Genomic DNA, 141,813 nt, shown 5'->3' with positions numbered 1-141,813 from the left:
ATGAGGATGGGGAGGAGAGAGTTAGTGGGTAGGTGGATGAGATCTGAGGCAGAGGCTGAGAGAGAGAGAGAGGTTACATACACTGGAGCTCGTTCTCGAGGCGTGTGAGCTCGACGCGGACGGGATCGGAGCCGTGGAGGAGGTTGATGAGGTCCTCCACCTCGATGGCGGGCCTCAGCCTGGGGCTGGGGCGCTGTGGTGGAGGTGGCTGCTGCTGGTGGTGCTTGAGCGGCGGATCGGCCATGGCGACCGCAATGCAGTGCCGTGCCGTGCGCTGCCCCCTACCCTGCCGCCGATCGCACTCACTCACCGCCTTGCCTAATGGCCTGGCTGGAGGAGAGAGAAGTGAGGAGGGAGGGAGAGAGAGTGGAGCATGGATGGATCGGGCAGGCGACTGTCTAGGGCGGAATGATATGATAGGAGCCAGAAAGACAGCAACTGTCACTCACCTAGGGTGAAAACGGAACCAATATAATAATAACGGTAAGATATTATCTCTCTCTGACTTCAGATTAAAGAAAAAAAATAAAATAAGATGGAGTATAACCAGTATCTAAATCTAGACCAGAGAAAGAAAATAAGAAGTGGGTGAAAATTTTTCGTCCGCCCACCGAAATCTTGCAAAGTAAATATGAGATATAATAATGGTTATCTGATACTATATGTGTCTGATTTCGGATCAGAGAAAAAAAATAGGATGACTGATATTCATTCGTACCGAAGTATACGAATGTTATTTGTTACGAGAAAGTCTATTATAATTTCACTTAAAAACATAATACTGTAATATATAGTTAAATTGTCGCATATCTATAGATAGATAATACTGAATGTTACTATCTCCGTTTTCGTTTACTTGTCACTAGTATTTACTGTAGCGATTTGACCTTATGATTTTTCTATAAAAAGTTTATAAATATCTAAAACTTTCATATCATTAGATTCATCATAAAATATATTCATTAGTATTGTATACTTTTTAGTATTTGTAACTTTTTGAAATTCCGCTTAGAGGGGTGAATATGTGAAATCTGAAAATTTAATATTCTGAACACAGCGGATTAAACAAATGTGGACTCTCCGCAGATTTGTCTGGAACCTCTGCAGATATGCGAAAGTTCCGCAGAAATATGCGGATACTCCAGACTTTCTGAAGAAAACTTAAATTGATGCCTATGCAAAGATAACGAGTATAAAATCCACAAATTACTAAGCACCAGAGGTTGTTTTTCAACTTGTATATTTAGGTACCTGCAGCTCAAATCTTACAAATAGATAGATCAGGTTAAAATCCTAAAAATCAATGGAAACTAGGGACTAGAACAAATCACAATAAATTGACAAATAAGACACAAGAATTTGTTTACCGAAATTCGACCACTCTACTAAGAAGTGCATATGTCTCCGTTGAAGAGCTCACAAAGAATCGAGTCTCTTTCAACCATTTTCTTACCCAAACGACCACAAAGATCAAGATATGGTTACTTACTCAATTTCAGAGGTAATACAAACTTCCCGGGGCTCACCACAAGATTGGTAGCTCAACGGGCGACGTCTAGCCGTCTAGGTGGACGAACCACCAAGAGTAACAAACATGAAATCAGCGGCTTGACGAAGAAAACGAGTGCTCAAAGGATGGATTTGTATCTCACTAGCATTACTCATTTTCTCACTCAATCCTAACAAAGATTTCACCAAGAATCACAAAGGAGATTGGAGAGGGGAGCTTTGAATGAACTAGAGCTTCTTGTCTCAGGTTAGGTCAAAAATGAATGCCTGGTTTTTTGGTTGGATGAAAATGTGTGGAGTATAAATACTCCACTCTCAAAAACTAGCCGTTACTCCTGGAAAGTGCGGACCCTTCATAGTTAACCCAAAGCAGCTAAAGTGCGGACCCTCCATGCAGTTATGCGAACCCTCCGCATTTTCTAGGTTCAAAAGAATTAGGGCTAACAAGGGTGCAAGACTTATGTTCGATATCTCTCATGGGTTTGTTAGTTCTCTTGAGCACTGTTTCTACGCAAACAAGTAATTTTATATCCCCTTAATAGTATGGTGTCCTAAACTTAATTTCAAAACAATAAAAGAATTTAAAACTATAAGATCCATCTGCCGCTTTCCTTTCTCCTTTAGGGGTCAACATGTGTCGAATTTTCACTTGATGGAACCACATCTGTCCATACTTCATAACCCTCATTAGTTTTTTAATTGTTTGTCATTATCACCAAAACCCACTTAGGGGTCTAGATGCACTTTCACTTTTTCATTGAAAAAATGCAAGGTCAAAAATGCCACAGTAAAAGCCGGTGACAAGTAAAAAAATGGATGTAATATTATTTTCACATCTCAGCGATCACACTCTGTGTGCTTACTTTGATGACATCTCTATAGTGTTTAATGTGTTGTGTGGAGATATAAATGAAGTGAAAATTTTCTATCTATCTAACTAACTAAAATCTCACAGCACTATCAGCTCATACTCCGACTTCGAGAAAAAAGATATAATACATGATGAAAAAATAATTATCTAATAATATATGTGTCCAACTCTAACTCTAAGAAAAAAATATAAAATCTAATGTATGATAAGTGTAATAGCCCAAATGGCTTAAGCGTGTCATTAAGCGTCATTAGCATCATGTTTAATTGTTTTGAGTAATTATTAACATGCAATTTCAGTTAAACATAAATCGTGAAAATTAAGGTTAAGTGGTGCTTTGTGAAGGAACTTACAATATTGCTATGAAACATAGGACTGGAAATAATTTTAGAAATTATTCCATGTTAAATGAGGAATATTAGTGATTTTTCCCAAATTTTTGGGAATGATTTTGAAGGCATAACAAATTACCACAAGTTAGAAAAGCTTGCATCTTTGGAGGATTTTAGATTGAAAGTGGCTCAAGAATTATGGGTCAAACTAGTTAAAATGGGTTAAATGTGAATTATAGTTTTACACAAAATTTGTTCCATAAATTTTGGACCACAAGAAGACTTACAAATGAATTAGAAAACTGGTAGAGGTATTTTCTTCAGTCGGCTACTGTTCATCACCCATTCCTCCTCTCTGCTCTCTGGTCGGCCGTCGTTGTGGACTTTTGCAGCCATCGGCCGGCCACCCATGATGTCAGCACAATCTTTGTTAACCCGAGCTTGGATGCCGTCCTTATCCCCCCCCTCGCTGCTCGCTTCTCTCTCCCCCACTCTCTCGTTCGACCGAGTCCAAGTAGAGCTCGTAGCATAGCAACCCGCACGCCGCCGGCAAAACCTCGCGCCATCGTGCAAATCCATCACGCCCGTGCGCCTAGGAGCATAAAGGGAGCCGGTCGAAGCTTCCCCAGGCCTTTCCCCACCGAATCCCATCCCCTCCCGGCCGAATTTTGGTGCGCCGGCCCTTCTTCCCCACCTTCGGTCGCTTGCTTCGCCACTCCACAGATGACCCACTGCCACACCGCGTCTCTGTCCAATCCAAACCCGTGGTGAGCTTCCTTGTGCCCTCGTGGGTCGTTTGCGCGCGTCTGTTTCCTTTGGGCCCGACACTGACATGGCTCTCCACTAGAGCCGAGCGCCACTGCCCATGGCCGCACGTCGCCGGCCGTGCTCTGGTCGGGCCCAGTGGCCGATGAGCACACCGTTGGATCTGTAGGCTCGCATAGATGGTGTAGGAGCTTTCGGTCGAGTCGGTTTCGCCGTCGTTTCGCCGCCAACGTGCTTGACCGAGCCATCGCCGTTGATTGCCGCCGTTTGCCATCGATGGCCACCCTCCGGTCGTCACCAGTGACCACACACCCCTCAGTCAGGTCCCCCGCATCATTCTAAGGCTCTTGCTACCTTCCCCAGTTGATCCCCACCGCTCCTTCGCTGCCGGTGAGGTCTGGCCAGCCGTCGGCCTTGGCCACCCACGGCTCGGTCGATTTTGACCGAGTCAGCAGCCCCCGGCCCCACTACTCATGTCTATGGCTAACAGGTTCCCTGGTGTAAAAAGGATTTAGGCCTTTTAATATTCGGTAAAGCCAGAAAACGTGATTTTGAATATTGGTTTAACTAGTAATTCGGATGAAAGTTGTAAAATACATAGATAATAGAATATTGCTCCATAAATAGTGAAACTAATTTTGTTAGCTTTGTTTTATCATGATCTACATATTAAAAATACTAGTAGTCATGCATTATGTGCCAAGATTTAATGGTTTAATGAAATATGTTTAAGCTTCATTAATTCATAACTAAATATTGGTAACTCCAAAATTGATGAATCAATTTTGTTAATCTGGTTAATTTATGCCTTGTTCAGTAAAAATGCTCACACTCTGTTAAACATAGTTACCTTTCTATTTAGGGTTAAGCTTGGGTTAAGCTTAATAAATCCATAAATTGTTAGATAATTAACAATAATCCAAGTGAAGAGATCTTGAGGTTTTAAACTCATGGCACAATGCATTTCATCTCCACTATTATCATACAATGTGGAGCATCCGTCTTTGTACGTCATTCATGCTCATCATTGCATACGTTCTTCATTAGTGAACGAAGGTCCAGAGCATGACGCGAGTGTGATCGAGGGTGACACCGAGGCACACCACTTCTGCGAGTTCTGTTCGGAAAGTATCGGCCAAACCCTAGAGCAACAAGTCAAGTATCTAAGCATATTGCACCCTTAGTTCAAATTAAATGAAGTCTAAAATTAATAAATTTTGCTTTATGTATGTTTGCATGTGTTGAGTCCAGTGTCAGATTGATATGGGTAGAACCTATGTTGATGCATTATCTCTACCTTGACTTATTGATGAATTCTTATCCTTGTAGCCTTGATGATATAGTTGGTGCCTAGCTTCAAGGTTTATTCGAAATGCTTAGCAATGCTTAGGTCCTCGGTATAAGATGAGCGACGGTGCTGCCGTTGTTCGCGAGCTTAGAGCTTAATCATTATTCATAGATACAAAGATGAGGTTGAGATGTGAGATTGAGGCGAGATGTGGGCGGTGTTAGGAGTATCTTCTGCCCAGGAGGAGTCCTCTGAGTAGTTCGAAAGAGGAGCCTGAATGCTATAGGCCGCTTGCATAGTTTAATGTCGTCCATCGGTATAATTGGCGCTAGCACTTTCCGTACTCACCACATGCTGATCTAATAGTAAGGTAAGTCGATTATCATATGCCGTGCCGACACTTGCTTTGCAGCTCTATGACGCGTAAGAGAAAAAGAAAAGGAGAAGCAAGGTGGCAGGGAGCCGGAGGTGGCAGGGACACACTCGCGGTAACCCCAGTGCCATAGGGGCATTACAAGTGGGTAGTTCTAGGTATGAGAAAGGTTGACACAAGTATCCCTTTGTGTGTGCTTTCGCGAGTAGCACAAGCCAAATGGTCCTCGAGTCGTGTGGGTAAAGTTGTACCCCCTGCAAGGTGTAAAAATAATTCGAGTTGTCGCGTTCTCGGTCATGAGCATACTATTGTTTCATTTGTATCGGTTGTAGAGTTTACGAATGTGGGATAATGTTATGGTATGATGGAATTGGTTGGTAGATTGTTGATGAGATACTATAGTTCCTATACATACATATTCAAGTTGTGGTTTATAGGTAGAAGGGTAGTTGTTTTGAGTTAAATATAGATGCTCACATCTAGGTTGCTTACCGCATATGTGTTACTTAACCTTGTGGCACACTCTTGCTAACAGCTCAATGCATAATTCTTGGAGTCAAACTATGTATATGTGTTATATATGGTTTAAGTCTTGAGAGTACCTTTGTACTCATGCCTGCGCTTTCAGGTTCTGCTAGTGAGGGTGATGAGGTGTTTGGCTACTTCGTGCCCGCCGATGCAGGTGGTGGGCAAGAGTAGTGTATCCTACTCTGATGAGACATAGCTTTTGGGGTGGAGCATAAGGGAATATGACTCTACTCTCCTTTTGTTGTTGTTAAGGTTTTAATCTTCCGCTGTGTAGTTTCTCTTTGTGTAAATAGTTGCAAATGGTTGCATGCTTAAGCACTTGTAATATAACTACTTGTTCTTTCTTAAGTTATGTTGTGATATACATGTTGGAAAAGCATGTGTTCCGATTTTAGTCATAAAACACGTGCCAGGACTACCGGGATGATATTCTAGTTAATCATTGAGGTTGTGATTATGAATAATGATCCTTCTGATGATTAATTAGAATAATGTTTGGACGGTTCCTCACAATAAGCTATATATATCCATATCCGATCCGATTATATTCATACCCACCAGTTACCACATACCACCCTAGACCGTTCCCCTCCTCTCGGCTCTTCTCCTCTCCTCGACTCGGTTTGGAATGCAAAAAAAAAAAACCCAATAATAATTCACTAGAGTGTCATGTTATGAATTAGATTCAACTCCTAAATTCACTACACTACTCAATAAGAATTCTTCTAGTTGCACGAAAATTAAGGCTCTTTCCTTCTCATGTGTCCCTGTCGCTAAGATAACATGAAATGGCACCCTCATTGTTACTCTAGTGCTAGAAAATTCTTGCGCTCCTTCTCCTATTTCCCTCTCGTCGACGGCTGGTGGTATTCTGGTCCAACGTCATGCATTGCACTCGGTCTCACTAGCAGATCTAGTAGAACATTCATTGTCAATCCAATCCTTTTCGGCACTTCCCAATGAGATAAATTAATGTTATTGATGACCTGCAAGAGTACGGGATCGCACGTACTTTTACCAAGGGTATTTTGATGGTGTCAACTAGGCGCACAAAATATAACCGCAATTGTATGGATCGGTTGTAGCTTTTCCCTTAGGCTTCATTTGGCAGGTGGGGACATTTTGCAAAGTAGAAATGACCCAAGGGGACGAGGGTTTAGTCCCTTACTTGTTTGAAGCATTTGTATGATTTGTATTAGTATGGATTACTTACATGAGGTAGTTGTGTATATATCTTTGCGAATATCTTATGAAAAAAATATATATTAAAAACAAATAAAATTCAAAAGAAAGGCCCAGGAAAATCTGAAACAACAATAAAAATTCTAAGAAAATTAGAAAACCCTAAAAAAATCAAAGATAATCAGGACAGCGAGCATGCATTCTCATACTTGAACAAATGACAATGACAAAACATAAAATATTTACATGAATTCAAGTAATGCATTTCACTAACCCTAAAAGCAATGTGAATGACTCAAAACATTTCAAGCAGCTAAGAAGAGAGCTCTGCATGATAGCAGAATTTCCCAAAAGCATTTTATGCACATGTCAAATAAAGTTGCAAACTAGTTTGCTCATAACAAAAATAACATTCATCTTTACGATTATAGCTTTACATCATGTTCTGTCTTGATTGATCTCAGGAGAAAATAATTACAATGGGAATATTTTTAGATCTACTTCTAAGGATCTCGACGAGTTCTCTCGTGTTCTAAATCATGAAGCTATTATTGGATGAATCTAATTATAACTCAAATTTAATGTGGATCTCAATGGGTTATTTCTACTTCTATCCGACTAGGCATGCTTCATATTACTTATCCGGCTTTTAGCTTACAACCTTGATTTCCTTTTTTCCCTCCCCTCTTAGGCATACCTTTCACACCCCAAAAACCCTAACTTAGTCATCGAGCATGCATATGCATCATGGCATCATGTTTCATGCTTTAGGTTTTTGTTTAAGTGCTCAAAGCTTTTTGAAATGGTACGTCGGCAAGTGACTCGCATTTCCACTATATACTTATGAGTGGGGATCGTTTTTGAAGTAGCTTAGATAGCCCAAAACCATTTAGGTAGGAAAGGGAAAAATAATTGGTAGAAATAGAAAAAAGAATGAGAACTTTCTGCACATGGCCCAGTCAGCGATCTAACCAGGCTTACCCGTGGTTTGACCATCATGACTCAGAGGCACCCACATAAAACCCATCGACCACCTCACTCACTCACTCTCACTCACTTCCCACCCTGACTCAAAACTGCAAGAGAAAGAGGGGAGCTCACCTTGACCACCGCGACAGCCGAAGATCGATAGAGAAGACTTCCCTAAGCTTCTTGAAGCATCTTCGAGCTCCTTCCCACCGTCTTCCTCACCGAAGAAGCTTCCCCCACATCCTTCTTCCACCTCAAGGCCAAGCACCACCCTGGAGTCTGACCTTCGAATTGAAGCCTCACTGGAGGCGGCCAACCGTCTAGAAAGCTTCCTCACACCAAGGTAAGACTTTCCCATCATCCCCGAGCTTGAATCGATCCCCGTTAGCTTAGACCCAAGATCCACCCTTAGCCATGGACGTCAACCATGTGGTCCTCGAGTTTGGCCTCATGTATGTCGCCCAAACCACCCAAAATGAACTCCGCTAGTCTTGTAGAGTATTTTGGTACCATCCTTGGTCGAAGGCATCACGAAGCCTTCGCCGGTGACCTCATCGAGGTGCTGTCGGCCAGGCCCAGTGGTCTAACCACCACTTGTGCTGGTCTAACCACTGGGTAGGGACTTGGCCGGTTAGACTCAAGTTCAGGCTCCATAGTCAAGAGTCAAACCGCCACTTTCGCCGGTTTGACTGCTAGACCCTGCAGTCTGATCGCCATGGCTACTCAGTACCATTTTTTCTCTGTTCGACCGCCACTCATCCCGATCTGATCGCCAGCTACTCAGAATCCACTGAGCTTAGGTTATCTCATGCGATGTTTAAACCTTTTCTAGCTTAATTGATTAAGCGTCCTTTTGCAATTGTTTTCATGATATGACATCACACCTCGTTTATGATCATCCATCATAAAGCATATCTATTAGATCATTCTTTTATTTAATCGATGTGTTATTCTATTGATTAGAGAGTGATGTGTTGATGGTTCAAGAAGTCAAGACCGATATCGAACCGGGGGCGTACATGAGCGAAGCAACGTAAAAACAAGGTAAGCATCTACCATATTGCACCTTTATTTTACAACGGTCATGTATCTGAACTTGCTATCATTGTATGGAATAGTTGCATTGAGTAAGTTTCGAGTTATGAAAGACAAATGGGTAGATCCTATATTCTTGCATTACTTCCTTGCAATTGATGTTACTGTATCCTTGTAATTATGGGTAACGATGAGAATAAAGTCTAGTGATCGATAAATGCTTAATTATGCTTAGCATATCGGTAGAAGTCGAGCGATTGATGCCGCCATCGTTCTTGAGTTGTAGGATTGTGATACAAACTCTGTGATGAAAGTTATGCCAATGTGGTAAGTGTGTTGGTTTACGAGACTTGAGCGGGTGGTAGGGACAAATGAGAAAGGGGTCTCGGATGTCATAGTTCCGCTTGAGTTGATTAAGGACCATTCCGATGTTTGCATGTGCCCAACACTTATTGTACTTACCACATATCCGTGTATGGGATGGATGAGCTGAATATCGTATGTGCGTGCATCAACTAACTGTGGCCCTGTGCTGTGTCAAGAAAAATAATGGTGTGGAGAAGTTTATATTGGGATGGAGAGAACCCTAGGAGTGTCAAATGGGGAAGAGCCTCGACAGAAACTAGGTATCCTTGATAGCGTAGGCATGGGCCAGTCTGATGCAGCACATATGATAAAGGTTGTCATGAGGGCCGAGAGGATGGACTCATGTCGTGTGGGTAAAGTTGTACCCCCTCTAGGGTTGTAAGATCAATTTGAATTACCGCACTCTTGATCATGAACATGTTTGGTGTCCTGACATTTTGTCATAGAATCATGTGATGTTTTTGAGATGATGGTCATGCTCACTGGGGATGAGTATGATAGGGAAAGGTTGTTGTGATCCCTTTAGGTTGATCACTGGTTTAAGTTTACTCATTAAGTTATGGGTAGTATTTGAAAAAGAATAGGGTCGTGTCAGTTGAGTCGTCTAAGTCTTCATACTTAGGTGCGCACACATTAAGATGATTAAAATGGCATTTGAGCAAATGTGTTAGATTATAGCTTAGTTTTCTTGCCACCATACAAAATCATTATCCTTCGAGTTGGGAATATATATACCTATATATGTAAGTCTTGCAGGTACCTTCGTACTCACAGTGCTATCATTGCGTTTTTGTTGTAAGTGAGGACAAGCTGGTGTTTGGTTACTTTTACCCTGCTGATGCCGGCGATGGGCAAGAGTAAAGCCAAGCGGCACGAGACTGACCCCGGTGATGCTTAAGGGCAAAAGCATCATTGGCTTCTTTTGTTATTTTGTTGTACATATTTTTTCAATGCATTTTAGATGAACATTGTACTAGAGATGAACTTGTTGTAATATAGTTTTTAGTCCTGTTCTGATAAACGATGTTAAACCATGTTGTAATATAATTTACACTTATTGTACCTTATTATAATGAATGTGTTGTAAATGTACATGTGAGATCTTGACAGGCATGTACCAGGACTACCAGAATTGCACTCATTTTAATCGAATGGTTGTGCGATGGACGGTTTAGATGTGTGTTAGTATGTGGCACGTCAGTTGTTGGGCGTGTGCTAACTCTCATTTTTATAGTCGGTATGTTCGATTAAGCCAAATGAGATTTAGATGGCTCTCACAGTACCCTCTCTCTTCCTTACGTAGTCAAAATGGGGATGTGTGCTATACTTAGAGTTTTTGAGTGTAACATTCATGGATTATATTGCTTATGAATATCTGGAAGACTCCTTCCTAACCAAGGATGATTTTCGTGTAGAACATGATGAACTACCTAGAATGTCAGCACATACCTTGTTTTCCTCGTGGTGGTTATGAAACCTACCATATTGAAGGACACATGTACGATGATGATCAATCTTCAAGATATACCATATTTCTAGTAAATCATTAATTACTAATTATTAAATAATCATTAGCTAACCTTCAAACTCTGCTCAAAAGAGGATGATTGAAGCATCTAGGTCCCTAATTCATGTTTTGGTAATTAATGATAATAAGAAATTTGTGGACTAACATATTTATTTGAGTTATGAAAAGATTAGTCATAAAGGTGTTGCGAAGCTAGAAGTAGCATGTGTGGAAAACAGGAAAATAGCTAGCTCAAAGCAAATGCATAATTGTAGGATATTTTCTTTTGCTAGTCAAAAGAGATTAGAGAAGAAAATTGACCGGATTGATAGGATAAGTATCATACTATTAAGAAGGATTGATGTGCATTTATTTGAGATATCTGTAGTGCCACAATTGCTCAAACTTGCATTTCATATAGAGTGGAAAATTTAGTTTGAGAGAAACAAAATAAAGATGACCTTTGGGGTATTTCTAAGTTGCAGTGGTCTGACCGCCGGAACAGCTGGTCTGACCGTTGTATAGCAAAGGATGTTCTGTTCAAGTTTCAAGTGTCGCAGTCTGACTGAAGGGCTTTGCCGATTTGGCCGCTGAATAACCATGTTTGAGATATGTTCGGACCTCAGTACTGGTCTGGCCGTGGTGCGGCCTGGTCTAACCGCCAAGGGAACAGGGAGGTTTAGACCGTAAAACTTAAAACTAAACCGTAAAACTATATCATTTAATTACCCCTCTATACATCTATCAACACCTTAAAGTAGTATAGGGCTTGCTGAGTACCTTCTGTACTCACTCTTGCTGTCATTCAAATGAGAAAGCCGAGACCGACTTCGCCGGAGGTGAAGGTGATGATGAAGAATAGTCTTAGAAGTCGTGCTTGCACCCTAGTTGCTTGTAGCTTTGGGTCTTTGCTTTCTGCTGTATTTTGTTGGTCTCTCAGCCAAGTTTGTAATATACAATATGTGTTGCAACCTTTTGTACTTTGAACCTTAATAGTTATGTATAAAGTTTAACTGTGATACTATAATTGTTATACTGTGTATATTAGCTACTTGATCTAGGAACTGATACAGAAGGTACAAGAGATCCCAGGATTGGGGTCTTACATATATATATTTAACACCCAATGCGTTAAATAAGGATTTTCCGTACGTCGGTCTTTTCGGTTTCAGGATGAGTGTTTTCCTGTTTTGTAATAGAGATTTTGCGATTGTCAGTTTTCCTGTTTTATAATGTGTGATTTCCGATTTTGTAAAAGAGATTTTCCGAATGAGGGCTGTTTCGATGAGTTATATATATATATATATATATTCTAAGTGCTTGTATCTTCTCGCAGAGCTATCCCCGAGTGCCACCAACAAGAGAGTGTGATACCTTCTCAACAAGATCACAGTGGACAACTGGGATGACGTCCTAAAAGCTCTGTGCGACTTGCCTCCTAAAGCAAGGGAGGCAAAATTTCAGGTAATTTCCTTTACCTTTATATGTTTTTCACATCATATTTCAAGTTGTAATTTGTTGTTAGTCCCTATAGGATTTTTTCTCAAATCGAATCGACCTCAGGCCTCAGGGACCAGCTCAACAAGACAATTCGACCAAGGAACCAACGGTAGGGGGGAAAGAGTACACGGTCTCCTTTAGCCTAAGGTAGCCCAGTTCGTGTTATCCCTGCTCCAAGCATTAGGATTCTGCCTGAGGTAATTAATCCTCAACCACAAGTCCCATGCATTCGAGGTTAAACCTCACATTGTGAAGTTCAATGAGTTGAGTGGTCTTCTTTTACTGAACAAATCCAAAAGGACTTGAGCTTGTATTAGGTAAAGGCATTAAGAGAAGTAGAGGATGCCTCGACCATGACATCATTGCTTCTAACAGAGGAGTCGTTGGAGAAAAGACCCGAGGTGAAAAGCGTCATTTTGGCAATCCTCGACCCTAAGTCCAGCGCACATCCTACTGACTTGAGAATTCTTTCCCTTGAGTTGAGAGTGAAGCCATCCCTTAAGTTTAAGATCAAACCGAATGAGCTAAGTTACATACCTCATTCTTTACTCGAGTCTCTTTCATTTCCAATTTCCTTATCGATGTTTTCTTCGTAGTCGTGTGGCTCCGAGCTCCAAGAATGTTTTACAAAGTGCCTCAGCTTGTGGCATTTACCCCTAGCTTGTGGATTTGGTGGACAGGATGCTTTGCAAAGGTCATTTTATTGATTCCATTCATTCTTTTTATGCGATATGATGTGTTTGATTGTCGATGTCGCGTGCTTGTTTGCATTGCTGATCCAAGAGATTGTATAACCCTGTGCGCTGTTGCGCAACACCTGTGGGTGGTAGGGGACAAGGGACAATCCCATAATACTTGTGTCATTGTGGTTTTGGGCATCAGCAGGTGCAGAGAAATGATTTCTAGGAGCAAGTACAATAACAGAGGCCAAAATGAAAGTGCTGCTCCAACGTAGATAAAATAGTTTTCCTTTTTTCAGCTTGGGGAGGAAATCGTGCGTGGTTTGTGTTGCCACCATTAGAGAACCATATTGCCTACAGGTTTTATATTGTCTTATTTTTTTGGTTTTGGCTACAGAATGTTAGCAATATTACAGTAATGTGTGTGTCTGTATGTGTTACTGCATTGACTAAATATAAATATAGATAGAGTTGGTAGATACATGTTTTGAACAAAATTTGGTCGCCCATTTTTTGAGAATTCATTTCATTCATCCCTAGCGAGTTGAATAGCAGTAGACACAATCAGTGGTGGTGCGGGCAGTGGTTAGTGGAGTTGGTCCCTCCCAGCGACGATTGACTGAACCTCCGTCTAATGCTTACTCCTAGCCAAAATGAAAGCTTGATGATGCTTTTTTACCAGTCTCTCATGTATTTAACTCTCTTTTTTCAAACAATTAAAATGCATAACATTTGCAGGCATGATATTTATAAATAGAAACTAAACATCTTCACCTAAGACTAAGACCTGATAACTTGACAAAAACAAAACCCAAACCATTTAACTAACCAAACTGGCTAAAGTATTATTGAGAGAACTATGTATTTACATATGGATACTGATACGTAATGCCATGTGATTTTATATCTCTTTTCAAATATGTTGCGATGATTGAGTACTAAAAACAAATGAAGCACACGAGTGAGTAAAAATACTCAGTAAATACAATTCAGAACCTAGAGAACAGCACATCACCAAAATCAACGAAGACCGAGAAATAATGAGGTTTTCTTTTCTTGAAAACAGCAATAGAACAATAGTTTATATCTGAAATAGATATACATGAATATATCATTGCATTTATCGGTAAAGCCGAGTAAGTGAAGTCAACACTCACTCACAGGATACTGAACATAAGAATAAAATTGTATCTCCGGTATCACTGGCACTTGAATGAAATGTAAAGAGATAACTTAAAACTTGATCATTTAGAATGAACATGATAATAAATTTGAAACACACGAACATAAGAAAATACGAATATGGAACGAACACAATTCAAAAGGATCAATAAAATATTCAATGAGCGAATTATACCATAACACAGATTCGTCATGCACTTGTCCTAATCACGGCGAGAATCTAGTTTCACACCATTAGCACCGACACTTCTTAAACCCCATAATTTGTCCGAAAAATCCACATGACTATATATCAAGTGCTGAAACTATATTATTCATCAAAATCCCAAAAATCTCAGATTCTATCGTTTTTGGGGAAATGGAACCAATAGTCTGAGTTGCTCATCGAATTTAAGCTCGACTAACCCCAGATTTGAGGGCAAATTGTTATACATAAACCGGTTCAATAAAGCAAAGGAATTATTGAACCGGATTTGCTATGTTAACAAACAGGTTGTCGATTCGGCATCGAGCAGACCGCCTCTAACCCTAACCCATGGCCGGAGGCGGAGAGCCCTCCCCGGCCAAGCACTGCCGCTCCCCCGAGGACGCCCAGCCCGACGCATCCCCCAAGCGCCACCACCACCGTGGAACCCACCGCCACCCTTCTCCGGTAGCCGTGGCGGCAAACTCGATGGAGGATGACGAGGTAGAGGAGGGGGAGATACTCGACGATGCTGTCGCCGCTGCTGCTATGGATGTCGATGCAGGTTCCGCCGCTCCACAAGCTTCCCTTGCTCAGGTATATCTCTCTCGCTCTCCCCTTTATCTCGGCGCTTCATAGTCAAGTCTTCCGGCTTGCTCATCTGTTCCGACGTTGTCATCTCAATTGCTCTCAGAGGGAACTGCATACGCTGGTAAATACATCTGAATACTAACCAATAACCGCAAGCAACTATGGTCATATCTATCAATTATAAAAAAGCCTTTTGCAGTCTTGTCTTGGTACAGCCAATTCTGCTGACTTTTTTTCTCCTTGTGATGAGTTGAATTGCACCTGAAAATTGAGTAACTATGCATCTCGTCATTCAGGTGCTGCAGTCTAACTGGGAAATTAGTGGCGCATATCACATTCATTTTTTTTGCTATGTCGTTAGTTTTACGTGGATTTCCTTTTGTTGTTTCTCCATTGCATCACTATAGATGGGAAGCCTACTTACTGTTTGATGTATTGTAAATGCAGGAGCCCTTTGTTAATGGTGCTGATACAGACTCAAATGCAGATGCAACCAAGTTGCATGCTTCTGCTCTGCCTACTCATTCATCCTCAAAAAATGAAGGGAAGTCGCTTCACAGTGCCCGTGAGTCTGAAATTGGAGGTATCCCTTTAAGTGATGTTGATGATACCAAAGGATACGAACAAAGTCAAAGCATCTCAAAATCTCCGCAATCGAGAAGCGGGAAGGGAAGGAGGCACCGAGATGGCCATCACACTTCATCTTCTAAAGATTCTCATTCCAAAGATCTCTCTAGAATATCTCCTTACTCAAGGCACCACAGTGAAGCACATGCCAGAGACCACTCAAGGTCCAGGGAGAAAGGTGCTGAAGCTAATGGTTCGCGCACAAGTCTAAGGGTTGATTCTGATCCTGACAGCAATGACCGGAATGGGAAGTCTGGTAGACATGTGACTAGGAGCCGGGAGAATGAAAGAGAAAGGAGTAGCAGCCGTGTTGTTCGTGATGGACATGGTGATAGGCACAATAGGCGGGAAAGCTATAGAGATGATCGGAGGCACAGCAGCAGCGTAGTACATAGAGGCAAAGTCGATTCACATGAAGCTACTTACAGGCACAGAGAAAGAAGCAGCAGTCGCAGTAGATCTGACCAAAGGGAAAGTGTACGTGTTCATGATGAAAGCCAGGAGAGGGAAAGACGGACTGGTAGTTCAAGGCATAAAGATCATGAGAGGAGGGATACAAGTAAGGATTGGCATAGAGAATCTGATAGGGCTGACAGTGCACGCGAAAGGGAGAAAGTGAGAGATGATTGGGGCATGGAATGGCAAAGGGTTAAGGGAAGTGAAACTCATAGAACGGGAGAAGGACGGGACAAAGTTAGTAACAGTGATAGGCACAGGGATTCTACACGCTCAAAATACAGCACGTTTGATGGTTACAAAGAGAGGCCAAGATCCGGGGAGAAAGCTAGAGATATTGGCCATAAAAGTTGGAGATCTGAAGAAATGAAGGAAAATTCTTTCAAGTAAGGCGTATTTCACACAGTTAACTAATAGCTAACCATCCTCCTTTTTTCTATTTCGTTGTTTTTGTTTTCTGGCACTTCATAGTTACTCTTTCCTTGATGTTAGGGAAGAAGATGAAGAGGAGTACCAAGAGAAAATTGAGCAGCAGTTAGCAATACAGGAAGAAGATGACCCTGAAAAAATTAAAGAGGAAGCAAGGAGGAGGAAAGAAGCTATTATGGCAAAGTTCAGGCAGCAACAATTGCAGAAGCAGCAGGTGGAATCTGTACCAAATAGCAATGATGAAGGTAACTTGATTAGCTAATTTTGAGGTTCACCTAATACAAGACTAATACACTTTTACTGTGCTATGCCAAATTAAATTAATTGCTACTGAGAGATGTACTGTTGCTTGTACAGAAGTAAGAGCAATGGATAGAGATGAAATGGCACATCTGAATGAAGATAATGATAGCAGCTCTATGGCCAACAGCGAAGCTGAAAATAAGCATGATTCTCCAGAGGTATTTGTTGGCGATTCAGACTTCACTGTGGGAAAGTCTCCTGCTCGCAATGGCATTTTAGCTAGCACGGGATCATTGGGTAATGAGAGGATGATAGGTATTTCAGGTCTTGGAGAGGGTACCCCCAAGGTAATTGTGTTATGCTATCCTGCTAGATAGTTTATATGAATTCAGATCATCCAGAAAATTTATACTATTTTAAATTTCCAGAGCGAGAGATCAGCTGATATGTTTTGTGATGACATTTTTGGGGAATCACCTGCTGGAATTCGAAAATTGGTATGTATTCCTATCCCTTCTGCTACTTAGAGGTCCTAGATATGAATTCTTCTTTTGCTGCAAACTGTTTTCATGAACTATGTGTGCTTGTAAGAATTATTAACATGTTAGTAATAGATTTTCAGCATTCAAGTTGTAGTTTTTCTTAGAAGTCTTCCAGAAAGGGGACACAGTTTAAAAGAAAAGTGCCATACTGTTCTGATCAAAAGGCCTCGGGAAGGGATAAAACATGATCCACATGTTAATTCGTCTGAATATGTATCATTTACGTGTCAAACTAAAAGAGGTCAAATTTTGAAGATGGAACACTGCTCCTTGTTTTCCCCCCAATCTTAGATACAGTGCCCATCTTTTGTTTACTCAATCTTAACTCACTGTATTGGACAGGGCAAGGATGATGGTTTGCACGATGAGAGAAATGCTATTCATGACAACTGGGATGATGCAGATGGTTACTACAGTAAGTTTCTGCTATCTTACACTCACTTTTTCTTGTCAGTTTCTTTGTTTTGTTTGCGATCAAACTCTGCTCATGTGCTACCCATTCATTCATTTTCTCCTTTTTGCAACTCTATGCAGCTTACCGGTTTGGGGAATTGCTTGGTGGCCGTTATGAAATCACAGCAGCGCATGGGAAGGGTGTGTTCTCAACAGTCGTGCGGGCAAAATATCTTGAAGCTGGGAAAGATGATCCCGAAGAAGTTGCTATTAAAATTATTCGCAACAACGATACAATGTAAGTTTAGCTCCCTAGATGTATTTTTTCTGGCGATATTTCTAGTATGTAAAATAAAATAGGACCATGTAATTCAATATTTGGTTATACAGGTACAAGGCTGGTAAGCAAGAGGTTTCAATATTGGAAAAACTTGCAAGTGCGGACCGCGAGGACAGACGCCACTGCGTGCGGTTTATTTCTAGTTTCATGTACCGGAACCATCTTTGCTTAGTTTTTGAATCTCTCAATATGAATCTTCGTGAGGTATTAAAGAAATTTGGTCGTAATATTGGGCTTAAACTGACTGCGGTGAGGGCATATTCAAAGCAGCTTTTCATCGCCCTGAAGCATCTGAAGAATTGCAAAGTTTTGCACTGCGATATAAAGCTAGATAATATGCTGGTATGTCATCTTCCTTAGCACCATTTTATTTATTTTTATTGTGTTAAACTATCTTCAGTTGTCTTTCTTTTAGAATTGCTTGCATAAATATATTTACAGATTTAACCACTTGATACATAAAAAGTCGAATTTTATAGTTATGCTGTCATTTTATCCTTCCATGTGGCACAAGCACACTACATAATTGTAAAGATTATCGAGTAAATGTCCTTTTTAACTGTGTCCAACTGTCCATTGCTTGTATTTTAGGTGAACGAGGCTAAGAATGTACTGAAACTATGTGATTTTGGCAACGCTATGCTTGCTGGAATGAATGAGGTTACGCCTTATCTTGTTAGCCGTTTCTACCGGGCACCAGAGATAAGTGAGTTTTTTCTTCAATTTGTACCTTATTTCGAAATGTTGTCTGTACACAGGTGTTCTATTCGAAATGTATTTCACTTAACAAATTGTTTTCTTGCAGTTCTCGGGTTGCCCTATGACCACCCGTTGGACATGTGGTCAGTTGGCTGCTGTCTATATGAACTTTACACTGGAAAAGTCTTATTTCCAGGTTCATCAAATAATGACATGCTCCGGCTTCATATGGAATTGAAGGGTCCCTTTCCTAAGAAGATGCTTCGAAAGGTTAGTTCTCATGCTTGAATCATTTATTAACCTTAAAGAATGAAATGCTCTTCCTTGTGTTGTTGTAAAACTGCAAGCTTGCATACTTCTCGTCTAAAAAAATCGCATACTTCTGTTGAACTCTGAGTGAACATATAAATACTGCTCTAATTGAATGTTTCCATTACATAGGGTGCCTTTACGATGCAACACTTTGACCAAGATCTCAATTTTCATGCTACCGAGGAGGATCCTTTGACAAAAAAGGTGTCTTTGTAACCATACCCTCTTTGCTATTTTCTGTTTGGATTATTTGAATTCTGTATTCATTCTCCTTTTGTTTGCAGGCTGTGAGAAGGTTAATTTTGAACATCAAACAAAAGGATATTGTTTCTTTGATTTCAAACTTTCCTGGCGAGGATCCAAAAATGATATCCAGTTTTAAAGATCTTCTTGATAAAATATTTGTCTTAGATCCAGAAAAGAGGATAACCATATCACAAGCACTTAGCCATCCTTTTATCACTGGCAAGTGAAAATAAGATGTTGATTCCTCTTGACATTGTTGAACTTAGCATCTACCTTGTAAAATACAATTTGGGTTCCTGTTGTCTAATCATCGGCATTTCTGTCTTGTGTCCTGGGAGCTATGAGATCAGAGTACGTGGATGAAGCATGGAAGTATGGAAGAGATGGCTATCTTGCAGACCTTGCTGCATGCACTTATCATTTGGATATGTTCTGTTGCTTGTAAGACAACTAGCCAGTTGGCATTCCATTCCCTGTATACATTATTTCCTGTGGGTTTACAAGACATACATGAAAGTCCGCTTCATTTCACTTAACAGTTGTGCTTACTCGGATGACTGACAAGCAAGGTTATATGTGTAACTCTGTTGCTTTTACTGGTGTGAGCAAATCTTTGCATGTGCTTGGCATACTTACACCAGGCACACTTTTTCATTTGTGTGCCTGCATGTACTCTGCTGATGTTTAAGATTGCATGCCCGGTATGCTTGGCCTCAGGCATTTACTTATCTGGAGGTGCAATGCACCAGATGTTTGTACTGCTTGACAAGTTGTTTATTTAATATTAAAACAGGCCTTCTGTACTATTAATTTGTTTCTACATCTACTCATGCGTTTTAAGATTCTAATTTATTTTTTGATTCAGGATTCTGCCAGGGCTCTGCTGTGTGCACATTATATATTCTAAAGGGCCAACATAAGAAGGTACCCTGGTTGATATCTGGGTAACTTAGTGTGTTTGAACCCATCAAAGTGGTTTTGTTTGCTCTTTTGTAAATTGATCATTATGTGATTAGTTGGCTATATGAGTTATAAGTTGACAGAGTGATGTCTGTATTTTTTTTAATATAGAATGTTAGCATTCTTATGTCCTGGACACTTGGTCTTTTCATTAATGTATACATGTTTGAATCTATACATAGTTTTGGGGATGGCTATCAGAAAACCAAATTTTAGCAACCCAAAGTTTCTTATCCCGATACTCCACTTGTAGGATAAGTTGTGGATGGACAAAAAGTAAATGTATGTGAAGTGATTAAATACAAGCACATGTACTAACTCTACCTTTTATTTTTGCATCAAAGTATTGTTTTTTTCCTAATTTAAATTGTTTGCTTTCGTACATACCCTCATATGGAATATCAATTGAAAATTGGTTTTGCTTTTATGTTATCGAGGTCCTGGGATGGAGATTGCTGGACCCTCTGCTCACTTGTCATGGTAAATCCTTTCGACTCAGGATATGTTGTCCTTCCAATTTATTCTTAAGAGTTCTCACCTAATGTTTTAGAATGTTTGGTACAGAATGGCTGTCTTTTTTTTTTTTTTTAAATTTTGTCGACCTTTTGCTCTTTTTGTAATAGGTGTCTTTCTAATCTTTAGAGTGATTCAGTAAGTTACTTGAATCAACTTTTTGGCATTCATTTTAGGTTTCATGAAACATTAATCTACTTAACATTTTTTTATTCTATTGTGTGGTTATCAGAAAATGCCCCATAAGCTATACTTCACCTTAGAAGTTCTTTTCTCTATCATGCAATGAAGTATGTGAAACATAGGAGAATTTGAGTTGTATACAACAAATATAGGAGCTGAAAACGTCTTACTGAGCCTAGTTATAGAACCAAGGACCGAGCGTTCGTATCTAAGTTAACAAACATGAGCAGCAATGGAATAGCTGTATTTGCTGCATGATGAGAAATGCTGGTGGCATTAGATAATTTTATTTTGTTATCGGAAGTATTAAAGATCATTATGAACTTACTATTCTCGTTTCATTCAGTTGGATTCCTTAGAATGCTATTTGTCAGTTAGTCAGTTTGAACCTAATGCCATCCATAAGTGGGCATGTGAAAGATAGTAGTGTTGAGGTAAAGACTTTCTTGTGTTGGATGAATGCAGTTTTGTTAGACTTATTTGCTATCTGTAGTATTTAAAAAAAGAAGAAGCTGACCTGGGTAAACCTAGAGAACAACTGAATATGGATGTGGTTAAGAAATTGCAGGCCTATTTCAAGGTTGGTGCCTTTCTCAATTTTACAGAGATGATAGTGTTAACTGTTGACATTTCTTTGTCAATCTGTACCAGTTGCTTAGGAATTATTTTATTTGATAGCAAAGCATTTAAAAAAAAAACCCACCCCTGCGGAGAAAATTTTAGGGAAAATTGCAAAAACCCACCTGCAACTTTGGGGGTTTGTCAAAAGCCCCCCTAGAACTTGTTTTTTGTCGATCCCCCTACAACTCTTATTTGGTGTCAATACCCCCTTAGCATTGTTTGACCACATGATATAGTGCTTGTGTGATTTCCAAAATGACAACGTGGCTTCTAGAATGATTTTTTGTAGTCTACTTGACCATTAAATTAGATCTGCCACTCTGGTTTTGCACACTTATATAGGATGAATATTCAAAAGTATGTGAATAAGGAGCCCAAATAATGAAATGCTTGCTCAATTAAATGGTTCCAGAGATGTCGGAAGCTAAGCTAGGTATCGCTACGCCACCCTAGTAACCCTATGAAATCACACATGCACCACATGTGCAGTCAACAGTTATAGGGTCTTTTTTTTTGACAAACCCCCAAAGTTGCAGGTGGGTTTTTACAATTTTCCCAAAATTTTATTAGTATCATCCCAGCTGGATATTTTTTTTTCCTGTATTTTCATGAAACAAAAAATCTGCTGTATAATATTTGTATTTAGCCTGGTTTGTACTGCTATATCAGGCATGTTAGATGCAAAAAAAAAGAAGTACGCTCTTAGAATTGCTGTATGAACATGGAGGGAAACAACACATTCTCTATTGGCCAGAATGAGACATTTTTTTACCTTATGTTTTGTTATTAAAGACTCGTTCTTGTTAAGCAGAATTCAATAAGGAAAATGTTAGTAATAGCCTTGCTCATATTTTTTGTATGATTCATTTGTTTTGATTTGATTGCAGTTTGCTCTCTGTATTTATAGCGTCTATTTGTATTAGTGATTTTATTGTGACTTGAGAGGGTTTCTGGTTGCTTGTCTCCAGTTGTAGGAAAAATATTGGAATGATAATACTTTCCGCTAAAGTTTGTCAGATTTAAAATTGGGTATTTTATTCATGAGTGCTTCATGCATATTTTAAATAGTTCAAGACCTGTTTGGTTTTTACTGTAAGGTTGCCAACTTACCCAACTCGTCTAACTTGTGGTGAACAAAAACGACACTACAACTTAAGCAAAGCCTAACAAAATCTTGCCACTGTTCTAGTATCTATGACCCGTGCGACCTAGTTATAATGGCATGACTAAATTGTCGATAGGAACCAAACACTTTCCTAACATGCATAACAAAACCGTGGACTGTAGTGAAGTTCAGCATCCAACCAAACATGCCCTTAGATCCATATTTCATTGTTGTTTTTGCAACATCTTGAGTCAATTTTTCTAGTCATTTGGCTGCTTTATTTTTACCAGCCAGTCAGTCTGCAAAAAGGAACCTAATTTAAATTATCACCGTTTCTTTCTGTTACTAGAGGAAGGAAGAAACACCAACTTTTCTTGCCTCCATCCAACAGTTTGCACAATTAAATTACCATTTTTTTGGATTGGATCTTTGGCATCAACTTGTAGGATTTGCAGACTTCTCTACCCTCAAAATTTGGTTTATGCGAGCAAGAAAATTTTGTCTGTATAATGATGCAAGAGGCAAATATTTTGTAGTAGTACATAAAAATGCTTTACACATCTCTTAATATCAACCACTTGGGGACACTGCCATCCTGTTTGCCAGTGGGTATTCCTCCAAATTTGATCTTTAGATATTTCCTTACCGATCCAGTAATGGAAAACCACAAGCTGACACATCGAGAAACATGAGTACAGTTATGCAGCAGTAACTAAGCAAAACAGTTATCAACTAAACGTTTCCTCTGCTGGAGGCTGGAGCATATACTTAATTGTAAAGTGCATTGTATCTGTATTCAGTCCATGTGACAATTGTCATTATAAGCTATCATTTCTATTGATACTATTTGGGCATTAGTGACACGTAAGGTCTAATCCCTTTTATAAGTCACAAAGGGATGCTGCAAATGTCTTGCCAATAGAACTGACAATATTTTCCTTTATATGTGTGCTATAAAGTATAAATCCCAAGAGAACTGTATAACTGTTTCCCTGAACATATATGCTGGATGTTTATTTGTTCTGCTGTTAAATTCCCTCTGTTTTGATACTTCCCGGTTGAATTTTAGATTAATAACTGATAACGATACATGTTTTTTTGTGACCATATAAGATTTATTTGGTGGAAAGTGGTAGTGGTAGTGTAGAAAATGCACCATCAGATTGTGTTCCTTTCTATGTACTTGCATTAAGATTATCTCATCATTAACCAACCTTGCTTGTCTGCAAGCGGTATCTGTATATCTCTGAAATTTTTATGTTATTTCATGTATGTTTGTTGTTTTTAATGGTATAGTATTTCATGTATGTATAGTGTTTTTAATGGTATAGTATTTCATGTATGTTTGGTGTTTTAAATGGTATAATATTTCATGTATGTTTGGTGTTATGAGCAGGAAAGCTTGTTATCTTAATTTTCCGGTGCACAACTCTTGGAGATATAATCAATTCCTGAGTTAATTTTTTTTGTCATCGTTGCTACATCAGTCCTTTTTTCATCTTTTGTGCATGCAATGTTGCAAAACTGATTGATAATTTACCCCCAGACTGCCAGCATTGCATGAACAACTGCCAACTGCATCTACTGCTTCATTAAGGGCTCTACTATTAAATTTATTGATGAATTGACATTTTTACCCCTATATGCCTAGCAGCATTAGCATAAGCAATTTGCTGACATGTTGACATACCTGATGCTATGTGAATTGTTGCAGTTTGGCGAGGAATGTCAAGAATCACGCCAACAATGTATCATTGAATCTGTAGCGTATGTAATGTACCGCAAATGAAGTAAATTGGTACAATGAGAGATTACCTCAATGGCAGCGCATTGGGGGCTCCATTGCCATACAGAAGGCTCAATAGCAGCGCATTGATGTCTGACAGTTTTATTATTGGGTCATTTGGAAAAATGCCATGAACAGTGAAAATATCACTATGTCAGTGACATATGAACAGTGACATTTTTTTTTTTTTTTTGGTTTCAGTGGTATTTCCCTTTATTTATTCTAATGCTGCAGTAGCCTGTCAGTTGCTGCATTAGAGCACGAACATCCTTTGGCTGGGAGAGACAAGTGAGTTAGCAATGGTGCTTAGGGATTTAAGCATGATTATCATCAATGTTAGGGTTTGCTACTAGTGCTAATTTTATTTTAGGAATAAAATTAAATGTTTTAGATTATCTATGTGCTCTTAGATTACTGATGAGACGAAGCGCAGTTACAATAGCTAAATTGGTGGTTTACCAAGGCTGACAAAACGGTTAATGTCTTGCAATGTGACTGTACATTTATACAAGATGAAGGGGAAGTTGCAATTGGGGAGACACCCTTCCCAACAGACAACCAAGGATGTCTTTGTTGACCATTGATACATGGATTGGATCGAGAATTGTCTATTCACATGTAATTTTCATCAATGGACATCGTTTTCTTGAGATAAATTTATATTGACCAGTTTAGTCACTACTTTGTTCCATGCTATAAGTTTATCTTCTATGATTGGACAATGGAAGGATATATGAAGCGGAATAGTGCTTTTCCCTCGCAATGCTAGAAAGCAATGGGTATTGTTCGTTAAGTGGAATGCCGCCTAGTACTTACCCAATTATCTTCACAAAATCTTATCTGTGTTTTATCATGTATTTGAAACGTGTCCTATTTTATGGATCCTTCTTAATCTTTATTAGGCTAGAGTAGAAATGTGAATCACGATTTTTCTTTCACTTTTGTTAGGGTTTACAGCTGAGGTACTTGATTCCCAAATCCCATCCTCATCTGGTAGCACTAAGGAGACATTTATTTTGGATCGAAAGGTCAATGATTCCTAACTCTTGTTAATCCTTCGGCTAGTAAATTGTTACACACAAATTGATCGAGTACCGGCAACTGTTAAAAGCAGTTGCTCACGCCCTTGCGGGAAAATGCCTGTTTAGAAGGGATCTCTTTTGAAAGTATATGAATTTGTCTACACACGATAGGTTAAAGGGAATCAAGTATGTCCTAAGAAGGGGTTAATTAGGATATTTAAAATTATTAGTTTTAGAATTTTCGTAAGTTAAGTTTATCTTATATTTAAATGTGTTCTAGGCTTTTTTAGTGTATCTACTCTATCGTTTAAAAGAATTGTAAGGTAAATTGTAAGTAAGTAATGTGAAAATATAAATGAGGTAAAGAGATAAACTCGGCACGAGGGATTTTTATTGTGTCGTATCGGTGGCACATAAGCTATTCTTAGTTCACGTTGGAGCTCCATAAAGGATATGTTCCCAGTTGTCAAATCTCTTTTGGTCACGGTTCTTGAAATACCAAATTAAAATATAAGGTCTCAAGCACGATGAGCCACCAAGACGAGGTCTCATCACTAACCTCTCTTCCAGTCACTTGTACGTCATCTTCACTTTGGAGCTTTAGTCACAAAGACAAGGGATTCTATGTTCCTACACAATCCTCTTGCCGTCGCTCCACACCAAGTCAGAGAGTCAACAAGTTACCGGCGAGTCACCAAGACTCCAAGATGCTGATGTACCTCTTGGTACACGTTTGGATCACTCCTTGATCCATACTCTAAGTTGCAGCACCTAGCAACTCTTCTCTTAGTCATATAAATACTAATCACTAACTAATAGTGTGCTTAGTTGTCTTGAATGAACACTTTATGCTCTTAGATGACTTGGGTGTCTTCTTAGGTGCACAAAGGTTTCTCTGGACTCCAGCAACTTCAAATGAATGAGTGGAGGGTTATTTATAGCCTCAACCCCGTGGACTAGCTGTTATCCCAACGGCTCACATATTCTGTAAACACCCGATGATCCGGTGCGTATATTCTTAGAAACTAGTCATTGGAATTCCACTCAGAGTTCTTCTGAACACTAGATTGTTCGGTATAACCATCAATTTATCACTGGACTATCCAGAGAGTTTTCCCGAGCCAGACCGCGCCAAACTTCTTCTTTGCACAAAATACTCTGGTGTGCACTGTCTTCATCATCGGACCTTCTGTTGTGTAGAACTTCTTCTTTTCTAGGTTTTCCACACCTTTTGTTAAATGCTTCGGTGAAGCCTACGGTGTGCATCACTTCATCACCGGACTATCCGGTGAGTAGATCTTCGATCTTCTGCGCTTGGATTCTTCTCTGTAAGAATTAGTCCGGCGTGCATCTCTTCTGATCGCCGGACCTTCTGGTGAGTGCAATCTCTCTGGGACTTTTTCCAATTCAATCAAACTTTGTCCTAGCTGTGGTGGCTTTTTGATATATTACATCTATGAGAACTACTAACATATATTCTTGATAAACATGTTAGTCCCAATAACTATGTTGTCATTAATCATCAAAATCACAATCATGACCTAGTATGGTCATTTTCGCTACAATCTCCCCCTTTTCGGTGATTGTTGAAAACACAACCAAAGCAAGAGGCAAATGATACCAATTTAGACCAATTAAGAGAATACATGATCTCAAAGTTCATAAGTCCATATTTCTTTGCTTGGATGCATAGTAAGAACAAATTATGATACTAACTGTAAGACAATCATGTTCTTACCAATTTATATCTCCTGTTTTTGCTACAATATCCCCTATTTTTATATCTCCCTTGATCGACCCATACAAGAGCTTTTTCATCTCCTTTGTCAACTCAAGATGCATCCCCTTTGTCAACAATCTACTCGAGATAGTTCTTGCATCTTGATTTCTCTTGCCTCTTGCTTTGGTCTCAAAATTCTTCCCCTTTCTCAACGATCTCAAAAAGGCTATAAATACATGTTGAACTCAAGGGAAAGCTTTAGAGTATTTGGGAGAGAGTTTCATAAAATATGATCCATATGATACTACTTAAGATATGAGGTAGTGATACCAATTGAAAGAATAGGAGGTATTGATACCAATTACAAAAGACAAACAAGGATCCTAAATCATAAAACTCACATGGTATAAACTCTCCCTCTATGTGTGCATTCATATGATGAGAGTAAAACATATGCACAACTAGATAATATGATAAGATAGGAAGTTTAAGACATATCATGCATAGAGGTAGCTTAAATGCAGAAAATGAATTGACAATGATACTAATTGAATCTTTTAAGTATTGCATATCTTCGGGGACTTGTTGATCACTTCATAGGACTCGTGAGCTTAGATTATACCAATTGGTAACAAATAAAAAACACCATACAAGTGTTGAATACTTGTAAGAGATATGCACTTATTATTGATAACAATGCAGAATTTATCCTATGGATTGGTTCATGGCATATAAGAAATACTAATTGAAGAGCTAGTGATTACCAATTGAAGAACTAGTACCATGAAAGAAACCTACAACTAATAAACCATGTAGGTTGCTCATAGGAGAGAGAGACATACAAGCAACCTACCATATTTAAAACCCACACTAGGCATTGCAATGAATTAAATTAAGCACATGCAATCCTAGGCAAGGCAAAGATACCAATTGAAAATATTTTATATCTAGTATCTTTCACCTTTGGATGGAGATTTGAGTATATGATGATCATGATTTTCATTAATGCGTACAATCTTGTACACTTGACTTTTTGTTTGAATTTTCACTTAATCTTGTGTGCCAAGTCTCCAAATCCCCGAAGACCTGTGAATTTTAAGTCTTCTTTGGAACCCAAACCGATTTAGACCCTTTAATGTTGGTGATGATTTCCTTGGACACCCAAATAGGTTGGTTCCACCTCCGATCCTTTCTCCTAACCATGTGTACAACCACTTTGCCATTGTTTTTCTTCTTGAGCTTGTAGTGGTTACTCTTGATCTTGTTATTGTAGTTGGATTTGGTGTAGATGTTGGAGGTCTTTTTGGAGAGGTTTATCATCATCTTCTTCTCCTTGATCTCCTTCTTGACTTGCTTGCATTAGAAGGACTTGTGGCCTTCTTGATGGCACTTGAAGCATGTCACGGTGGATCCCTCCGCAAGCTTCTTCACCATGGTGGCATAGTTATTTTGAAGAGGTTGGACATGGTTCTTGCCCTTTAGTCTTGCCAAGTACTTCTTTAGCTTCTCCACTTCTTGCTTAAGCTCGCCATTTTTGTGTGCAATGAGTTCATTAGATGATTCTACAACAATATTCTCAAAATATATTTCTCATTGCAAAGGGGTGAGCTAGATAAATCAATTAAATCATCATAAGAAGTGGAAGCATCTACCTCAGGTTTGACATTAAAGAGAGAGGTAGATTGCTTCAAAGGGACCTTAGGTTGAGATTCAATGTATTCAAATTTAACCTTAAGCTCTTCATACTCCTTGTTTAGCAAATTGAATTTGTACAATAATTGTTCATAATTAGAAACAAAGGTAACATGAATATCATTAAGTGCATTGAATTTTTAAGCTCTTTAGTTTGTTTTTTAATAGCCCTTTCTTGCTTATTTATCAAATCAAGAAGTTCTTCTTGAGAGGGTGAATCCTCATTGGATTCATCATCACTTACATCTCTTTTCATACCTTTGTTCATAAGGCACTTGTGAAATGACTTGCGTGATGATGATTTGCATGATGATGACCTTGAGGAAGAGCTTCTCTTAGAGGAGCGTATGGTGAAGCTTTCATCACTTGAGCTTGACTCTTCATCTTCACTCACCCATCTTTCCATACTTGCAAATACTTTGCTTCTTCCTCTTGTCTCAAGAACATGATATTTCTCATTGCGCACATCTTTTGTGTATTTATGTATTTCAATGAGACTAGTCCAAATATCATGTGCATTAGTGAGAGAATATACTCTATTGAATGCATCAACATATAAAGATGATAAAATAATACTCTTCGCTAAAGCATCAGATTGTTTCTTCGCTTTGGTGATGCGTTCTTTCATCCCCTCTTCGGTGACCCTCCAAATATCTAGACCTTTTGCTTCCAAATATTATGTTATAAGAATTTTTCAACAGGGGAAATTAGTACCGTCAAAGTGTGGAGCACTACTAATATCCATCCCTAACCTCGAACGTCACAACTCTTGGCGGTTAAGTCCATTGAAGAGCACGAGGCTCTGATACCAATTGAAGGGAATCGAAGACGTCCTAAGAGGGGGTGTGAATTAGGACACTTAAAACTATTGACTCTAAAACTTTCACAAGATAAGCCTATCTCAATTTCTATCTAAATGTGCTCTAGACTTATCTAGTGTGCCTACTCTACCGTTTAAGAGAATTGCAAGGTAAATTGTAAGTAATTAAATGCGGAAACGTAAATGAGGTCGAGAGACAAACTCGGCACGAGGGATTTTTTTTCCCGTGGTATCGGTGGCACACAAGCCACCTCTAGTCCACGTTAGAGCTCCACAAAGAATATGCTCTCGGTCACCAAGTCTCTTCCGGTCACAGCTCTTGAGATACCAAGTCAGCAAGACAAGGCCTCAAGCACGATGAGCTATCAAGCCACCAATGCGAGGTCTCACCACTAACCTCTCTTCCGGTCACCTGTACACCGTCTTCACTTCGGAGCTTTAGTCACAAAGATAAGGGCCTCCGCGTCCCTACACAATCCTCTTGCCGCCGCTCCACACAAAGTCAGAGGGTCAACAAGTTACCAGCGAGGCTCCAAAACTCCAAGGTGCTGGCGTACCTCTTGGTACATGTTTGGATTACTCCTTGATCCACACTCTAGGTTGCAGGACCTAACAACTCTTCTCTCTAGGTCTATAAGCACTAATCACTCACTAATGGCGTGCTTAGTTGCCTTGGATGAACACTTTATGCTCTTATATGGATTGTATGTCTTCTTAGGTGTACAAGGGTTTCTCTGAACTCCAGCAATTCAAATGAATGAGTGGAGGAGTATTTATAGCCTCAACCCCATAGACTAGCCGTTATCCCAATGGCTCACATATTCTGTGAACACCGGATGATCCAGCGTTAACAGAGGTACAAGCACCGGACCATCCGGTGTGTACATTATCAAAAACTAGCTGTTGAAACTCCACTCAGAGTTCTTCTGAACACCGGATTGTTCGGTGTAACCATCAACCCATCACTGGACTATCCGGAGAGTTTTTCTGAGTTAGATCGTACCAAACTTCTTCTCTACACAAAATATTTTGGTGTGCACTATATCTTCATCATCGGACCTTCCGGTGTGTAGAACTTATTCTTTTATGGGTTTTCCATACCTTCTGTTAAATGCTCTGGTGAAGCCTCCGGTGTGCATCACTTCATTACCGGACTATCCGATGAGTAGATCTTTGATCTTCTGCGCTTGGATTCTTCTCTGCAAGAATTAGTCTGGTGTACATCTCTTCTGATCGCCGGACCTTTCGGTGAGTGCAATCTCTCTAGGACTTTTTCCAAATTAATTAAACTTTGTCCTGGCTACGGTAACTTCTTGATTTATTGCATCCATAAGACCTACTAACATATATTATTGACAAACATGTTAGTCTAATGACTATGTTATCATTAATCATCAAAATCACAATTATGGCCTAATAGGAAAATTTTTGCTACATAGGTCTATTATGCGCATAGATACAAAACAGACCTGTGTTGTGTACTATGGTCGATCGAGTCAGCTTCTTCCTGCGCGCACTCTAGCTAAGCCTTCTGTGAGTTAACAAACTAAGAGAGTCAATCCGCTGATGGTATGTACACGTTTAATCCATCCCTTGGAGATTCTTTTATTGATTCAAATCGTTAAAATGTAATATCTCTAGAAAGCACATATGTTAAATCTAGCTATTGCATGCTGACGTGCGCCTCACAGGCGACCTGTTGGAATCGGCGCCAATTCATGAAATTCTAAAACATGTACACTTTACTCTTATATTGCTAACATGTAACTACATGGGAAAGAGGAAGAGGGGGACTACGGCTACGCACGTGCGCACATTTCGTGCAAATTTCGTGTGAAAAATCGCGTGACTTGTGATGAGCACGGCGTGTACGTGTACGTGTAAATATAGCAGACAATCATGCAATATTCTTTTTCCTTTTATTGCAATGATTATGTTTCAATGTGATTAAACAAGCATTTGAAATTAGAGATAAATATGACAATTTTTTCTGGCGATTTAATGAGATTAAAATGCCTGATTTAATTACCATTTATGACAGACCGAAACTGCCATTTTATGGCTATACTAGAAACTACACATATGTTACACATGTGGAATCAATCCAGTATATAGCAATCCAAGAAATATGGAAGACAAATAATAGAAGATTGAATGTATTTTTAAAATATATGGAAGACAAATATTAGATGTATATGTATGAAAGGTAAATAATGTGAGATTAAATATATTTTGGAAGGAGAAACAAGATCCAATGTTGTACCATGACCATTTGATCAACTTAGGTGAATGGTAGAGATCGTCCGGATCAGTTACAACTGTGAATTATATAGGAGTATAGATGAGAACCACGAGACATCCTGGTTGGCTCTCTGATTTTTGTCTCCTTATTTTCCTAATCCTCCTCTCTCTTGTGCGGCTGCACTGTTTTGTTCTGCTGCTAAGCTTTGTCGACCTTTCTGATCGGTGTGCACCAAGGAGAAAGGAGAGCGGGATCTTCAAATCCGGTGTCGTGTAGAGTCCTGCACGGGGCAACAACCAGGTTTTTGGGCAGCATTTTCGTGCGACTGTTCGATGAGTTCTTTGTTGACCATGTCTTCGTCCTGGTATGCATCGTCGACATTTACTACGACTACTTCCTCGACATCCTCGATGACTGCTACTTCCTTGACGTCAACTACGTCCGAGGAGTTGCTTCCACGACATCGACTAGATCGCCCTCGCGGAAGTTCATGTTCATCAACCCAACAAGTTGTGCGTGTAACTTTGTTGAGAAATATGCTAGTTCTAGTGTTTGCATATAGATTTTCATATGTAGTTTTTCTCATAATAAAATCTAGACTTAATATTTGTTGCAATATTTCCAGCATGACCTCCTCTGCGTTGTGCCCTACCCCTCCATCAACTTCATGCACTCCTGACGTGAATCTTCTTTCTTCTTGTTTTTTGATGGGTGAGTCTTCTTTCTGAACATCTGTCAGGCCCGGCCATGACTGTGCCACCGGCGCTTGCTGGTGCGTGGGCCAATAGTGTGCCTCCGGGGCCAGTTCTCGTTGTCCGCGTGAGTGTAGGTAGCTGCTGACTCTGCAGCGTGTGCTGGCCGTCCTATGGCGATGCTGTAGTGGTGTATGCATGGGCGTGGCACCACTGCCACCGCTGCTCGTGTTCGCCACCGCCTTGTTGCCGCCGATGTGGTCCTACATATGCTCGCCGTGGGGGGCCACCATCATGGTACTATTGTTCGCCATGTTGCTACCACCGTGGTGCCACTGCCATGGTGGCGTAGCCATGGCGCTGCTTGTGTTCGCTGTTGGGGCTATCGCCGTGGTGCCGCTGCTGTTTCTACCGTTGTGCTACTTGGGTGGTCCGTGGTGCTGCTCGTGTGTCCACCTTCGCCGTGGCTGTGTCTGGCTCCTAGCATTTGCGTTGCTCCTCCCCTTGCCTGGCCTCCTCCTCTTCTGTAGGTTTGGGCTTGTGGGGAGATTCGTGATGCTGGGATGGTCGAGGGATGGTGCAGCTATGAGGTGGCAGCGTTGCTGCTGCTTGGGTTTTGGCCATTGTGTGGGCTGGCCGTGCACAAGGGGCGGGTTGTGAGAGCCGCTGGCGAAAGCTTTGCTTAGCTTTTGACCGGCTTCGATGAAGGCGACGCCCTCGGGAGCTGTTCTCCTCCTTGGAGGTGTTGTTAGGGCATGTCCCCACTCCCCTCCCCTTGGACCTTCTGAGTGAAAACCTGGTTCAGGCAACCGAACGGGCTATAACGACAACTCAACATTGCGTCCTCCTTGGAGGCGTCGTTCTAGAGGTCCTGTTCACGCGCTACGATGGTTGTTGGCCTAGTGGCGGCATGGTCGGGTTCAGTTTGAACCGCCAGCTTCTTCTATAGGTTTACCCCTATGTCCTCATTTCACGATGGCTTTTCTTTTTGGTTTGGCTCTTCTCGACAGCGTTTTGTTCTAGTGTGCGCTCCTCCAAAGTGACGCGCTGCCATCTTGTGGGTCAGAGAGGTACGACGTGGGAGCAGGGCTCCGCCTGTCGGGTTGTGGCGGTGTGGGAGCAAGGCTCCGCCGTCCGAGTTGTGTGAGAGATAGTCATTTGGTAGGTTAGCGCCTGAATTGAGTTGGGTTGGAATTATCTGTTGTCTGGTTGTGCCTCTGGTGTGGGCATCATTCTGTTGAGGTCGTATTATCGTCTTAGGGTTGTCTACTGGTTCCTTTAAATCGTGCAGTTGTGAGATTTTCGGGACCGATTTCTCATTTAAACTAGGTCAATTCTCCTCTTCTATAAAAATTTCGGCAATGCTCTTGCCGTCCTTTCAAAAAAAGTCTTCTTTCTGAACTACCTACATGCCCTCCTTTGTTTGATCTGTTCAAGAAGGATTCAGCACTACGTGAAAAAAAAACCATGAGTGACGAGTGGTAACCGTCATTAATGATATGTCCCATACTTGTCACCCCAAACGTATTACTGATGAGTCGTCATTGGTGACGGGTCTTAATCTGTCACCAATGAGATCATATATGATAGGTGACAACTTGATTTGTCAGTAATGAAGGTTATAGGTGATGGGTCGTAATAGTGACCCATTGCTAATGACTGAATATAAGTGATGGGTTGTAACAGTGACCCGTCACTTATGACTCCTGAATGTTTTTTGTATTTTTTGGATACGAAAAAATAAAAAAATCATCCGAGCCATCCCAGCACAGGGGCTTATCACATATGCCTCACAAGCCACGCCATTTTTCAAACTATTTTCAGTCTTTGACTTACGTTTGAATCAAACCCACGACCTCCCCTCGTGCGCAAGCCACCCTTACCACCTCAGCTATTATGTCGTTGTGATAGGAAGCGGATATTTTATCCTTTTAACCTTTATTACCGAAGGTCATATGACCCGTCACCTATGACTGATTAGTGACGGGTCAAAATAGTGACCCGCCACCTATGACCATGTTACCAATCTGAATTACAGGTTGCTCTAGAGCTTAAGAGCAAAGGGAATAAAATATTTTTAATAGTTTGATTTAAAGTTTTGGAATCACAGAGTGAAATTAAGTTCAATTGAGCTGTTCATTTTGACCCAAAGCAACTGTAGAATTGAAGTAAGCAATATAACGAATGTTTCAAATAGGTGACCCGGAGTGCCTTCGATAAAACATGTATAACTTTTGCATACGAACTCCGATTTCAATATTTTTTTTTACCATATGGATATCTAAAAAAAAAGTTATATCCATTTCTCCCCCCACTTTGTCCAGTTAGGCAAATTTTTTGAGACCAAATTTGATCTGGAAGATTGAGTTCTCGCTCTCTAAAGTTTCTGCATCGTTTTCGAAACGTGCGTTTGTATCCATAGCTGCTACCCCTTATATCAAACTTGAGTAGAAATATACAATGGTTCCTATTATAGTGCTGCTGAGGTGAAAAAAAGAGAAAAAAATAAAAAAATATAGCATCATGCTTATTGTTCCTATTCATAAGTCAGAAAACCGGTTCAATTTGTGCACAACGTACTTCGCTCTTGGCATTCTGTCCTCTTTAATCTTTATATTTAGTCAAAATACTTTGTTAACAATCATTCTGTGTTTGATTTTTAGTATAATGATCAAGAGAAATGTATTGGTTCTACTTTTTGTGTTTGATTTTTAGTACAATGATCATGAAAAATATATTGGCTCTATTTTTAGTACTATCGCACCAAAGTGAGGAGGCTAGACAAAGAGATGGTGCGGTATGCCACACTTTTAAGACTACAATCATGTATATTTTTGTTAAGCATGGGTGGATATTCAGTAATAATTAGTTTATATGCCTACTAAGTTCAGTCATTCAAAACCATACTGGCATTTTATCAATTGGTTATTTTCGTTATGGGTTTGTATGATGTTAACAGTAACTCTATAATAGGTGACAGATGCTTCTACAGAGGCAGAGGTCAAGATAGCTTTTATCCTATTGTCTAAAAAACAAATCCGTAATTAGTAACGGGTCATAACTTGATCTGTCACTAATGACTAGCATAAAATGACACATCACTGATGACTAATGATTGGCTAGGATGACCCGTCACTGATGACTCATCATAACCGTCATTGATGAGTCGTCATTATTGATGGGTCACAACTGATTAGCCTAGAATGATCAATCACTAATGAGTCATTATTAATGATGGGTTACAACCTGTAATTCATCTATGATTGGCCTAGAATAACCCGTCGTTGATAAATCATCATTAGTAACCGATCATAATTACGACTCATTACTATTATCATAAGTAACGGATCATGATACATCACTAATTTTATATTTTATTTGTCTATTTTTCATATAGTGCAGAGAAAGAAATAGCCGAATTCACATGGATGAATGAGTTGCAACGATCGGTCTGGGATTTAAGTTCGTCTTAGTTGATACAGTTGTTGTACGCCCAGCTTTTAGCTGCCGTGGACAGCTCCAGCTTCCTCCATCGCATTGCAATGGTTCGACAGCAATCTGCAGCTACTCAGGATACTATTGTTGAAACTCAGTGAACAGTGGACTCGAGAGAATGTTTAGAGAATGAATCAGATGTCTCATCAATTGATCTCGTTGTATATTTGTACAGGGGAAAGGGGTGTCTCTCCGTTTACAATATCAACCGCTTCAAGGCGGTTGCTCATTTCGTAACAACTATCATGTCCTCCTGCAACATGATGGCAGGTTCAGTTCACCAGCCATTCATGCCATCTTGTCAGTCCTTGGATTGTTCTGCACTCTGATCCCTGTTTCTGGTTGCACGAGCCGCAGGGGTGGAAATTGCAATTGGAGATGACCCAAGCAGTGCTTGCAACGGGAGAAAGGGTTCATGGGTCTTTGTTTCTGTGATTTTATTCCGGTGTCAGTACTCTGGACGAAAGTAGTGGCATTGATAATGATAGCTATGTGATCGTTAACCAAGACGACATTCTTGATAGTATTGCCACCTTTGCTGCTAGGTGTATTATTGAAGATCCAAAATCCAATGTAAATTTCATCGTTCAAAATGGCTTCTTCCAGTCTACATACCCTGATGGTTTTTTTTCTCCTTCTGGCTCTAACAGTTCAATATTTATTTGTCTTAATCAGTTATTATCACCAAAGGAGATAAAAAAGGTATGGACATCCAAAATTTAATTAGCTAACCATGTTTAATGTACATGTTGTTGTTGGCGCGGAATTGGATAACGCCTCGCCAACACGATTTCCGTCAAGGATACTTATCGCTTTTCACAGCGACATGTGACTGGTTTATAAGCAAACAAGCAAAGGTTTCAGCCGACAACCTTGGGGATCGCCGCCGATGATTTACGAGCAAATCGACAAAGAACTACCATCCAAACCACATGGATTTGAAGAGCAGCGAAGAACTAACTCTAAATTGTAGGAAAGTAAAGGCAAAACGAAAAGTAGATACAATGGATGCGATTGACTGATGGATATGCAATCCGCCTCCACTTCTCGATTATTTATAAGGGGGTATGATCTTGACCCTATGGAATCAAAGTAGGACTCTATTCCAACCCTAAACACGCTCTATTCGGCCAAAATCGCTAAAGAGATCCGAACAGATTCACGACCCACTTCGATTTGTTTTTGGACTGAACACTGGATGGTCCGGTGAGAACAAACTCTAGAACACCGGATCATCCGGCGAGTTCACTCGGTTGAAACTCTAAGACTCGGTCTTACATACACCGGATATTCCGACGACACGTTTATACTCACCGGAGCATGTCACTAGACCAATATTTGCAGAGAGCAAATTTCTTGCAAAGTTTTCCTTTTGAACGCACCAGATAATCTGGCAATCATCAAAGATCTCACCAGAGAACATTTTTTTGCTAAAAACTTTCTTTTTCTCACTGGATAGTCCGGGGATACCTCAGAATCTCCACTGGTATATTTTTTCCAGAGAGCAAGTTTTCGACGCAAATTGACCTTCTACACATCGGATAGTCCGGTGATACCCCGGAATCTCCACCAAACTATTTCTTACAGAAAACAATTTTTTGGCACAAATCGATCTTCTACACATCGGATAGTCCAGCGTTTTCATCGTATCATTCACCAGACTATTTTTTCCAAAAAGCATGTCTTTTGGCCGAAATCGAACTATAAGCACCGGATAGTCTGACGATGACACGACATTGATCACCAGACTATCCGGTGTATAAAAAATTCTACACGTGCCATTGTTTGCTACCAACACATGCCCCCCCTCCCCCCTTTTTTGGTAAAGCTTGCACATCGAAAAATATTTTTACACAAGATAATCACAAATATCTCATCTTCTATTCTAAGTTATGACTTAAGGCGATACAAACAACATATCGTCCATACGTACATGTTCTAAGGGCGATGATATTCACACCGGCCACGTATAGTGATATTTCTTAAGATGATAGTAAATTACATCAGCCATGTATAGTTACCTTCCCAAGTATCTTGCCAAATGCTCGGATAATATTTCTTCAAGTATTTCCCATTGATAGCGCGAGGCATCTTATCTCCTTGTACATATTGCAGCATGTATGAATTTCTAGACACAATTTCTGCAACTTTAAAAGGACCATCTTAACTAGAAGATCACTTCCCGAATTTATTATCTTTAGACCCAACAGGTAAAATCGTCTTCCAAACTAAATCCCCTATTTGAAACGGTTTTGCCTTTACTTTCTTATTATAGGCTTTAGCTACTCTCAACTTATCATTTTCAATTTCTCTCAAAGCTTTAAGCCTTTCATCATTGAGGTTATCTACTCTATCTATCGTTGCATTATAATAATCAACGACTGACGAGTTATTTTATCGTACCACTCTCAATGCGCCAAGATTTATCTCAATGGGCAAAACGACATCTTGTCCATACATTAATTCATAAGGAGTAACCTTAGTAGCACTATGCCTAGATATACGATGAGCCCAGAAAACTTCACTTAAAATCTCATACCACCTTTTTGATATTCTTCTATCTTCTTCTTTATAAGCTTAATCAAAGTTTTATTGCTAGACTCGGTTTGTCCATTAGCCTGAACATAATATGGTGAGAAATTAAGAAGCTTAATTCTAAGTGATTTGGTAAACTCACGTATTTGATAAGAAATAAAAGAAGAACTTTGATTTGTAGTTAAAATTTGCGGAATACTGAATCTATAAATAATAGTCTATTTTGCAGGAAACGAATGAATGATGTTGCACTATTATCAGATTACCATTTGATGCATCAGCTAGTAGATTGTGAAGTATTGCACAGTAATGCTAGAACTAATGTTCAGCAAGTGTTCATAGCTAATTTAATGATTTAAAAAGAATAATATTAAATCGTCTTGAGGCATACAGTAGGGGGAACACACTACTTGCACGGAACTGTTTTAAGTTTTTCCTATGGCAACAGTTTTTTCTCTCTTCTTGGTAAATCAAATATTGAAAGGATCAACACAGTTGGTTTCGAAGTGTTTCAACACATGATATTTATAGCTTTTGGTTTCATGTTATAGAAGATGGTAATGGAATCATCTTTTTTTTAATGAAATAATAATGGAATCATCGATCTGTAAGTATGATCGTTCCTGCAGGCAATAATTTCCTTTTTTATTTAATGGAAGCTACTGTAGTATCTTTGACTGTGAAGTGCATCGATCTGATTTGGTGCAGGCTGTACACAAGTCGTGCTATCCTTCAAAATTAAAATGGCAGCAAAGGGGCCGGACAGCCATGTCGGCCAAGTTTAATTTGTCCTCAAGGTCTTGTGATGCATGTGTGAAGGAAATAAATTAAGCTTTGTGTCATGATTAATTGAAGTGATCAATAACGATACGTACAGACGATCAGCAAGCAAGCGCGCACATACATACATACATACATACATACATATATATATATATATATATATATATATATATATATATATATATATATATATTGATAATTTCTGCAAATTATGTGCATATATATGCATGGGCAGTAATGTTAGTTGTTGATATGTACTTGAGTGAGTCGTCGTTGCAAACTGCTGATTGCTGTTGGCATACAATATTATGAAGCTACTATGCATCATAAGCTTGGTGAGTAACTAAATTGCGCTTTACCCAAGGTGGTTCCTTACCCATGCCAATCCATTTTCTGGAGACACCAGCTGGTCTAAGAAGTTAATTTCTTCCTTCACTGAGCCATAGTTTTCTGGAGATGAGCATGACCGTACCGGAAAACAAAACGAAAGGAGGCCAAGTGAGATTGTGCTATATAATAATGCAGATGACATATGCATGCATGATGCCCAATTTTGTTTAGAAAGAAGAAAAGACAAACTAGAATCCAGAAGGAAATTGTAGGGTATCTCTGCTAATGCCCAATTTTGTTTGGAAAGAAAGCACCCCTCTGTCTGATTGTCTGAATCAGATCTGTTACTGGCAGCTAGGAAATTAAGCCGACAACAATAACTTAGTATTAAGCTCAAACGTATGGCAGGATCCTCCGATCGTTTGGTGGTTAGACGTCCTATAATCCATGCTGTCAATCCTTTTAAAGTTTGATCACTTATATGTTTGAAATTATATATAAGTTTGTTATATGAAAATTGTATCATTAGACTTGTCCTTAGAAATGCTTCCATGACATTTTATTTTTATTATTATATGTTTATGTAACACTATAAAATAATGATTAAAGTCACGTCTCGAAGACTGAAAATTTTAAAACATAGTAAAAAGGATCTGATGTAGTAACGAAGTGCAATATTGTATTATCGTACTGGTTGGAGTACTTACATGGTACGTAGCTAGTTGTTTCGACAAGTACGATGAGCACGCATGCCTGCTAGTGAAATTGCAGCAACGAGGAAAATAATGGTCAGTCAGCAGGGAAGGAAAAGGGGAAAGGAGGAGAATTGCTGCAAACATCGATCGATGGATCGATCATTGAAAAATATATACTCTAGTCCCTCCGATCCGGCCAGTAACGTGAATCTGTTCAATATCTAGATATATTCTTGTAACAAATATAGAAACAGATATACTTAACTGGCTATAGATACAATGATTAGGTTTGTTTCCTATGGATTAGGATGGCCGGTCATGTAATCTCATCTATATATACACCTTTGTATTCTTGCCAGAGATTAATACGCATCCGCCTCACCGCAAGGTGTTCCTCCTAGCTTCTGCCCTCTGATTTTCACAAAATCTTACTGCTTAATTCATCCGTCAATCTCCTTGCAATACTTGACTCAACCTGCATACGGCGGCAGAGAGAGAGAGAGAGGGGCAGTATAGTATAATGATATAAGCCCACAACTACTAGAATGTTTGGTTTGAGAAACAAGATCATCCATTACCATCTTATTCATAAACTATTTATTTGGTTTGTGCAATCACCACCTCATTCCCTACAAGCATATGAATAGTATAAATATAAAAGATGATATCATTTTATAAAAAATCATAAGATGAACCCATGATGTACCATCTTATCTAGCATGGGTATATTCCTCGAACCAAGCACTTTATTGGTTATGGGTTCTGTTCCAAGACTCCACTCCGTTTTTTCTAAAAAAATAAAAAGATAGGAGCACTAGGTTGCACTGTGGTAACTAACACCAGATCTAACTACTGCATTCTATCCTATCCTAGAAGCACCTCATCTAGAAACATAGTCAGACAACAAACAAAAAGTAGAAACAACAAATCAAATCCCCAACACCCAAAATAAAAAATTAAGAAAAAACAAGACATAACCTAAGAGGTACTGGATGTTCTTTTATTAAAGAATTAGGAACCAAAATTCGAGTTGAAAAGACGTAGAACCTAGGTGACATGAGTATACACCCATACCTTTAATTCTCACCAACTGAGTTAGACTTAGCTCCTCCCAAACTAAAATATTATAAAAACTAGTATAAATAAACTAATCTGCATCAGGCTTGAAAATATAATGAATTATAAAATAAAGGGAGTGAGGAAATAATAGAGATAAAATAATAATATAATTTACGGTGCATCTTTGAGCCAGCATAGTATGCAATGCAACATGTGACGGCCAGATGCCATAAGTATTATGATATTCAAAACAAATCCCGACCGCCAAAACAAAAAGAAAAAAAACGTCTGCTCCCACGATGGCATAAACACAACACTCTCGGGAGTCTTATTCTTCCTCGGAACAGAAAAAGAAAAGAAAAGAAGAAAATAAATGAAACTATTTATATAATAATGCTAACCTTTATTTGCAAGCTACCATAGAGTACCAGATTACTATAGACGTTTTTTTTAATGCATTAGTGTCTTTTCTCCCCTCGATCTGAATGCACCTTTTTCTGTGGATAGACTTTCAGCAACGGCAAATCTGCAAGATGGGAAAAGTATCAAATATCGCGACTTAGTATCGTTTTGACTGAAGCGCAAGGGACCAATCTCAATCTGTAGAAGCAGCTGAATCAGTCCGCCTGTTATCCTACCTACCGTTACAGGCTTCAAATGAATTTTGTTTGCTGATTGATTTGCAGTGCAGATTTCAAATGAATTCAGTTAAGTTCAATTCAATTTATCACTTTATTATTAATTCTACTCTATCTTTTTAGAAGTCCAAGCCAATTAAGGGTGGGGTTGGTCGGTCGCCCACCTAAGAAGCCAATTATTCCATCCAAATTGATCCTTTAATGAAAGGGATCTTTCAAAATAGCAGATGTATGAGAGACTTGACTAAACATAACTATATCTCAAATATTGTTAAAGAACAATACCTAGATTTTATAGTTATCATGGAAATAGGCCGAAGCTCATTCTCAGCTTCTTTCTAAGATGCCTATGTGCTGGCATAGAACTTATGTGACATGTTATGCCACCTCATGGTAGATCTGAAGGCATTCTCATTGGAGTGAGGATGACTGTTTTTCATATTGGATCAATCGATGTAGGAGATTTTTATATAAAATTCCTTTTAAAAAATAAAGATGATGACTTCACATGAGCGTTATATGCGGTCTATGGACTAGCCTAACATACATATAAGGTGGCTTTTCTGATAGAAATATCAAATGTATGTAGCAAGGAAGAGCACCCAATGTTAATAGGGGTGACTTCAATATAATGCAGGGCTAGAGGACAAAAGTAACGTAAATTTTGAATATCATGGCATCAATTGTTCAATGCGTTCATTGAAGCGTTGGACCTTATACAAATATAATTATCGGGTTGCTAGTACAAGTGGGCAAATGTAACAGATCCACCAACCTATGAAAAATTAGATAAAGTCCTCATGGGTACAGAGTGGAAATTGAAATACCCTAAATCCATCTTTGAGGCTTTGTATAGGTCCAGAGCTGACCATACACCTCTCCTACTAAATACTAGACCTGTTACTCAGAGTGGGTGACAAATCTCTGTTCAAATTTGAACTGAGATGGCTCAGCCGAGATGGATTCTATGACATGGTTGTCGAAACTTGTCAATCGGAAAAACAAGGCAGGAACACCATTCAAATTTGGTAGAATAAGATACGAAAGCTCTGACAAATTTTAAGGGGACAGGCAAAGCATGTTAGCAGCAAAAATAAGAAGGAAAAAAATGCCCTCATATAAAAAATTGATACTCTAGACAAGAAAGCTGAACATTGTACTTTAACAGCCTTTGAAATTGGGTTAAAATACAACCTCAACAATAGATTAGCCTAATTATTAAGAGAAGAGAAACTCAAATGGTACTAACAAGCAAAGATCCAAGAGTTAATAGGAGATAATAATACTAAATATTTCCATCTGCTAGCAAATGAAAAACATAGAAAACAACAAATATACAAACTGGAACAAGAGGAATGTACCATATCAGGTGACAATAACCTTAAGAAATACATTACAAATTACTACAAAGGACTCTTTGGTCCACTAGAAGAAATTCACTTCTCCATGGACAAATCACTTAGATATGACAAGGCTCAAGTGAGTGAACTAAATAATGAAATTTTAGTCGCACCTTTTAATGAGAAAGATGTTAGAGAAGCAATTTTCTAAGTAGAACATAATAAGGCCCCATGCCTAGATGGCTTCCCAATAAAATTTTACCAAGTATTCCTAGAGGTAATAAAGGGAGATGTAATGGCCATGTTCCATGAGTTTCGCCAAGGTTCACTATCATTTGATAGCCTCAACTTTGGCGTGATCATGCTTATACAAAGATAGATAGTGCCACAAATATACAAGAATTTCACCCTATTTGTATGCTTAATGTCAGCTTCAAGATATTCACTAAAGCTAGCACTAACAGATTTAGTAGAATTGCGGACAAGGTTATCATTCCTACACAGACCACATTCATGGCTGGTCTTAATATTATGGAAGGTGTCATAATCCTCATGAGACTATCCATGAATTACATAAGAAAAATTTAAATGGGATCATTCTAAAAATTATTTTTGAGAAGGCCTATGATAAATTAAAATAGCCCTTTCTACAACAAGCCTTGAGGATGAAGAGATTTTTCCGAACAATGGTGCCAATAGATACAAAATTTTGTGTCTGGTCAAAGTGTTAGAATAAGAATCAATAATGATATAGATCCATACTTCCAGATACATAAAGGAGTACGACATGAAGAGCCTCTATCTCCTATCCTATTTAATATTGTTGTAGACATGCTCGTTATCTTGATTGGCCAAGCTAAAGATGATGGCTAGATGTCAGGAGTTGTACCATATATGGTAGATGATGGGTTGTCAATACTGCAATATGGAGATGACACCATCATCTTTATAAACCATGTTATGAAGCAAGATAAAAACATGAAGCTCCTTTTATGTGTCTTTGAATATCTCTTTGGATTTAAGATTAACTTCTATAAGAGTGAACTCTGTTGTTATGAAGAGGCAAAGGAGTTTAAGGACCAATACACATAGTTATTTGGTTGTGAAATTGGCTCAATTAACTTTATATACTTGGGAATTCTCATGCACCATTGTAAATTACGAAACAACGAATGGAGGAAAGTGAAATAACAATTCGAAAAGAAATAGAGCAATTGGATAGGTAAAAACATGTCGGTTGGATTTAGATTAATACTGATAAATTCATCATATCCTTTTTCTATATCCCTAAAGGAGTCCTTAAAAGATTGTATCAGATTAGATCTGGATTTTTCTGGAAGTATGACAGACACAAACGGAAATATAGGCTTCAAAGCAGAGTATCATGTGCAAACCTAAGGATCAGGGTGCTTTAGGCATAATAGACCTCTTAATCCAACATAAATATCTTCTTAGTAAATGCCTCTTTAATATACTAAACGAGGATGTCGTTTGGCAAAAACTATTAAGAAAGAATACCTTGCTACTAAGACCGTCACATAAGTAGAAGGTAAACCGGGAGATTCCTATTTCTGGTTAGGATTAATGAAAGTCAAATAAGAGTTTACACTCTATATACAGAATGACACCCGAATAAGATTCTGGAAGAACAATTGGATAAACAACACTCCACTTAGTGAATAATACCCATCAATGTTTCACATTGTAAGACAAAAAAAAAAAAAAACAGTGGTTGTGGTTATGCACAATATAGCACTTTAAGTTTCATTCCGCAGATGGATTATAGAAGATAAGCTAATAGTGTGGTATAGCCTAGTCACCAACTATTATAGATACCATTATCCTTGGAAAGAGATTTTTAGGTAGTACCTACATACCAATGGACAATTTTTAGTTCGGTCTATGTATAAACATGCATGTGATGAACAAGAAAAATACCCTTCCCTAGTAAAATCTGGTGGCGCTTAAAAGTTTCATTGAAGACAAAGATATTTTTTTTTTACTTTGTAAGAGGGGTTATGATAACTAAACATAATTAGAATAGGAATATCAAATGTTTTTGCAATCAAAATAAAACTATACAACACCTCTCTTTTTTTATTGTCATATTGCTAGATTAGTTTGGGGTGTTGTAAAAACGGCTCTAGATATAAATGCACCTAGAAATATTACTAATATGATGGATGATTGGCTTGGAAAAAACACAAGAATCACATTTTTTTGTGTAACAGCTTTATGTTGGGCGATCTGGCTATGTCGCAACATTTGATTAAAAAAAAATCAACAATCACATCTTTCTTACATGTAGTTTTAAGAGAAATACATTGGCTTGGATACTGGAGCTTGCTAAAAAAAAGAAGAGAGAGAGACCATGTGCACAAGGCGTGCTAAAACTAGAGGTAGTCGCGTGGTGATTTAATTCCAGCATATGTGCTGGATGCTTTCTCAATTATTATGTAACTCTACTCCTTCAAACATGCTTAATTTGAGCTTTCGGATTGTAATAAGGAACCGAGCCAGGTTGTGTGCACTGTTTGGTGCAAATGCCGAAAACTTTGCTTTCCATTATTAAAGAAAATTCAAAATAAGCAAATAAGCTAGCTAATGAATGGAATTTGTTCCACTTGCAATGGCGGGTCCAAATGCAATGCTTGGAGCAGCTCAAAGTCAACACCTCGCTCCTCCTCCCTATGCGCGTACGCGCGCCCGTCCCATGGCGGCGCCTCCTCCTCCTCCCCTCCTCTTCCTCCTCCTCCTCCTGTCGCTCGCCGTGGCCGCTGCGGCGCGCATCGTGCCGGTGGAGTACCTCTACCCGCCTTTCAACCTCACCTACTTCCACTTCATCGACACCAACGGCGTCTTCCTCCTCTCCCCCAACGCCAACTTCTCCGCCGCCGTCTACAACGCCGGCTCCATCTCAGGCGACTCCCAGTCCCGCTTCTTCTTCTCCGTCCTCCACAGCGCTTCCCGCACCCCCGTCTGGACTGCCACCGCCGCCGGCTCCACCATCCTCGAGTCCGTCGTCCTCTCCCTCTCCGCCACCGGCCTCACTCTCTTCGATCCGTCCGCCGCCCAACCGGAACCTGCCTGGTCCACGCCGCACCTCCGCCAACCCGTCGCCGCGCTCCAACTCCTCGACACCGGTGAGCTCGCTCTCATCGACGACGAGAACACCACGCTCTGGTCCTCCTTCGAGCGCCCCACCGACACGCTGCTCCCGGGCCAGGCGCTCCCCCTCGCCGTGCCGCTCACGTCCTCGGCGTCGGACCAAGACCTCTCCCCCGGCGCCTACCGCCTCCTCCTCACCCCCAACGACGCGTTCCTTCAGTGGGCCACGGCGTCCAACGCCTCCTCTGGCTTCCTCACCTACTGGGCGCTCTCCTCCGATCCCGCCGCCGTCCAGGACTCCAACCACGCCGTCGCCTCCATGGCCGTCAACGCCTCCGGCCTCTACCTCCTCGCCGCCAACGGCAGGGACACCGTCTACAGGCTGATCTTCCCCTCGCCGCCGGCGCCCTTGAAAGCCGAGTCTCGCCTCCTCAAGGTCGACCCTTCCGGCCGCCTGCGCGCGCTCACCCTGACTGCGGGGGCAAGCCTCTCTACAGTCTGGGCCGCGCCGGCCAACGACTGCGACCTCCCGCTGCCGTGCCGGTCCCTCAGCCTCTGCACGCCGGGCGGCAACGGCTCCACGTGTTCGTGCCCCGACGCCTTCAGTACCTACTCCAGCGGTGGCTGCGCGCCGGCCGATGGCTCCGCGCTGTCCATCATCCCCGACACCTGCGTCGCCGGCAAACAAGTTCGCTACAGCTACGTGAGCCTCGGCGACGGGATCGGATACTTGCCCAACAAGTTCTCCCTGCCCGACACCTCCGGCGACGCGCTGCCGGCGTGTCGCGACCTATGCTCAGCCAACTGCTCCTGCCTCGGCTTCTTCTACAAGAACTCCTCCAGCTCCTGCTTCCTCCTGAACAACCAGATTGGCTCCGTCTTCCGCGCCAACACCGACGTCGCCGTCGGCTTCATCAAGACGCTCCCACCGCCGCCGCACTCCAAAGGCTCGTCGTCCTTGAGCTTCATAACCATTGTGTTCGGCATCGTGCTCCCCACGGTGGCGGTCGTGCTCATCTCCTTCTTGTTGTACGCGATGAGGGCTCAGTGGCTGAAGAGGCGGCGGCCGCAGCTCAAGAGCGGCGGCAGCGGATCGAAAAGCAGCTGGTTCAAGCTGCCAGCGATGCTGTCGTCGCGGGCGTCCCCCATCCCGTCGGCCATCGAGGTCGCCGCGAGCGGCGACCTCGATGAGGATGTCCTCATCCCCGGCCTGCCGACCCGGTTCACGTACAGCGATCTCGACGCCGCGACCGACGGCTTCAAGTGGCAGATTGGCGCGGGCGGCTTCGGTTCCGTGTACAGAGGCGAGCTCCCCGACCGGAGCACCGTCGCCGTGAAGCGGATGAACGGCCTGGGCACGCAGGGCCGGCGTGAGTTCCTGACGGAGATCGCCGTGATCGGCAATGTCCACCACGTCAACCTGGTGAAGCTGCGCGGGTTCTGCGCCGAGGGCGCGCGGCAGCTGCTGGTGTACGAGTACATGAGCCGGGGCTCCCTCGACCAGAGCCTCTTCCGCGCAGGCGCCGCCACGCTCGATTGGCCGGCCCGTCTCCACGTCTGCATCGGTGCGGCGCGCGGGCTGGCGTACCTCCACGTTGGCTGCGACCGCAAGATCCTTCACTGTGACGTGAAGCCGGAGAACATCCTCCTGGACGACCGCGGCGGCGTGAAGATCGCTGACTTCGGGCTGGCGAAGCTGATGAGCCCGGAGCAGTCGGGGCTGTTCACGACGATGCGCGGCACGCGCGGGTACCTGGCGCCGGAGTGGCTGATGAACGCGCCCATCACTGACAAGGCCGACGTGTACAGCTTCGGCATGGTGCTGCTGGAGATCGTGCGCGGGAGGAAGAACTCCAAGAGGGACGCGGCCAGCGCCACGTCGTTGGAGGGCAGCGGCGCAGGGCTCGAGCGGAGCAGCTACTTCCCGGCGTTAGCGCTGGACCTGCACGACCAAGGGCGGTACGGTGAGCTCGTGGACCCGAGGCTGGAGGGGCGGGCGAACGTCGAGGAGGTATCGCGGGTGGTGCGGGTGGCGCTCTGCTGCCTCCACGAGGACGCCGTGCTGCGGCCGAACATGACGGCCGTGGCCGCCATGCTCGACGGCAGCATGGACGTTGGCAAGCCCCGGACGGAGATCCTTCAGTACCTCAAGATGTACGGCCGCGGTCTCGTCGACCTGCGGCCAGTCGGGTGGATGGACGGAGGGAAGGGCAAGGGGAAAGCCTCAGACACCACCGGGAGCTGGTCGCTGCCGTCGTGCGTGTCGGCGCAGCAGCTGTCGGGTCCCAGATGACACAATGTGCTATACTTCCCCAGTATGATTTTTGTTCCCATTGGGAAATTTTTATTAATTGTATACATCTTTCTTAACAATATTTCTCTTAAAAATATAAAAGAGGATCCATAACTTATTTTCAGAATCTTGGCATTTGAATTGCCTCGAGCTACATGTAAAGCCAGACCTAATTTTTTGAGAAAGAAATAGGCCTTTGAGCCAGCCAATCATACTCCCATTGGGCAAAATAGAATAATGCCAGCAAGAGGTGCTCTTCTCACAGGCATCTCTAAGGACTTCTCATCGTGAGTCTGATTCTCTTTACAATTTTTTTTTTATTTTTATTAGTGTTTCATTCACGAAGGGGTTCTCTCATTCATCCTATCTCGGGATTTTCTCTCATTTTCCTTCATAAATTATTTTAAAAAGAAGCTATTGGATATGAGAAAAAAATAAAGAGCATAAGAATAGATATGAGAATCAGGAAGAAAATAAAATGAAATGAATATGGTTGGAAGCATGTTACTCTATTAATTAACCTCTCCAGCAAATGGCTCCCCTGAATGATAGAACAGACAGAGAGCACTTAAAAGCTCCATAGTTGCAGTGAGGTGATCTATTTTGCAAAATGGTCAATGGCAGATTGCATTTTTCCGTAGTTGCAGTGAGGTGGTCCATGGAAGGAATTTTTAGGAATGACAATGGATTGGGTCGGGTCCGGGTAAAGAAAACCTGTTAGACTTAACCTGACCCAAGCATGAAATGCCAAACGTGTGTAAAAAGAAACCCAAACCCGTTGGGCGCCCGTCGGGTTCGGTTAGGCGACAATGGCTTCCACAGGAGATTGCGACGCACCACCTTGGTTGCAACATCGGTGAGGCGTTCGAGATGCCCTCGAGCTGTTGAGCATGACCTCCTGCGGCGGCTTCCCGGGGTCCTGCCACCTTCACCACCGGAGCAGCAGCGTAGGTGGGAGCAATGGCTACCATCGTGAGGCACCCTCCACAACTCCACGTTGGTGGCACTATGGTCAAGGCGGTGGCTGCTCAGACCTCGTGCGGTCCATGGTGGCGCGGAGGTTGTCGAGCATCTCCTGGTGGTACTTGTGGGAGCCGTGGGAGAAGTTGAACTGCGCAACGAACATCCTGGCGTGCAACAGGTGCGAGACCATCTCCACGGAGCATGGCGCCAAGCCGAACATGCACACAATCTAGTCTTAGGCCACCACCGCATCACCGCTGCCCTCATGGGTTCCTCTCTCTACCCGGGCTCGCCGCTCACTGCCACCACCATAGCCTGGTGCTTCGCTAGATTTGCGCGAGGGATAAAGGAAGGGAGGGCTAGCTCGGGGTCCCCATCGCCGCTACCTTTGGAGCAAGAGAAGATGGTGAAGGAGGGGAAGCAGTGGAGAGGGATTAGAGAAGAAGATGGTGAAGGAGGAGAAGCAGTGGTCAAATGGGGGCCGCTGCATGGTGGACTGGTGGGGGCGAAGAATGGAAGGGCAAGGCTCATATTAGGGATTGGGGATTAGGGAAGTGTGAGGTTGGGTGGACGATGGATGGGCTGGATGGGCTGAGTGCTTGAGGGGAGAGTTTATGGGCACCCGATCGGACCCGTGGGTAAATTTAGAAACTTGAGCCTTGCCCTGGGCCATTTCGGTACCCGACCTATTAGACCTTTGGGTGAAAAATTGCATCCAAACCCGGACCCGTCGGCCGCAAAACCCATAGGTACCCGAACCCATGGGTTCAATTGCTATAAATAGGAATTTTCTCTATTTCTCCATGCTGACGAATAGAGAAGAAGATTTATCTCAAAACAAGTGCAGGTGCAGTCAACAATGAGCATATCAAAAACTCATCTTCCATATTGATTCTGGAGTACCTTTTCTTTATGTAAGGAGCTGTCCAAAAAATATTATATTTAATTATTAAATTGATTATTTCTTTAATCATGACTTCAATGATTAATCAAAATACCGCTCCAGTAGTCTCAGCAGGTGTTTTGTGCACAAGATCGGAACACATGACTTTCTAACATATCACATCACAATAAAGCTTAACAAAGAGTAAGTAATTTAATTATATTACAAGTTTTTAAGCATCCACAATTTCTTGTAATTTACAGCAAAAGAGAGTTAGGAGGAGACTGGAACTAATCAATTCCTAAACAAAAGAGAACTATGTAGTGTGTATGTATGAATGTGGCGTGGGGTAATGGCTTGCAGGTGAAGGAACAGGAGAAGGAGAGCAAATGGCCTTTGGCCGCTTGATGGAAAGATCATAGAGCAGGCCGGTGCTGGGATGCTTGTGTGTGAGAGATCCTTTCCAGGTGACGATGAGAGTAGAGAGGAGCTGGAGATGTGCTGCTTGCGTGAAATGATCAGCGGATGGCCGGTGTGAACGCATGAGAGGAATGGCGGCGGTTTGAGCTGTGAGAGGACTTTTGATGCCATGGTGAACAGAGAGAGAGAGAGAGAGAGAGAGAGAGAGAGAGAGAGAGAGCACGGCGTGGTGAGGAGATGGCCAGTGGTTTGGTTGGTGCTGTGTGATGACTGAGAGAGAGCGACCAGAGAGTGAGAGAGATCAGAGAGATGAGTTGTGAGATATTTGTGTAACTAATTGATATATTTGAGTTTGTAATAATTCAATTTGAATAGGTTAAATTGAATTGAATTGGCATAATTCAAATGAGTCTGAATTAGAAATTGAAATGACTTGAATTGAATTGGATTGGCAATTTAATCTGGATTTGAATTGGAAATTGATTTATAGCAATTCAATTTGAATGATTTGAATTGAATTGAATTGTGTAAATCACTAAATGACTTGGATTTGAATTGATTTAGACGAATAGGATTGAATTGGCGAAGCGAATGAACTGGAAATGAAATGAATATAACTAGAATGATTAATTGCATTTGAGTACGAATTCGACGATGATTTGATCGAATCCGGATTTGAGATATTTGGGATTAAATTCAAATAGGAGTATTTGAATTTAGTTTGATTCAAAAAGGAATATTTGAGTTGGATTGAAAGATCGATTGTCACCCATTGATTTGGATTAGGGAATTGCTGAGAAAACTAAAATGGATTCGAATTTGAGAGAACTTCAAATTCGAATCGCCACACAAAGAACCACAAGAAAAAACTAATTTAGTGATCTTTGGAATACTTAGCCAAATAGTATATTTGAATACACACATACAAGTATATACATATTCAAATATATATTTCCTTGATTTTATGTTGGTTTAATAATTAGAATTTTTTTTAATTTGGAGTGAATTTTGCTATATTTTTATATGCTAAAACTCAGGGTGTTACACCACCGCTTGACTTCTACCGATGACATATACATTGCTAAGTATCTCGGATAATTTTTAAGTTAGACATTAATATTGTCATATCCAGGTTATAAGGGTGGGGATCATCAATAATCAAGGTAGGAACAATGCATCAACATATGTTCTACCCACAAATGCCGACAATGACTCCCTAACATCCATAATATACATAAAGTGATAACTTTTCAAATTAGACACTCCTAACCTGCATAATATACATAAAGCGATAACTTCTCAAATTAGACACCACAAAATCTAAAGTAAAGGTGAAATATGCTCAGATGATTACCTTGTTGCTCCAGCGCTTCACTCACATACACCTCCGGTACAATATCTACCTCGACCGCTTGAACCGTTGACACATCACTCTCTAAACAACTGAAGAATGCATCGAATGAACAAAGGAACGAACAAAGATGTATGATTATGATGTGTGATTATGAACAACATGTAATGAGTCATGTTATGAAAATATTTGCAAAAGAACGCCTAAGCGATTGAGTTAGAAGAGGTTTAAAAATCACATGAGACAATCTAAACTTAGTGGGTACTGAGTGGCTAGCGATCAGACTGGCCCAGTGATGGTAAGACCATGGGGGTCAAACAGAGAAGAAAACGGTACTGAGTAGACCTGATAGTCAGATCAGACCCATGACGGTCAGACTGTTGGATCTGGTGGTTAGACCGATCATAGTGATGGTCTGACTCCTGACTATAAAGTCTGACTTGAAGTTTGATTGGTCAAGTCATGTCCTGGTTATCAGATCGGCCCTGGTGGCTGTTAGACCGCTAGGCCTGGCTGACAACACCTAGTCGAGGTTATCGACGAAGGCTCTGGTGATGCTTTCGGTCAAGAAGGGTACCAAAACACTTTAGAAGACTAGGGGAGTGCTTCTTGGGTGGTTTGGGTGACATGCACGGGACCAAACTCGAGGATCCTATGGATGAAGTCTATGGCTAGGTTGGAGCTCGGGTCTAAACTAATGGAGAACCGGTTGGGGAAATCTCACCTTGGTGTGGAGAAATTTTCTAGGGGGTTGGCCAACTACTGGGAAGCTTCGATTCGAAGATCAGGCTCCGATGTGGTGGTTTGCCTTAAGGAGAAAGAAATCACGTGGAAGTGTCTCCGATGAAAAATACAGTGGGAACGAGCTTAGGGAAGCCTTCGGAAAGCTCAAGGAAATATTCTCCATCAATCTCCGACCGTCTTGGTGGTCGAGGTGGTCGCCCTCTCTCTCTCTCGGTTTAGTGGAGGAAGAAGAAAGAAGTGAGTGAGAGAGTGAGGGTTGGTCGATGGACTTTAAGTGGCACCTCTCTCTTTCTTTCGGTTTAGGTGGAGGAAGAAGAAAGAGGTGAGTGAGAGAGTGAGAGTTGGCCGATGGACTTTAAGTGACGTCTCTGAGTTCTGGTGGTCACGCTATGACTGGCGCCGGTCAGACCAGGGGCAATGCCCACATGCTGAAAGTTCTCATTATTTTTCCCATTTTCTTCCTGTTCTTTTCGTTATCCTTGGCTTTGGGGCTTTGTAACCATTTCTAAATAATTTTCACTCATAAATATATATATGGTGTGAACACACATTGATCAATTACGTAATATTTCCAAAATATTTTTAAATAATTAAAATAAAATCATACATGAAGTATGATGTCATGATGTATATGCATGTTTGATAACTAAGCTAGATTTTTTTAGGTGTGACACTACTATACCCACATGCCCAATTGAAACCAGAACCAAGGTCCCAAGTCAACTCAACCTAAAAGACAAGTATAATAGGTGGAGAATCCTCTACCTTTTGTGTCATGCTACTTATCATCAATATTCAATGTAGGATGAAATCCAACCTAAACTATTTTATCAATCATTAGCGCTGGCCCCTCTACCGCATTTATGGGTTTTTTTTCTCAACGTGTCACTGTGCTGTTCTTGCTCATGGATGTTGTGCTCAAGAACATTGGGAACGAATCCGAGAGATACAGATTAACACATATTTTAATGTATGCAGCCGATGCATTCCTTCAGGACTTAATCGATCCATTCCATTATATTTCTTTGATGAATAACCTGGATTTAATTGTTTTTCTCTGCCACATGTAACCTGGATGAGAAAGATGCAGTAGATTCGGTCTCACCTCCTATTTTGAGAGCGGTTCACTAAAATATGTTGACATAGATCTAATAATGATTTGCTCAAAGGACTTTACTGAAATTTTGATAGTGATTTTACTCATAATAATTATTCAGTTTGCACCTAAGGCATGGCGTCTTTCTGTTCAGGCATGTATTGCAGATTGTGCACTTTGTTCGTGTCTGTTTCTTGGAGTTGGTCTTGGAGAGCTCGACAATGGTTTTTGAAACAGACAAACGATGGTTGAAGTAGTTGTAGTTTTGATAATGTTTAGGTAATGTTTTTCAAAGTATGTACAGAGGTTTTTCATATCGTGTCTTTAAAATATTTGGATGTTTATGTACATATGTTTTTCAGAGATTGTCAATGTACAATTGAGTGTATTTCAGAAACTTTATAAGAAGCATGAACCAAACCTTTCACGAATTGATAATATACAGTGAATGAATAGATCATGCATTTGGTAACTCATTTATCACTACGCGGGTCACAGTTGTGACATGTCACTAATGTCAGTTATTGGTGACGAATGAAAACTTGATCTGTCACAAACGACGACTCATCACTCACAGGTCATCGTAGGCCAGTCATTGGTGATGAGTCAAGTTTTGACCCGTCACCAATAACTAACTCATCGGTGACGGGTCTCATAGAAATGTTATAAGTGACGGGTCAAGTTATGACCCGTCACTAATAATGTTATATAGAAATACAGAAAATGATCTATATATTTTTTAAAAATATTTTTATTTTTATTTTTTTCTCACTTTAGAAGCACTAGAATATGAATCATTGTACATTTCTACTCAAGTTTGATGTAATGTGTAACGGCTATGGACACAAACGTTCGTTCTGAAAACAATACGGAAACTTTCAGAGGCGAGAACTTAATCTTCCAAACCATTTTAGGCCTCGAAAAATTTGCCGAACCCAACAAAGTGAGAGAGAAACAGATGTAACTTTTTCTATAGATATCTGTAGAGTCAAAATCGGAGTCTATATGCAAAAGTTATGGCTATTTAACTGAATGCACTCCGAGTCAACTGATTTTTATGTCTATTGTAAAATTAACATTGGTGACGGGTCATAATTATGACCCGTCACTTGTAATAAGTGACGTGTCACAGTTGTGACCCGTCACTTATGATCATCGGCAAAATATTTAAAAGGATGTTTTATCCGAGTCCTTTCAGGACGCACGCGAGGTTGAGGTGGTTAGGCAGCTATGCGCGCGAGGGGCCATCGCGAGTTCGATTCCCACGGAACACACATTCTAAAAACAGACTTAAAAATAAGTAGAGACACTTGGCAAGTGGTGATAGGCCTGAGTTAGATTTGCTTGGGTGAAAAATATATATTTTTTGACTTTTTTTGTGTCCAAAAAGCACGAAAATCGTATATCAGTCATAAATGACGGGTCACAAACAAGTAATAAGTGACGGATCACAGTTACGACCCGTCACACCTTAATAAGTGACGGGCCAAGTTTTGACCCGTCATCAATAATTTTATTGGTGACGGTTCCTTACCCGTCACTTATTACATATCATCAGTGACGCGTTCGGGGTGACTCGTCACCCATAACGGTTATTGTAACACACTGATTTTCAGATTTCTCAAATTTCTAAAAAATTTCAAGATTATTGAATAGCTTCACCAATAATATAGGTTTAAAACCTATTTTCTTAAACAATCAATCAATATAGGTTATTATTTTGTGTGCATTGCATGCTGAGTTTTGTTAGGAGCTAGGTAAATGCATTAGAGTTCTTTTTCGTTTTCTTTCTCTTTAATGTTTTGAGTGAAAAAGATTTTGAAAAGGCTTTTACAAAACTCAATAGTGAATAAGTTAAGGATCTTAATGGTTGGAATTCAAAATCCTTAAATTTATCATCTATTCAATCCTCGATCATATCTGATCTTTCTCTAGTTCAATTCAAATCTTATCCAAATTCTTGTTTAAAATCAATCTCTCCTCTCTCTCAAATTCTACCCAAAATCTAAATTCAAATTCCTTATCTAGTCCTATTCTTGTTCAACCTCATCTTTTTCGTTTCTCTTAAATTCACTCTGAACATAATTCAAATTCAAATCCTATTCAAATTTCTCTGTAAAAGTTTCTTTTCTAAACCCTAGATATATCTAAAGTGTCTTTGAGTTCAATCTTGCTCAAGTCCAAACCCTTAGCCAAGTCTTCTAGATGGCCCAACAAAAGATCCACGAAATCTGTAAATTTTCGCGAAGTTCTGGATAGCCTCATCTTGGCATGACGTTTTGGAGTTCAAAACAACCTCAAATGCAAATCTTTATAATATCAAAGTTGTAGGTCTCGTCAAGAGCTTCAATTTGAACCTATGGAAGTCACCTTTTGGATAATGGAGTTAGGAGTTATGGCCCCCGAAATCAGTACTACGAAGAGAAGTCCGAGTTCAAATAGTATATCTTGTGGTGCATTTTCGGAAATCAAGATGATGTTTTTAGAAATTCCAATGACTACCAAAGTTGTAGATCGATTTGAGTACTACAATTTAGAATGAAGAAACGTCCAATTTGGAGTCCGGACAAGGGAGATATCATCCTCGGAATACAGAGCTACGAAAAAAGAAATTGTAACCGACTCGAACTCGAATCCGAATCGTGTTCGGTTTGGACTTCACCTCATCCAGCAGCCCCTAGCCCTATATATATGAGTTGCACGCCCTCTCCTACCCCTATTCCACACCCCCAAGCCCTAGAAGTCACTGCTGCCCTGCCCGTGCATCGCTGGAGCGCCGCCGTTCGCCAGAGACGCCGCCGTCGCCGCTCGTGATGCGCTACGTCGTCTTCTTCGCGAATCCTCCTTCCTCGACCATCAAAGAAAGGTGAGGACCCCTTCTTCTCCTCCCTTACTACTGTTTTAGCATCATACTAAGTCCCTAGCCAAGCCCTAGCCCCAGCCAAAGCCCGATCTACATCGCCACGGTCGTCACCGTCGCGGACAGCCGCGAGACAGCCTCGCTGTATCCGATTGGCATCGATGTTCCCGATCGACCAGAGGTCAAATCACCAAGCCCTTTCACCGGTGCATGTCCCATGATTTTCCCCACGCCCTCACCAACCAGGTCGGCCAGTAGAGCAGCCAAACTACCGCAATCAAGGTCGACATACCTGCTGTCCGGTTTCTGGACGTGTTCTGCACGCGCACTGGATTTGCATTCGCGTTCCCCGTCAATCCGAAGGCCGTATGGATGCACCAACCGTGTCACGGCGTGTCCCATGGAGTCTTCTACGTTACCCTAAGAGCCCATCCCTGTTTGTGCAGCGACACAACCAGGACGCCATTGCCAACCACAGCATGTCGCAGCCATCACCCGTCTCATCTGTGCTGATCCTTCTTCCTCTCAGTGGATGATCTACCAAAACCTATGCCATAGCATTGTGTTCCCGGGATATATGAACATCTCTATTCAAACGATTTCATAAATTTCATAGCCAATCTCCTGGAACGCGAGCGTCTTCGTTCCTGCATTTGTTCACGGTCACCACCAAACCTAGAAGCAGTCATCACCGTTTTTGCCGCTACCTTGGATGATCCCTTCCAAAACCAACCATACCGCTGAGTTAGTTTTTCCGCGTTCTATACCATGCTTCCCTCGTTTCACTAAAACACCACCGAAGCTGACATCGATGTTTGTGGCCACGCGCCCGATCGCCATCTCTGACGAAACCCGAACCACCACCGCTACATAGAGTGACCAGTAATATCCTAAACCTAGAAGCGCAATCTTTCACCTTTTTTTATCTATCATAGGTGGTTGATACTAGATCTCAGTGTATCCCTTCTTTAATCCAAGATATTACTTGCATAGCATGCCAAGTCAGCGCCATATCATTCTTCTTAGCCTAGCCAGTGAAGTCTAGTTTGCCCTACACTTTTTGAATCTTGCGCAATAATGTTGTCAAGTCTGACACAGTGATTGTGCAATAAGCTCTTTTCCTATAGGAAGATAACTCCAGTAAACTAGTTTTTCCTTTTCAGTCTAATCCATCTCCGGAAAGCTGTTCTCTTTTCATCTTAACTCCGATTTAGGCGATTCTTGTGTCTAAACGTTTCTAAAATCATCCCTATCCAACCATAGTATTTTTAAAGTGTTTTGATGATGTTTGGTATGTTGTTCTTAGTGTTTCCCTTTGTGTTATTTATCGGTAGTTTTCGCGATTAGTTGATAATGTTCTGGATCAGTTCGAGAGACTTCAAGATCAAGATTTCGACAACACTGAGCAGCATTGGGAAAAAGGCAAGTGTCCTTGATCATATTGAACATATGTTTTTACATATTTTGGTTTTAATAAACTGCATGCAATGTCTGTCAATATGATGGGTAGTTACCTATGTTAGGGTTTTCCCTAGATTTTTCCTTATCATCCCTTGAAACCTAGATGGTTTATGGTTATGTGTCTTTTGTGGATACATTGCTTAGACATGCTTTTGGGATACTGGGAAGTGTCATAATCTTGACTAATTAACATATGCAACAATGGTCGTTAATGTGTTAATGGTCTAGCAACATGGAATTCACTGACTCGTGGGGAAAGCTGGACAACCTTTGCAGAGTGTAAAACTGTTATAATAGCCGTGCTCACAGATATGAGAGACTTGGATCCTCACATGATTAGTGGGTTGTGGTTATGAGTTTGGTTGTAGTTATGGTTTTGGTACAGGGAGTACTAGATGGTTGTGGTTATTGTTCTGGTACAGGGAGTACTAGATAGTTTTGGTTATAGTACAGGGAGTACTAGAAGGTTATGATGTGTAAGGTGGGGAGCCTTGTATGCTGGATGCTGAATTATTTGGGTTACATTCACTTAATAATTGCTTAATGCTTTTGAGTCCAAATTTTTTTTTCATTACTCGCATTTACGCAAAAATACCATTTGTTAGCCTATTCTTGGTATAAGCCTGCATATCATTATTTTCCCCCACTTGCTGAGTACTCTATGTGCCCACGCTTGCTATTTTCCCTATACCATGCGACATGTATGCTGCTGCTCAGTGAGTGAAGATGTTGAAGACTATCAAGACGAGGTTGTGATGTTCTAGTCTCGTGTCTCCCGATCGGTTGCCTGCGGTGTTGTTGGGCATCAGTGCTTCTGTTCCGCTGCAGATATCTTCATAGAAGACCATATATGTCAATTGCTGTAAGAGTTTAACGTTATTTAATAAAAGTATTGCTTTTGTTACTTCAACTGTGATATCCTTATGTGTGTTGAATATCTTGGGTACACATAAATCGCACGTGGTTTTAACCGTTAAAACCGAGTGTGACAGTTATGACCTGTCACCCTTGTCTATTTTTCAAGTGGTGTATCTTTAGTGCACATACCATTTGCAGCGTGAGACGTGCGGCAATTTGATTTCTTCACAAATTAATAATCTATTGTCGTTAAAATTTTCTTTCAAACAATATCAAAAGTTAATGAGATCTCCACTAAATCAGCAACAAACAAGTCATACTACTTGTCAGAGGATTCTAGTCGAAAATTAAAAGTAATGAACCGTATAAAATACAGACCAAGACTGTCAGATGGGCTACTTCTTAGATAGCCCGCTCTTCTCATAAAAGAAATTTGTGTTGAGGAAAGATGATGTTCCCAGCTTTCGGATTAGCTTTTGAGATCCACCGCGTTTAAAATTAAAGCGCGCGACTCATCCTTGAGAAAAGCTGATTCAAAGTGGGCTCCCAGTTTTCCTTAATTACGACAACGGCAAGACGATCAAGCACAACATCACACATGCATACATACATACATATATACATACATCCTCATAGAGTCCTAGAGAAGGAATATAAGTATATATATTAGGATTAGTCCTTGGTGTTGAGTTTGCCCCTGACGCAGGACTTGACCAGGCTCTTGAGCCCCTTCTTCTTACTACTCTTGCCATGCTGATGCTGATGCTGATGCTCCTTCTCCTTCCTCTGGTCGCCTCCGCTGCTCATCTTGATGTCCGGGCCGGTGATCTCCGTGTCCTCCTCCATCTGCACGCACGCACAAGTATTACAACGATCGATATGATGAACAAGATGGATGATTGATGCACGATACACTAGGACTAGTTGGCAGGCATGCACGGCCATCGATGCAAGATTACGTGCGTACCCTGAGGACGCGGTCCTCGAGGAAGGCGATTCGGTCGACGAGGCTTCCCTTGGCCTGCGCCTCCTCCAGCGCCTCCTTCGCCGGCCGGCACGATCTACCCCGCGGCGTGCTCGCGGCCGACGAATCGCTGAGGGTAGTAGTAGGGGTGGAGGGCGAGGAGGCGCTGCCTCTGCCGGCGACGATGGTATTGCTGTGGCGACGCTTCTCCTCCAGGTAGCCCAGCACCAGGTCCAGCCGGTCCACCCGCGCCATCATGCTCGACGCAACCGAAGCCACCTCTAGATCTTCTCTTCGATCCCTCTTACTCCAATTCCAATCTGCTAGCTAGCTGCTTGCTGTCTGTCTGTCTACTTAGCTTGCTGCTGCTGCTGCTGTTATAATGTCGTCTGTACTCGATCCAAAATTGAAGCGGATGCATGATTGGTGGTGGATGCATGCAGCTGCTATAAATACTCTATGTACAGGGGATGAGATGCATCGCTCGGCGCGATAGATCGAGCAGACGAGATGCATTGCATGCATGGGTACACCTACACGTGTCGGAGAGCGGCGACCCACGTGGCGCGCGGCTGGTGCAATACCGTGCTGACGTGCCCCATCCCTCAGCTTCTTCCATGCGCGGCCGGCCGGCGGCAAACCAGCACGCGGCATCGAGAGGAGAAGACAGGGCGCAGGTCGCTCATGGCGTCACCCGTGGTCCCACAAGATACAGTTGCTAGCGTTTCTGTTTAATGCCCGGGCGATTGCCAATTTGCCATTTTTAATCCAAAAGAAAGAATCATAATCAGATATATGAGCTCCAAATATCCAAATACTGATGATTTGCTGTTCAATGACGCACTCCAGCCCATGCTAGGGGTGCTGGGCCTCTTGCTCCTGAGATTCCTAGGCTAGACCCATGACGACCCATGCTATGTGAGAGTATCAAATGATAGATATATATGAATATATCATGTATTTTTTTTCTCTAAATTTTCCCCTTTATTCTTCACGGGCCCTAGATCCACCCCTGATGACGCATAGTTTGCTTTTCTACGTCCAGGTCTCTGTCTATGTTTCAGAATACATAAATTGAAGCTACGTTCCTCCTGTTTAACCATATAATTTCTCCAGATTTTCTAAACTATTTTGCTGAAAAGAAAAAATAAGTTCAATTACATATATATGATGGTTTATACTATGGCTACAAAAACACCCTCCAAATTGATTTTGCTTTCTAGACCAAATTGCCTTCCCTGGTACAACCATGCTACGCTGATACTATACTTTGATACAAGCAGATTTGCCTAGCCTGGGCATCAATTCAAGTATGCAAACAAAAAAGGGAACAACCCAAGCAGGTCCATACAATTCTTTGTTGTTTATGTTACATTATAAAATCTCCCTGAAATTTAATACAATAACAGAAGGAAGAAAAAGGAAGAAGAAAAATGTATCATTTCATCATCTTTCTAACACCAATTGTCCTAGTATTATCTGCACCTCATGAGGCTGTAGAAAACCACTTTACTCTATTTGCTTCTGCATTCATATGTGCTCCTTAAATTGTTTTAGATTCAATTTGTTAGCCAAGATTAGCGTTTGTGCAATCAGACTTGTTTTCTGCTCATACTTCTCTTACACCAAGGCACGTTCTGCTCACAACTTGAGATAGCTTCCAAAAAGATGGTTTCATAGATAAACGAAAGGGATGTTGCAGATATTGCTACAAAGGAAATTATTTGTTAAGCATTTCACATGTAATAACTTGCTGAATGATGCTAAAATGCTTAATATAAAAGTGCTACCTTAAGAAACTTCTAAACTTTCTAGGCAAAAAAGGACGTAATGCTTTTGCATGCCGAATAATGAAAAATGTATGTTGCATATTTATGCCTAATTGCTCAAAACCAAATATAGAATTTATGCCTAATTGCTTATGAAACCATATAAAGTTTCTACATGATTGAAGTTCATGAAAATGGTAGGCTATCAAATTTAATGAAAAAAAAAATGTTTGATGCATAACTCTAAAATGCTCAAACTAGATATATGATTTATGCAAAATTGCTTCATGAAAGCATGAAAAATTGCTAGCTGTTTGAAATGCAATAAAATGACATATTAAAGTTCAAGAAAAAAGTGCTCGATTCATAACTCTAAATTGCTCAAAGTAGATATAGAGTTTATGCATAATTGCTTTATGAAACCACATAAAATTGCTACATGTCGCTAGAAAATGGTAACTTATTAAAGTTAATAAAAAAATGCTTGATGCATAATTCTACATTGCTCCAAGTACATATAGCATCTGCATGCACGGCATTATTGATGAAATGACACAAAAAAAAACTACAAGGTATAAGTCGGCTGTCACCTAAGTCAGGCTTTGAGCAGCAACAAAAGTGCAAACATCATAAAGAATATATGCAAGCCCACGCATTTCAAGAAGCACACGCTGGGTTATCTGTGGTATCACATTGCTTAAAACCATTACTCCATTGTTCTAGTGAAGTCATGACACCAATATAATCTTCAAATCAGCCACAAAATTTGGGTTGCGTGAGCGAAACTATACAACCAATAGAAGCAAAGTAAACACCATGAAATAATTCGCTCACAGATTCGTTCATGAGGAAGTTTAGGAAATGGAACACCTTCTGAGTCGTCCACCTAGCACCCTACACTCGATTCTCATTGACTACTAGACCTTCAAGAGAAATTAAACACCACAAATTCTGAATTCTTCACCTCAAAACGTACCAGCAGACTACTAAAGTGGTTTGGCATTCAGACAGGAAAATATTTCGAGGCAGAATAAAGTGACATGATTTGTCCCTATATTGTTCATCTCAATCCCAATGATGCATCCAATCTACAGTACAGTTGCAAGTAGATTGATTAAGGGAGTAGTCAAAAATGTTGCAGACAAGGTACATGTTACAAAAAAAAAAAAACAAATCAGTAGAAGGGAACCACATTAGAATAATAATCGTAAAAACAGTGCAATAGAAATCAGAGCATCAGCAGGATTTCCAGGAGCAATTTACAGCACCTCTGCTCATCCCCTCTCAAATCCCCCCTGAACTGCACACCTCTCTATCTCCTGTTTCAGAGCGTTCCCTGTCTCCAATGTCTGCAAGACATTCTTTTGTCCTTCCTCGTGCAAGGTGTTTTCTTTCCAAACTGGAACACCGTTAATTAGTTTTGGTGCAGCACAGCACAGCATGGCGACAAGAAACCGTGATGCTGAACAAGCGATGCGTAAGGCGTCAGGCATCGACAACCGGCAGGCGCCTATGAGCCTGCTCCGTGTGATCGATTCGTGCGCACGGCACGGTAGCATAACGAGTCATGCTGCGACGAACAAGAGCAGGAACAGAGCAGGGAATGTGAACAAGAGCATGGATTGCATTGCCAGGACAGAAAAAAAAAACTATTTACAACCCATCATGCTTGCATGTCTAGTCAGTCAGTCGAGACGACGATGCATCCATCACTACATTCCTTTACGTTACATGGTAGCAGCAGCAGCATCCTCGTCGCTTTCACTTGCGCCAGCCCCCCACAACTGGGCCCGGGCGCCTCGAGCTGGAGCTCGAGCTGCATCAGGGGGAAGGCCCCCCACCACCTTGCACCTGCCTCACCGCAAAACACAATGGTTGCTCTGTTATTATACTTCTTGCTGTGTTTCTTCACTGCCCTGAGTTAAACCAGCCGAGTCTGAAACACTAACAGTTTCAGGCATGCTACAACTAGTTGATCTTATCTATTATTCAGGCAAGACAAGATAGGACATTGCATTTTATTGCTTTACTTTGCTTTGCTTTGCTTATACTGAAGAAAGAGATGAACAGCAGCTGCAGCAGGAGGAGGTACGGCGTCGGCGTGGAACCCAAATGGAAATGATATCAGCGAGTCAGTCAGTCAGTAACGTTGTTACCTCTCGAGGATGAACTTGCCTTCCTTGTACCGCTGGCTCCTCTCGAATGCGGCCAACTAAACAACCCATAAAATCAAAGTAACCGACCCAACCACTGAGCAACAAATTAAATTAAATTGCTCAAGCTCTCACATATTTCCATCCGAGGATGGATCCGCAGGCGACGCAGAAGATGTCGCAGACGGTGTGCAGGCCTGTGGTCATCATCCGGTCGTCCTTCTCCCCAACATTCACATTCACGCTGGCAGCCGTCCATCCATCCATCATTCCATTCCCCGCAAGCAGGAACAGGGATAGGAGATTCCAAATTAAAACAAAAAAGAATTTTTGACATGTACGTAGTGCGTATTGCAGTATCCTCAACAAGATGGGGCAATTTCAGTTTTTGCCACCGAGTGGCATGCTGTCAGTGACTAGCAAAACGTGCCACAACATGCCACTCAGTGGCAAAAGATGAGATTGCCCAACAAGATGAAGATGAAGATGAAGATACACTGGATGGATGGAGTTGATGATCAACTCACAGCTTTTCGAAGAGGTAGGCCTTGCCGTGCTTGCACCGGAACGACTATTGAAAACAAAAGAAAGAAAGAAAGAAAGAAATTCTCATTCTCAGTAGACTAGTAGCGGCGGATGCAAGGTGAAGACGCTGACAGATTCAAGAAGAAATCAAGGGCGGCCGGCGACCGAGACCAACCTTGGAGATGATGCCTGTGGAGTAGGCGAGGTGGGTGTCGCAGTGCTTGCAGCGGTAGATGATCTCGCCCGTCGCCGGCAGGGACACCAAGAACAGCCGCCCCATCCTCCTCTTGGTCTTCTCCTCTGGAGGTGAATCGATCAGATCGATCCCAATTCTTCTCGGGAACCTCCAAGGATGGATCGTCTCGTCTCCTCAGGGAGGTGGATCTGTCCCGCTGGAGATCGGTGGCCTCTGATGAATGAAGTGGAATGGAATGGGGAAAAATTCTGCTTTCTTCCCTTTCCTCTTGGAAACTCCGCACCGCACGCAACACAGGGGAAGGGAAGCGGTTTCTTCGGTTAAAACAGGCCGAGGCCGTGGACGTCAGCATGGACCGAACTTCTGGAATGTTTTGGGCCGGTCCAGTAAGTGTTATTGGGCTGGGCCCAATACAAGTTGGAAAGCAGAACAAATTAAGTTATCACAACAATTAATTAAATACTCGGCTATTACACTGGAGACGCCGATTTCCCCTTAGAAGCAAGCACCTGCCACATCATAGGTTAATCTCTCTTCGTCTACTAATGCACTATAACGACGCTTTCGGCAAGAATCAATAAACCCAAACACCAAGTTGGCATGTACTATCTCACTAAGAACGCATGGATATAAAGTAACGAGTAAAGAAGCATACACCCCACCCCATATATGCATAGACCAAAACTAATTAGATCAAATTAAGATAGCATAATGATGTCAGAGTAGCATGATAAGATCCCAACGGATGGATAAGCTAGCCACGTTCCACGTGCTCGGCTTCGTCGTGCACCCGACCGCATATGACAACCGGCCTGTGGTGCCGTGTACGACACGAGCCCTCCCGCTGCATAGAAGACTCTACGTTGCGCGCAGCCAGGGCTGTCAATCAGCCAAGCTCGACCGAGTCCATCGCCGATACAAATTCTAGTCAGAGCTCTATCTAAGTTAAAGATTTGATCAAGCTTATAACTAGATTTGAATTTAACTTGTCAAGCTTTTTGATAGTTCTATTTATAAGTGATATATGTATGTAGTCAAATATCCTTGAGATTGAGTGATTAGACTTGGGGTTGAATAGTGTGGTTAAAAAAAACTTAGCTAAAGAGAGAACACCGACTTTGCCTCAACAAAAAGTAATTGGAGTTAGCCAAATTTTTAATAAGCTATTCGAGCTTAAGTTTAACAGACTCATGAGTTTACAGTTAGACTTAAGTTTAGCTTGTTAGTGTCTCGAGCCGAGCTTGAATTAGACCTATAACGAGTCAAGTTCGAGTTGCTCGCAAGCCTCGAGCTTTTTTGACTACCCTAGTTGCAACCCAAGCGCTTGCGAGTCGTTAGCACAATCTCAACTGCGACGCCCCCATGGTGGCCACAAGTGTTATACCCTAACACATTAGTGTTTCTAGTTTCAGTCTGTTTGACCCAAGTGTTCTGATGTAGTGAGTTTAATACCATTAATAGTTTAAATACGTTAATGCTATCTTATAATCTTTCGTGCTCTAAACATAACACTTTTAAATTAACCCTTTTACATAAAGCGATGACAAAAATTTAAGAGAGGTGCTATACATATACGGGCTCGCCCTATATGTGAACTAGGATGCAAACGAATTTTAGATACGGGATGTTACATCAAGTTGATGCCCGCACACCCACAACACGCGCTGGCTCCCGCGAGGAGTTTCATGCCTGCCAGCCCTCACACTGCGTCGCACAAGGTTGCAGCCCATGAAGCCTTCACGCCGCCATCCGCACTACGCTATCCGTACGCCTGCATCAACCCATCGCGGTCACATGCGCATTTTCTGCGCGCAAGGGTCGCCGCCATGATCCACCTTGCGTCGTATCCGTCCCACACCACCCATGTATTACATAACGTCTTATAGATGCATACATAATCCTCATACCTCCACATAATCTTCTGCACTGCCTTTAGATATAATCCAACCATCACCTGTGCATTGCACGATGCCTTATAGATACATAATCCTCACACCTTACATAATCTTCTGCATCGCCTTGAGATCAAATTTAACCATTACTCTAATATCACTTGTTAAGAAATTAGTATTTGGAATCGATAGATTGATCTACCGAGGCAAACTATGAAAGATCACAGACGACATTAGAGGCAAGATATTTGTTAACGAGGTTCAGCTGAAACCTACATCTCTAGTGCATGACTACGAGCACTCCTCCCCACGGTTCCAACACAGCTGCTCTAGATCCTGGTAGAACCATCACCACCCTCTGCAAGCCTGTCGTCATGCTGGTTACAACAACATTCCTCTCATATTTAAAAAAAGATCATATTATAAGAGTCTAACACCACTACCCTTAAATTCCTAACATAACAGACTCGTACATAATATTGGACACATATTCAACACACTCTCTCATGTCCTTCTTGATCAAGGACCAAGGCACATAATTCACTTTTACATGCATCCATGTTAGAAGAAGTAATGTAAGGTGGAGAGGTTGGAAGATACATGGGCATGAACTCGTCGTCGATGACCTTGTAGTGCTTCTTAGCATCGTACTGCTGCACGATGAGCACATATGCCGCGGTGGAGAAGTCCGATGATGTCTGGATGTCGCCGACGGGGCCCAGCTCTAGGCACTCCGCCCAATCATCTAGCCCCTCTGTCAGCACCGAGTTGCGGTCCCTGTCGTGCCCCACGATGAAGAGTCGGTACTCGCCCTGCAGCCCCCCCCCCCCCAGCATGGCCATGTGCTTCTCAAGATACCCCATGGTGCCCTGCTTGCTCCCTTCCACGTGCTTCCGGTAGAACTTGGCGAATAACTTGTCGTCCACCTGCATCTGTGCCTCCTCCTGCCCTTGCGCCAACACCGGCTGCATGCTGCGTTGGCTCTTGGTCTCGAATAGGCTCATCCTTGCCTTGGCGTGCGCCTGCGTTATCGCGTTCTGTACCACACACAGCGCCATCAGCCGCACGCCCTGGTGCTTCAACATCAGGGATGCTAGCGTCAGTGCCTCGCGGTTGTTCGTGTCGCCGATGAACACCACCACCACCGCACTCTGGCTCTGGCTCTGGCTCTGCTCGACGAATGAGGAGGAGGCAGCCCGGGTGGCCTGTGTGTGCTTTCTGAGGTTGCGGTCCACCACCACGCCCACCGAGCATGGCGCCAGCTGCAACACCTTCTAGTTGATGAGCCGGAAGCCGAAGTGACCCGTGTCCATGCTTCCGTCCAGGCGCCGCACCTTGTGGAAGGGCAGCAGCACCAGTGCCATCATGGCGTCCTCGGTGCAGATGCAGATGTCGTTTAGCATATCCGGGAAGGAGGAGAGCGCCAGCAGCAAACGCACCTTGACGTCGTTGTCGCCGTCCGCCTGCTACGCATCCAGCAGCTCGCCAATGAGCTTTCGCATCTCTGACACCTCGTCCACGACGGTGATACCGTCAAAGCCCCCGCCCTTGACGATGGCCGCCGCCCATCTGGTCTGTGAGCTGCACCATATCAACGGCGTAGACGGCGAGCTCGTTGCCGCCGCCACCCCAGCGGAGCACCTCCATAAGGTAGGAGAGTGTTGGCACATCCTTCGGGCTGTGTAGCCCCACGACAAGGCGCAACTCCGTGGAGGGGACGTGGTGGTGCAACCCCATGAGCCGCCACTTCACGCTCCGGCACGCTCATGACGCGATGCCCATCCCCACCATCGGTGTCACCACCACGTTCAGCGCCACCATGAAGATGATGGCCATGAACGACTTGTTCATGATGATCCTCGTGTTCTTCAACGCAATTCACCAACTTTGAACAAGACAGTGATCGGAGACGACGACCAAGAAAGAAAGCAAAGCAAGACGTACAAAAGGCCGCCTACGCTCAGTAGATGTGGAAGTATCTCTTGACATTGAGGAACATGCCCAACACCAGCGCCTCTAGCAATCCTAGCCCCCTCAGTAGCCCCGCGACAGCACAACCAACGAGCTTGCCGAGCATGCCCATGACGGTGACGAAGAAGACCTTCCACCAGGGGAAGGGCAGCTCCATGACGTAGGCGTGGAAGCCCTCCTTGCGTGTGAACCCCACCACCTCAATGTTGTCCGTTGTCTGCCGTAACGAGAGGCAGACGTGGCCGACGTAGAGCGGCAGTACGAAGGAGCTAAGCATGAAGTTGATCTTACTCACTAGCAGTCGCGACACCCTCCCCTCGCTCAGGAATGCCAGCCCCACCAAGAACGCTGCCATGTTCACGTCCAGGCTCAGCGCCGAGCTAAGCCAGCAAAGCGCTACCGCTGCAAGCACCACTAGCCACAGGTCGAAGCCGCGCATGCGTCGGCCCTCTGGGTTGCGGCCGCCCACCCACTCGGTCGTGGCCCTGGACACGAACGCCGACACGATGACCACCACGAGGATGACTGTCGTGAGCACCGGCTTCATGATGGGGGAGGGGGGCCCTTTGCGCCGATGTCGCGCCAGATCATGCTGCCGAAAGTGATGAGCATGGTGGTGACCATGACGGAGGTGACACCGGTGCCGACGGTGAGATGGCCTACAGCTATCTTGGCGATCATGAGGTCAGTGGCAAGGCGGGTGAAGACTGGGGAGACGGTGTTGGTGAGCATGGTGGCGAGGCCGAGGAAGGCCCGGAGGGAGCGCTCGAGGATGACGCCGGAGGTGGTTTGCATGAGCGGAGTGTGGAAGAGCGTGATGACAACGGAGGTGGAGAGGATGCCGGCGTAGGCGACAACGGCGTCGGTTGAGGGGGAGTCGAGCAGCATGCAGGGGTCCATCTCGACGCCGAGCGCGAAGAGGTAGTGTGCGAAGACAAAGCAACCGATCTTGCCGAAGACCAGGTTGATGGCGTTGGTCAGGGACAGCACCCGGAACTGAGCGAGAACGATGGCCAGCTGCCAATGCGCCACGCCATGGTAAGGAATCAATCAATGAATGGCGCAATGCGGGGAAGAGGAAGCAGGAGACGCGTGTACGAGGAGATCGGAGAAGACCCCAGGCTGGTTGACGTTGCGGAGCAGCGCGTAGAGGATCTTGCTGGTGACGAGGATGGCGCCGAACTCGAACAGGACCGTGTTGTAGTGCCGATAGGATGCTGCTCGTATAGAGCAATCCATTGCGATTCAGATGCTACGAGAACCAATTTCTCCTAGCTTGCGATTAATTTCCTCTTACAGCTAGCTACTGATCCTACGGTTAATTTGGATCATCAGAAGATGAAGTGCGGGGCATGCAAAACGGATTTGCTTAAAAAAATGGAATTGGATTCAATGAATTGAATTCCTTCAGCGAGGAACAAGGAGAAGGGGGACGACGCCACACTGGTGATGTCTCCGGCCGAGAGCATTTTGTGGCTTGTTTGCATCCTGCTGTACCGTACATGTTTCTTTTTCCTCGATCTGGCTTACTTCTTGTTCTATTTTCTTGCTAAAAATATAGCAAGAACAGGGGCCGGGGTTACTAGATTTTTCTGCATGAAGACGCAGAGCATCCTGCTGCTAAACGTAGGCTGACTGAATCTTCATATTTTGAATCAATTGCAGGCGAAACCTGCTTAGGGGCATCAATGGCAAATTGCTGAAGCTTCAAAGCGTGACCAAATTGGATATTTGCTTTGGTCTATGGACTTAAGTGAAATTAGTCAAAGAATTGCAATCATATTAGTCAAAGAATTACCCAAAGTCCTCCATTTCACGTCATGGTCTATGAGCTTAAATGAAATTATTACATCAGTGCCACTGAAACATGTAGTTGTGCTAATATACCAGGATTCCCAGACTTCAATGGATTTTCGACAATACAAGAGTGGTTGATAAAGACGGGCTCAAAGATTGAGACCGTAAAACTATGAATGATAATTGTAGATGTATTATTGAGACTCTCTAACATCCCAAAATTCCAGCAAAATTGAAATAAAAAAATCATTTTCAAAGAAAGCAAAATCTCAAAACATTTTTCCTCTCCCTCCCCTCCATGGGCTCATTTTGATCCAATACCCCCTTCGGCCCATTATCCTGCAATCCATCTCTTTCTCCCCCTTTTTCTTCCTCGCGGCCCGACCCACTCTCTTCCCTTCTCTCTCTCTCTTTTTTCCGCGGCCCAGCTCCTCACGCTAGCCGGCCCGTCGCCCCTCTCTCCTTCTTCTTCCTCTCGCTCCCGCCACGCGCTAGCGCTCGAGCTCGCCCACCGTTGGACCCTGCCACCAAACCGCGACAACGCCACCTGCCTAACCTCTACCCATACTGACGACGAAGTCGCCATCTACACCGTCGCCTCGCCGCTCCTCTTCCTCTGGCACCGTGCGCGACGACAGCGTCAGAGAACCTCGCCGGCATGGGCACACGCACAAAGAAAAGGCCACCACCACCTCGCCTACCATGTTGACTTTTCCACCCACTCCGCGCACGTCCAAAGCCGCTACATCGCCGCGTATTGTTGCCATTGATGAACCATCACGCCATACCGCACGCAAGCACCGCCGCCAGATCCCACCGCCGGCACTGTCACCCCTCCGCCCGTTTATAAAAGCTAGCCGAGCTTCCCTTCGCACCTCACCACCACTCACCAAGTTCGCTGAGGCAAGCTCCGCCCTCCACTCCCCACTCTCTCTCTCTCCCTCTCTCACTGTTTTCCCCCTCTGACGACAGCCATCATCGATCCATCACAAGAGACCGTCGTCGGCCAATTAGGCCCCGCGGTGAGCTTCACCTGACCACCCTCCACCTCCCTCACCCCTATGCCTAACCCCTCCCCCTCTCTCCCGAGCCGTCACCAAGCCGCCATGGCCGTCGAGCTCCATCCCCGTCGCCGACCACCAGCGATACTCCCTCGGCCGAACCAAGCGCAGGATTGAACTCCCCATCGCATAAGCTCACTCTCGATGCCCCAAAACCTGACCCCAAACCATCTATCCACGTTTTCCCCTATCAGCCGCTGTAATTCCCAACCCTGGCGGGCTACTGGCACTGTTCCAGCTGCCACCCGCTGTGGAGATCTCCGCCATCGGCTCCACCGTGCTGTGCTGGTCCTCCTGTATCGGCTCTCAGTCCAATCCGAGGGCGGGAGCCGCCAGCGACAAACTCTCTAGCAAGCCCCTGCCGCGAACACCCTAGCATCACCGTCCTAGCGTCGCCCCGGCGACCGTCTTCTCTCATCACATGTCTGTCCACATCGATGCCACGTCAATGCCACCTCAGCACCGACCCCACTTAAATCCAATCAGCCGCCACGTCATCCCAGTCCATGCCCGCGGTCCACCATGGACCATAGACTATAGCTCCTCCGGTCCACAGATCCATAAACCTAGCCTACAACACAGTAACCAGGTTGACCAATCAACTTTACCGTTGACTGGCCCACCTATAAGCCTCGTAGTCTTTTCTATTTTCTGAAAATATTTATAAAATCCAAAAAATCCATTTTAGGGCATATTTCAGGGAATATTCTCCCCTTTTCTTTTTCCTGAATTTATTTTTTGGCCAACTTCCGAAGCCCGTATATGCTCCGTTTCAGATCCGATTTCGATGATTCTTTCACCGATATTCCTCTAAATTCAAATCATATCCATTCCCATCAGTTCCATATTTATTTTTAAATTAATTTTTTTATTTTTGTTTGTATTTATTTGTGTTGTTTGCGTGCCCGCGTTTAGAGATCGGAGAGTACAAGGAGGAGGAGGAGCTGGGAACACAGGACTTTGAGCAGGACCCTCTCGAGGACTTCAGCAGAGGCAAGTTTCAGTCCATTTCCCTCGTTGATCATATTGGACCCAAGTTTTATCACCACAAACCGTAGCAGCCCTTTGCCACCAAATAAATGCATGAAGTATTACTTATTGGCATAATTTGAATTGTTGATCTAGTTATGTCCTATCTTAAATTAGTTAGCCTAATTACTTTTGACTTGAATATAACCTTGGTAACCCTAGGATATTCGTCTCGGCAATTTTAATTACGCTAAGATGAACGCCTTGTTACTAGTATGCTTACGACTGTGTACTTTAATGTTATTTCATGCTTAATCATAATTAGTTATGCGAAATGTGTGAAACTTGATGTTTTGGTGTTGTTTGAGTTGTTGGGATGGGAAGCAACACTTAAACTCCCAAAGCATTCCCGGCGAGAACTCTGATTTGCCCCAGCTCTAACAGGTTCTCTTTTGTTATCAGTATCTGGTAAGTCTTCCCATCCTAGAGATGTTTTCCTTGGCTCAATTAAGGACTGAGTTGGTGTGACATCTTACCTAGTCTTCACAGTACAACCATTCGATCATGTATGCGGCAAAGCTAACAAAATTGGTTCACTATTGTTGGAGCTATATTTAATTTCCTACAAATTTTACAAGCTTTCAATCGATTTATAGTGTAACAATAAATTGATTTCACTATTTCCCGGATTATCCAATTATTAAAATGCCTAAAACCTTTTTCTACCTGGGCTCAACTAGCCACAGAGGCTGACAGTGGGGCCGGCTTGCTTTGACCGGGTCAAAATTGACCCGGTCGTGGCTGGCCTTGCCGGCGTGCGCTGTCGCCAGAGAACGGCGACGCAGTGGTGTGAGCCAAGGGCATCTAGAGCACCAGCGTGCGACAGCGACCTTGGCTCGGTGTTTCCCTGCTGGTGAGCCTAACTGAACGGCGGCCAGTGGTGAGATCCTAGGCGTGGCGGCCATGGCGGCTCGGTTGCACGCCGATGTTAGTGAAGATGGTGGTAGCTCGACCAATAGAGAGTGCAGGAGCACCAAGGCAACTTAGGGAAGCTATTAGGCATGGTCCCGTCCGACGGGCTCTACCGGGGCACGGCCGGCGGCGTGCATAGAGGCGGCAGCAGCGGGTGTCTCACTCGGAGACCTGTGCCAATGTCGGGTCGAAGCTAAAGTGGCGCGTGCAAAAGTTCCAAAGGATTGCGGGGGAGCTCACTGTACTCTTGTTTAGGCTGGAGAAACGGTGTGGTGGCGGGTCGATAGCAGAGGGGCGAAGCAAGCCGCCGAAGATGAAGAAAGTGGCGCGAGCTCCAATCCAGTGGGGAAACATGTCGATTCTGTCAGGGAGGGCTCAATGAAGCTTATGCGACCTTCCTCCGTGCCCCACGTGGCTCAGGCTCATGGGATCTCATTGGGGGTGCGGTGGATTTGGGCTCGGTGGCGTGTGCGCTCGGTGGCTCTGTTTGGCTGGGTGAGAAGGGCTGAGCAGAGAGAGCAAAGTGAGGGAGAGAGAGGAGAGGAAAGGGGGATAAGGTGGCAGCCGACATGCTCAGTCAAGGAAAGTGGCACCATCCAGAAGTTGCTCGGTGCCGTGGCTCGGTGGCCAACCTGTTTGTCAACAACGGCGACCGACCTGTTTGTCAACAACGGCGACCGACCTGTTTGTCAACAACGACGGCCGACAGCAGAGGCCGAGAGAGGGAGGGGATGACAGTGGCCTGGTAAACAGTGATCGACAGGAAGCAAAAGATCTCCCTCCTTTCTCTAATCTAATGGGAGACCTTCCCAAGCTCCAAAAATTGTGGGATACTATAAATCATAAGCAACCCATTTTAAATGATTTGGCTCAAAAAGCCTGAGCCAAAATTAAGTTAAAATTCTTCATGTTTGCATCCTTTTCTAACTTACTTCAATTTTTAAGGCTTCAAATTAAATCCCAAAAATTTGGGAAAATTCTTTAATATTCTCCATATGCCAAGGACTGATTTCTAAAATTATTTCAAGCCCTAGGTTGCATAGCAAATTTGTGAGTTCCTTCACAATACATCACTTATTATTAAAGTTAACAATTCATGTTTAATTTAAATAGTATTAATTACTTACTCAAAATCTCAATTATGATGCTAATGATGCTCATGAATGCTTAATGATATATTTAATAATTTTGGGATGTTACACATGTCCCCATGCTAATCCTGTTGTGCCCTCTGGTGTTGTGGACTATGTTGCTCGCGAGCCTTTGTGGAGCCCTTTATATATTACTATTAGCTTGGTGGATTTATTTTACCACTTTTTTTGTTGTATGACTGTGGTATCATATGTTGTAAGACTTGTATTTACCAGCGATTGATCCAGAGACTGGTATAATAAAGTTATAAGCACCGAGGATGACACAGGGCGCTTTAGGCTCGTAGGCATATTTATATATAGTACATGGATTGGATTGCAAGACAATTTTAGAGATAGGACCGTATCGTATCAGATAGATTACAATCAATCATAACAAAATCATATCCTACCGTAACAATTGGATATACTCTAACACTCCCTATAGTCGTAGCGTGAGCATCGCGAGCGCTCAAACTGGATTGGAAACCAACGAGTTTGCTCAATTGGATGATAACCCTTTTGTTGTCGAGGTAGCTGAGAGCGAGATGATCGTGGTCGTAGCCGTGAATGAGGATGCACGCCCAAAGCATCAACACAAGCACACACGTGCACAAAAGTCGGGTTAATCCAGTTGAGGACCTCAACTGGTGACGGTAGCCTAGAGGTGTTGAAGGAAGGCGCTAACTTGGTGCGATAGCTAACACAGTGATATGGATGAACAACATGGGGGTGGAGTCACTAGCCAGAGAGGTGACGAGCCCAGTGATGATGGCGAGCGCACGAGCGTCGGTGCTACAGCTTGGGAGGAAAAATGCTTCAATTAACCCTCTCCAACATATGCTCTATAGTATTAATATTGCATAAAACTAGATATTCATGTTTTATACATAAGCATTGTATATTTCATCATATTTTATAAGTTATCTTAAATTCACTAAATTGATTAACGATAATTAATTATGTAATGCTACTTAAATCAGAATTAAATTTTGCTCATACCTAGCTAATGTAAATCCATATAAACGATATAGTAACTCATCTATCTAGATAGCTTTTAACCTACCTATATTATTAACTATATGAACAATTAAAAAACAAATCCTCCTTATGAGCTCATCCACCGTAAATTACAATTGAAATAGATCATCCAAACCTTAAGTTGGAGCTAGATCCTGATTTAAGTGATTTCCATACATCTACAATGAGGTAATTGCAATCTATTTTTAAAATTAGAGCTCAATTGAAACTCTAGCTCCTTAAAATTCATCACTATATAACCATCACCATATTTTCAGAATATGGAGCAATCTAGCAAATAAATCTAACTACAAATAAAATGTAGATCAATCTACTAACCCTGGGGCAATTTAGCACACCCATGGTTTATGGATTCCTCCAAATTTTGAAGCCTCCAAACACTAAGTTGCCACAAATGGCTGCGCCAAACAAATATAGGGCTTCTCTATGTTCTATTCAGGCTTGAGGTAGAGAATATTGACCAATATATATTATACACTTATCACTGCTGATTTGAGATAAAAAAAAAAAGGGCAGTGATATGGTATTATCATATCACTGCCGATTGATGAACCTCAGTGATAATATATGCAGGCCGCAACTAATTGTCCTCTTTTGCCTAACCTATTTGAGTCGACCGCATGGAGTTTAGCTAGAGTGTCCCGGCCGCGTGCAGTATACATATAATATTAATCGCAGCCTGGCCGGTATGTGTTGAATGAGATATGATCCCTAGATAATTCGCGTAAGCTAGATGACGATTTGTTGACGACGCATGTGTACATACGTCATATATGCGTGCCACGTGCGTACATGTTCGTCCCTAATTAGACCCTGGCTAAGAATTACGTACGAGTTGAGATTGAGATGCAGGTACTGCATGCAGTACCGTTGCATATTCCATCTCAGCTACAATCTTAATATTCTAAACGCTTCTAGTTCGTGTAGCTAGCTGCTGGTTCGTCTGGTCATTGATCATCGCGTACGACAACATATATATGATGCTGAAATGCGGGTGCATATGTGCTAGAAATTGCTCAATTTTTTAAAATGGTGCATATTTTAGAAAATGTATGTACAAGCTTCTAAACATTCTAAAAAAACCCCGGCAGCTATAGTTGCGGCGATCTAGAAAAACCGATCACTTTGTACGTAGCTGATATGCATCATATCCTGAAATAATGCTGCGTTAATCTGGTCATATAATGCAACATGTTGTGTCTACTTCAATTCGTGCCAGTTGCATGCATATGATCGAGTTTACATACGTACACACACACACACACACACACACACACACACACACACACACACACACACACATATATATATATATAAAAGACTCGTCAAGCAGCTAGCTAGCCTTATAGCGTAGATGCAGTTAGGTCGTCATTGGAGAATTAAGATGGTATTTGTTTAGATTAACCATGCATGCAACCTAATTATCGGCCGTCAGCTGTTTGTCGCGAGGTAAGGCAATAATCCACATATATACTAATTAATCAAGCTAGTAGCTCGCGATGTTTATTTTAACACTCCTCCTTATGACTAGGCGTTAGATTTTAGTCGCCCGGTGTGAACACGTGCCGACAACATATTTGGGAGGAAGGAGGAGGGGGACTTCCTATGTCGTCGGCTTTAGAGGAAGTCGAGGGGAGGGAGGTTGGCCCAGGGGAGGAGACGAGCGCAGGGCGGAGCAGCGAGGCGACGGAGGACAATCGGTGGGTCGGTATCAGGGCGGGGGAGTTCTAATATGGAGTGGTTAGTATGGCAGCGGTGCCGCCGGCCGTGGGTTAGGCGAGGTGACAAGTGAGCGTGCACCAAACGGGTCACGAGAGGCGGCAGAGGGCACGGGGAAAGAAGAAAGTAGTAGATGCATTGGATCGAGATTGAAGATGGGACCGATCAAATTCATCGTCTGGAAAGTAAAAAAAAAAACAGATGCTGAAAAATAGCATCACCCTTATTTTAATTGTTTCCCTCCCCTCTCAAGAAATACTATACATAGTCGTGTTGCCACTTGAAGACCTTCGATGCCTCCTGTTGTCATGTCGTCGCAAAGTTGTTAAAATTTTCTCTAAGTCTACCAACCGGGACACGTACGGTTTTTCTATACCTATGGGCATCTACACCTAAGACATCCACCGTTCATTTCATCATGAGATTCATGCTTTCTCCTTTCCTTGAGTTTAATATAAGTATTTCGTCTTTCTCTTCCCATAATCTATCTCTACAGTACAGAATGTAGTATAATGCACTGGTAAGTAGTACTCAATTAGTTCATAAATAGGAAGTGTATTTTTTTTTAAAATAAATTTTGTGTACTTTGACTAATATTTAGTCAAATTATAAGAATATCTAATGTATAAAAATTATACAACTAGATAGGTTCATAATTTAAAATAATTTTACACTATATAGGTTTTGTAACTATAAATGATATATTTTATTAGAAAAACTTAGTTAAAATTCAACTTTGAAGACCGAGTTAAAAAAATACGCCTACTATTTCTGAATGGAGGGAGTAATATTTTAATGAACATGTTGTGATCTCTACAATCAGTGCTGGTTCTAGTCACGAACCGTCACTGATGATGCCGACCTTTGGCTCGCGTTCGGGCTCACATCCGCTTGGCAGGCTCACATCCACACGCTGATATTTTCGCCCTGCTCGGTCTCCTCCTTCCTCTACAGAACCTTATTCTCTACCTCTCTCTATCTCTCTCTCTCTCTCTCTCTCTCTCTCTCTCTCTCTCTCTTCCTCCTCTCTCTCTCATGCATGCGCGCACGTTGCTTCTCTCTCCCATGCATGCGGGCGTGCAGCGGAGCTTACGCGGCGGCGTGCAAGCACGACGGCCGAGCGGCTACGGGCGAGCACGACGACGGGCAAGTGGCCGACGGCTATAGGCGAGCACGATAGTGGGAGTGCAGCAGAGCTTGTGCGGTAGCGAGCGAGCGCGACAGCGGGCGTGCAGCCAACGGCTTCGAGCAAGCGCAACGACAGGCGAGCGACAGAGCGGCTCTGGGCGAGCGTGATAGCGGGCGTGTGGCCGAGTGGCTGCGGGCGAGCGCGGCGGCGGCGGAGCTCACACGGTGCAGGCGGCCGAGCGACAGCGTGTGGTGGCTCTGGAGCCGGCTCATTTCATTTTTTCTCCCCAAAACACCTATCACTGCCGGATGTAGATCCGACAGTGATAGGCACTGATTTTCACTGCCGAGTAAGAACTGTCAATTCCAAAACGGATAGTGATAGGTTTTTGAAACCGGTAGTGATCACCCTTTTTATGGTAGTGTAACAAATATATGTTGTAAATGAATCATTTTTTTTTTCGACAATGGAGGGACTTCATTTCCATTACTTTTGATAACAGAATAGTTGAGTCTTACATCCAGAATGCATAGACCGAAAGTCTGAAACCAGAGGAATAAGAAAGAGAGGTTCACTATCAAAAGCCTTAGATACTAGCACACCTAGAGCCTAACAATTATTAGAACATCATCAGGCACAGACTTGTCAGACATAACAGGAAAAGAGGAATTAGGTCCAAAACAAGTTCATCAACACGATCAAGCAGACTAATGAAGCTCAACAGATGACTAATGAAGGATCAACTAGTTAGAACAATCCTATGCACACTTAAAAAATATCCATGTAACAACCAACACCCTCAGATCTATCAACATCTAACAAATCCAATAACTAAGATTCATTTGACGGTGTTTTATTCAATCCAATAGCCAAAATTAAGTTGCCATCAACTGTTAGAAATCCAATGTCTACCCCAACAATTGTCCACGAGATTACCTAAATCCTCGTATCTGAATCCAATGGCCACCCCTGCTCGACTCAACCTCACCCTCCTCTATCACTATTGTGCCGCCCTCTAATGCTACCAGTCTTTGCTATCCAGATTGCATGGACCAAGAACATCTGCATCTTATTAATACTCTGAATGCAGAGCAATGAACTGGGTTTGGTGAAATCATGAATCACGTGGTCAAAAAAGGAGCCAAATTTTCTTTGTCGATGGTCCAAGAGGCACGGGGAAGACGTACCTATACAAGGCACTGCTTGCTAGGCCTAATAGCCATTGCAACTACAACATCTGGTAATAGCAGCGTCGATCATGTTCGGTGGACGCACCGCCCACTCTAGGTTCAAGATTCCCATTAAGCTTGCTGACGACAACATGTGTAGTTTTACAAAGCAAAGTGGTACCGCGGAGTTGTTTCATAGGGCGTCCTTGATAATTGGGACGAAGTTGCTATGACAAAATGTCAAGTTGTTGAGATACTTGATAGGTCACTACAAGATATAATGGGATGTTCTATGCCATTTGGAGGAAATGTTATGGTTTTTAGTGGAGATTTTAGACAGGTCCTTCCTGTGCTGACACATGGTACGAGAGCACAAGTCATTGATGCTACACTGCAAAGATCTTATTTATGGCAGAAGATAAGTAAGATATGCCTCACCCGTAATATGAGGGCACAGTCTGACACATGGTTCTCCGAATACCTCCTTAGAATTGGCAATGGCACAAAAGAGATGATTGGTGCTGACTATGTATGTCTCCCTGATGATATTGTGATCGGTTACAACACCACAGAAGAATCAATTGACAAGTTCATTGAAAATGTATTCCCATGTCTTCAGAACAATGCTACACTAGGGGCTTACATTAGCTCACGTGCTATCCTTTCAACAAAGAATGAGCATGTGGATGAGCTGAATGCAATGATGATTGATAAGTTTCCAAGCAAAGAGAAGGTATACTACAGCTTTGACCCCGTCGACGATGATTCACGCAACAACTACCTGATCGACTTTCTGAACTCAATCACACCAAATGGCTTGCCCCCACATGTGCTCAAAGTCAAAACCAACTGCCCAGTTATCCTGCTTCGAAACCTTGATCCCCACAATGGTCTGTGCAATGGAACAAGGCTAATGGTTAGAGCCTTCCAAGATAACGCGATTGGTGCCGAGATTGTTGGCGGCCAACATGCCGAAAAGAGGGTGTTCATACCTAGGATCCCTCTATCCCTCTCAGATGACCTTTCACTTCCTTTCAGGTTAAAGAGGAAAACAATTTTCAATTCACCTAAAATTTGCAATGACCATAAACAAAGCGCAGGGACAAACCATCCCTAATGTTGGTATTTACCTTCCCGAGCCGGTGTTCTCGCATGGCCAACTTTATGTTGCATTGTCGAGAGGTGTGTCAAGACATACGACTTGGATTCTTGCTAAGCCAAATAAAGACATAGATCCCACAGAAAAGAGCACCAACACTACTACAGAAATGGTATTTTTTGCCGCCTCATAACTGTTGGATCAACTAAAACCGGCAATGATATTATTTTCACTGTCGGTGCATAAGAAAAACACTATCACTGTCGGTTTCAGAAAACAATTGATAGTGATAGGTTATTATCACGGTTGGTTCACAACAAAAATCGACAGTGATAGTATCACTGCCGGTTTGTGCTATCAATCGGCAGTGAACATAGAGCCAGACCCGAATTTTACATTCAATCCAATTAAGTCTCGCGTTCACGTCTCGGCCGTCCATAAAATCTAAGTCCTTATCTCTCCCACCCCCAAACTCTCTCTCTCCCTTATCCTTTCTCTCCGCCACCTCTCCTCTCCCTCCTCCCTCACATCGTCCCCAAGTGTTGGCGCGGCGCTCGGCTCTCGGCGGCCAGGCAGTGATGGGGGCCTTCGATGGCACCCAAGCGATGGCGGCAGGTGACGCGCTCGGGTACAGTGGGAGCACAGGCCGCCTCAGCGGCGGGTGAGCGGGCGATGGGATCCTGAGTGAGCGGGCCCCGATAGCAATGACAGCGGGATCCGCAGGAGCACAGGCTGTGGCGGCGGTGGGATCCCGGGTGAGCAGGCCACAACGGCGGCGGCAGAAGGGAACTCAGCCCCTGGCCTGCAACGACCTGGCTGGGGGATGGGTGGTTTCATCGGCATCATCTATGATCTCTTCTTCTTGTGTTCTTGTTGTACTTATTATCCTAGTTCTTGGATTGTGGTGGAGATTCTTGAAGGAGTAGCGTCGATTACATGGAGTTGGTGTTTGTTTATTTCTTATGAGCCGGTAGTGAGAAGAGACTGGAATTAATTGTTACGGGTTGATTCGTTCTTCGTGGTGGTATCAAAGAGTCTCTGAAGATCATGGATTATAAGTTCGTCGAGGGTGTTTCTGTGTTGTGGCGGTGGCCTTCGTGCCACCGCGTTTCTGTGTGCAGAGCGTTGCGGTGGCGGGATCCACGGCGACAAGCACAGCGAGGTCCTGGGCGCCGCGGTGATGGGATTAGGAGCGGCATGGCGAGATCCGATGGTGGATGGCGGGATGATTTCTTTTTTTTTCTTTTTTTTTGTTTGTTGAAAAAGGCTTCACTGTCGGTTCTAAAAGACTGGCAGTGATGTCAATCGGACTTTCACTACCTGAAACTCACTACCGGTTCCAAAACCGACAGTGATCGATGGTTCTATAATAGTGCAAGAATATTGTGTACATAGACGTATTGGAGTGGTGAGATGTATTGAAGTTGTACTAAATGTATTTTTTCTTATACTAGTTGCAGGCTTGCATCATGATTAAATTAAACTAGCATTCATTCTGCTTACAGTGTTTTGTTAAATATCTGTGGAGGATAGCTTAAAATTGTCATATTCGGTTATTTGATTTATGTTGACTCAGAATATAAAAGGTGCATGTATAATTCAGAAACTGTAGTTGTACATGTCGCAGGTACACGGTTACTAGTTTTCAGAAAAGAGCAGGCATGAAAAATGATGTCAGTTGGATCATGTGGAAGTTTTTTTATTATCAAAACAAGCCAAATTGCGATAATGGAATAATTAATATTCCTTAAACTAATTTTTAATGACCTAGCTTGACCCAACGACATTATTCGATATTACATGTATGCATGCGATACAATTAATCTATCATAAAGACTCCTGAAATGTATGTATTAGCCTATACATGCAGTAGGTGGGCAGTGCAGCCTATATAAAGGCTCTTGGGCATCACACACAAACACGGCTACGAGCAAATCAGTAGCTAGTAACCACAATAGAAACTAGCTTAGCTAAGCTAGATCGATCATGGCCGATCTCTTTTTCATGTGCTCCGCTCTGCTCTGCTCCCTGTTGGCCATTGCCTTTCTTCAGCTCCTGAAGCCGTCATCTGCACGGTTGCCGCCAGGGCCACGGAACCTTCCGGTGATCGGGAGCGCGCACCGTCTGGTGAACACGCTGGCGCACCGCGCGCTGCGCGACATGGCCAACGTCCACGGCCCGCTGATGCACCTCCGGGTGGGGCAGGTGCCCGTCGTGGTGGTCACGTCCAAGGAGCTCGCCCGCGACGTGCTCAAGACCCACGACGCCAACTTCGCCACGCGGCCCAAGCTCATGGCTGGCGGCATCGTCGCCTACGACTGGACGGACATCCTCTTCTCCCCCTCCGGCGACTATTGGCGCAAGCTCCGCAAGCTGTGCATCCAGGAGATCCTCAGCACCAAGCGAATCCTCTCCTTCCAGCACATCAGGGAGGACGAGGTACGTACATCCGTCGTCATTTCGATCGTTTCTCTCTACGTCTACATATATTTTCTTGTCGTAATATATGCATCGATCTTAATATATATTGTATCAGAACCAGAAATCTTGAGTTTGAGTCATATTCCACGTTTGCGGCCTGGAAGAGCATGTAATTGTTGAAGTTTTTCTCTCATCAACTTAGATTTGGGGTCAACTGGCCGGTGCATATATAATAGCTCAATATTTCTCTAAGTGCTTGCATAATATGCAAGTCAGCTAGCACTCAGCACTCAGCAGCAGCTAGCCTAACTAACTTGCCCGACGTTTTGACGCTCAGGTGCTGAGCCTCGTCGATGAGATCCGCGCGGCGGGGCCATCAACACCGGTGGACCTCAGCTCAAGACTCCACAGGATAACCAACAGCATCGTCTCCCGGGCGGCGTTCGGGAGCAAGAGGAGCAACGCCACCGAGTTTCTGGCAGCCATCAAGCAGAGCGTCGTCATGTCGTCCGGCTTCCTAATCCCAGACCTCTTCCCAAGATTCACTGGCCTCCTCGGCGTGGTCACCGGCATGAGGAGCATGCTCCAAGGCATCCGTGAAACCGTGGATGGCATCCTCGAGGAGATCATAAGCGAGAGGGAGGCAATTCTCCAGCAAACCAGGACCGATGAGGCGGCCGGCAAGGAGGACAATCTGGTGGATGTTCTCCTGAGCCTCCAGGAGAATGGAGGCTTTGGATTCCCCATGACCCGCAACACAATCAAAGCAATCATCTTGGTAACTAGCTACTAATTAACACATAAATTTGAAACGATTCACACAAGTGTTTATATATGGCCTAGCTAGTAATTAATAACTAACCTTTTTCGACTATATTGTTCCATGCATGTATGCGCTTAATTATTACACAGGATATGTTTGCTGGTGGAACTGGAACGTCCGCATCTGCGATGGAGTGGGCGATGTCGGAGCTCATGACGAATCCTAAGGTGATGAGGAAGCTTCAAGCCGAGATCAGGGCAGCGTTCCACGGGAAGCAAATCATCACCGAGACTGATCTCCGAGCAAGTGACCACCGCCTCAAATACCTAAACTTTGTGGTGAAGGAGACGCTAAGGCTGCACCCTCCTGCTCCACTGCTAGTCCCCCGGGAAAGCATCGAAGCTTGCGAGATCAACGGATACATGATACCAGCAAAGGCGAGAGTCATTGTAAATTCTTGGGCCATCTCGAGGGATCCAAAGTACTGGGGGGAATTAGATGCTGAGGAGTTCAAGCCGGAGAGGTTTGAAGGTGCTCCAATCGACTTCCTTGGAAGCAACTACGAGTACACGCCGTTTGGGTCAGGAAGAAGGATGTGCCCTGGGTATAACTACGGCCTGGCCAGCATGGAGCTGACATTGGCGCACCTCTTGCACTCGTTTGACTGGAGCCTTCCTGATGGAATCCATCAAGTGGATATGAGTGAGGCCCCGGGACTAGGTGTGCGCAGAAACACACCTCTCTTGCTGTGTGCCACCCCTTATGTGTTATAATTTGCTTCCTAGCTAATAAGAATTAGGCTCCAGCTAGTAGTTAGTGCATATGCATACCATCTAAATCGATCTAGCCTACCGTCCGGAGTCCAGGTCCTGGTGTCTGCAGCTATATCTATATATATATTTGCCTTCAATAAAGGGTACGTTTTTGCTTCAAAGATAGATAGATGCATCATGTATTTAATTTCCTTTCTGAGACGATCGATATATGTAAAACAATATATATATATATATATATATGTATATATATAGCTACGTGTGGTATAATATATATCCTTTTTACTCAATTTATTGGAAATATTCAGAGGAGCACATCTTTGTTGATTATTTCCGACAATTATTGTATAGGTCCTTTCTTAGTTTCTTTCTGTTTATCTCGATCGTGTTTTCTGGTTATATATGATGTAGCAATTTTATTTCCTTCTTAACACAAATCTCTATACTCCAATAAAATGTATGAGTTATGGCAAATATGATCGATCTCCACCGTTCACCCGAGTTGATCAAACGGTCATCGTGCAAAGTTGGACCCCGTTTCTCCTTCCAAAAATACATTTAATCTCCTATTATTTGATTTTCATATCTAGTGACGATGAATAATGAATAATTACCATATTCGGGCACCCTAGGATTTTCGCAATTCTCAGGGTATATCTCTATCTCTAGAAATGGGATCCCTAGTTGAAAGGAAGCTACTCGTAGGTACCCAAGGCGTCCCGTAACCGAGAAGGTTTAGTTTCAAGAATAGAAAGGACGAGTTCAGAGGACATACGACACCCATATATATATACAGAGATACAAGCTCAAACAAGTAAGGAGAGAGCACCATTAGCGAGACAATCCAACAGAAGTTAAGGAGGAAGTCGCCGACTAGGTTTAGATCCATCTAGGATAGTTAACCCCCTTATAACAGGCTCAGATCAATACAAGATAAACATGACGTAGAGTTATTATCCTCAGGGAGGCCCGAACCTATCTAAAAACCCCTGTGTGTTCCCCTTGTGATTCATCTACTCAAAGCATTCCCTAATTCTTTAACAAATTTGTTAGATCGGTGGCTCACTAATCGTCGACATCTGGCGTCGTCCGTGGGGATCATGACAATAGGCACTGAAAAATCTACACACAACATAGCTTCGACTTCGCCCAAGAGAACCGGTTTCTCGGATGAAAGGTTCTACGACAACTTCACCCTCCCACCAACGAACCAGCAATCGATCGGGTAAACGTCAACGAAGAACTTTCCGGCAACGATTCTAGTGATGAGTTTTCGACAACACAGATTGTCGAGATACTTACCCAGAGCAATCCGATGACAAATATGTGATAGATCTAGACTCCTCTAGTAGAGATTACCCCCGAGAAGTCTTTGCCATTGGAGATGAGGATGATGGTCTAAGCAATCATGATGATGATCCCCTTGTCGTGGCCTTTCACGACTTAGGGGCAGGATATTATGGGGCCCTTCCCGGTAGCGCCCAGGGGATTCAAGTTTCTTTTCATCTCCATCGGTATATTTACCAAGAAAGGACTCAATTGCTAATACGATCAGCCGAATATCAAATCCCTCCAGAGCTACTACGACTAAGACGTCCGACAAAGAACCCTCAAACCGGGAACATAGTTCTACTACCTGTTCAGAGCCAATGCAACAACAACAAGCTATCCCCGAAGTGGGAGGGTCTCTACACGGTGGTCGAGTCTACTCACCCTGGGTCTCTTAGCAATGGAGGATGCATGAGTCTTCAATAATTCTTAGAATGTCGACCAACTCTAAAAGTTTTATGTGTAAATACTAAGAGTAAGTTTACACTAGTAAATGTTCATATTTCCCGCATGGTTGCTTGAATCTCTTTGTGTTGGTTGTTTGAATCTCTTTGTGTTCTTTTTTGTCTTTCCTAAACTAAACGTATGGCACTTGTAAGACAGGTACACTAGCGGTAAGCTGCAATCTAGGTACCTTTACCTATCACGTGCACTCAGATAAGCTCGACCAAGGTCACACCAGAACCGACTTCAGAAAACAAGAGTTTCTACGACCAGAGGGGAAATACGACCGTTCAATTCTTTTCTCTTACCCTGGTCGGTTGATTCATAATGGTCAGTCGGTAGTTTTTATCTTATTATCTTTTACTGTCTATCTGAGTTTTTTTTCGAGATAACCAGTCGGGGCTGGATGAATACAATATACAAAGAGCTAACGATAATATATTGTGCGTGTGCCAAAGCAACTCACTTCGCGTGGGGACGAAGTTACGACCTCGCGGGATGTGATAAAGGTTCCTTATCACGTCCCTGAGTGCCCGGAGGCTACGACGCCTCCCACTCACGTCGGACTTAGGGCTGACCCGATTAAGCTCTCCGATTAGTGACGAAGTCATCCTACCCTAGCTGGAGGGAGAAGCGAGTAGCACTAAGCATGTTAGGTTGTCGGTATCTCCTCGATATCGAGTTCCCAAGAACTCCCACGATTTTCATTTACATTCTTTTTTTGTTTTTTACTAACAAAAGAACAAGTTTATATTCCCAAGTACAGATTATAGAAGAATGTCTAAGCAGACTCGGCGATTCTTTGACTAGCCACCGTGATGGTTCAGAGTACTACTCGGAGGCCGGAGCTATGACCTTTTGTGCCAGGGTCCCATCACATTTTCTGTTCGGGATCCCTTCTGGCGCAAGCGGGGGCTACACTAGACCAACAAATGCGCTCAGTTTTCAAATATGAACATGATCTTTTGCCAGAAAAGGAGGAAATAATTTTTTCACCACTACGCAAAATTTCCACTGCAATAGTTCAACTTCCGAGTCTGGCCAGTGACGAGTCTGATCTCCCTCGTACCTTTGCAAGGATGAGATGATATTTATGGACCAAGTAGAAAATCTACCTGGGTGGAACACCTTTTTGAGGACTCGCATAAGAACTCGGAGGTGTTTAGAATCCCGAGTAGGTAATCTGAGAGTCTGAAAAACCCGGTTAGATACTTCATCCTAATCGGGGATCCGAGTCCTACTTGATGACATGGTCGGAAAAAAAAAGCTTATCTTTGCTGGCTATATACTTGATCCGTCGAAGCCTCATTGCGCGTACTGATAAGGGGCTTAACGATGAATAATAGATAGTTACCATATTCGGGCATCTCAGGGTTTCCTGCAATTTTCGAGGCATATCTCTATCTCTAGGAAGGGGATCCCTAGTTAAAAGGAAGCTACCCGTAGATACCCAAGGCGCCCTGTAATTGGGAAGATTTATCTCTAAAAATAAGGAGTCCAGAAGACATGCTACACCTCCATATATATACGGAGATACAAGCTGAAACAAGTCAGAAGAGAGCACCCACTAGCAAGACAAGCCAACATAAGCTAAGGAGAAAATCGTCGACTAGATTTAAATCTATCTAGGATAGCTGCAACCCTTTGTAACAGGCTCAGATGAATACAAGATAAATAGGACATAGGATTATTATTCTCAGGGAGGTCCGAACCTATCTAAAAATTCCTATATGTTCCCTTTGTGATTCATGTACTCAAAGTATTCTCTAATTATTCAATAAGTTCGTTAGATCCGTTCACCAATCATCGACACCTAGACATCCAGTATTTATTTTCCATATATTCTAAAAATATATTTAATCTTTTATTATTTACCTTCATACTTTTTTAATTGCTATATACTAAATTAATTTCACGTATGTAAAACACATATGCAGTTTCTAGTACGCACATACTCCATGAGTATCATTAATTATTACGATTTACTGGAGTAATACGAAAACTGCAATATAATGTGGAATCAACAACGCAACAGAAGCAGAAATTAAGGAATTATGCATGCATGCATGCGTTCAGATCTATACTATATATGGTCGTCATAGAATAAAAAGAGCGTCGGTCCCTCGCTCGCCTCATCCTTCTGTGTAGCATCCATCCATCGGTTATTGTTCAAGTCCGGCCGGCGGCCATGGCAACGCACGGAGCAAAAGGCGGCGGCCGACACAAGTTCTTCAAAGTCCTCCTGCCCGGCTCCTTCGAGCTCAGCTTGGTACGTCCCTATACCTACCTACTCTACTCCTCCATCCATCCATCCATCCATCGCTCGTTCTACAGTAAAATCAATCTGCAATCTGCACATGCACCAGATCGATCGATCGCATACAGATCGAATTGATTAATTACTGATCGCTCGCAGTGCTTCCCGCCCAAGTTCGCGGCGCGCCTCGTCCCAGGTGCGCTGCCGCCACGCTGCGGGATCCCACGGGGAGGTTGTGGGCCGTGGCCCTCCACCGGGACGGCGACCACCGGGTGTCCTTCGCGAGCCGGGGGTGGAGCGGCTTCGTCTCCGCCAACGGATCTCCGCAGGGCACCTGCTGGTCTTCGAGCACCGCGGCGGCCTCGACTTCACCGTTGAATTGTTCGACACCTCCGGCTGTCTCAGCGATGTCTACCCCGACAAGCAGCGTACCGCGGACGGCAAGTGCAACAGGAAGATTAACGCAACCAGTGCTTGTGATAATGGATGCCATGAAGAGGAAGGACGATTGGACGTAGTTGATCAAGATCATGTGACTGACACGACGACAGAGATCACCAACGACAAGGAGTCTGGCAACAAGCGCCGGGCCCGGCCAGAAGCAGCAGGGGTCAAGAGGAGGAGGCGGTCGTCGAGCAAAGAAGAAGAAGAAGAAGAAGAAGACGCGTCGGCTGGCCGTGGCAGGCAGCCTGATGACGAGACGTTCTGCCGGCGCATCGAGAGGTCTTACCAGCTGCGCTTCTTGGTAATTTAATTTGATCGATTTGATTTACCTAAGCGATCGATTGATGATATATATATTCTTGTACTCAAAATTAAAGAACCATGCGATGCGATGGATGCAGGACCTGAGCAAGAGCTTCTGCGAGCGCGTGGGCTGGACGGCGTCGCACGACGTCGAGCTGTGCGCGGCGGGCGACGAGGAGAACGAGCGGAGACGATGGGAGGTGAGCGTCAAGGTGTCGGCCAAGGGCGGCATGATGTGCGCAGGCTAGACAGCCTTCGCAAAGGACAACGGGCTGAGCCTATCCGACGCCTGCGTCTTCTTCATGCCACCATTTGCCGACGACGTCATTCGAGTCCAAATCCTCAGGGGTAGCTAGTGCGCATGAATATTAATACACGCTTCCTAGAGTTGCGTCTCAAATCTCTTGAGATTTCAAACGATGTATGTGAGCATGTGTGAACGCACGATGACTGACGTGGTTAGGGTTGAGAGGTTTAGGGTCGGAGTTCTACAGAGATGTCTCTGCTACCAGGCTTAGAGGAGTTCTATAGGGGTGTCTTTGTTACCAGGCCTAGAGGGAGGCAGTAGGAAGGGGGATGGACCGGCGGTGGTGCATGGCGGGCACGTGAGTAGGGCGCTGAGGCAGCGGGGACGCCACCGATCGTGGGCGGCGTAGGATCACCAGATGAGCTAGCGTCGGGGCGAGAGAGCTCGAATGGAGTGACTAACGCGGTGGTGAGGGGGGAGCGGGAGCGAATCCTGCGGTGGGACGCCTCCAAAGACTGATGAGGCGGGTGGGGGGTGTCTGTCAGGCATCGAGCTGGCACCAGCTGGCACCCGGCTAGCCCACCTCTGGCTGCTGGGCCATCAAGTACAAAGAGAGACAAGTCCATTAGAGAAGGAGATAGACAAAACCGGCTCTAGCTTCTTCTTCTCCTGTTCATCCCCTTCTACTGTACATCTTCTTCCTCAAATCCTCCATCTTCCCTTCTAGAAGATTCCACTAGCTTCTTCCCCAGTGGGTTGCTAACAATTGGTATCGAAGCCCCCTTCCTGGAGTGGCCACCATGACGAAGGAATATTGCGCCCTTCTCCTCGCCGAGGTCAGGAAGCTGAGTGAGCGGATGGACTTCGTCGCGAAGAAGTAGAATACGAGGCCGCTTCAAGCTCCAATGATGTTCGCGATGAGCAAGGAGGTCGTCCGCAACTCCGACCACCCCACCATAGTGCCATTCATGACCTTCCTCGACTGTGTGGACACTGAGATCGCCCTCATCGCGCCAAGGGTTGGCGAACCTGTTGGCAACCTCGCTGCATCCACCTTTGATTTGGGTGACTACAAGGAGGCCGCTACAATCGTCGGGGCCACACTGACATAGAGGTTGCCTCCGTCATCCCCCAGCAGTCCCGACGTCCGGGAACATTTCAACGTCACCAACTACAACCGTAAGCTCATCGGTGCGCGGTTCTACTCCAAGGGGCACCGTGGCAACTACCCAATGAACCAATTGGATGACGTGTCGCTGTTGGAGTACGCGTCACCAGTGAACGCATACGGGCACGGGACGCACACGGCGTTGACAGCAGCGGGTGCAGCCATGTCAGGGGCCGACGCCGCGGGTGGTGCCTGCTGCGTCACGGCGTTGCTGCGAGAGGACTGCCTGGACGTGTCCAACGTCGGTGACTTCCACGCCATGCTCAGCCGCGCCGGGAAGACCCAGGCACTCACCTATGACCGCCATGCGTCCCGCTAGGATGAGCACGGCTGGATTGAGAGCCAGGAAGGGTTCGTCATGAACTGCCGTGGCTCGTGGAGCGTGCAGGACTCGCTGGCGGTGCGGTGTCGAGGGGCATCAACGACGCGCACCTCAAGCCCTAGGTAGTAGCGGAGCCGAAAACGACAACGTTGCACGTGGATCGCAGCGACATCAATCGCGCCGACGCTGACATCACCGCGCTCAACGGGCTCAGAACGGCCATCCGCAGCCCATTCGTGGACAAGCTCCATGCACACGGCGAGCTTCCACGACTCGTCGCGCTGCTCTGCACGCCAGACCTTTGCGCCTTCGACATCCACAGCGCCAACATGGGGCTATCCGCAGCGCAGCATCGCCACCTTGGTCTCCCTTATCTGCATCTGGAACTACCTCGTCCGCGTCACCGCCGGCTTCGCATCGGAGGTGCTTCTTGCACACCACAGCCTTCCGAGGCCACTGATGTTGGTCGTCGTTCTCCTCCTCACCGTACCAGGCCACCTCTTCATTGTGTTCGGTGTGCTGGGCTCGTCGCTGTACGCGGTGTCAGTACGTGCTCATCGGGTTCTGCTTTGGCGCCGCGCAACCGTTGATCCTCATGAGCGTATCAGAGCTGTTCGGGCTCAAGTACTACTCGACGCTGTACAACTTCTGTGGCACGGCAAGCCCCATGGGGTTGTACATCCTCAACGTGCGTGTCACGGGGCGCATGTACGACCGGGAGGCGATGAGGCATTGAGCTGGCACCTGCTGGCTGGCGCACCTCTGGCTGCTGGGCCATCGAGTACAAAGAGAGACAAGTCCATCAGAGAGGGCATCAGACAAGATAGATAGAACCGGCTCTAGCTTCTTCTCCCGTTCATCCTCTTCTACTGTACATATTCTTCCTCGGATCCTCCCTCTTCCCTTCTAGAAGGTTCCGCTAGCTTCTTCCCCAGTGGAGAAGATGAACAGGACCAAGCGGTTGAGAGGTAGAAGAGAAGAGGAGTTTCGTTGGATTTGGATCTAACGCATGTGCTTCGTCCCTGAAAATTAGCAACTCCCGTATTAATATTGTTGTGCACTCAGTGATCCAACCGAATCTAGATGGCCTTCAAATCTTGCCAAACAGGTCACATGCATCCTGTTGGATCAATTAATGTAAGTCTATTTAAAGATCAATTATATTTCTCAGATCACCGAATCACATTTTTGCTACCGTTAGATCCAGATCATATGATCCTCATCATACAATCCATACGTCTCACGTAGTAGGAATTCAACTACCCTTCCCCCGACGGGCCACCGTCTCTACCCGTACCTCTCCAAGACGCAGTTGACATTCCCTACATCTTTCTCTGTCCCCTCCTTCCTTCCGGTCGCTAGCATTGCCATAATCATAAGCTATTGCGGTAGTATATTTTTGTAATCCAAATTGTACATTGTTGTGCAATGACATCGAACAGCTATCATATCGTCCGATCCCAGGCCCATTAAACCGTATGAATCTCCATTTTGACCCAAATCCATGCAAAATCTCCATTAAAATTTAGGAGATTTTCGTGTGACTGAAGTTTGGACCAACACAAGTGTCCAGATCTACTATTGTCAGATACTCCGTACTATATGGTTTGGCAGACGCATGCAGGTGAAAATTAATGTAGCTTCCATCTCTACAATTTAAGGATATATGTATAGATACTAGCTACTAGTAAACCTTTTTGTTTTTTATATACATTTAATTAATCCTGAATATAATAGACGTTGGCATAAATTTCCCCACAGTTGAGGTTGAGTTGAATTGAATTTCCTCTTGGAGCGATAAGATTCAGTGCTGCAAGCTCCATATCCCATACCGGCCTGCTCTGCTAGGTAAGGCCCTTGCACGAGTGACAAATCATCCCCTTGTCTGCGGAGGCAAGAGGCAGATCGATGGAGCCCCGGCCATGGCCTATTTATCGCCCTGCACTGTGGTGTCGGTGGTGGTTTGCAAGAAGCTAGTATACTGTAATTATAAACGGAGGAGAAGTAATGGACGAACGAATTCACTGTGCTGTGTGCATGGTCGATCATATATATCACCACCGCAGAGATCACCAATGCCGTGGCGCCGCTCAACTTCCAACACCTCCTCGAATTCAACCGAGAGCCATGGATCGATCAATAACTAGCTTCACCAACTGGATCACGATAGGTACGTGAAGCTTGCATGGTTGCGCGGAAGCTGTCAGCTCCAAAAGTAGTATTAACTACACTGCAGACTGGTACATCATGTATAAAAAGCTATTTTCGATATATGGTGTAGCGAATACGGCACTGTTGCCCATATTTAACACACCATATATTAAAAATGGATTATAGCACTGTTATCTGTATTCAGCACACCGTGTACCGAAAAATACTTTTTCAGTACCGATGTGACCGTGTATTGAAAAAGCAAACGCGATATGATCGTGTAACGAAAAAGTGTTTTTCGGCACACGGTGTGCCAAAAATAGCTTTTTCGGTACACAGTGTACCGAAAATCTATTTTTGGTACACCGTATACCGAATACGAATGTTAAATTAATAAATATAACTACATATTATCTATTTCGGTAAATACGCTTAAGTATGTTGTCTAATTTTGAATTTTTACCCTGCGGACTGTGGACTATGGAGTGGCATGGCAGTTTTTTATTTTTATATTTTAAAAATCTAAAAATTGTAAAATAAGGGACCGTTCGAAAAAATTGCACAACTAAACTACTATCAGCCGGCATGTGGTGACCCCCACCTTCGAACGCAAAAAGAATTGCTATGGAGAAATTTATATGGGCAACTACCATAATTGCTATGGTGGCAGCCACATCATCATGTCACCTGTTGGAATGGCGATCATTCCAACGGACGACAGGAGCATCCATGCTTGGCAGACCCTAATGGAAAAGTTGTCGCCCATCCAACGAGTGATAGCTTTTCCTATATAAGGGGTCGCGCCCAGTTCCCTTGTTGCGCTCTCTCATTTTCACTCACCGACAGCCAACAAAGATAGTCAACAGAGAGAGGAAGAGGAGAGAAAAGCGTTGAACACCCGCCAGAATCTATCTTTGGAGAATATAAATATTCTAATCTTTGTATTTTTTTTATAAAATAGTTAGGTTAGTCACCAGATCTAGGTTTAGATATATGTTAGCTATCAGATCTAGGATTTAGCGATATTAGATCTAAATTGTTTAGAAATAGTTGTAACGGTTATATTTAGATTTTTTAAAGATGGTTGTACTATTATTAAATCTAGTTTTTTTAAAGTAATATAGAGTAATTGTTAGACTTAGTTTTTTAAGATAGTTGCACTATTATTACATCTAGTTTTTTATAGCAACTGTTAGACCTGGGTTTTTAGAGTAGCATTAGATATTTGTTTTATTATGTTTTGTTGTTGTAGATCTAGCAAATATAGTTATCGTTAGCCGAAATAATAGTATAGTTTTTTATCGATCGTGGGCAGGTATGTCAGATAAGTAGCAGTTCAGGATTTTTTTTATGGGGAAAGGGACATTGTTTATGGTCCGCAAGAGGTGATCTGCGGTGTTTGACTCAATGGATAAGGGTATGGCTAGACCAATGCAGAAGATTATTGGACATTTGTATGACTGGTTAATGCGGGATTTCAAAATAGATCCCAAGCAATAGGATATGATTATTAGCATTGTATGCAACTGTAGAACTGATGATGTTTATTGGGAGGTGTACCTATTAAGTGAAACCCATGTTTGGAGGAGGTACCTACAGGATATAATTGATTGAGGTTGACCACCTCTGTTGCTTGTGCAATGGATGTACATGGAGGGAGTTGGGGAGTTGCAGGGTGGAAGCGATGTGGAGGAGGAGGGTGATGAAATAGTGGAACACGAGGTGGAAGAACCAGATGTCGTGCAGTCCTCGCCCATTCTGATGGAATCAAGTGTTGAGGCAGATGAGAGAGGCTCATCCCTGGTTTAACTGAACAGGTGGAGCGGGAGGATTGGGAGGAAGAGAAATCTCCTGAAGATAACATCTCGAATGATGAGGATGATGTTCCTATCTCTAAGGACTGGAACAATCCTGATTTTTCCAACCTAGTGACGAATGAAGGGAATCAAGTACCCTACCAGCCAAGCCAACTAGGATGATGTGGTTCAATGGGTGACATCTCTTCGGAGGTAGTACACTATTGTGAAGTTCAGCAAGAAGGAGTATGATGTGAAGTGTGTGAACGAGGGTTGCCCATGGTGGGTGCACAATTGTTTGCTGGACAAACTGGAGAGGAAGCACCTGAACATTTCATCAAGTTTTGTTGCCAACGTCATGTAAGCTCAGATTATGAATAACCTGAACTAAGAACCCGGATCCATAATCAGGGCACTTGAGTAGGAGTACCAATACACTAATAGCTACAACAAGGTTGAGAAGGCAAAGAAGAAGGCAATTGAGATGAGGTTCGGGACGTACGAAGCATCGTATGATAATCTCCTATGGTTGCTTCGTACCATTGCTCAGAGGAACCCTAGGACTTACTTTGACATTAATCACTACCCGTTGGTGGATGAACCTGGCAAGTTGGTCCTGAAGCATACATTCTATGCCTTAGGAGCATATATTCGAGCTTTCTAGCATTGTTGTCCTATCATTTGCATCGATGGGACCTTCCTTACTAGTAAGTATAAGGGTCAGATACTAACTGTAACTGGAGTTGATGAAAACAACCAAGTTTTACCATTGGCCTTCGCCTTTATTGAGAGTGAGAACACAAGCAGTTGGTATTAATTCCTGTACCATATAAAGATTCTTATTGTAGGGGATCGACCTAATATTTGCCTTATACATGACTAGCATGCAGGGATTCTGAACGCAATCCTCGATGGCATATATGTTGCTCTGGGTAGCCTCCCAATGGATCCTCCAAAAATGAGGAGGACTGGGTCAGCTATCAAGTCATTCAGTGAGTGGATTGAGAATAAGTCGAATGAGAAGTGAGCTTTGCTCTACGACACCCACGTAGCAAGGTACGGAATTATGACAACAAATTTAGCTGAGGTCTACAACTGGATCATGAAATGTGTGAGAGGACTGCCACTAGTTAGAATTGTGGAGTTCATTATGCAATCAGTAGAGTCGGTTGTAATCGGGTTATTTACATTCCCTAAGGCGCGTTAGGTTTAGATGCGGTGCATTGCTTGGTTAGTAGGAAAGTGTACTATATATGCCATCGTACTTGTTGGTTGTGTGAATAAAATTGTTGCCTTCTACTCTTCTTGTCCGATTATTCCACTTTTAAAATATCTCAAAAATAATAAATTCTAAAAAGATCATAAATTTTTATTTTAAAAATCACATATTCTAAAAATAACAATGAATTTAAACAGACAACGTGAACCTATTTTTACAATTGCAAAAATCCAAAACCCTATATACAAACTCTAAAAACCCTATACACAAACATGTCGCTCCTCGTAGGGATGACAAGAAGCTATTGCTTTTTCATTGGGCAGCAAGTCATGTCATCCTTCTAACGGACACCATGTCACGGCACAGCCACGCTGCCTGTCACCCTTCCAGCAGGCGACCGTAGCCTAGTTCTGTAATTTTTTTTGGGTCGGTTGCCTATTTTTACAATTTTTTGCATATTTGAAATATAAAAATATAAAAATCTGGAAGTGGAGTAGCATGCATGCAGTAGCTCTGCTCTGATATATATGATGCATGCATTTACTTCCCTCACCTGTCACCGCCCATCGATCACCGCGTAGGAGTACTTGCCCTTCGATCTACTAGTACTCCTCTTACTGACCTATATATAACGACCTCGATCGATAGATAGCTAGCTCTTGCAGACAAACCTATATACGCAAACACACTAGCTTCTAGCTGCTGCACCGAGAGCGAGATGGTCGCTCCCACTGCCGCCGCAATGGCGTGCTGCCAGGCCCTGGTCGTCGTCCTGGCGCTAGCACCAGCTGAGGCGGCTAGAGACATACCTGCGGCCACGACAACGATGACCGCCGGGAACAGTAAGAGGAAGAGCGCCGTTGCCGCAGGAGTAGTGGGCGCCCACGACCAGAAGACCTTCCTGGGCAGCGGCCTGGGAGGAGGGTCGTACGGCGCAGGCATCGGAGGCTTCGCTGGCGTCGGGAGCTTCGGCGGAGCTGTGGGGGGCATCGGCAGCGCGCTCGGAGGCGTCGGTGGGCTCGGAGGTGTTGGTGGTCTTGGTGGAGCTGGCGGTGGACTCGGTGGAGGCGGCCTCGGTGGTCTCGGTGGTGGTGGCATTGGCGGGCTAGGTGGTGGCGGGCTAGGTGCAGGCGGCCTCGGCGGGCTTGGTGGTGGCGGTGCCGGTGGCCTGGGCGGTGGTGGCGGCAGCGGCAGCGGCGGCGACGGCGGCGGTTATCATGGTGGCGGTGGCTGCATTCATCCGTGATGCGTGCTGCATGGCAGGCATGGATGCATGGTCGCATGCATTAGAAGGCCTAAGCTAGTGGAAATTAAACTCCTACGATAGACGGAGGTGGTTGCATTGCTGTCAGTAATTCAGTATGTTGCTGTACGTTGTAGGGAAGATCAATGTCGTCCACCATATCCTAGCTTTTTACTTGGTGCATGCTTTGTAATTCTATCTTTCTTCTTAAATAATAATAAGGCAGCTAGCTACCTCGTACTACCCTAGTCTTAGGCAGATTTCATTTACGCTGCTTTTTTTTTTTTTTTTTGCATTTGCTATGCTACAGTCCATTGATAGACTTCATTACACTCGACACATCTCGCCGCCGGCGGGTTAGGTTCCTGGTTCGGCAAGTCCTCAGACTTAGAAGGATAGTCTTGGGTGCCAATCGGATCGGCCGGCGGTGGTGGCGGATGACAGACATAGTGGCGAGGCGGGGCGTTGCTGGTCGTGGTGAGCGAAGGACCGTTGGTGAACGGTATCAGCGACGAGAGTGGCAAAGATACAGCCCGTTAACATTGCGGTTGATCTGCCAGCGAGAGCACCACTAGAGACGAAAGGAGGAGGGTGCGCGGACGAGCAAGGAGAAATCAATGAGACTTTGTCGGATGAAAAAAGAGAGGAGCCGAAGGAAGAAGAGAAGTACTAGGACCATTCGATTGACATCCAACGGTCACCGTTCATCTAGTGTAGTTTTTTTATTTAGAGTCAGCTGTTATTTTTTCTAGACATGTTTTTTGAGGAATTTTTTTCAGTCATAGGAAGCCAAAAAGAAAAACAGAAACAAATTGCAAAGGAGAAGAGCCTGCTCCTCTTCTACAAAAAACAAACAAAGAAGGCCTATAAATGTAGGCTACAGCTCTATTACGTTCGGCCCAATTGGCCCGTCAAAAGATGGGCCTGGACTCCTATAAAAAAAAGTCTCAACCCAGAGAGCAAAACACCAACACCATGGATTCAGACCTCAGAGGTCTCAACTGTGAACAAAACATTCTTGGTCACAAAAAAGGAAAAAAAATACTCTGAATATTCTCTCCCCTTTTTTGACTCTACGGGGGGCACAATCCCCACCTGATTATAATCAGACTCTGACGATGTACTGCTTCACTTGCATCTGCCATGGCAAATTGACAGGATTATGATGAGGATCAGTGCAACGACGATGCCGAGGACGATCAGCTTCATCTTCATGTTCTGGAACCACATCTTGCGCCGCACCCGTGTGCCTTGCTGCCTGAAATCAGCAGCCTGCAAAAAGAAAAAAGAAGAAGGACCCAATGTTATCAGTTCTTTTCTGACAGCATATGTTACTGAATACCTCTGACGATAAACCAAAATCCGCAGCACAGACCTGGTCGTGCAGCTGCTCTGTCCTTGTGACGAGCCCATCAATCTGTTGCCCGCGATCGATGACCTGACATGAAACATTTCCCACTAAATCAGAATTCAGAAATAGGATTGGAAACTCAAGTACTCCTAAAGATAGCAAACGAAATTAAGCACAGATCCGATCAGGCCATGCCAGGCACGTAGCTGTTGTGAATTCCTACCTTGTCAATGTTTTCCATCATGATGCCTTTCACTTCAGAGACTTGAGCTTTCACTTTGGACAGCCTACTCACCTCCTCTGGGTGATCCATACAGTACTGCATCTGCTCTCTAAGCCGTGGCCTGTACATCTTGCCAGTTCCCCATGCACAATGAGGAAAAAAATATTGGGCTAGCATAACAAAAATAAAACTACTAGGTACTTGAATCCTACGGATTACTTGCAGATGAAATGAAATATTATTACCCGAAATCTCGGCTGAGACTGTTGGCTGTAGCTGTGGCTGCTTTGCCCCCTGCATATCTCTTGTTGAAATCCTCCCTGGTCATCTCTAGGAAGGCAAGAGGAATCTGCCGGCCAACCGACTCAGTTGCAACAACGCAGTATGCTGCAATTTTGATGCATGTGCTTCAGTTAGCAGCTCGAACATATGAAGTTGAGCAAATTTTCATCTTGTCTATTCTCGAAAACTGAACTATGACAGTTTTTCACATGATTTTCTGAGGCTCTGGCTGCCATTACCTGCCTTGTGTTGCAATCATACAGTTCTGCTTTCAGGTTTTGACTGAACAGAACCTTTTTTTAATTATTACGGTTACTTTCAGTGAAGTATAACATTACATGAGATTGAAGTTATTCTAGACAGGGTGCTGTGCCTTTTGTTTAGCATCTAATAAAGTTGCTAATAATGATTATATACGACTTTTATGATGAGACTAAGGGGGTAACTTGGCATGGAGAGAAGGAATATAACGTTCCTGATAGACAAGTACTGAAGGAGCATCAACATCCCATCTGAACAAGTACTAAAGTTCAGATTGAGGCTTCTCCGACTGAAATTTTTTAAAAATATTGTGAAAGTGAGAGAGTTAAATTGCTATATAAATCCTAATTTGGAAGCGATAAGCGTAGCTGATCAGTTCAAACTCCTGTTCTGAATACTAGCAACTCTGAATCTCCTGAATATCGGCATAAGCTAAATTATCTGAACTTATTGAGCCAAAGTGTAGTATCCATCAGGGAAAGCACTTGAATGAGCATCAGGGAAAGCACTTGCATGAGCATCAGGATGCAACAGGTGGTCTTCAAATTATAAAAATAAATAAACTGTCTGATGTAATCCAACTGGAACAATTTATTATATGTGTAGCCGGTAGAGTTGTTGTGCAGCAATGAGTAGACTTTGCCCAAAGGATAAACAAGAAGTACAGGTAGCTGAAGGATATACTAGAATACAATTCAAAGTAGAAAGAAACAAGCAAGGCAAAAATAAAATAAAAAAGGACAATAGTTCTATAGCCAAACTTGTACCACAGAAAACACGCAGAAAAAAATTGAACTTTGGAATTTAAGACTTGTAGCAGAGATAGGAGCAGAACAGTTTTTCGTCGAGGAACAAATTTAGTTGGCTGCGAGAGAAACGCGTACCGTATCCATCGTTGACGAGGAAGTTGAAAGTGTGGCCGTCGCAGGTGTAGGTGAAGCGGTTGTTCCCCGCCGGCAGCCTGTGCAGGCACTGCGCCGCGATGTCCCGGAAGTTGCCCGTGTACGACGTGTGCTCCGCCACGACCACCGTGCCCCGCGCCACCATCGCGTATATCAAGGACGTCGCAGGTGACCCCTGCTGCGCCATCTCCGACGATCGCGTGTACCTGAGAGAAAAGATTGAGAAGAGAGGAGGCAAGAGGAGAGGAGAGGAGAGGAGCTTCTTGTCAATGTCTTGAGCTTTGTAGCCAAGGAATGGTGGTCTTTACTATGTAGCGACGATTATTTGTGATGTCGTCGTTGAAACGAAACCTTTTTCTGCCGTTTTGGAACTTGTCAAGGGTTCTAGATGCAAATCGTACCATTTGCAAATTTCTTTGAATATTTACAGAGAGATCTGAGCCGTCCATCCGTTGACTAAGAAAGATATATTAGGAAATCCCTTTCCCGCGTTAATTAGTTACCTTGGACGACCGGCCTTCTTTATACAGACCGCAAATTCATCTAATAAGCTGATTTATATATATATTTATATAATCAACATTTTGCATGGTCGATTCAAATAAGGGGATGAACAGAACAATCGCGAAATTAAAAACCTCGATACCAATCTTAATCAACCAAATACAAATACAAGATGAATAAGAAATTAATGCAGCTAGCAATTTCAGCAACACCAACAGGTGAGGTCGGCGAGAAGAGAGGGGCAGCCATCCTTGAGCCCCAGGAACGCTTCCGTCGCCATCACATCCTTGAGCACGGCCGGAGAAGAAGCCATGTAGTCGATGCACAATGCCTTGAGCTGCCAGCACTGGTCCATGGCCGCGCACAGCGTATTCTCGCACATGACCACCATCCTGTCCAGACCGTATCGGTGCGCCGCCGCGAGCAGATCGCGCACCTTGCCCGTGAGCCTGGCCTTGTCATCCGCGGATGCAGCCATGGTCAAGAAGATGGTCGACGTCTGGGGGCGCCTGTTTTTGCCGTAATTTAAAATTTTCACTAAAAAATTGAACTTTCTCAAACTTGCGACAAACACAAACTTGTGGGCTGAAATATGGGCAAAGCATCCTAAATTCACGCCAAATTTAAACATATATTTTGAAAACGTCCACAAAAAGTATTCATGTAGCATTTTGGAATCCTCTGAATTTTATTGAAATTCTGTGAGCTAGTTCAAATAGGAATCCTGCATCTTCTCTAAAATTCCAAAACCACTTTTCAAATCCAAAACAAGTCAGGATGAATTCCATTTCATCCCCATTTCGTAGCTCAGTCAGCCCAACTTAAATCCCTCCTTCCTTTTTCTATTTCTCTATTTTCCAACCCAACCCAATTTCCCCTCTCTTTCATTTTTTCGACCTAGGCCCCTCCTCTTCTTTAGCCCATTAGCCAAGCTCCCACGCCTTCGGTCCACCTTGGCCTGCTCCACCACCCAACAGCGTATTGCTGACACATGAGGTTTGCCACCTCATCGTCCTCTTCCTCGCGTCGTCTTCCCCAGTTGCCTTCCTCGCCTACTCTCCCCCCTATTTCTAACTAAGCCGCTACCTGTCCTCATCACGTCCTCTACGTCGTGTTTGCTAGCACGCAATCAGTCTGCTGCACGGAGTCATCGCCATCTCCTTGACACGCCTTTGACACGTGGAACTCGCCACCGAAGGTCACCGCCACCTTACTGTGCTCAGCTCCACCGCCTTGTCACGCCCATGTTGCACCGCCTTAACACTCCTAAAAATAGACTCATCTCGGTCTCCTCTCTCCGTTTCACCAGTCACCCAAATTCTCCCGGGCGAGCTCCCCTACTTCTTCCTCAAAATCAGTCGCAATCAGTTCACATAAGGAACCGACTGTAGTAATGCTTTAACTACAGTCAGTTCTATGCATGAATCGACTGTAACATATTTCAGTACGTTCTTGTTCGGAATCGACTATATTAGTCTAATTATTACAGTCAGTTTTTACTATAAATCGACTGGCTTACGATCAGCTTTTACTATAAATCGACTAGAATAAGCCACTGTTACAACCAGTTCTTGGCTATGCAGGCTGTTTTAGTCGGTCTGAACTCTGAACTATGGGACCAACTGTTGTAGTTTTATTACCATCGGTTCCAAAAATCCGATTGCAATCTACCTAGAAAAAACATTTCTATCGTAGTGGACCAAATGTATTCGCCAGGACAAGGTGGTATTGGCAACCTTGGTTAGCAACAATAGATTTCTGCAACCATGTGGGCCTATGTGATCACAGTCCACTCCACTCCTCCCTTCCAGGCCGTGCAGGCATGACCATGGGCATGGGCCTAGGGGAGGCAGGGATACAACTGACGAAAGGCTGCTAAAAAAAAATATGAAGGAATGCATTTCCTCAGATGGCAGGCAACAAAGCAACATATTGTGTGGTTCAGAAACCACGGTAAACCAACATATTGGATGAAGTGAGACTATACACTGTAAGTCTGTAACATATATAATGATCAGATAACCATGTTTTTCAAGACCAGGTCCATAGCTGATAGATACCTTGGATGATGATGATGCATCATCTCTCTCGTGTCAAGTCTTACATCCGGATGATACAAATAACAGCCTCTACTGATGTGGTCGTACAACAACAGGGCATAAGTTAAATGGAAGCTGCATAACAAAATGGCGAACTAGTACCGCCCACCAGTAGCAGCAGCCCATGCGTGTATCATACATAGCTTTGATCTGAGTCAGAGACAAACACTACTTGCACTGCCTTGGGTGGAACTTCTCCTCCGACAATAGCGAGGTCATCAGTCGCTGCAGCCGCACAGCCCCACGGCCAGGCTGAAGGAGACTGGTGTCTCCGATGACCGAGCAAGGGTCGCTCCCGTTCTCTCTCGTTCCCGCGCACCAGCCTCCGGGAGTCGGCATGTCCAGGCCACGGAACAGGATCTCCTCGTCTATCTTGTCTAGCACCGGGTCGTCTGCGTGGAACTTCCGAGCAAATGGCGCATCACTAGCAACCATCCTGTCCAAGTCCTCGACCGTGAGGTAGTGCGGGTGCTGCTTTGGAGGGTTGTCCCATGAGATGTAATGCAGGTCATGGTTCACGGTCGTGTTCTTGAATTCCTCAGCATTGCAGACCACGGTGTGGAAGTAACCTTCTGGCGAGGAGATGAAATTGGCGTAGTACATGAGTACAGTACGAGGCAGGTTGTCCCAGCCCCATACGCAGTATTCGACAAAGGGCCTAGATAATGCCATCCAAGCAGAACCTGCAATGTCATAGGATCCTTAGATGCCTCTATCTTTAAAAGCTCAGAGATTTAAAATTAACACTTATTCTACAAAGGCTCAAACTAATAAAGCTGGTCTCATTCCATAAAAGCTCTAAAGATACTAGTCTTGCTGGGTTGGAACAAAGAAGAATAAAGTCCATAGAATTTCTTTGTTACTAGTTACAAAAGAAAGCAAGTGGTGCTAAGATTTTGCTTCTAGGTAGTTATGGATCCTACGCCTTTATCTCCGTTGCATTAGGCTCTACATTTTTACATCTTCTAGTTATCTGGTTAAGCTGTCTAAACCTAGAGCATTTATATCTGAGGTGAAGTAACAATTTAAGTAACTAGAATCAATTAATTCCCTGCCTAGAGAGAGCTCCTTTTTTTTGGTTGGGGGGGGGGGGGTGCTTTTAAAATATGAAACCACCAGATTAACTCACTAGTGACGGATCGGTTACAAGCTTCCAGAAGTGCCTGTGGTTAAGTTCTTGGACATTTAAGGAAAACTATATTTCTATGGAAAATTCATTGAGACAGTTTCTGAATTGGGTAAACGGACACATAACCAGGATGAACGATAAAGCTTTCAAATTGATGACAGTCAATATGCAGTAGGCAAATAATCTAGCCTGAGATGACTAGATTGCTTTCCCAAACAAGAGCTCATCTTTATACCAAATGCCTTGGCATGCAAAGGTAAAATTATTACTACAGGCAACAAAACCAAACAGAATCCAAATGTTTGCTACATCAATCAGATCACAAAAAATTAAATCACAAAACGAAGGTAATTTTACAAATGAGAGTTTTGGCAATAAACACTATACTATAGAACAAGCTAGAAAAGCACCACATTTGTGTGAAGGATTTTGCAGAATACCTATGGTAAACTGATAACTGAAATTTACCATAGTAACAATTGATAAGTTGGTGAAAATCCCTGTATCAGTTCATAGTTCAAAATTTTGAACCGGTCACTACAACTAGAAATGACCAGCATCTTTTCAACAAATGGCAGAGATCCATGAATGTATAGTTTGAAGCTTTCAACGGCATCATATTCAATAAAAAAAATATCTAAGCACCTCCTACAGCCGCGACAAGGGCAAATCAACAAATCTAGCCAGTAAAAACAATTGAAAAAGTAAGCCACGAGCTACCCTAATATGCACAAATGCTTGGTAAGTTCAACACAAATTTACGTGTTAACACTAGAATGTGAATCTTTCGACTAGTCAGTGATGTCATTTACAAACATAGGATAGATTCCAAGCAGTGTCCATACCAGTGAAGAGCTTGAAGGCCGTGGGGACGCTCCGCCGCTGCGGTATCCAGAACACATCTGACTTCTTCTTCATGTAGAGCCCTGGGTCAATGATCACCGGCTTTGCCCTCTGAAACCTACACGCCATCACAAACAAGACAAGCATTGACCTCAGTCAGCATCCACAGTGATCAGTGAGCAATTATCAACGAAGCTAGAAAGCACATACTCCTTCCATCCAATGTCGCTCGTGTGGTCGATGAAGTTAAGATCACGCGGAAGCTTGGCGAACACATGTATTAGATCTGCAGCAAGCTAAAAAGTAAAAAAAAAAATGTTACCCAAGACCTCTGGTGAATCAAGAAGTCCGTACCATCCTGCGTGACGAGCGGGTAATCCGAGGCGGAGAGGTTGATGAACCAATCCCACTCCGAGCCGCCGGCGCCAGCGTCGGCCCACAAGAAGGCGGCGGCGGCGTGCAGTGTGTTGGCGACCATGGTGGGCCCACGGTACGTGATGAGGTTGGCGCGCTCGACGACGCGCACGTTGCCGGCAGAAGCGATGACCGGGTGGTCCGCGAGTCCGGCAGCGAGGTCCCTCCGGTCGGAGTCCGGCGCCTCGGCATCCAAGTGCAGGATGTAGCGGTTCCTGGGGTGGTAGAGCGCGAGGAGGACGCGGCGGAGCGCGGAGGCGTCTCCCGCGGATCCAGATATGAGGAAGGCGATGCGGGGGAGTGAGGCGCTGGAGGACGGCGGGGAAGGGGCGAGCTTGTGCTCGACGAAGAGGGCCGGGGAGGGCGAGGAGGCGGAGGAGGGGAAGGGGAAAGGGAAGGTGGTGAGGGCGACGAGGAGGAGGAGCGAGAGCGCGGAGCCGACGGCGAGGGGGAGCAGCCACCGGCGGTCGACGGCGGCGAGGACGGACTGGGGGATGGGCTTCATCGCCGGGGAGGCAGCGACTCTGTCTCCTCACTCCAGGGGGGATGTTGACCTCTCTTTCATTTCCAACCTAATTCCTCTCAAATATTACTATACTAAGCTAAATGCTCCTACACTGCAAAAAAATATAAATATTTAATACGATAACATCAAACAGAAACTTAAGATATAGAGATATAGTTATGTTATAGAAGTAACATCGAATGAAGACGTCAGGAGCGATATCATATTTTTCATTTTAGATAGAATCCGAAAAAGGAGAAGAAAATTATCTGCAAATTTTTCTTCTAATTTATTTATTTATTTTCATTAATAAATTGAGTCATGTATTCAGCCGGTAACGAGGAGGGATTATTCTATATTAGTATCAACAACTTATGTACCTTTGTTATATAGAGTATATATCGTTGGAAAGCTTATGAAGTTACTAGTTTGCGTTTACAGCAGGGGAGTTTATGCAACATTTGAGCATTTTACTCCAAGGGGAGCTCACAAAAATGGTATGATTTCAACCTAATGAGTATCCAACATATCAGGATTGATCACCCATCCTATGTTACCAAAACCCAGAACATAATAACAGACAGCAAAAGGACTCCCATCTCCTTGCTCGTTTTTCCTGTCGCTGGCGCCTTGGATGAAGGAGCAGGAGGTGTCGCACCATTGTTCGTTGCAGCTTTCTCTGTTGGACAAGTGTAGTCACAGAGGCTGGGCCTGACGACTCGGTAGACGCCTTTGCTGGCCAAGACATAGATGTCCTTGCTGTTGTCCTCACCGAAGGAGTATATGTAGCCCAGTGATGGGAGGGGGCTCCCAGCAGCGGTGTCACAGGGTATTGGGGAGTCCTTGGAGCAGCTGAAGGGAATCAGAGTGGAGGTGTAGTTCCCGCTGCTGTCCGGGGTCTCTGTGCCAGTCCACATGACTGAGGCGTAAAGATCAGCATACAAGTACCTGAAAAACATTACATCCCATCCCATGAGTGGAATTTTAACAATTGAGCTGCACATTAGTTTCATCGACGTAGTAATATTGAGCCAACAGCGATGATACCTTCCATACAAGCAAGGATCAGTAGAGCCTCGGTAGACATAACCGCCCATGATCGATGCGGATCCAATGTTCTTATTGACATCAGAATGGCTGTATCCCATGATCGGAGGAATGGCGTTAATGGAGTTGAGTGATGTGTTTCCTCCAGGTGCCCATGATGGATGATAAACAAGTGGCCCCTCATACGCACGCCATCCATAGTTTCCACCTTTGGATATCAAATCTACTTCTTCATATAGATCCTACAAATACAAATGATGTGCCATTTATACATAAAGTGCACATGTTCAGTTTCTCGACGATGTCTAGAAGCAATAAATCCCTGAGAACACAGGGCAATCAAACTAATGAAGCAAATCAAAATTAGCAGCTGGCAAACTAAACGTGGAGGGGAGTCCTTATGTTCTTGAATAGTACCTGACCAACATCTCCACAGTAGAAGTAGGAAGGCCTCTCCGAATCAAAGCTGCATCTCCACGGGTTTCTAAGACCCAATGCCCAAATTTCTGGTTCCAAGACACTATCATCAGCGTACGGGTTGTCTTTTGGAATAGAATAATTACCCCATAAACTTTTGTTATTGATTTCACTCTCTCCTGAAAAGAAAAACAGAAGAACATTAATTTTTGAAAGCTTAAAGAATAAAATTGTCAAATCAGATACATGAGTTTGCTACACATGTAGGCATGTTGCTAATCGTTTCTTCAGACAAAAAAAAATAGAGCTTAAGTTTATCTGACAAGTATTTGTATTGGCAAAAGAAACCAGTTAGTCCATAATCTTATAGACTAATTCGAATTGCCAGACATCAATTTGAAGAGTGACTAGCGCTCGCAAGATTTTATAACCGTGATAATTGGTAGTGCTGCCACTATGAAGTTCCTAAAGCAGATTCCTAATCATCATCTAGCAACTTTGACTAATCTGTCCTCTTTGACTAATCCGTCCTCTAGACAGGAAAAGAAATACACAACGTTTCCAATAGTTTGCTCACTTAGTAGCTAATACTATGGGCCAAAAGAGATACATCATTGAAATAGTCTCACCGATGGTGCTGGTTACTGGTTAGTGGTTAGGACCGGGGAGTACCATTTTGTTCTTTAGCACCGGTGCCAAAGTTTCAATGTAAAATAACTAAGAGGAACTTATGGAGATGTAAACATGGAAACCGAAGGGACTCAAGGAAAGTAGTAAAACTAAGAATTTCAATTTGAGCAAATCAACAAATGACAAGCAATTTCAATTTGAACAAATCAGCAAATGACAGAAAGACTTACTCAGTGTATTGTCAATGTCAAGCCTCATAATTTTTCCCAGAAGTGACTTTTTGTTCTGAGCGAAATTAAAAGGGTCTCCCTTTCCTCCACCATCCCCCATCATTAGGTAGAGGTAGCCATCGGTAGGACCAAAAAGTACTTGGCCTCCATGTTGAGATGTGTAAGGTAGCCCCATAGTAAAAATCCTTCTAACTTCAAACGGATCAGCAGACGTTACCTAACAAAAACATTTGAGGAAGAATGTGAACGGATGAGGTTCAGGGAATTTTCAAGACATGAATGGAAGAGCATATCCAGATGAGCAAACCTCAGAAACGTTTGATGAGGAACCTTTGGCCGAATATTCCGATACAACAACTTGATACTGGCATGGTTGAGCACCATTATCGGTACCGAGCTTTGAGGGATCACAATCCACATCAGAATTGCAGGAGCATCTCCCCGTGCAGCTGGGTGACTTTGTCCTATCACAGTTGTAAGAGGCAAAGAAGCGGCCATTGGTTGCGAAATTCGGATGAAAAGCCATACCCATGAGTCCAAACTTCGAATCAAAGTGGACCTGGTCAGTCAGATCAACAAATGGGCTTGCTTCTTCGAATTGCAGAGTACCTCCAGATCCTTGCTCAGGGACAGTTGCCAGCCATATCTTCCCAGCTTGGCTGCCCAAGAAGATTCTATTGGAGCCATCAGGGTGAGGAGCCATGTTAAGGTAGGATCCATTATCAATCCTCTCTAGGCATATCCCTTTAGGAGAGGGTGAAGGTTGGGTGGTGTTAAATGAAACTGCATTGCCACTGAAGCAAACTGACTGGTCATTTGGCGCGCCACCAAACGATGTACAAAAGTCATTTTCGGATTGCCAGGCATCAGTAAGCTTTGACGATGAACTAGGAAGCGTCGCACTGCCTTGCAGGGGAGGTTGAAAGGGAGAGTTCAGTATTCTCACATCCTTGCAAGTTTCCCAAACAAGTTTGCAGTAGTCCTGTGTGGTTTCCTTGGATTGAGCAGAAGTTGTTGAGGAGGTAGAGTTGCACAGGAAAGGAATTGTCCGGATCTTTGGCCCAGCGTTGAACAAGTCAGCAGAGTATGGACTGCATTTCTGGAAGCGGAGTCGTTCGATTCATTACAGTTAGTGAAATCAAAATTTCAGAGATCAAAACTTGTATAGCTCTCTTAGGTGCAGTCTATTTTTTTCATATTTATTTCAACTGGTGCTTAATCTTCCACAAAATCATTTCGAACTCAGAATATTGAACATATGAATTCCTGAAATTTTGTGCATTTCGACAGTATTCTGTTAATTATCACGAGTTCAGTGTCAGCAAGAAGCAAAGGTTCAAACTTTGTGCACAGATATGCTGGTAACTACGATAAGAGTCAATAAAGCTTGGTGCCTGTAAAAGTAGTGAGTACAAGAGAAGAGGGAGGCCAGGGCGTACCGCGCAGATGATGGACTTGAGGACGGCGGCGCAGGCAGCGTCGGAGACGTTCATGGCGTCGAGCTGCTTGCGCAGCGCGGAGTCGGCGGCGGCGTCGCAGCAGCTGCTGCCGCTGTAGGAGGCGCAGAAGCCGAGCGTCTTGTTGAGCACCACCGGCGCCCCTGTATAGAGTACAAGTAAGTGAGTTGGGTGGGTGGGAATTGAATCGCGTAGCGCCGTATCCAAGTGATGTGAACTCACTTTGGTCGGTGCATAGCGGGAAGGCACGCGAGGCAGGGAGGAGCAGGAGGAGCGCGCAGCCGAAGATGACGGCGCCGAGCCGCATCTTGAAGATCGTCGGCGAACAAGATGGACTCTGGATCTTATCGATCTACTCTCTGTCTCTCTACCTCCCTGCAGACTCTAGCTAGCTAGTGTCCACTGGGTCTCTCTCTCTCTCTCTCTACTCGGTTGGATTGACAAGACAAGAGTAGTGAGATCAGGAGTCGTAGGACTCCATTTAGAAGAAGATAGGGAAGAGAGAGAGAGGCAGCATGTATGTCAAGTTGTCAACTCGGAGAGTAGAGAAATCAGCAATTGGGTTGGTGGTAGGGAACCTAGCAGAGGAGACGAGATAGTTGGGAAATGCAGCAGCAGTCCATCCACTACTTTAATCTCCCTATCTTCTTCTGCACACGTCTACATGTGTGACTGAGTACTACTAAGTACAAACTTCGATTATTGGCATACATGTAGAGAGAGATCTTGCCATGTATATAAAAGTGTTATCCGTACATTTATCATGAAAAAAGTAACTTCTGAATAGCACCAGATGCTCAGATCGTTTCAACGTGGTTGGCCAAAATTAAAATAGTTTGGCTGCACAAATTCCATAATGCCTTTTGGATCAAAGGGAAGCAAATCGCAAAAGACCACTCGAAAGTACGTAGGGCTTTCATAAGCCCACATATATCTATGTTTGTCTGATTATCTTCTTCTCAAACCTGCAAATTTTATGCGGTGGCGATCCAGCGCCGCGAGTGAATGCCCAAGCTTTTGGCATAGAGACGAGGGCTAACTGATCTCCCAGGAAATGCCACCACTCTGGCCGGTAGGGTTTAGCAGATTGGAATTTCTCGTGTAAAGTTCTAAACTAGATATATTTGTTGTTCGATATGTAAGAGATTGAATTCAGCTCATGTTCATATCAGTTTTACTGAGGACTTATAGACTGACAAGAGAGATAAGCGAGAGTGCTGAAAGAGAGATCAGTCCTCAACTAACGCCTAACAGGCTAAACAGCCACGCTTCCCTAACAGACACGCATGATGATGAGCATGCCGTGAAAATAGCAGATAGACTTGTATGAGCTGTTGAGGGCGATCGTGTGCAGGATGGCAGCAGGAATATATATATGGTCAAGCAGACCCTCAAGAGGGGGGACTGGGGAGTGTTAGCGCACCTGTACCTGATGTTTTCCAAGAGTCCGAACCTGAATCTACCCGTGCGCCTGAACCCGTTGCCGTGCGTGTGCGTGTGTCTGGAGATGATGAGTGGGCTGGAAGAGAGAGGAGTTGAGGTAGACAATTATGAACAAACTACATCTTCTTCTACAAGCAATACATCTGCTCCTCCGTCCGAATCCTTCCTGTCTTCCTCTGCTTCTTCTTCTTCTTCCTCTCGCTGCTTTTTTTATGCTTCTCTGCTGCCTCTGATTTCACTATTCTGCGTCTGGTATAGCGCAACAGACCTCCTGTGTTGCTGCTGTTAACAGAAACACAGATGATGGGTGCCCCGGGGGTTGAACTGAATCAAGGCCAACTACTTTCTAGTGATGGATTTTTCAGTTTTGACTTGGGATGCCAATCGCCAAGTCAATAGAGTACAGCTACGCATTTGTATTTGCAGACCACCAGCTGCATGCTACAAAGCACTAGGTGGCCAACTGACCATCACAAAATATAACATTAGAACTTGGTCGTGTCTTGTTGGCTTGTTGCTTTGCGGCGCCCATGGATGAGGACAGGAGGCCGCACAACGCTCGTCTGCTTCTTCATCTCTCATAGAGACTGTGACACCATAATCAATTATATTCTTTCCCCTAAGGAACAAATTTATTCTTACTCCAAGGGACTGATCAGTAGCTAGTTAAAAGATCAGTAGAATAATCATGAGGTTGAGCTAAACTGATTGACAGAGAACAAGCAACTAAAGCCGAGACCATATACATAGCCAGTAGCTTAGATCGAATCGAGCTCACGGGTAGCACAACCCACATGAAATAAGGCTACAACCTACTATTTTCTCTTATTCCTGGTCCCATCACTGTCCCCTGCATCGGCATAGTCCACTGGCGACCACCTCCACCGCCGGTTCACCTCCCTCCCTCCGTTGCCGCCGTGCCCCTCCTCCTCCCTTCTCATCTCTTTCTTATTCTACGTCTCTTGGCGAGACGTCTTTGCATTGCCCTCTTTCTTTGTCTCTGGTGATTTCTCGCCGTTGGATCCACTCCCACCCTGGCACCTCCCAACTGGTGGTTCTCTGCCTTGTCATCCCACACACATGTCCGCCATTGCTACACCTCTCCTCTTTCCTTCTCCTTTCTTTCTTCGTCTACATCTCTGGCGAGATGTCCTTACCATGCCCTCTTTCTCTTTCTCCGGTGACTTCTCGCTGCTGGATCTACTCTTGTCCTAGCACCAACCAACCGGTGGTCCTCTGCCTCGTCACCCCACCCCCACATCCGCCACTGCCGTGCCCCTCCTCTTCCCTTCTCCTTTCTTTCTTCTTCCAAATCTCTAACGAGATGTCCTTGCCCCGCCCTCTTTCCTTTTCTCCGGTGACTTCCCGCCAGAGGATCCGCTCCCGCCTTGGCACCGCCAGTTGGTGGTCCTCTACCTCACCACAGCGTCCCCACATCCGCCACCGCCGCTGCTCGGCCGGCCTCTAGAATCGGTGCCCATCCAAATCTCAAACCCTAATTCAACCTTAAACCCTAACCCTAACCTCGTCGGAGAAGTCGACCTCGTCAGAGATGACGTTGTCAAGAAGAATGTGTTGTTGGGAGGACGAGAGGAAGAAGAAAGAAGCTTGGCCGTAGGTGCATAGCACGCCAAAATCTCAAAGCGCGGTATCACTAAGTTCTTTTCGGACGCGCTGCGTATGGTGTTTCCGACTAAAGCCAGCCTGCTAGCTAATACCTCTCTGTCCATGGGCCTAAAAGCTTGATTTGGGAGCAAGGCCTCTACATAAATAAAGGGCTGGCCCCACTTTGAAACCAAGTTACGTAAGCCCAATAGTAACATCTCCTCAAAGGAAGAAAAAAAAAGCTCAGTAGTTACATAAGCCCAATCCTATTGTACGCCCAACCTGAAACTTGACCTTAATTTGGTCTTGTTTCAAGTTTGCTCTTCAATCGTCAGCGCAGAATATAGACTGTTGATGCCCATACATATGTTCTTCTTTATACCATTCATCCATGTTTACATGGCCTGACAATAATCATCTTTCCCTTTTTTTCTTCATTAGTGATCAAATGCGCACAAATTAATTTGAAGCTTAACAGCATGCAGGCGCAGGTACTCCATGTATAACTGAACTACTGCAAATGCCAACGCCCAAGGGAGCTGAGTTTCAGTGTCTGGTAGCAGGTAATCCATGCATAACTAGCCACTGAAATTAAGTAGTATGTACCACACTATCAGTCAATAATCATTGTCCATGATCTGCTACTTGCAGATCAGTTTGAAATTCAGCTTCTTATTTACTTATCCGCCCTTTTATCATTCTTCTTCCTCGTCGGAGTCATCATCCATCACTTTAAGTGTTGTCATCGTCGCTGTCATCCTTGTCTTCATCAGTTCCTTCCTCTTGTTGTTCCCGGCCAGTGCTTTTGCGAACTCCTCCTCCTTGGCCACCTTGAGCGCCTTAACATGCTTCCCGAGGCATGCATCATCCACGTCCTTCTTCTTGGACCGGGCCATCAGTTTCTCGGCCACGTCTGCCGGCGTCATGTCCACCTCCTCCAGCAGCCGCCGGATCTCGCCGAACAGCTCGTGCTCGGCCACGCCCAGGTAATTGTTGGCCAGCACCTTGAATAAGCCCTCGAAGCGGCAATAGGACATCTCGATGTGCATCATGCATGTCCATCCTGCCCCGCCGGATCAGCGCAGGGTCCAGCTAGCTTCTCCTTGTGGCCCGTCTATGCTGTTGAGCAGCCCCGACAGCGTCACCTTCCGGTCCTCGTCCTCCTCGCCCCACATCGGCTGCACCATCTTCTTCTTGACCTTCTTGCCTGATTCTTCTTCTTCTTGCGCTTGCCGGTGAGGTCCATGGAGCAGTCGATGTCCTCGATGACGATGATGGACTTGCCCGGCCGTCGTCTCGATGAACAGCCTCCGCAGCTCGGTGTTGCTCTTCACCGCCGTCAGCTCCAGGTCGTACATGTCGTAGTCGAGGAAGTTGGCCATGGCGGCGATCATGGTGGACTTGCCGGTGCCAGGGGCCCGAACAGCAGGTACCCGCGCTTCCACGCCTTGCCCACCGATGCGTAGTACTCCTTGCCGTCTCGGAACATCTCCAGGCCGTCGACGATCTCCTGCTTCTCGGCCGGGTCCATGGTAGTATAGTCTTTCTAAAACAAGTAGTAATTGGACTGCAGGGGACGACATACTAAGGGCATATATAGTACAGTACTTCCTTAATAATTAAGCAAACAAAATCAAGTTTAATTTCCTGGTCTTTAAGTCCAACTGCTACATTCAAAGGCCACCAAAAACAGATTGGTTGGAGAGGTACCTGGCTTGTGCGTAAGCATGATCATGTGAGCATGTCAGGACACTTCCTGAAAACTCTATTGCACGTACTCCTCTAGAAAAGAAAATGTGTAACAACAATTTTATTGTGTTTGCTAATGCTGCACTAAGTTATTCCCAATCATGCCTTCAATTTGCTTCAAGATTTGATTTATGCCCCTTTTTTGTGTTGAGGACAGTGTGATCGGCAGAAGGGGAAACGGGACTGCGAGCCTGCTAGTTTTATTGGGCTTCTTCCCCCAAGCACAACACTTTGCAGCCCATAACACACACGCGGCTATTTGTTTGAATCCTTAAATTGGGGATTTTGGAAGTCTAAAAAAAGTTCAAAATTTCGGATATAGAGCTTCAAACTTCGTTTTGGACATCTGATTCCCGCGGAAGCAGAAATTCTGAATTTCGCAGAAAACTCTCACTTTTCAAATTTGGCAAATTGCGTTTGAAACATCCTAACTGTGTAGTCCCCAAGTGCATGGCTCCTAACGGGATATTGTTGTGTTGTTCCTCTCTTAGAAAAATTGAATAGTGGCTCCTAACGGGATAGGATTTGCTCTAGTACTGGTTTATATATGTTCAGAATAGGTCTACCTACCTCACAAGATATGATGGCTCGTCTATTGAACCTCCTATGAAGCATGATACTTGCTATCCTGCCTTCTAAAGTATTTAAAACCATCCAAATACCTCTCCTAGGGTGGCAAATGGTGTGGATATAATGACTTCAAATCTACTTTATTTCTTTTTTTACCTAACCATATATTGACTGTGGGAGCAAGGAGATAGAGATGACCGGTGGCTCTTGGGTAGATCCACGAGGCCAGATAGCATAATCGCTCGACAAGAGTACAGGGGAACAACCTTTTTCCCCATTTCCACACATCAGTCAACAAAACTGATCGACAAAAAAAAAAAAAAAAATCACTTTAGCATGAATCTAACCCAGGACATAGGGTAGGTGCGGAGAGACATTCACGATAACACAAGCAGTGAGGTTGCAATCAAGAAAACCCAAAAAAATTTACCACTTCAAACTTTTACTAGGACCCACTGGTGAGCCTGGTAACCGTCAATAACCATCAAAATTTCAAACAATGTCTTTTTAAGATTAAATTGATGACAGTTTTTTTTAAGCGGGGATCGCCCGAATTCCAGAGTATTTTTATTCGATAGGCTATGAAAATAGTTGGCAATGTTAATTAAACAAACCATTTGTCAATGATATGTAAATATTTATTTAAAATAGGGATACAAGTTTACCAAATGTGCGTATCGAAAAGAAAGACACGAGATTTTATATAAGTTTGAGCCTCTTTTAGTATAATAGCTCTGCATCTTTAATTATCTTGATTAATTTTAGGAGAAGATAATTATAATAAAGATGTATCTAGATCTATTCTTATAAAAATCATGTTCCAATAAAAATGATATCAATCGTAATGATACTAATTGAAATAAAAAGAATATGAATCACAATTCATGAAACTCACATAATATAGTCTAAACACCCTCTATATATGTTCATACACATGATAAGAAAGAAATATATGTACAACTAGATAATATGTCAAGATAGGAAGTTTAAGCTATATTATGTATGGAGGTAGCTTAAATGAACAAAATAATTTAACAATGATAACAATTAAAACGTTTAAGCATTGCATACCTTCGGAGACTTGTAGATTACTTCATGAGAATATAGAAGATATAGTTGTATAGGTTTGAGTCTCTTTTAGTATAATAGCCCTGCATCTTTAATTTCCTTGATTAATCTTAGGAGAAGACAATTACAATGAAGATGTGTCTAGATCTATTCTTATGGATCTCGATAAGTTCTTTTGTATTCTAGATTATGGTGCTCTTGTCAGATGAATCTATTGTGAATCTCAATGAGTTGTTTCTGCTTTCTATCTGTCCTCCTCTTCTCCTCCTTTCATCTCCTGCATCTCTCTCTACTCTATGTTATGTAGGGTTAGAGAGTCGTATTGTACTCAGAGTCACGAGCATAATATTCCCGTATTGTGTTATCTAGAGGATTCTTCCTTAATCCGGGGATAGTTTCCGTGTGGAACACGATAAACTGTCCGGAATATCCGCACATGTCTTATTTACCTCATAGAAGTTATTAAACCTACCGTACAAGGTAACAAATACGTGTACAATTGTGAGGATAGGTGACGTTCTAAGAGGGGGTGAATTAGGACACTTGGAATCTATTCCGCTCCAAAAACAACACAAGATAAATCTATATCAATTTTTATCTAAATGTACTCTAGATTTATTTAGTGTGTCTACTTTACCGATCAAAGTACTTGCAACCTATCTAAGAAGATAAATTGCAAGTATGTAAATGCGGAAACGTAAATAAGTTAGAGAGCAAACTCGGCAAAAGATAAATGATACCAATTGACAAGATCATAAAAGAGCACAAAGTCTTACTATATTACTTGGATGCATGCTCTTACCACATAGTCTTCTTTTATTGTGGCTTCCCCTTTCTCTAATACCACTATCTCCCTTGATCGACTTATACAAGAGCTTCTCTTTTGTCAATCTAAGCATCTTATGTTGTTTCGAGCATCTCCTTCTTCTCTCTCTTTGTCAACTTCAGCATTCCTAGACATCTTGCTTGTTGCTACAATCGTCCCCACATTGTTCATCTTACTTTGGTCGTCAAAATTCTCCCTTTATCAACAATCTCTCAAAAAAGGCTATAAGAATATGTTCCACTCAAGGCAAAAATGTTAGAACACATGGGAGAGAGCTTTACACATCATGATCTAATAAAAATGATACCAATTGTAATGATACTAATTGAAATAAAAAGAATATGGATCACAATTTTTGAAACTTGCATAATATAGTCTAAACTCCACTTATATGTGTTCATACACATGATAAGAAAGAAAACATATGTACAGCTAGATAATATATCAAGATAGGAAGTTTAAGTTATATTATGCATGGAGGTAGCTTAAATGAACAAAATAATTTGACAATGGTATCAATTAAAGCGTTTGAGTATTGCATACCTCCGGGGACTTGTAGATTACTCCATGAGAATACAAAAGATATAATTTGTAACATATGTTAATCTCAAAATCACAACCTATAGAATATACCCCCCCTAAATGTGTGCATACAAGTGTTGAATACTTGTGAGACATATGCACTTGTTATTGATAACAATGGAGATTTATCCTATAGATTAGATCATACTATATAAAAAATACCAAATATAAAGCTAGTGTCATGAAAGGGACCTACAACTAATAAACTATGTAGGTTGCTCATGGTTTAGAGATAAACACAAGCAACCTACCATATGAAAACCTACACTAGGAATTGCAATAAATTGAAATAACAATATGCAATCCTAGACAAGACAAATGAGCTAGAAGTAAAACAAAATACATGAACAAGAATCTAGCTATACTTACCTCTTTTACATTTGGATGGGGATTTGGGTATGTGATGATCATGATCTTCATCAATGCGCCCATATTGTATACTTGGCTTCTTTGCTTGAATCTTCATTTCATTTTGTAAGCTAAGCCTCCAAATCCCCATAATCGCTTCGGGCTTCAAGTCTTCTTGGAACCCAAATCAATTGGGGCTCCTTCATGTTGGTAATGACTTTTTTGGCACTTAAATGGGTTGATTCCACCACCGATCCTTTCTCCCAATCATATGTGCAACCACCTTGTCATTTCCCTTCTTCTTGAGCCTGTAGTGGTTGCTCTTGGTCTTGACCTTGTAGTTGGATTGGGTGTAGAGATTGGAGGTCTTGTTGGAGAGGTTCATCGCCTTCTTCTTCTCCTTGGTCTCCTTCACTTGCTTGTATTGGAAGGACTCGTGGCCTTTGTGATGGTATTTGAAGCATGTCACGGTTAACCCCTCCTTAAGCTTCTTCACCATGAAGCACAGTTATCTTGAGGAGGTTGGACATGTTCTTTGCCCTTTAATCTCGCCAAATCTTTCTTGAGCTTCTCCACTTCTTGCTTGAGCTCATCATTCTCTTGTGCAATAAGGTTGTTAGATGGTTCTACAACAATATTCTCACCACAAATCTCATTGCAAAGGAGTGACTTTGATAAAATAATTAAATCATCACAAGAAGTGAAAGCATCTATCTTAGGATTGAAATTAAATAGAGAGTTAGATTACTTCAAAGAGACCTTAGTTTGAGATTCAATACACTCAAAATTAGCTTTAAGCTCTTTATGCTTATTGTTTAACAAATTGAATTTACTCAATAATTGTTCATAATTAGAAACAAAGGTAGCATGAATACCATTAAGTGCATTGAATTTTTTAAGATCTTTAGATTGTTTCTTAAGAGCCCTTTGTTGCTCATTGATCAAATGAAAGAGTTCATCATAGGAGGGAGAATCCTCATCAGATTCATCATCACTTACATCGTTATTCATACCTTTGGCCATAAGGCACTTGTGAGATGACTTGCGTGTCGACTTGCGTGATGATGACCTTGAGGAAGAGCTCTTCTTGGAGGGGAGGATGGTAAAGCTTTCATCACTTGCTTGACTCTTCATCGTCGCTCACCCATCTTCCTATGGTTGCGAATGTCTTGGCTCTTCCCTTTGTCTCGCTCTTGTTCCTGGTCTTCTTATCCTTCTTGATATGATCAATTGTGTTGACCAAATCTTCAATGTAGATAGGATGATCAATTTTAGCATTGATCCTTTTCATATTATTCTCTATCTTTGAGAAGAGCTTGGCTATTTTGGGATTAATTTCTTCGTCACTTGGTGTGCTTTGATCATCTTTTTCATTGCTCTCTTCATCTTGATCACCATCATCTTTGCCTGAGCTTGACTCTTGCTCTTGCCTTATCATCTTTGGCTTCTGTGAGCATTGAGCTTACTTGCTTGTGAGGGCAAGATTCATTGCATTAGATGAGGTAAGAGCTTACACCTCTATGTTCATTGTCATCTTATGGCGGTGATCTTGCCGAGCACTTAACTTAGAGTCATCTTCTTGATGTCATTATTATCGTAAATTATGGAGACTATCAACTTATACTTTGAAAAAAGAGCTTGAAGTATTCTTCTCACCACTTGATCATCTTAAATTGGTGTCAAATGTAACCTATTGATCTCATTGACAAGAATATTCAAATGTGAGTACATGTCATTAGCACTTTCATGGGGTAGTTGTTTGATGTCATTGAGCTTAGTAACAAGCACATGCTATTTCTCATTGCGCACATCCTTTGTGCCTTCATATATTTCAATGAGACTAGTCCAAATATCATGTGCATTGGTGAGAGAATAAATATGATTAAATGCATCAAAACATATAGATGATAAAAGGATATTCTTTGCCAATGCATCTAATTCCCTCTCCTTGTTGGTGATGTGTTGCCTCGTCCCTTTCTCGGTGACTCTCCAAAGATCTAACTCTCGGGCTTGTAAATAACAAGTCTTTAGAATTTTTCAACGAAGGAAGTTTGTGCCATCGAAAAGTGAAGCACTATGGGAATCTGTCCCAACCCCTGACGTCACAACTCACTAGGCGGTGAAGCCTAACTGATCATAATGAGACTAAGGCTCAAATGCCACTTGAATTGGTGAAACCTTGTGAAAGGTGTGAAGCTCTAACACAAATTGAAAAGCTAGATATGACCCCTAGCTCTGATACCAATTGTGAGGATCAGTGATGTCCTAAGATAGGGGTGAATTAGGACACTTCGAATCTATTCAGTTCCAAAAACAACACAATATAAACCTATATCAATTTCTATCTAAATATGCTCTAGATTTATCTAGTGTGTCTACTCTACCGATCAAAGCATTTGCAACATATCTAAGAAGTTAAATTGCAAGTAAGTAAATACAGAAACGTAAATAAGTTAGAGAGAGCAAACTCGGCACAATGTTCTCGTGGTATCGATGCCATGAATGCCACCCCTATTCTACGTTGGAGCTCCACCAACGATATGCTCCCGGTCGGCACCAGGTCACGGCTATTGAGCCACTAAGTCACAAAGACAAGCCTTCAACCTGGATGAGCCGCCAAGCCACCAAGGCATGGCCTCACCACAAGCCTCTCTTCCGGTCCCTTGCCAATGTGATCACTTTGGAGCTTGAGTCACCAAGGAAATGGTCTCTACGTCCCCGTACACGTGTCTTGCTGCCACTCCACACTAAGTCGGAGGGTCAACAAGTTGCTGACGAGTCACCAAGACTCCAAGGTACCAGCGTACCTCTCGGTACACGGTTGGATCACTCCTTGATCCACTCACTAGGTAGAAATCACCTAGCAACACTCTCTCTAGGTCTATAAGCACTAATCATTCACTAATCTTGTGCTTAATCGTCTTGGATGATCACTTTAAGCACTTTGGTGGCTTGGATGTATTCTCAGATGTATATGGACTTCTCTGGACTTCAGCAACCTCAAATGATTGAGTAGAGGGGTATTTATAGCCTCAAATCTGCTAACTAGCCATTTTCCTAATGGCTCAGAAAAGTTGTTAACACCGGATGATCCGGTGAGAACAGTTGTACTAACATCAGATTATCCGGTGAGTATATCCTCAGAAATTAGCTATTGGAACCCCCACTCAACCCTCTATGAAATACTCTGGTGTAAACTTCATCTCCATCACCGGATAATCCGGTGAGTTATCCTGAGCCATCCGAGCATTTGCTTCTTCTCTATGTAAATTGCTCAGATGAAGCCTCCGATGTGCATCTCTTCATCACCGGACCATTCGGTGAGTTATCCTGAGACAAACCGCGCCTTTGCAGTCTCTCTGTGTAAAATACTCCGGTGTATTCATCCGGTGTTCAATCCATTCACACCGAAGCTTCTCTTCTTTTCCCTGAAAATGGTATGGTGCAACTCTCTATGATCATCGGACTATTCGGTGGGTTGATCTTCAATCTTTGATAGCTGCAAGCTTCTCTGGTACAAATGCTCTAGTGTGTATCCTCCTCAGATCACCGGACCATCCGGTGGGTTGTTCCATTTTGCCTTCTGAGTATAAACACTCCTGTGAGCACACAGGTCTCAACACCAGACTATTCGGTGCCTTCTTTCTCCTCTGCTGAGAATACTCCAGTGAGTATAGCCTTCAGTACACCAGACTATCCGGTGAGAACAGATCTCCTAGGACTTCTCCAATTCAACCAAATTTTATCCTGACTGCGGTAGTTTCTTCATGTATTGCATCCATGAGTCCTACTAATATATATTCTTGATAAACATGCTAGTCTAATTGACTATGTTATCATTAATCATAAAAATCACAATCATGACCTAATAGGGCCATTTTCGCTAAAACGATGATACTACATCTCCAGGATATACAATATTTCTAGTAAATCCTTAAGTATTAATTACCCAATCATCATCAAATAGCCCCCAACTATACTCAAAAGTGGGCAACTGGATTATATATAGTCGGAGATCCGATCGCACTAGAACTCACCTAGTCAAAAATGGTTCTGGGTAAAAAATGTTCTTCCTAATCAAGAATCATCTCCAACTGAATGGAACTATTTATGGTTGAAAATCTAGTCAGGAATTTATGTTGTGTGATGTGTCCACTCGTGGGTTGGTCTAGCCTCTCGTCTCTGATTAGGAGAAACTGAATTGAGACTATGTCGATGTGTACTACTTGTATGAGTACTTGATCTTGCTGAAGCTGAGGCTTCTACTCTTTATTGCACGTCAGTAATGATCGCAATGATGTCTTCCAACCATAGTGCCCCTTCTGGAGTGTTTAATCCTCCTTGAGGCAGATTGGAGAGTAGGGTTTTTGCACCCTGTAGGTATTTAGTCGTGCTAGAAGTAAACTATTCTCCGTTGCTCTGTCAACCAATCGAACCAAATACCAGTTGGCGAGGTGACGATGGATGGTTCCTATGACATTGATCTCCACCACGATTGTGAACCAGATAGGGGAGTTTCGATGGATCTGAAACCCTTTGCAGGGCATCATCATCACTTTTTTGTGACGGAATTTTCATGCCTAAGTCTAGTGTTTGCCCGGGCAGAGAGCGTGTTGACCTCATAATGCTCCACATCTTCTTTGTCTGTGGAAGCATTGAATTATGAGAAGCGAGGTTTATCCTCCAAAATCTCCTTCTCTATATTGGTACTTACTCTGTAGAAAGAGCTACTGGAAGCTAAGGCCACAGACGTGGTCAAGTTTTTTTACACACAATACACATGATTACATGCAATCATCTTGACCAGCAAACCCTAAGGCTTGTCGATCAAAAATTGCCACCGGAAATCGAGGAACCTGATGCAACTCGTTGGGCTTCACGTATATGTCGAGTTTGAAGTCATCATAGAAACTCCATTTTTCCTTTTCCCTAGTAAAAATATAGTATGAAGGCTAACCTATCATCGGAGTAGCCCATTTGCCGGAGACAACGCTTAGTTGATAAAGCCCAATATTTTTGTATCCCCACGGACGACGCCAACGGTCGACAATTGGTAAAGTTAATTATGCGAATACTTGTATAAAGTAGGGATACATGCTAGTCTCAACGTACGTATCAAAGATAGAAACATGAGTTTTTATACAGGTTCAAACCTCCCCTAAGATAATAGTATTATGTCTTGTTTCGCCTTGATTAGTCTCAAGAAAAGATAATTACAAATGGGATGTGTCTAGATCTATTCCTGAGGTTCTCGGTGAGTTCTCTCGTGTTCTGGGTCCTGAAGCCGTTATGGGATGAATTTGTCGTAGTATGATGCTGTCATGGACCTTAATGGGTGTCTCTGGTCCTACTTGACTAGGCTGATATGTGTTGTTTGTCTGGCTTGGATCGGATCCCCCTTGATGTACCCCCTCCCCCACCTTATATAGTCGGGGTGAGGTAGTTGTACCATATTTGGAAACCCCGAGTGTAACCTTTCAAGATTGTATTTCTTCTGAATATCAGGAAGATTTTTCCTAACCTAGGGTTGATTTTCGTATCGAATACGATGAACTGCCTGAAACATTGGCACACGCCTTATTTACCCCATGTTGTAAAACCTATCGTACCGAGTTAAGGATACATGTACGGTGGATACCCGTTGTAACATCTTGAGATTTAGCATTTTAGCAAATAGCAAAATTCACTCTAAATTAAAAAAATTCTGATTATTAAACCAGTATAAAATTGAGGAAATACATATTTGAATATGTATGTACTTGTATGTGCGTATTCAAATATATTATTTTGGCTAAGTATTCAAGAGATCACTAAATTAATTTCTAAATTAATCATTGCAATAAATTGATCATATGCATTTTGGTTTAATTGTTCTTATGGTTCTTTGAGTGAAGATTTAGAATTGAAGGTCTCTCAATTTCAAATATATTTCTTAGATTCAATTCAGCTGAAATCCAAATTAAATTCAACTCTTTTGAATTCAAACCTGTCTTCAACTCTTTTGAATTCAATCCTGTCTCAAATCCCGAGGCTTCACTTTTGAATCTTTTCTTAATTCAAATACTCCTATTTGAATTAATGCCAAACCCAAATTCAGATCCAAAATTCAAATACTCCTATTTGAATTTAATCTCAAATATCTCAAAACCGAACTCCTTCAAATCATCATCTATTTTTGTATTCAAATTTAATTTGAACCATTCGAGTTATATTCGAATACTTTCTAGTTTAATCTTTTTGCAAATTCGTTCTAACACAATGTTCAATTCAGATTCAGTTACAGTTGAATCATCATGCATTCCAATTCGCATTCAAATCATTCATTGAATCTTTACAAATCCAATCACAATTTCAACTACATTCATTTGAAATAACATTTAAATCCTTCTCTCTCTCATTCATCTCAATCTCTCTCATTTCTCTCAGCCTCTTATATTTTCCTCTCTCAGCCACCGGCCATCACTTTGATCTCTCTGTCCTCTCTCTCAGATCACCGACCAAAAGCACCGGCCACCTTCTCCCATGCCCTGCTCTCTCTCTCTCTCTCTCTCTCTCTCTCTCTCTCTCTCTCTCTCTCTCTCTCTCTCTCTCTCTCTCTCTCGCTCTCTTTCCCGCTCTAATCTTTCACCGAGGAGCCCAAAACCAAATTCCTCTCCTCCTCTCTCTTGCTTCACCTACAAGGCACGTTCCACACACATTCATACACACACATACACACAAGCATCCACACCCACGAGCAGCAGCTCAGCCTCTCCCCCAGTGCCGCCCTCTGCTCCTCTTCGCGCCACCAGCAGAGCAATCGCTCACGCAGCCAGTCGCTCAGCCCTTCGGCTCGTGCTGCCATCCTGCCTGTGCATCATCGGCAAGCGTGCCATGTCGCGGCTACTCGGTTGGCTGAGCCAGCCGACCCTGCCCGCGTGCAGTTCAGCCACCCCACTGGCCCGAGCCGTCGTGTGCTCCTCCTTCCGCGCTGCGTTGTCACACACTGCCAGACCGAGCTCCACCCAGCCGAGGACACACCAAGCCGCAACACGCCCGGCCCCACGCCCGCATCGCATCGCCGTACGCACCACCGCCTTGCGTGCCGTCGCCCGTGCCGTTGCCGTCCGTCCACCGTGAGCACCACCTCTTCCCCTCTCTGCTCCCTTGCGTGTCGCCGCTGGCGCGCACCGCCGTCGTGCACCCTTCACCACCACCGCCACGCTCTGCTCTCCCCACTGATGTCGCTGAGCCGCACTTGGGCTCCAGTAGCACCGCTCGCCCTTCACCGCTCGCGTGTACCATCCTGGCCCTGGCCCACCTTCCTCTCCACCCGGCCGAGAAGCCCTGCCGCCGCCCGGTGTTCTTCTCTCGCACCACGGGATCTTGCCCTAGATGGCCTCTCTCTCCCCGGCCACGCCGTGGACGAACCGCCGTTGCCTCCTTTCCCCCGACCGACCTCCATCCCTCTCCATCTTTCGGCGCCGTCTTCTCTCCCCGCGCACCACCTCTTCTCCCCAGCCGGCCATCTCGTTGTTCCTCCGCGCTCCCTCCGACCGGACACCTCCACTGCATCCCATCAGCATCGCCTCCTTCCCTATCTTCCTCTCGCGCTGCCCAGTCACCCTCTTTGGCCTCCTACTATGCCGCTCCGGCCCGCATCATTGGTGAACTCGGCCGGACTCCATCCCCTCCGGTCGGCCTCCATCCCATCTTGCTCCCCTCCGCCTCTCCTCTCTCCAAGCCGCACGCACAAGAGAAGCCCAGCCAAGCCTTATCCCTTCCGTCCCTCACCGTCGGGTGGGCCCATCAACCGGCCAGCCGTGTCCATCGGTGCGGTCCACCGTGGACCATCCTATGCCACCGGCCCCGGTCCACAAAAGCCACGGACCAAATCCACCAGCCCGATCCGCCATGAACCCCCTCACAGACCTCCCTCTGGTCCATAGCTCCACAGACTAGGTCCGTAGAATAGTAGCCTTTTCTAATTTCCAGAAATTCCATTTTCGGTAAAACTTCCGATAGCCATAACTCCTCCATTTTAACTCCGATTTCGATGATTCTTTCGCTGATATTATTCTAAAATCATAATCTATCTTCTGGCTAATTCTTGTAATTTTTGGAGTTCATTTAATTTTCTCATCCGGTGCCGTGTCGTAGCGTTTAACTAGAATTAATTTAGTCTTTTATTAAATATAGTTAAGTTACATAATTCGATAACCATGTTTAGGTTATAGTTGTAGTTTAGTCGCTTATGTTAAATCTAGCTTAAAGTATATGTTTAATCCTTATGATAATTAAAGTATAGTTCTAGAAATAGAATAACTAAAGAATTAATCTTTTACTTAATGTTCAGAATAGTTTATTATTCCATGCTATAGTTTATAAATCAAACTTAATTTAATGAATGTAATAAGATTAACCCTTGTAGCTACTTAGATAAATAAATACCAGTCATTTGAATATGATAGAATAATTTAAAGTTGGTAATTAATTAATTGAATATCCTTTTAATAATTAATTAATTAGTTTTAAAGAATAGTTTAATCTAGTTAATTAATTACATGCATGCTTTTTACATAGCAATAGTTTATAACTTAATTAGTGAGGTGATTAAGCAACACTATGTAATTAAGATTATTTACTAGATAAGCTTAGTTTAGTGTTATAGATTAAAATAATTAATCTGACACTTAAGCACATATAATCACATTGGGTTATACTTACGTATATATGTATACATGCTCATATACATATAAACGTAAGTACCACACATACGTTTATGTCGGTACACGTGCACTCTCCTACACGTAGAAACCCTAACTGGCAGTTAGGCAAATAAATGCTCGCCTAGTCGTTAGTAACTTGTTTAAGCTTTTTCATAAGTTTATAAAATAATTAGGCTATCAACTTGATATAGCTTCACTAGATAGCCTCGCTAGATTCTAGATATCAGTTTGCTTAGCTAAGTGTTGTTGATCGTCTTTCCGCTAGGTTAGCTTCCGTCGTTTTCTCCGTTATTCTTCTTTCACTTTGGTGTTTTCCTTGGTTTTGTTTTGGTGTTCCGTTGTTTAGTCATTGTGCACTTTTCATTGTTAATATGCGTAGGCTCGAAGTCAAGGATCTAAGCAAGAACGCGATGAAGGAACTGAAGGTGGAACCCGATGATGAAGAACTCGGGAGACTCGAATGACAAGACCAATCGTGAATTGACATTCGGGAAGGCAAGTCTTATCTCCTTGATCATATTGAACCTATATTTTCAAATAATCTACATGATCAACTAAAACTTGACTTATTATTGCATGTGCTATGTATTGCACCTTTACAAACTGCTTATAGTAGTTAATCCTATCAAACAATTGTCATGCTTTAACATGTCATCATCTAGAATAGATATTACCCTAGGATTTACGTGTTGTTATCTATATTAACTTCGGATGACGTCTTGATATCTAGCATACTTAGGATTTAATACGTCTCCTCAGAGACGTCACTTTTAAAACACCTCTCCTCAGAGATAAGATTTACTGTTATCAATGATAACTCATATACCATGAATCCTTGATGGTTGTGAATTCCGTGATCATTGTGAAATCTTTGATGTCGTGTGGGATATGATGGGTGATGTGTAAAAATAGGTGAAAACTGTTTGGCAGGGGCAGGTGGAGTAGTACTCTGAATGAGGATGCTCCTGGGGGCTTGAGTCACCTCTGTGGTGTTCACTGCCAGAAGATGCCTTCCCTGTCCATTTAAGGACCGTGTCATTGCGCCGTCATACTTAGACACCCCCGTGCAATCATACGTCCTAAATGGGCAGGACTTAACTTCTTCTTCACCGGACTGAGTTGGGCATCATACTAGGAGGCTGAGAGCAGCGAGTAGTCAAGTGATCATCTGTCCCTCTGTTTGAAGGTTGCTAGAACCGGTCTAGGCTTAAAAACGGGGTTGGTCTTTAGTACATGGACTCTGGCGCTTGGGGGTAAATCTCGTAGAAAAGCTCGGCAGAAAAGGTGATTGAAGTATCTCGGTATGATTCATCCTCCATTTGCGACGGTTGGAGGTTGAGCATATCGTGTGGGTATAATGTACAACCTCTGCAAAGTATAAATCTATTCAAATAGCTGTGTCCGTGGTCATGGACATGCGAAAGTAGTAACCCTAATGACTAGACTCTGGGTGCATGTGTCTTGATGAGTGAGTGTGTAAACTAGACGTCCGTGTGATGAGGTTGCTGGCTCAATCTGTCAGGATCTATGTGCTACTAGAGGTACACCAGATGTGATAAAAGGGACCCCTAGATATAACTTGTTACTGTTTTTTTGTATTTAAAACTGTTTTAAAAGCTTTGTTACCAGGTTACCTTATTTTAAACTCTTTCAAAAGCTTTGTTACCAGGTTACCTTATTTTAAACCGTTTTAAAAGCTTTGTTACCAGGTTACCTTTGTTTCAAAAGGTTAATAATAGATAATATAACTAGATACCTGCATAAAATCTGCTTTACGCTTAAAACTATACTGTAAGCCTTATCCTTAAAATACCCATTATGCATCTATCAACCCATTGATATAGTATAGGACCTGTTGAGTACCTTCTGTACTCAGTCTTATTGCTTTCAGATTGTTACGATGGAGATCAAACCCAACCCAGATGAAGCTAAAGAGAAGAAATATAAGGTCGCGTCCGCACCCGAGTTGCCTATGGCTTTGGATTGCATCGTTCGTTTCGTTCTGTTGTGCTGTAGACTCTTCTGCTTGGCTAGTCTGCTGTGGATCCTTGTCCACCAGATCATTTTTTGTTCCTTTCAGGTAATTATTTTATATTATTTTATTCGAAGTATGTATTTGATATCACTTTGTTGAATTTTGTGTGTATCAGCTACTTGATCCAGGGACTGATACAGCAGGCACAGGGAATATGAGGTCGGGGTCCTAACACCCATTAAAAGGATATATCGTATTTATAGTAAAAATATAATTATTAATTATGCATTCCTCGTCAACGACGTTCGTGCTCATCTCGAATATATGTTGGTGTGAGGGTGCTTTGATGGACTCAACTCTTCTTGTCATGTCCTGTCATGATGGGGTTCTCATGGACAGAACTAACTGCCTCCAGGTCCTCCTAAGATTATCAGAGAGCGCATTAACACCATAGTCTCTCATGCCTTCTTCTTCTGTAGATGTGTTGAAATCCTATAAGCGAGATTCATCCTTTGGAATCACCTTCTCTATATTAGTGATTACCAGCCATATGATCATGTGAGCAATCATGTTGCTTCTAGCTCCAGGGCTTGATGACCGAAATTCATTATCGAAGATCGAGAAACCTCTGTCAATTCGTCGGGCTTCACATAGATGTCGGGTTCAAAGTTATCTTAGAATCCATCATCGTTGTAACCCATTGCTGAAGACTTGATGATTAGTAAAGTCAATTATATAAATACTTATTTAAATTAGAGTACTTGTTCACTAACTATGTATTCTCTCGGCGAGTTCTCTCGCGTTCTAGATATATGCTAAAGCTCTTGTCGAATGAATTAAATCGTGACTTGAATCTATTGTGGATCTTAATAGTTGTTTCTGCTTTCTATTCAACCTCCGCTTATCCCCTCTTTTCCTCTCCTACCTCTCCCTCTACTCCGCCTTATGCAGTTGGGTTGGGGAGGTATATTATATTTAGAGTCTCGAGTGTAACTTTTTTGGATTATATTATCTGAAGAATTCTTTCTTAATATGGAGATAGTTTTCGTGTGGAAAATTATGTACTATTTGAAATATCAGCATGTGTCTTATTACCTTATAGAGGTGATTAAACCTACAATATAAATTAGCATATATATGTACCATGGTACTCATCCTCGTAATAAACCATATTTTATATAAATCTTTAATTATCAATTCCTCATCACCATCCTACTTCGAGAGGGGATAAGTACACTTTTCACTATACGTTCGTTCTAGATGACCAGCAAACTGCGGCACTATTCTCAGTAGAACAGCGGATAGTATACGTTCGTACGTTCTAGATGACCAGCATCGCTGTACGTCCAATGGATGGCGTCAGGCGTGACGTATGGTGACCAAGTCATCCTCTTTTTTTTGTCTTCTCTCTCTCTATATATATATATATATAGACACACCCGAGTGACATGACAATTTGAGGATCTCCTAGCTTAATTATATTAAAGCTAACACCTCTTCCTGTAGTTTGTCTACACTTAATCTTACCTCATCACGTCATCATTTAGCCGTCTGCCAACGACAAGCTAGCTATACAAGAGAAGGTGCAATTAACAACAATGACTTATTGACTTGCACGAATCTTGCTGCCTGCAGATTTCACTGAAAACTACTCCTACGTAAGATGGATCGGTTTCCAAGGCCAATTCTGCCTTTGCTTTGCCATTACATTACTCCACTGGCTTATTATACTCATCTCGATTACACGCGGCCGGGCACATAATATCGATCCTCCTCTCTATCAGCTCCGACGACGACAACAAGTAAGACGAAGACGACGACCACAGCTCCAAAGTGAAATTTTCAGAACGGGGTGGGCATGCACCGGTTATCTCGACGGTCCGTATATTTTACATATGAATTTTGAAGCAAATTAAAGAAAAGTGCTAAAATGGCTGTTGTAGACCGTCCCAGTCTAGAGATATTTAGACGATGCACTGTAGTATTACTATAGCTATCGTAGTATTTTAGCCACCACGTGGTATGTAGAGAGATAAAATATCCAAAATACCCCTCTATACATATGTTTATAATATAATATCTTAGAGACAATTTGGTAATTTATCTTGCCCATTCTCTCTATAAATAAGCTCTTAAAGTGCTAGAGATAAGGACGCTCCAGAGGTTTTCTCCCACAACTAAAACTTCCACAGATACGCTGGTTTCATGGTCTCTACTCTCTCCTTTCGGCTCATTGTTTATCTCTAAACTTGAGCCTCCTCTTATGAGCAGAGCACGCCGTATCTGTTCGGGACACGTCTTCGTGCGCCAACAACGCTTTTGAAAGGATCTAATGGCACTAGAGGGAAGGTGAATAGGGCACTAAATAAAAACTAACCCAACTACCGAATTCTAGAACAAAGAGCAACCTTCGACTAGAATTAAAATCAACTAGACGACCTAGCAAGCTAGAAGGATAAGCATAAACATGCAAGTATATAGAACATAAGTAAAGTGCGGAATAGAAACTTGCATGAACGAAATGCTAGAAGTGAAATGCGAAATATAACAAGAGTAGGGAAAGGGGACACCGAGTTTTTTCCCAAGGTATCGAAGAGTTGGCACTCTCCACTAATCCTCGTTGGAGCATCCATACAAGGATATCGCTCCCCCTTGAGTCACCAAGACTCAAATGCTCACTAGTGATTGCCACTTCTCCATCTCCGGATTGACGGGCATCAAACTAAGTACACGAGCTTCCCGGGGCTACCACAGGACCTCTAAGAGCTCATCGAGAACACCTTCAATCTCCACAACCGGCTAGGTATTGCCAACCACCAAGAGTAACAAGCTAACTGGTTCATTTGATCCCTATCAAACCTAAACAATAGCTAGTACACACTCACTACTCTTGAAGCACTAACAGAGTCCTTAATCTTCAATTAAGAAATTGCAAATCACCTCAAGTGCTCTCCCTTGCCTCTAGATGATACACACTATGTATGAATGCTTCTGGGTTGCAAGAGCGATGAATGAAACCAAGTGAGGGGGTATATATAGGCTAGAGGTCCCAATCTAGCCGTTGCCCAACCACTCACTTTTTCTGTGAACACCGGAAGGTCCGGTGCACACGTCTCTGTTAACACCGGACAATTCGGTGAGTTTACTTTTTTCACACGCTGGTCTGACAGTTGTCAGTAGCCGTTGCAAATGCTTCGGTGTTCCTCCACATAGCATCACCCGACAATCCGATGAGTTATAATCCATTTCCTCCAAAACTATCAAGCTTCTGTTAAATAGTCCGGTGATACCTCCTTTAAGTCACCGAACAATAAGGTCAGTTCAATTCAGATTTTCTCCAGAAAAAAGAGTCCTTTTGTTAAATAGTCCAGTGTATGCGTCCTTCAGATCACCGGACAATCCGATACATGTAACTTCAAATTTCTTTGAAAAATGACTCTTCTGTTAAATGCTTTGGTGCATAATTTCTCCCATCACCGAACAATCCAGTGAGGTCGTTTGAAATCTTCACAGAGAGGAAAAATAGTTCGGTGAGTTTACTCCATCTGGCACTGGACAATCCGATGAGAACAAACTATCTGGAACTCGTCCAATTCAATCGACTTTGAGTTCTAACTTCTCAACTTCTCACCCATGAGCTTCTTTGAGCTACCTAGTGCTAGATTTTCGTAAGTGTGCATCCAACTATATCTATACTCAACTAGTTTAAGCTACAACACTTAGCCCCCCTTTATAGTACAGTCAAAAGACAAAAAGAGACCTATGTCTACTCTAAGTGTCCTTCATCACCTTATGACACTTAGAATTAGAAGATCCTTAATCTTGACGCAAATGTCCTTTGATCGACTAATAGAAATTCATGAGGGACCAAGAAAACTCATTCAATAATTGTGAACTAAAAATTTGATTCCCTTCAAAACATACGCACTCATAGAACGCTGGCTTGCTGTGCCCCCACACGTCATGCATGAACAATGAACTCGTGAGCACGAGGGCCAGGGAGCAAGCACCTCAGCACGTGGACCCATCCCCATGGGCTGACGTGATGCAAGCGTACACCTAGCCGTAATGAATATAGCCAAATGGCTTGTACATCAGTACATGCTCCATGTGTAGCCTGCTTGAGGCCAAATTGCATGGGTCTGTCTTCTCCGTAGGAATGCACCCGCACTCGAGGACTCCTCCGCCTTGAGCTTCTGCTGAGCCTACTCAGGCGTGGCATCGTTCACCTCTGAGTGACAGCCACGCGCCACGTGGGCTCCGGCAGGCTCCGGCATTACCATGCTTCGACATCACCGGCTCCAGCTTCGGATGGCCTTCGGCGGGCTCCGGCCTCACCATGCTCTAGTCTCAAACAGCTCCGACATCACCATGCTTCGATGTCACCGGCTCTGGCTCCGGATGGCCTCTGGTGGGCTCCGGCGTTACCATGCTCCGATGTCTCTGGCTCCGGATGGCCTCCGGCGCACTCCGACGGGCTCCAGTGTCACCTTTCTCCGATGTCACCAGCTCCGGTTCCGAATGGGCTTTGGCGGGCTCCGGCGTCACCATGCTCCGATGTCACCAGCTTTGAATGGTTTCCGATGGGCTACTGTCAGGCTCTGGTGTCACCATGCTCCGGCCTCACCATGCTCTGCCCTCACTTGCTCTAGCAGTGGGGGGCTCCAGCCTCACCATGCTCCGGTGAGCCCCGGCCTCACCATTCTCTAGCTTTGGTGTCACCATGCTTTGACTCTTGAGGGCCTCGCGGGCTCCAGCAGGCTCCGGTGGGTGCTGTTCACGTTGAAGCCCCAACGACCCAACCACCAGCCACTTCACGCTGGGACTTGACCTGCTCGACTCAGCTTAGCTCTACATCTGGAGGAGCCAGGGCGGCAAGGAAACCACCTGCTGAGGGTAGGGTGTCGACATGCAGTACAACATTGCGGACCTCAAAGCAAACACCGCACATGTTCACTTCACCAAGCACGCCCTCCTTGGAGGCCCACTAGAAGCCGACAACCACCGAGTCCCTGATCTCACCCACATACTGGAACCCCTGCACATGCCCACGAACATGTTGTGGACAGTCACCTCGTCCGATAAGCTCGTCGTCAATCGCCTTGGTGAGGTCCTTCTCCAATGGCTGGGCCTCTATGCACAACTGGTTGTGCTTATTCGGTGACTTGCTCATCATGGTGCGACGCGACCTGTCAATGACAGTCTCACGGTAAGAGACCACAGGTGGGCCAAATATAATCTCGCTGCCGCTCATGAAGTCTCACTACAGGATCTTGACGCAGATCTCCAGATGGAGCTCTCCCACGCCAGTGGTGACATGCTCGCCGATGTCTGTGATGGTGCATGCTACCAGTGGGCCTGACTTGGTGAGACGATTCAGCTCCTCCACGAGCTTCGGTAGGTCAGCAGCTGTTGGACGAACACCAACTTCGTCGGCGTCCTGTGGAGATCGCTCTATGTGTACGCGTTCAAACTCAAACAACAACTAGTCGCAGAACAACGAGGTCATATACAACACGTTCAACACATACAACAGCGCGGGCTGGCTCTCACGTGATCAAGAGCGAGGCGGATGTGGCTGCGCTGGCCGTAGATGCGGGCTTCAACGTACACGTGGCTCGCCTCGTCCTCGGCTACCGCCATAGGGGGCTCCAAACGGACCTGCCTCCGTTGAGCCTCGGCGCAGATAACTTCTGAGGAGGTCGTGCACTGCCTAATCATCATCGACTCCATTGAGCTTCGTCATGGCTAACCATTGAGGGGGTCATGCACCGCCTCCCACAGTATCGCCGCCGACTCTGTCATCGGCTACCGCCGCATGGGGGCTCCGGACAGCCCTACCTCCATTGACCTCGCCACGACTAACCATTGAGGGGGTCGCCCACCGCCTCCCTTAGCATCTCCACCTACTCCGTCCTCGGCTATCATCGTGGGGGGCTCCGGACACCCTACCAACATCGAGCCTCGCTGCAGCTAACTGCTGAGGGAGTCACGGTCACACACTGCCTCCCCGACTACTGTCGCGAGGGCTCTTGACGGCCCTACCTCTATTGAGCCGTGCCACGGCTAACCGCTAACGGGGTCACGCAGCACCTCCCTCAACATCGTCGCTGGCTTCATCCCCGGCTACCACTGCGAGGGGCTCCAGATGGTCTTGCCTCCGTTGAGCCTCGCCGCAACTAACCGCTGGGGTGGTCACGCACCGCCTCCCTCATCATCACCATCTACTCCGTCCCCGGCTACCGCCGTGGGGGGCTCAGGACGCCAAGCCTCCGTTAAGCCTTGCCATGGCTAACCGCTAAGGGGGTCGTGCACCACCTCCCTTAGCATCGCTGCTGACTCCGTCCCCCTCTACCGCCGTGGGGGGCTCCAGACGCCAAGCCTCCGTTGAGCCTCACCGTGGCTAACCACTGAGGGGGGTCGTGCACCGTATCGCTCAGCATCGCCGCCGACTCCATCCCTAGCTACCGCCGCGGGGGGTTTTGGATGCGATGCTTTGGGTGGTGTAACTCCGTCAAGCTACGCCAATGTCACCACTCAGCACGTGACCTCGGCGGACCTCGCGGCTCTCACTCCAGAGCAAGGATGTCCATGCTGCAACAACGGAAGGCCACCCCAGATATCCAGACTTCGAGGGGGCTGGTGCTAATTCATGGTGCATCCGCTCGCCCCTCGAAACCTCAGAGCTAGCGGATGAGGGGGTACTGCTGGGGGAACACCCCAACCTATAGATATTTAGACGATGCATTGCCACTTTACTAGAGCTATCATAGTATCATAACCACCATGTGGTATGTAAAGAGGTGAAATACCCCTCTATATACATGATTGTAACATAATATCTTAGGGGCAGACGGGTAATTTCCCCTGCCTCTTCTCTCTATAATAAGCCCTCAAAGGGTAGGAGGGGGACTCCCAGAGGTTTTCCCCATTACTCAAATGATGTTTCTCTCTGCACTCTCCTCTCGGCTCACTGTTTATCTCCAAGCTTGAGCCTCCTCTTACGAGCGGGGCTCTCGCCGCATGCTGTTCGAGGCGCGTTTTCGTGCGCCAACACCCTAGTACCGTCGAGGTCCCGACCCTCTAGCATTTCTATATGCCGGAGAGTCATGGAAAGGGCATAGCCCTAGTAGCGTCAAGGTTCCAGACACTTAGGCATTGCTACATGCGGAGAGGCATGGAAAGGGCATAGCCCTAGTACCGTCGAGGCCCAAACCCTCCGTGGAAAGGTCATATCCCTAGTATTGTCGAGGTCCCAGACCCTCTGGCATTGCTACATGTCGGAGAGGTGTGGAAAGGGCATAGCCCTAGTACCGTCGAGGTCCAAACCCTCCGTGGAAAGGGCATAGACCTAGTACCGTCGAGGTCCCAGACCCTCCCGTATTGCTACATGCGGAGAGGTGTGAAAAGGGCATAGCCCTAATACTGTCGAGGTCCAAACTCTCCATGGAAAGGGCATAGCCTTAGTACCGTGAAGGTCCCAGACCCTTTGGCATTGCTACTTGCCAAAAAGGCGTGGAAAGGGCATAGCCCTAGTACCGTCAAGGTCCAAAGCCTCAGTGGAAAAGGCATAGCCCTAGTACCATCGAGGTCCCAGACCCTTTGGCATTGCAACATGCCAGAGAGGTGTGGAAAGGGCAGAGCCCTAGTACTGTCGAGATCCGAACCCTCCGTGGAAAGGGCATAGCCCTAGTACTGTTGAGGTCCTGGACCCTCTGGCATTGCTACATGCTAGAGAGGTGTGAACCCTCCCCACGTGGGAGAAATATGGACCCTCTGGTGACTCGAAGGCGCAAGCCGAGTACTATTGAGGTCGCATCAAACCGAAAGCTAACAAAGAATTCATCCTTGCTCACACCAAACTCAACCAAGCACCCCTAAAGAATCGCACCCCCCAGCCGCTAGCGGCAGTAGGATGCGAGGGGGCCTGGAAAGGGGAGACAGGCGAAGCGTTGGTGAGACTAAAATTGTAAGGAAAAAGGTGAAGTCAGTTTCATTCATACATATTCATTCATACATGCATATACTCATACATTCAAACCTCATACATACATTCATGTACACATACATACATACACACATACATGCGTACATATACATATACTCACAGGTAGTATAACCGCTTTAGAAGCTTCCCTGCCTTGGCTAAAGCCATAACAATAGCGCTAATAGAACGCGCCCTCCTCCCACTCTCGGCCAAAAAGCGCGAGGGGTGCCAGGGACTCAGGGAGCCAAAAGGCTTGGTCGATTCCGCACAAGTTGCAGAATTTTGCAATCCCTCTCGGAACACATTATTTTCAAAATAGTTACAGGAACAATGCAAGAGCTAAGTTTCCTACAAACTTAAGTGGGACTCGGAATATATTGGCTCTGGACGGCTCCACCTCCAGCATCCACCGCTAAGGGGGTGGCAGAATGTCCCCTTAGTGGCGCCATCTACCGCCGCGGGGGGCTTCGGACAGCCATGCCTCCGCTGAGCCTCACCGCAGCTAACCGCTGAGGGGGTCGCGTACTGCCTCCCTCAGCATCGCCACCAACTCCGTCTATGGCTACCACCGCAGGGGCTCCGGATGGTCTTGCTCCGTTCAGCCTCGCCGCGGCTAACTGCTGAGGGGGTTGTGTACCGCCTCCCACAGCATCACCGTCGACTCCACTTCTGACTACCGCCACGCGGGGCTCCGGACGGCCCTGCCCCGTTCAGCTCATAGCGGCTAACCACTGAGGGGGTTGTGTACCGCCTCCCTTGGTCTTGCCAATGACTCTACCTCCAGCTTCCGTCACGGGAGGCTCCGGATGGCCCTGCCTTCGCTGAGCCTCGCCACGCCTACCGCTGAGGGGGTGGCTCAACATCGCGGTCTACTCCGCCTCCCGATTGTCGCAAGGCTCCGGATGGCTCTGCCTCTGTTGAGCCTCATTGTGGCTAACTGCTGAGGGGGTCATGTACCGCCTCCCTCAGCATCGCTGCTGCCGATGTATCAGGAACCGGGGGTCCCTGAATCCCGAGGCCAGGCCAGTCATCCGCCACGTGGCGCCATCCCGCGAGGTCTCTCTTGTAGGATGAGAAAAGGCCAAGTCCCGGGAGAAGGTGCTCAGGGCCACGGTCAGTGGCTCCCGAGTACCCCAGTACCCCGATGATCCACGGAATCCAAGTACCGGGAAAAAAGTGCTCGGGGAGGTGCCCGGTCACCCCCGAGCACCCTAGTCCCCCGACGATCAGAAGGGCTAAGTTCCGGGAGAGAGTGCTCTGGGCTGCGTGCGACAGCTCCCGAACATTCGGTTCCCCGAAGATCCGTACAAGAGTGCTCGGGAGAGAGTGCTCGGGGCTGCACATGGCAGCCCCCGAGCACTCGGTTCCCCGAGGATTCGTGCAAGAGTGCTCGGAAGAAAGTGCTCGGGGAGGTGAACAGTACCCCCGAGCACCCGGCACCCTGAGGATAAGGATGGGCATTCTCGGGAGAGAGTGATCGGGGATGTGAACAGTACCCCCGAGCACTCGGTACCCCCGACGACCCAGAAAGGTCCCCGAAGGGCCTGCCGATGAGGTGTCAACCAGCCAGAGGTCCGAGGCTGCATTTAATGAGCGTGCGTGGCCTGACACCTCCAACTGCTCCCGCCGCGCTCAGCGTCAGTTCCTGCCACGTTTTGGCAGAGAGGCGTGGGGTCATTAATTGCACAGGTCCCGTCCCGTGCCATCCGGCTTGTCTCGGGATAACGTCGTGAGGATCAAGGCGTTCCGTCTGCCGCACTGCTGTGGCAGGGGAACAAGACAGGGCGAGCACGTTGGATTGCTCTGCGGCTGTCCGGTGGGCCCTCTCCACGGTGCCCGTTGCCAGGGCATTTATGGTGACGGGCGACCGGGTGTGCGACGCATTTTCCACCTCCGGTCACTTCACCCAGAAGAAATGATGACGCCCTTTCCATTTATGGCGTCTCGGAACTCGAGCCCCCTCCTTTTCGTTCGGGGCATGTCGTGGCCGGCGAGTACTTAAAATAGCCGGCAACACAGAAGCAGGGGACAGAGGAGACCAACAACGAGGGACGACCCCGATAAACTAGACCAACGACGAGAAACCGAGAGTAGACGCGAAGAACACAGCGCAAGAGAGACACCGTGAGCAAGGTTGAGCACAGTTCCAGCCGAAGAACAAGGAGCCTCAAGCTCTTAGTTAGGTCAACATTCTTGTAACCAGCAACATCCTTGAGGGACTTCCTCAGGACAGTTATAGCATCCATATAGGAGTAGGGTATTACGCCCCCGTGCGGCCCGAACCTGTCTAAATTCTGGTGCATTTACTTCTTCTCGCACTAGGTTGACACCCCCACCACCGGCCGTTGCATTCATTCCCATTTATTTTCTCCGACGAACTTATTCAAGATCATCCCCCCGGCCGAATCTCTAAAAAGGGGTCTCTCGGGATCCCTGCGACAGGAGTTAATCCTCTGACAGCTGCCGACTCCATCTCTGGCTACCATCGCGAGGGGTTCCGGACAGCCCTGCCTCTGTTGAGCCTCGCTGCGGCTAACTGCTGAGGGGGTAGCATACCGCCTCCCTTAGCATCGCCACCGACTCCGTCTCTGGCTACCGCCACGGGGGGCTCTGTATGGCCCTACTTCGTTCAGCCTCATTACTGCTAACCGTTGGGGGGGGGGGTTGCATACCGCCTCCCTCAGCATCGCCGCCGACTCCGTCTCTGACTAACCGCGCAAGGCTCTAGGCCCCCCTACCCCATTCAGCCTCACAGCGGCTAACCGCTTACAGGTTGCATACCACCTCCCTTGGCCTCGCCGATGACTCCACCTCCGGCATCCACCACTGAGCGGGTGACAAACTGCCCCCCTTAGCGTCGCCATCGATTCCGCCTCTGGCTTCCGCCGTGGGATGCACCGAATGGCCCTGCCTCCGTCGAGCCTCGCCACGCCTACCGCTGAGGGGGTCGCATACCGTCTCCCTCAGCATCGCCACTAACTCCGTCTCCGGCTACCGCCGCGGGAGGCTCCGGACGGTCCTGCCTCTGCTAAGCCTCGCCGCGGCTAACCACCGCTGCAACTTCATCGGGCTACCCCTCCATCACCCTCAGAAGGCAACACTGTTGGGCTCCACCTCTTGAGTCACCGAGGGAGCCCCGGTGGCCTGTCTCTGTCAAACCCCGCCACAGCGACGCTTCAGGTGGCGCGACTCTATCAAGCTACGCCACTGTCACCACTCGGCATGTGACATCGGCGGACCTCGCGGCACTCACTCCTGAGCAAGGACATCCACGCTGCAACAACGGAAGGCCACCCGGGTATTCAGACTTCGAGGGGGCTGGAGCTAATTCATGGCGCATCCGCTCACTCCTCAGAACATCAGAACCAGCGGATGAGGGGTACTGTTGGGGAACGCCCCAGCTTAAAGATATTTAGACGATGCACTGTGATATTACTATAGCTATCATAGTATTTCGTCCATCACGTAGTATGTAAAGGAGTAAAATATCCAAAATACCCCTCTACTATAGCTATTATGGTATTTCGGCCACCACGTAGCTATCACGGTTTGGAGTTGCATTTTCTACCACAGGTCCACAGCTCCACCTCACCTACTCCCTCCGAGGAGACGACGACCACAGCAGCCGTTGACTACTCGTCAACCCGCTCAGCTGCATCATGTTCTGTATATAAACTGGCCGGCGCCGGGATCGACACCAACGGTGTGAAGAATAACCATCGTATCGTGCATTGACAACGCAGCTGAGCTTGCCATCTTCTTCCAAGCCATGGCGATGCTGGACGGGTGGTCCGGGTTGGGATCCGCGCTGGCGAGCTTCATCTTCCTCTGGTCCATGCTGCAGAACCACGTCCCCGTCGCCTTCCGCTACCGCCTCACCACCTGGGCCAGCAAGCTAGCCTCCTACTTCAACCCCTACGACCAGATCACCATCTCCGAGTCCGGCGCCGAGCGCTTCCGCCGCAGCGACTTCTTCCTCGCCGTCGAGGCCTACCTCTCCGACGCCTGCGCTCGCCGCGCGCGCAAGCTCAAGGCCGAGCTCGGCAAGGGCAGCAAGAACCTCCAGATCTCCGTCGACGACCACGAGGAGGTCACCGACGCCTTCGCCGGCGTCACGCTCTGGTGGCACGCCTCCAAGAAACACCCCGTGTCCAAGGTCATCAGCTTCTACCCCGGCGAGGAAGAGAGCCGCTTCTACAAGGTCGTCTTCCACAGGCGACACCGCGACCTCGTCGTCGGCTCCTACCTGCCCTACGTCCTCGACGAGGGCCGCGCCGTCACCGTCCGGAACCGCCAGCGCCGCCTCTTCACCAACAACCCCAGCAGCAACTGGAACTCCTACCGTGGGAAGAGCATTTGGAGCCATGTCCCGTTCGAGCACCCGGCAACGTTCGACACGCTCGCCATGGACCCCGTCGAGAAGGAGGCCATCATCGACGACCTGTCGGCGTTCCAGGAGGCGAAGGACTACTACGCCAAGGTAGGCAAGGCATGGAAGCGCGGCTACCTGCTGTACGGTCCCCCGGGCACCGGCAAGTCCACCATGATCGCTGCCATGGCCAACTTCCTCGACTACGACGTCTACGACCTCGAGCTCACGGCGGTCAAGAACAACACCGAGCTGCGGAAGCTCTTCATCGAGACGACGGGCAAGTCCATCATCGTCATCGAGGACATCGACTGCTCCGTCGACCTCACCGGCAAGCGCAAGGACAAGAAGGCGGTGAAGAAGTCCGACGGCGAGGGTGAAGACAAACCCAAGCTGCCGATGGAGCCCGAGAAGGACGAAGTCACCAAGATGACGC

General features: G+C 44.2%; 13 protein-coding genes and 2 pseudogenes across 15 annotated transcripts in view; 6 read left to right on the top strand and 9 right to left on the bottom strand.

Annotated features, from left to right (window-relative positions):
- LOC133904681 (microtubule-associated protein 70-1) overlaps positions 1-435 on the bottom strand; it is a 4,315-nt gene extending 3,880 nt beyond the window's left edge. Inside the window, exon 1 of the mRNA XM_062346155.1 lies at positions 82-435. Within this exon, the coding sequence (XP_062202139.1) occupies positions 82-244 (163 nt within the window). The 5' untranslated portion in view covers positions 245-435. The remainder of the gene's footprint in view (positions 1-81) is intronic.
- Positions 436-14,537: 14,102 nt separating this feature from the next.
- On the top strand, positions 14,538-24,998 carry LOC133904680 (uncharacterized). Of its 2 annotated transcripts, XM_062346154.1 has the most exons (16): positions 14,538-14,868; positions 15,310-16,331; positions 16,438-16,619; positions 16,732-16,964; positions 17,046-17,114; positions 17,502-17,574; positions 17,694-17,850; positions 17,943-18,234; positions 18,484-18,598; positions 18,698-18,861; positions 19,033-19,107; positions 19,188-19,590; positions 20,015-20,073; positions 20,363-20,420; positions 20,547-20,589; positions 24,246-24,998. In XM_062346154.1, the coding sequence occupies exons 1-12, from the start codon at positions 14,623-14,625 to the stop codon at positions 19,374-19,376; spliced, it is 2,817 nt and encodes a 938-aa protein (XP_062202138.1). In that variant the 5' UTR covers positions 14,538-14,622; the 3' UTR covers positions 19,377-19,590; positions 20,015-20,073; positions 20,363-20,420; positions 20,547-20,589; positions 24,246-24,998. The 2 variants fall into 2 exon arrangements, with proteins under 2 accessions (XP_062202138.1, XP_062202137.1); XM_062346153.1 differs by lacking the exon at positions 20,363-20,420.
- A 20,995-nt stretch (positions 24,999-45,993) lies between these two features.
- Positions 45,994-49,019, top strand: LOC133904285 (G-type lectin S-receptor-like serine/threonine-protein kinase At5g35370). The gene has a single exon (XM_062345750.1). The coding sequence runs from the start codon at positions 46,010-46,012 to the stop codon at positions 48,779-48,781; it is 2,772 nt and encodes a 923-aa protein (XP_062201734.1). The 5' UTR covers positions 45,994-46,009; the 3' UTR covers positions 48,782-49,019.
- Positions 49,020-60,089: 11,070 nt separating this feature from the next.
- On the bottom strand, positions 60,090-60,639 carry LOC133905139 (uncharacterized). Its single transcript, XM_062346849.1, has 2 exons — positions 60,385-60,639; positions 60,090-60,263 (listed from the first exon to the last, which is right to left on the bottom strand). Exons 1-2 carry the CDS (start codon positions 60,637-60,639, stop codon positions 60,090-60,092), a joined length of 429 nt encoding a protein of 142 aa, XP_062202833.1.
- Positions 60,640-63,751: 3,112 nt separating this feature from the next.
- Positions 63,752-65,327, bottom strand: LOC133905138 (protein yippee-like). 2 transcript variants are annotated; one of them, XM_062346848.1, is made up of 6 exons: positions 65,004-65,327; positions 64,831-64,874; positions 64,439-64,547; positions 64,307-64,362; positions 64,202-64,223; positions 63,752-64,001 (listed from the first exon to the last, which is right to left on the bottom strand). In XM_062346848.1, the coding sequence occupies exons 1-6, from the start codon at positions 65,106-65,108 to the stop codon at positions 63,972-63,974; spliced, it is 366 nt and encodes a 121-aa protein (XP_062202832.1). In that variant the 5' UTR covers positions 65,109-65,327; the 3' UTR covers positions 63,752-63,971. The 2 variants fall into 2 exon arrangements, with proteins under 2 accessions (XP_062202832.1, XP_062202831.1); XM_062346847.1 differs by lacking the exon at positions 64,202-64,223.
- A 2,080-nt stretch (positions 65,328-67,407) lies between these two features.
- LOC133904656 (cation/H(+) antiporter 28-like) lies at positions 67,408-70,126 on the bottom strand (annotated as a pseudogene).
- A 10,193-nt stretch (positions 70,127-80,319) lies between these two features.
- LOC133904655 (uncharacterized) lies at positions 80,320-80,945 on the top strand. The gene is made up of 2 exons (XM_062346115.1): positions 80,320-80,829; positions 80,913-80,945. The coding sequence occupies exons 1-2, from the start codon at positions 80,320-80,322 to the stop codon at positions 80,943-80,945; spliced, it is 543 nt and encodes a 180-aa protein (XP_062202099.1).
- Positions 80,946-82,913: 1,968 nt separating this feature from the next.
- On the top strand, positions 82,914-85,086 carry LOC133905294 (premnaspirodiene oxygenase-like). Its single transcript, XM_062347054.1, has 3 exons — positions 82,914-83,412; positions 83,732-84,172; positions 84,307-85,086. Exons 1-3 carry the CDS (start codon positions 82,960-82,962, stop codon positions 84,928-84,930), a joined length of 1,518 nt encoding a protein of 505 aa, XP_062203038.1. The 5' UTR covers positions 82,914-82,959; the 3' UTR covers positions 84,931-85,086.
- A 12,266-nt stretch (positions 85,087-97,352) lies between these two features.
- On the top strand, positions 97,353-97,856 carry LOC133904654 (uncharacterized). The gene has a single exon (XM_062346114.1). It carries the CDS (start codon positions 97,353-97,355, stop codon positions 97,854-97,856), a length of 504 nt encoding a protein of 167 aa, XP_062202098.1.
- Positions 97,857-98,704: 848 nt separating this feature from the next.
- On the bottom strand, positions 98,705-101,181 carry LOC133904278 (vesicle-associated membrane protein 721-like). The gene is made up of 5 exons (XM_062345739.1): positions 100,855-101,181; positions 99,673-99,814; positions 99,428-99,548; positions 99,229-99,291; positions 98,705-99,125 (listed from the first exon to the last, which is right to left on the bottom strand). The coding sequence occupies exons 1-5, from the start codon at positions 101,057-101,059 to the stop codon at positions 98,982-98,984; spliced, it is 675 nt and encodes a 224-aa protein (XP_062201723.1). The 5' UTR covers positions 101,060-101,181; the 3' UTR covers positions 98,705-98,981.
- Positions 101,182-103,352: 2,171 nt separating this feature from the next.
- LOC133905193 (beta-glucuronosyltransferase GlcAT14A-like) lies at positions 103,353-106,444 on the bottom strand. Its single transcript, XM_062346919.1, has 4 exons — positions 105,802-106,444; positions 105,658-105,733; positions 105,450-105,565; positions 103,353-104,158 (listed from the first exon to the last, which is right to left on the bottom strand). Exons 1-4 carry the CDS (start codon positions 106,364-106,366, stop codon positions 103,644-103,646), a joined length of 1,272 nt encoding a protein of 423 aa, XP_062202903.1. The 5' UTR covers positions 106,367-106,444; the 3' UTR covers positions 103,353-103,643.
- Positions 106,445-106,751: 307 nt separating this feature from the next.
- Positions 106,752-111,076, bottom strand: LOC133905284 (HIPL1 protein-like). Its single transcript, XM_062347042.1, has 7 exons — positions 110,370-111,076; positions 110,130-110,290; positions 108,998-109,789; positions 108,691-108,907; positions 107,831-108,009; positions 107,414-107,655; positions 106,752-107,314 (listed from the first exon to the last, which is right to left on the bottom strand). Exons 1-7 carry the CDS (start codon positions 110,452-110,454, stop codon positions 106,915-106,917), a joined length of 2,076 nt encoding a protein of 691 aa, XP_062203026.1. The 5' UTR covers positions 110,455-111,076; the 3' UTR covers positions 106,752-106,914.
- Positions 111,077-113,890: 2,814 nt separating this feature from the next.
- On the bottom strand, positions 113,891-114,726 carry LOC133904653 (AAA-ATPase At3g28510-like; annotated as a pseudogene).
- Positions 114,727-134,008: 19,282 nt separating this feature from the next.
- Positions 134,009-134,275, bottom strand: LOC133904652 (elongation factor 2-like). The gene has a single exon (XM_062346113.1). The coding sequence runs from the start codon at positions 134,273-134,275 to the stop codon at positions 134,009-134,011; it is 267 nt and encodes an 88-aa protein (XP_062202097.1).
- Positions 134,276-140,688: 6,413 nt separating this feature from the next.
- Positions 140,689-141,813, top strand: part of LOC133905132 (AAA-ATPase ASD, mitochondrial-like) — a 1,856-nt gene continuing 731 nt past the window's right edge. The window contains exon 1 of the mRNA XM_062346843.1: positions 140,689-141,813. This exon is cut by the window's right edge and continues 731 nt beyond it. Coding sequence (XP_062202827.1) covers positions 140,778-141,813 — 1,036 coding nt within the window. The 5' untranslated portion in view covers positions 140,689-140,777.

Source organism: Phragmites australis, chromosome 22 (genome assembly GCF_958298935.1).
Source record: "Phragmites australis chromosome 22, lpPhrAust1.1, whole genome shotgun sequence".
Taxonomy (NCBI): domain Eukaryota; kingdom Viridiplantae; phylum Streptophyta; class Magnoliopsida; order Poales; family Poaceae; genus Phragmites; species Phragmites australis.
This window is presented reverse-complemented; position numbering and strand designations above follow the sequence as displayed.

Bases quoted from the DNA above. Each gene is read 5' to 3' on its own strand.
- LOC133904680 (XM_062346153.1), top strand. From the start codon at position 14,623: ATGGCCGGAGGCGGAGAGCCCTCCCCGGCCAAGCACTGCCGCTCCCCC. The intron at 16,965-17,045 runs GTAATTGTGTTA...TTAAATTTCCAG, and splicing joins TTGGAGAGGGTACCCCCAAG to AGCGAGAGATCAGCTGATAT. The intron at 18,862-19,032 runs GTTAGTTCTCAT...TCCATTACATAG, and splicing joins CTAAGAAGATGCTTCGAAAG to GGTGCCTTTACGATGCAACA.
- LOC133904285 (XM_062345750.1), top strand. From the start codon at position 46,010: ATGGCGGGTCCAAATGCAATGCTTGGAGCAGCTCAAAGTCAACACCTC.
- LOC133905139 (XM_062346849.1), bottom strand. From the start codon at position 60,639: ATGATGGCGCGGGTGGACCGGCTGGACCTGGTGCTGGGCTACCTGGAG. The intron at 60,264-60,384 runs GTACGCACGTAA...GCGTGCGTGCAG, and splicing joins TCGAGGACCGCGTCCTCAGG to ATGGAGGAGGACACGGAGAT.
- LOC133905138 (XM_062346847.1), bottom strand. From the start codon at position 65,108: ATGGGGCGGCTGTTCTTGGTGTCCCTGCCGGCGACGGGCGAGATCATC. The intron at 64,875-65,003 runs GTTGGTCTCGGT...TGTTTTCAATAG, and splicing joins CCACAGGCATCATCTCCAAG to TCGTTCCGGTGCAAGCACGG. The intron at 64,002-64,306 runs GTAACAACGTTA...GCGGTGAGGCAG, and splicing joins GGCAAGTTCATCCTCGAGAG to GTGCAAGGTGGTGGGGGGCC.
- LOC133904655 (XM_062346115.1), top strand. From the start codon at position 80,320: ATGAGGGCACAGTCTGACACATGGTTCTCCGAATACCTCCTTAGAATT. The intron at 80,830-80,912 runs GTTGGCGGCCAA...ACTTCCTTTCAG, and splicing joins ACGCGATTGGTGCCGAGATT to GTTAAAGAGGAAAACAATTT.
- LOC133905294 (XM_062347054.1), top strand. From the start codon at position 82,960: ATGGCCGATCTCTTTTTCATGTGCTCCGCTCTGCTCTGCTCCCTGTTG. The intron at 83,413-83,731 runs GTACGTACATCC...TTTGACGCTCAG, and splicing joins AGCACATCAGGGAGGACGAG to GTGCTGAGCCTCGTCGATGA. The intron at 84,173-84,306 runs GTAACTAGCTAC...ATTATTACACAG, and splicing joins CAATCAAAGCAATCATCTTG to GATATGTTTGCTGGTGGAAC.
- LOC133904654 (XM_062346114.1), top strand. From the start codon at position 97,353: ATGGCGTGCTGCCAGGCCCTGGTCGTCGTCCTGGCGCTAGCACCAGCT.
- LOC133904278 (XM_062345739.1), bottom strand. From the start codon at position 101,059: ATGGCGCAGCAGGGGTCACCTGCGACGTCCTTGATATACGCGATGGTG. The intron at 99,815-100,854 runs GTACGCGTTTCT...TCAAAATTGCAG, and splicing joins CCTCGTCAACGATGGATACG to CATACTGCGTTGTTGCAACT. The intron at 99,126-99,228 runs GTCTGTGCTGCG...TTCTTTTTGCAG, and splicing joins CAGAGCAGCTGCACGACCAG to GCTGCTGATTTCAGGCAGCA.
- LOC133905193 (XM_062346919.1), bottom strand. From the start codon at position 106,366: ATGAAGCCCATCCCCCAGTCCGTCCTCGCCGCCGTCGACCGCCGGTGG. The intron at 105,566-105,657 runs GTATGTGCTTTC...GATGGCGTGTAG, and splicing joins AGCGACATTGGATGGAAGGA to GTTTCAGAGGGCAAAGCCGG. The intron at 104,159-105,449 runs GTATGGACACTG...ATGACATTGCAG, and splicing joins GGCCTTCAAGCTCTTCACTG to GTTCTGCTTGGATGGCATTA.
- LOC133905284 (XM_062347042.1), bottom strand. From the start codon at position 110,454: ATGCGGCTCGGCGCCGTCATCTTCGGCTGCGCGCTCCTCCTGCTCCTC. The intron at 109,790-110,129 runs GTACGCCCTGGC...CTCCGCTTCCAG, and splicing joins TCAAGTCCATCATCTGCGCG to AAATGCAGTCCATACTCTGC. The intron at 107,315-107,413 runs GTATCATCGCTG...AATGTTTTTCAG, and splicing joins GATCCTTGCTTGTATGGAAG to GTACTTGTATGCTGATCTTT.
- LOC133904652 (XM_062346113.1), bottom strand. From the start codon at position 134,275: ATGAGCGGCAGCGAGATTATATTTGGCCCACCTGTGGTCTCTTACCGT.